This window comes from Gopherus evgoodei, chromosome 10, assembly GCF_007399415.2.
Source record: "Gopherus evgoodei ecotype Sinaloan lineage chromosome 10, rGopEvg1_v1.p, whole genome shotgun sequence".
Lineage (NCBI taxonomy): Eukaryota > Metazoa > Chordata > Testudines > Testudinidae > Gopherus > Gopherus evgoodei.
In genome coordinates, this window is record NC_044331.1 from 50,444,237 (window position 1) to 50,588,415 (window position 144,179).

Below are 144,179 nucleotides of genomic sequence, written 5' to 3' on the forward strand. Positions count from 1 at the left end.
CTTATATGACTTCTGGTTAGTCAGTGGGGTAAAACTGAAGTCCTTGCTGGTTTGGTGTGCAAAGGACCCCCAGCCTTGGACTGTTACTGCCATGCTCTAAGCAATTTATCTTGAACTGATACTTTGAGTAGTGTCTCACCAAAGGCTGCATCGTTACAACCCATACCCCACACCTTACACGCCATCCATACCATCCCTCTCTAATATATCCATCCCCCACACGTAACACACCCATCAACCCCATGCCTCCCTAGTTTACCCATCGCCAACACCTAACAAACACATCCAGCCCATCCCTCCATAGTGTACCCATCCCCAAGAGCTAACACACTCATCCACCCATCCCTCCCTAGTATACCCAGCCCGCATACCTAACAAATCTTCCACCCCATCCCTACCTAATGTACCAATCTCCCACATCTAGCATACCCTCCACCGCATCCCTCCCCTAGTGTACCCGTCTGCAATACCTAGTACACCCATACACCCCTTCCCTCCCCCAGTGTACCCATGCACCACATATAGCCCTCCTTCTACCCCATCACTCCCTAGTGTACATATCCCCCACACCTACTATCCCTTCCCTTGTGTACCCATCCCCACACCTATCACACCCATCCACCCCTTTCCTCCCCTAGTGTATCCATCCCTACTTCTAGCACACCATCCACCCCGTTCCCTCCCCTAGTGAACCCATGCCCCACACCTAACACACTGTCCATCTCATCCCTCCGTAGTGTACCCACATAGCACTCTGATTCAACCCTTGCCTCCCTTCTGTAACGATCCCACATATTTAGCACACTCATCCACCCCATCCCTCCCCTAGTGTACCCATCTGCAATACCTAGCACACCCATACACCCCTTCCCTCCCCCAGTGTACCCATGCACCACATATAGCCCTCCTTCTACCCCATCACTCCCTAGTGTACACATCCCCCACACCCAGCCACCCCATCCCTCCCCTAGTGTACCCATTCTGCACACCTAGCACACCTGCATCCCATCACTGAGGAAGCCATATCCGCATTATCCCATCATACTCCTCCACATCTTCCAGGCCCTGACCAAGTTCTGTGTTCTCTTTTCCCTTTGCTGGTTGTTTACATTAGTTATCCTTGTGTTCCTGGGTGATGCTCTGGAGAGGTGGGGAGCTGGTCCTTTGGGATGTCTCAGACGCCCTGGAAGTGAGGCTGGTTCTAACTGAGAGGGAAGTGACTTTTATTCAGGCTGCTTTGACACCTATTTAACTCAAACTCTTTAATAATCGGTGTGGACATATTCTCTTCCCATAAAGAGCTGATGCCCCAGCCATTAAGATTCTACTAATAATGCTTAGCGCTTCCAGAGGGATTTCCCTCCCCAGCTCTCACAGTGCTTTATAAAGGAGTCCTGTGCCTTTATCTGCATTTTACAGATGGGGAAACTGAGGCACAGGGAAGGCAGTGACTTGCCCAGCATCCCCCAGTAAAGCAGTGGCACACCAGGGGCCTTAAGCAAGCCTTGTGAGTCCCAGTCTGGCACCTTAGCCATTAGCCATAGAGGCTGGGAGAGCAATGTCACAGAGTCCCCGGGCGATGCTCTGGAACTGCTCCCCACAAAGCCAGTCAGGATTTTGGAGAGCCTCCTCTCCCTCGGAGCAGATTGTCTTCAGGGCAAGAAGCTCACATGGTTTCACCTTCCTGGGTCTGACCATGGAGCATTCAGCATATGCCACTCCATGTGCTTCCCACAGCAGAACCGCCCAGGCGGGGTCCTGGGGAAGCCACCAGGTCCTGGACCTCTACTTCCTGCGATTCACCATGACTCTCAGCCAGCCAGTAAAGCAGAAGGTTTATTTGGATGACAGGAACACAGTCCAGGACAGGTCTTGCAGGCACAGACAGCAGGACCCCCTTTAGTTAGGTCCATCTGGGGCCCTCAGGGAGGCCACATCCCCACTGGGAAGCCCAAGCCCCTTTGAGGCATCCCTTTCCATTTCCAGCCAGATTCAAAACTGAAACCCCCTCCAGCCCCTCCTTCTCTGGGCTTTGTCTCTTTCCCAGGCCAGGAGGTCACTAGATCCCTTTGTCTCCAACACCTTCAGCTGGCATCTTTGCAGAGGTGGGGCCCAGGTCATCAGTTGCTAGAAGACAGAGTGTCAGGCATTTCTGTACACTGGCCCTTTGCTCTGCAGCAACCATACCCCCTTATCACATCACCCAGACACTCAAGAACTGCATGGGGGAACCTGAGGCACCAACACCGTATTCAGAGAAAACATTAAGAACATTCCCAGTTCGTCACAAGCTCATTAGGCAAGAGACCCTCCCAGTACAACAGGGCCAGTTGGAGAAGACGTTCCTGCTATTTCTAGGGTAAGACTGGAACAGAACAACCCAGCTTGTTAATACAAGCCCAGTCATGGCTTCTGTTTTAAGCAGGAAGAAACAATAAGGTCTTCAGCCATTTTATCCCCCTCTGCAGGTTATCCGTAAAGCTGTCAGTGTTTGGCACATGGGATCAGCATACACCATCCTGAGACAATAGAAGAGTGTGCGTGCGTGCAGGTGGGTGTGTGCATGCAGAGAGACACAGGGTGCACCAACATGTGAACAGAGCATGCCAGCGACAGCAGATGGACATGGCAGTGGCTGTGGTCATGTGTTGTGTGGGTAGCTGTGTGCATGGCTGGCACAGCATGCAGCACTTTGGGAGCCCCTCCTAGATGGAAGGAGCACAGTGCACAAGCATCTGCGCAGAGTGTTTGTGTGTCTGTGTGCATGTGTGTGTGCACGTGAGCACTGAACACCCCTCATTGACACAGCCAGAGTGTGTGATGAGCAGAGCTTTGTGAGTGGGGAGAGGAGAGGTGCAAGTATGCACTGAGCATAGCTCTGCTAGTGTGTCAGGTGTGTGAGCTCACAGCATGGCTGTGTAGCACAGGTGCCCAGGCTCTGCAATACACAGGGGCCACAGCCCACCTCCTCAGAAGCAGGACCAACCCCTGGCAAAACTGCTCTGTGCTCTGAACCACAGCTCAGCTGGTCCCTCGGTGCCTTTTCAGATTGGAGCGTGGGAAACCCTGAAGCTCCAGATAAAAGAGAAACCTGCAGGATAGAAAGACTGAAAACTCCAGCTCCCAGTGGCTCAGCTGTGTGCTCTGCACTCCCTGAAATGGCTTCAGTTCACTCTTCTCAGGTCGCTTTGAAAGGCTTCAGCTACACGTAGGAAAGACGTTTGTATTTATTTCTCTGACCCCCAGCATGCCCAATGTCTAATAGGTGAGGCTGGTCCAAGTGCTGGATCTAAGACTAACTGAACAGAGCCAGAGTGAGCCAATGCAATACACCCTTTGGACCATGCGAGGGGGCCATGTGTTTGATTGAAGACCAAACCCCTTGTGTCCGTATGAGGAGAGATTAATAAAACGGAGACTTTTCGGCTTTGAAAAGAGATGACTGAGAGGGAATATGATAGAGATCTATAAAATCATTCTGGTGTGCAGAAAGTGAATAAGGAAGTGTTATTTACTCATTCATATAACAAAATCCAGGGGTTACCTAATGAAATTAATAGGCAACAGGTTTAAAACAAACAAAAGGAAGTATTTCTTGACACAACACACAGTCAACCTGTGGAACTCATTGCCAGGGGATGTTGCGAAGGCCAAAAGTATAACTGGATTCATAAAAAACTAGACAAGTTCCTGGAGGACAGATCCATTAATCACTATTTGCCAAGATAGGCAGGGATGTAACCCCATGCTCTGGGTGTCCCTAGCTCCTGTTTCCCAGAAGCTGTGAGTGGACGATGGGTGGATCATTCGACAATTGCCTTTTCTGCTCATTCTTTCTGAAGCACCTGGCACTGGCCACTGACAGAAGACAGGCTACTGGGCTAGATGGACCACTGGCCTGAACTTTTATGGCCATTCTGATGTTCTGCAGTCCCGTAGCGGGTTGATGGCTGTCCTGCTCTAGAAAAACTCATTGGTGTTTGGGGAGAGGAGAGCACTGGGAATTTACACCCTGAACAAGGCCAGGCCAGGAAGAAGCCCACCTGGGGGCGATGGTGCCCTCCCTTGGATGCCTTGGTCCTGTATGTCTCACCTGGGTAGTATCTCTGGCTGGCTCACAACTGACTGCACAGGGTAGCATCTACTGTCTGCGTGTGTCTCAGCAGCTTCAACCCACCAGGTGCGGCACCATGTCAGGTAGCTGCATGCCTCAGGCGTGCTGTGAAGCATGCGCACTCAGAGGTCCTCACATGGCAGGGTCAGTGTCACAGCCCTAGGCCTCTCGGCAGCGCCTAGCTCCGTGATCGCAGCAGAAGAAGGCAGGTTTGCAGAAAGGTGGTGACCCTCGTGCTGAGGGCCTCTGTGTAGGGACTCACGATAGCAAGAAGCCAGGGGTGGAGGAGGACAGAGATTGCAGGTCAAAACTGATGTGCATCAAAAGGGCTGTGTGGGGTCCAGGTCTGGAGAAATCACAAAGAACACAGTGACAACAGCTGTCTAAATGCCTCTATAACTATGGCCTGGGGGAGGGGCTGCAGGACAGGGCTGAGGGGCATCGGCAGAGCTGGGGAGGTCAGGATTGGAATAGTAGGAGTGGGTGGGTGAGCTATGGGTTGGCATTTAGGAGCACTAGCAGATCCATGTTGGACGCGAGCACTGATAAAGCAGAGGGCGCAGGCTAGGTTGATATGCATTAGCAGCACACTGGACTGGCAGGGGTAAGATATCACAGCTGAGGTATCTGTAGCATTCACAGATCTCAAAACAGAGAAATCATCAGGCGTGGGCACCATGGAATGTATCTCCTTCCAAGAGACCAATGCCATCACTTCATGGGTTCCTCTAGCCCCCAGTGTCTTGGTGTTATCAACGCAAATCAGGAGGGGACTTTTCTGAAGGAGCAGCAGTAGGGGATCAGGTATTTGATGGCTCTGTAATCTGCCAGGCAAAGGCATCCCAAGATCCACTAGCTGGAAGCTGAAAGTAGACAATTCAGAAAGTAGCTTCTAATTTTTAAGTGAGAGAGGAACTAAACAATGGAACAATTTACCTAGGGATGAGGGAGATTCTCCATCACTTGGAGTCTTCAGACCAAGATGGGTCGTCTTGCTAAAGAGTGGGTTCTAGCTCAGCCACTAGATATGGGCTGGATGCAGCTGGCAACTGGCTTGTGTTATACAGGGTAGGTTAGATGATCATAATGGTCCCTTCTGGCCTTAATCTCTATGACTCTATCACGGGTTTCTAATCCCAGCTCTGTCACTGACCCAGTGTATGTCCTTCGCTAAGTCACTTCACCGCTCTGTGCTGCAGTGTCCCCATGGAACTAATGATCCTTTGTACAGTGCTTGGAGATGTGTGGTTGCAAGATGATATTTCGGTATGATGATTTTGTACATGGTGTCAATACCCAGATGCCCTGATGGTATTAGCCTTTGGCACAATGGGTGGAACTGTTTCTCTTTGATATGACTTTGCTCCAGCTACCTGTCCCCATGTGGCCTTCAGCCTGGATTGCTGCACCACCCCCGCTGATCATCTTGCAGCCCCCTTCCTTAGCAATGCCAGCCCTAGGGAACAGCTTACATTCGCGCTACAACGCACGTGCTGGCTCCCTGGTCATTTCTCACTGCAGAGTGAGGTGTTAACCCTGAACTGTAGAGCCCCATGATGTTTGGCACAGACTCTCAGCTGATGTAAATTATAGCTCTCCTAAAGGACATGGAGCTCCACTACTTTACACCATCTGAGGATCTGTCCTTTGTGTCCTGTCAACCTCAGGCCCTGCCAATATGCTCAAGGGCTGAGATCTGCTAGTGTGCTCTCACTCTGAGGCATTGTCAATGAACGTCCCTCAGCAACAGACTCTGCCTCCTGCTGCTTGCTCCAACAGAGCTAAAATCTGTTGCAAAGCCTATGTTCAATGAGGCGTTTGCCTCGGGCACCGACTGTGGGGTACAGCACTGAGCAAAGCTGAAGTCCAGGGCTGGGTTGATCACATTTGCTTTGACACTGGTCAATGCAGTGTGTACTACTTTAAAATCCTGCCTTTGTGTGCAAGTGTGAGCCACCCCTTCTCAGCTAGTTAATTCAAATAAATAAACAAAGGCAGCAATGGGCTGATCCTACCAGATGTACTTACTTGTATTAATTATTATAACCTTTAAAAATGGTAATGAAATCACAACAAAAGCAGCATTTAGCACTTTCCAGCTTCAAAATGCTTTACAAACTTTAACTAGTTAATTGTCAAACCACCCAACTCCATTGAGGTTGGCCACCATTATTATCCCCATTGTATAGATGGGGAAACTGAGGTACAGGGGCAACTAAATGACTTGCCCAAGGTCACACAATGGGCCCATGGCACAGCTGTGGCTGCAGCTCGGGAGCTGTTGACTCCCAGTCATGTGTGCAAAAACCCTAGGCTGTGAGCCAGCAGAGGTGCAAATGGATCTCATTGAAAGTTAGTACTCATGAACAGAGACACTTTGCCCCATACATCATTGGGGTACCCCAAGACAATGTCACACAGTAGGGCCTGCGTCTGCCAGTCTCACACTTGCCCAGCAGCACCATGAACTAGTGCCAGCAGGCGCATCCTGGGTCTTTCTGGAACACAGAGTGTTGGCAAATGGCATCATGGGACTGACTAATCAGCATGAAGCATGAACCACCCACCAACCAAGAGAGATGGGGAGTGTGGTTAGAAAGCAGGCACTGCCCCGCCATCTCCTCCAGTGCCTCCAAGGTTATGGGATCTGGAGCCAGCAGGTGCAGGCATCATACTGGGCCTGAGTCTCCTCAGGATGTATGTGAATATTTGGCACCCACATTCGTCACATGGTGTCCCCTCACAAACCAGCCTGCCTCACCCCAGCAACTACTGCCTTCATCCCCCTGCTGGTCTGCATAGACACAGCTGCAGCAGGGTTGCTAACTTGGGGGCCTAGCAAAGAGGAGGCTGCTCGGATCCAGCCAGTAGAGGCTCAGAGTGCCAAGGAGGTAACTCATCTAGGGACAGGCCTGGTCCTTAAAGGATGGGCCAGGCACGACACGGCTCTTATGCCCCTGTGGGCTCTGGGAGCGGGGCCACTGCCAGCTTCTCCTCAGGGGCTGGTGAAGGTGAAGGACCACCACTACAGAGGGGGAAAGGGCGCAGTCCCCAGAGCCTCTTCCACAGGGTGAGTTTGGGGTTCTTCTCCGCCTGAAAGATGTACCCAGCACAGGCAAAGCCTGAAACTGAGGCCTCTCCCTCCCTTCCCAAAAATTACCACGGAGACAAAAGAGGCCCCAGGAGGGCAGGGGGAGGCAAGTTTAGAGAGTGAGCCCATCCTGCCCTCACCCCACAGTGGTGCCTCTTATCCCACGGGGATGGGCCTGGCTCCCCACCCTGCCAGTGTGACCTGGCTCACGGGGTTGCAGCGCTGCTTCGGTTTGGTCTGAGTGACATGGCGACCTCATGCGCTAGCTCACAATGCCACTCTCACAAGTTCCATCGGTTTGGGGGCCCTCTCCAGTGGCAGGGGGGCAACTGTCCCTTTTGCCCCCTCCTCTGGGCAGCCACAACACAGAGCGCTCACCTTGTGGGCACAGAAACCTGGTTTTCTCTCCTCTCAGAGGAGTCCGTTCCAGGTGCACTCGATTCTGCTGCTTCTTCTCGTCTGAGTAAATAAACAGGTAAGGGAGCCTTCGACCCACCAGACTTCAGAGCCCCATAGACACTGTCCAGCGGAACCCACCTGGGTGCAGAGTTCTGATGGACCCTGGGACCATCCATCCTAGCTCTGCATGCCCTCGCTCTCCTCCAATCGCCAGCTGCTACACAGCATGTAAAGCCACTTAGCAGCCACTGTATTAAAAGGATGAATCTGGCTTTTAAAGGGACTTTGAAATATCCATCCAGAAGGCGCCACTGAGGGAGGACGGGGGACTCACCTTTCCAACGAATGGAGACTGCAGCCCTAGCACTTCTTGGCCTTGAAGTGTGTTCAGCTGCAGCTTCCTAATTGTCCCAGCTGTGTATCGCTACCCCATCCCCCCGCCTTCCCCACCCCTCTGGTGGTGCTAACCTGCGGGTCCTTGACTGGTAAGCCCCGATTACTGACCTGCTATTTTCCTGTCAAGAGTTTGCTCCACAGACAAAGCACCCCCTGTCAAATTAGTGAGTCAGAAGACGTAAGAGAGACCACCACTGCTAATTTGTACATTAACTGGTTCTGACAGAAATATTTCACAAGTGAAAAAACAGAAAATGTGCCTCAAGAAAACAGTCAGCCTCCATACCGGCAAACTTCTGCTTAACTGAGTAGCGCAGGGGGAAAAAACAAAAATCCAGGAGCGTGCAAATGCCAGGCCAGGTGGGCAAAGCTCACGAGCCCCACTCCCTCTGTCCCCCAAACTCCGGGGCAAGAGAAAGTGGGCCAAATGCACAGCCAGCAGCGCCAGCAGTTCTGGGCCATATGCTGCTGTGTTTAGGAGGTGGGGTTAGAACTCTGGCTGGGTCTAGGTCGGATCTTTCCAGCTGTGGTGAGAAGACTGGGGCTTTGGGTTTGTCTTATTCAACTAGGGCTCAGAGCTGATCCTGAACTAGTAGGTTGGGTTGCAATGGCAGGTGCTCAGCCCCTGGGTTTGCAAATGTTGCAAGAGTCCTAGGGCAGGGAGGGTCTGCCAACGACAGAGGTAGAGCAAAGGGGTAGATTCAGAGGTGACGCAGGTGGGAGAGCACATGCCCCTTCCCCCCAATTTCTGCCAGGGTTCGCCAGCCAGGCCTCCTCCCTGTGCGGCAGCTCCTGGAGATGGCGAGCTGCAAGCTGCAGCCATGGGAGAGGCAGCAGCAAACAGCTGGGAGCTGCAGGGAGGATAAGGGGAGTGTGCCTGGAGGGGCGTGACTCAAGCTGATCGTCCCAAGCCCCGAGGCCACCAGCTGGCCCAAGCACCAGCCCGACTCCCAAGCTACCTTGGGCTGCTGGCAGGCCCCAAGCTCCAGGCCACTGACCTGAGCTGAGCCCCCACCCACTTCAGGGAAGAGGGAGAGCAAGGACAGGGCCTTGGAGCAGAGCATGAGCAGGGCCTCAGCCTGGGTTAGGGGAGGCTTAGCCTGCCCTGGCCTACGATACCCATAAGCTCAAATCTGTGCTTCCCTCTCTGGCTTTGCCTTGCAATGCAGCTGGGAACCTGTAGCTGTGGAGATATATTCCTCCTGGGAGTGAAATAGCTTCCTGAGATGTAAGCAGGGCTAGCTCCAGGCACCAGCACAGCAAGTAGGTGCTTGGGGTGGCCAACGGAAAGGGGCGGCACATCCGGGTCTTCAGCGGCGAGTCCCTCAGTCCCTCTGAGAGGGAAGGGCCTGCTGCCGCATTGCCATTGAAGAATGAAGCGGCAGCAGTAGAGCTGCCGCCGCAGTGCTGCCGATCGCGGCTTTATTTATTTTATTTTTATTCCGCTGCTTGGGGCGGCAAAAAAGCTGGAGCCGGCCCTGGATGTAAGACTGGGGGATCATGCAGAGCCAGCCTAAAACACAGTGCTGGAGCCGAGAAACAAATACGAGCCAGCTCCTGACTGAAAACAGGCCTTGCACCCAACAGTTTTTCACGTTGATGTATATGAGCTGTCACTTGCAATGTGATAAAACAAGACCAGGCACACCCATTGTGCAGCACGGCACTCGGAGAGTCTGGGAGACTAGCCTGCTAAAGCAAAAACAATGGAGGTCGAAGGTCAAACTAGTGGGTCAACCACAAATACAACAGGCTGCACCTGCTGCAATGAGCAATGCGCCTGGGACACGTCTCCATAGCAAGTGGAAACTCCTGGCAGCAAGATTCAAAGCCTGGCTGTCCAGACATGAACTTGCAGGGCTCACGCTACGGCGCTAAAAATAGCTGTGGAGACATTTGGGCTGGAGCTGGGTTTCTGAAGCCTAGATAGGGTGGCGGGCTCAAGTCTGAGCCTGAACACACCTGTGTGTCCCCAGCATTTCAAGTGTAGACATTGCCTTAACCATTGTAGGACCAGGGGGTACGACAGAAATAAACTAGCTTGGTAAAAAGCCAGCTTTCCCGGCATAGCTGCGTCTATCCTGGGGGCTGCCAGCACAGTTTTGTCAGTCAGGAATCACCCCTCTGCCCATCCCTATCAACACAGCTGGGCCAGCAGAAGTCTGGAGTGTAGACCTGGCCTAAGGTCCAGGAAAGTTTGCCGGTGTAGCCGCTCCCAGCAATGCATCCTAGCGGAAACAAGGCTTATGCTAGCAGAGAATGCTGTGATTGGTAGCATGTCCCCAAATGGCCTAAGCTATACCTGCCATGGGACTGCTTCACTGGTATGACTCCATCGACACTGGGGCTTACCCTGACATGAAAATGTCAAACTCTCACATCCCTGACTGGGGATACTACACCCGCAAATGGTTCTAGTGCAGGCCTGGCTTAACACCACTATTCCCAATAGCTGCCGGTATCACTGCATCCAGACCAGTGGGTGGTACCACTCAAATGAAACCAGCGCAGTTAAAGCGGTACAATCTTCTTAGACACCCGAACAAAGGGGCCAGAGGTTCAAAAGAGCTCAGAGCCCTGCAGCTCCCACTGAGGACAATGGTGAAGTCTCTTCAACTGAGAACCCCGGGAGCTGATGGGTGCTGAGGCCATTTGAAAACATGGCACTACTGGAGAACCCCTGGAGGCATTAATCCATGATGATGGTTCCTAAAGTGCCCATCACTGTAGCATCTAGGCATCATCTTCCTTCAGTCCCAACTGGGACACTAGCCCGCTAAAGCTAGTGATGATGGTCCGCTAAAGCTAGTGATGATGGTTCCTAAAGTGCCCATCGCTGTAGCATCTAGGCATCATCTTCCTTCAGTCCCAACATGAAATCCCACGAGCAAGCCCCCAGTCCTTCTTCCCTGCATGGCTGGTTGGCTCACTTTTGGCATTAAGCTCACTAGCCAATAATAAACACATTGCCAACATACATCCTCTTCCCAGTCCCCTCTTCACTCATCCCCTTGCTCATTCACTCCATTTTTTTCAGGGTGAGGGGTAAAATTCTACCTGGATTAGAAAAGGGGTAGCAGGGGAGGGAAGGTGGCTTAGTGGGTACAGCTCTGGGCTGGGACACAGGAGTGTTGGGTTCAATTTTCCAGTCATCCACCCCTTCCCTTGAAACCTTGGTCAAATCACTTCATCTGCCATGACTGTCAGTTTCTCGTCCATAAAATGGGGCTACACCCATTGGTACCTCACAGGGCTAGTGTGATGGTAACAAGTCATTGAGGCTTGGCTGGTGCTACCTTGATGGGGCCATGTAAACAGACAGAAAACAAACAGCAATGAATGACTGGGGGTCTGTGGTACTGGGTGCAGACATTTAATAATGATTGGGAACTGAGCAATGAGCCACAAAGTGGCCAGGTTTATATCTGCTGCACAACTAGTGGGGGGCTTTCTGCAGGCCACATGGGAACAAAGCTGGGTGATACACCCAGGAGAAGGATGGCAAAGGGAATCACATTGAGGCAGAACATCCCTCAGCAAGTCATAGGCAGGGACAGAGCCCAAGACCACAGGATCAAACGCATGAGTTTCTACAACTTGAGCCAGTTGTAACTAGCTGGGGGCAGCTGCCTCAGAAACATCCAAACCTGGGCTAGCCATCAAAGGGAGACAAAGCACCAGTGTTTGTGTCTGTGGAAACCCCTCTACTGCTGCTCCGTCACAGTGTCTGAACCCTAGCTACAGGGCCACCCAGAGGATTCAGGGGGCCTGAGGCAAAGCAATTTCGGGGGCCCCTTCCATAAAAAAAATTGCAATACTATATTCTTGTGGAAGGCCCTGCGGGGCCCAGGGCAAATTGCCCCACTTGCTCCCCCACCACGGGAAAAATAAACCTTCCGCATCTCAGCACAGACCCAGTTTTGAGAAAACTTCTTTACAAGGTATCACTGATTCTCAGCATCAGCTAGTGCTAAAAGGCACTAAAGCTCATTAAAAGGGTTGGACAAATATTTTCCATCAAAACTTTTTTTGGATCGAAAACTAGAGGTTTTTAAAAAGCAGGAAAAAAAATGACAGACAATGTCTGCTTTCCTTCAAAATTTGTTGTCATTTATTTAATTGAAAAGCTGAAATTAGTCTGCCAAAACCTGAATATGGTTTGGGGTTTCAGAAGTATGCAGCCAAATATTTGCTGTTTGCTGTGTTTGATTGTTAAAAGAAACAATAAAAAAATTCTGCTTAAATAAATCCAGAACTTTTGAACCACCTCAGCTTGTGACCAAATGCCTAAGCCCATCCAGTCAGAGATTTTTCCAGGTTTCTGATACTCTGCTGGCTTCCTTGACTCATATCTTTCTCCATAACTTTGGGTTCATTTAGATTAGAACATAAGAACAGCCATACTGGGTCAAACCAAAAGTCCATCCAGCCCAGGATCCAGTTTACCGACAGTGGCCAACGCCAATTGCCCCAGAGGGGGTGAACCTAACAGGTAATGATCAAGTGATCTCTCTCCTGCCATCCAGCTCCACCCTCTGACAAACGGAGGCTAGGGACACCATTCCTTACCCATCCTGGCTAATAGCCATTAATGGACTTAACCTCCATGCATTTATCCGTTTCCTAGAGACTGGCTCCATGGGGTCCCTCACAAACTGGAGACAGTTACTGTGGGTTTGTGAACTGAGCATTTGAGCTTGTTCCAGAATCTGGGATGAGCCTATGTTGTGAAAACTGAAATGCTCAAAATAGCACATGCATGTGAATGGACACAGGGTGCTCAAATGAAATTAACCCAGGGGTTTTCAAACTGGGGGTCAGGAACCCTCATGGGGTCACGAGGTTGTTACTGGGGGTTGCGAGCTTTCAGCCTCCACCTCAAACCCTGCTTTGCCTCCTGCATTTATAATAGTGTTAAATATATAAAAAAGTGTTTTTTAATTTATGGGGGCGGGGTTTGCACTCAGAGGTTTGCTATTTGAAAGGGTCACCAGTACAAAAGTTGGAGAACCACTGAATTAACCCCTCTGAAGCCTCAGGGAATGTAGAGGAGGGGGGTCTCCCTTGATAGGGTTGGGAAAGAGGTAGGTGGTGTAAGATATTGCTCTTCTCGTGTGATCTCTCCCTCGGTGACTAATTTTAAATGAAGCTACTCTTCCCTGACATGAATCGCCCTATGGCACTGAAATTAAATATAGACTATAATTTGGCATTTGAGAAGTGAAAGGGATGGTAGCCCTAATGGAAAAGCTATCAGCTTGTCTCTTCTGCAAGCCTCAAACTGCTGAATGAGCTTTAGGGTAGGAAAGGTTGTGCCTCCCAAACAGCCTGCCCCTACCCCCTATCTGACCCCCACTCACTTCCTGCCCCCCGACTGCCCACCCCCCTCAGAATCCCCGACCCATCCTGCTCCTTGTCCCCTCACCATCCCCCAGAGACCCCCCCCCAACCACCACTCCGGGACCCCACCCTGCTCCCTGTCCCCTGACAGCCCCAACCCCTAACCACCCCCCCGCTGAGTCCTGACAGACCCCCGGAACACCCATGATCCAACCCCCATTCCCTGTCCCCTGACCGCCCGTCCCCAACCTCTGCCCCCTCCCTGTCCCCTGACTGTCTCCGGGACTCCCTGCCCCTTATCCAATCCTCCCAGCCCCGGCCCCATACCCCCAGCTCCCTCCCTCACCTGGAGCCTCAGTGCGCCGCATCCAGGAGCATCCCTGAACAGCGGTGCAGTGTGGCTCCGGCAGGGCCTGAGCTCCTCCCTGCTCTGAGCTGCATGGTAAGGGAGCAGGGCTGCGAGCTCCAGCGGGGCCTGAGCTCCCTCCACTTGGCCTGGAGCTCGCAGCCCCGCCTCCTTACCACGTGGCTCAGAGCGGGGAGGAGCTCAGGCCCTGCCGGAGCCACTCTGCAGCGCTGTCCAGGGACGCTCTTGGATGCATTGAGGCTCCGGGAGAGGGGCGGAGGAGGGGTCGGACCAGGGCCGGGGAGGGAGCCTCAGTCATTCTCGCAGGGGCCCCTGTGGAGCCTGCGGCCTGGGACAAAGTGCCCCACTTGCCTCCCCCTCCCTCCCCACCGGGCAGCCCTGCCTGGTTATTGGGTGGTTTGCTGTCTAAATATACTGGGGTCCATGCAGTGAAGGGCAGAAAGAAAGAATGAGCTGGATGCAGAAAGAATGGATCAAGAGAAGTCTCTTGAAGGTTGTTAAGAGACAATGCCAGGGCAGGGGATGGCTCACACAACCCAGAGATCTGAAGAATTGGGGCAGATTTAGAAAGGAGCACTCGAGATGGGGATGTCATTCAGGGTACCCAGCAGGGACTCTGGAGAAGTCAGGCCTGCCATCAGGTTAGATAGAGAGCTGTGCAGACTGTTTTCAAATCCCTTTTTCTCTAAATGCTGCATCCCTGCTGATAAAATGAACAATCTTGGGTGTTAAGGAGCCTGGCAGATCCCTGGGCACTGCTGGTCCCAGCTTCCCAAAGGAGGGACAGCCGGTGTCTGAACCCAGTCAGACCTGCTGGGTAAACATAGTTGTAGCCTTGGGCTCCATCTAAGAGGGGGACGGATGTAAAATTCTAGCCCAGGATAGGGGAAGTTCTGAGAGGGTGAACTCAGGGAGCCCAGCAAGGAGACAGCATGCAGCTAGACCCGTAACTGTGGCAGCCTCCACAGGGAGGAAATGAAAAAGATAAGAACAATCTAGTCTAAAGGGAAGCTAAATAAGAGGAGATGAGACAGAGATGCATAACCTAATGGAAAGTGTAGGGCAGGTGTGCCTGCGTACCCACTCAGAATAAAAAAACAAGGGGGGGGGCACTGAAATTAACTGACAAAAAAAAACTAAAGCCCATCCAAAGAAGTCCTGTTTGAGCTGAGATAATTTACCTGTGGAACTCACTGCCACAAGGTATCAAGGCAGAGAGATTAGCAGGATTTGTAAAAAAAGGCTTAGCCATTCATATGAATAATAAAGATCTTGTCCTAAAGTGATGCCAGCCCTGCTATGAACCAGCCATGCAGAGGCCAGGTTTTCAAATGAGTTCTAAACATCTGGCCATGTCAATGCAGTGGCCAGCTGTTCAGAAGTATTCAGCATTTAGTAGCAGGCCTGGAGACCAAGGGAGACTCCGTGTGTTGGGTGCTGAAGGAATGGAATGGAAAGGCACCTCTGTCTCGTAGTGTAAGCACCAGAGCAGGCCAGTTCCTGCAGGTCATGCTGCAGCATCATGGGCAGGTAGACAAGTCCAATTCTTGAGCAACCATCCTTGCCGCCGATAACGCAGGTGTAAGGTGCAGGGCCAGAGGATGAAACTGACGCACTACTAGAGCGTGAGGCTGGCTGCACTTTTCACTCTCTTCCCTTTCCTCTCTCTCAAGCACCTCTCTTCAGCCTCTTTGCCTCCCTGGCACAGCACTGTGAACCAACGGGGCCTCCTGCTAGGTGCGTCTTTCCAGCTTGCAGTGGTGATATTCTATGTTTTCAAGTCCCTCTGGCAAACATCCTCAAACCTGAGCCAAGGTCGGCCCAGTGTCCTTGGAGCAGCCACTAGTTCTCCGTGCAGGACATACTTTGGAATGTGTCCAATGATGCAGCGCAGGTGACCAAGCTGGTGTTTGAAAATCTGGTCATCAGAACCACGGCGATCAGCATCCGAGAAAAACCTAAGCCAGACGATCAGCTAGAACAGAGAACAATCCACTGGCTCCACCACCGGTGCATCTGTTAATGGCTCCACACTTGCACTTATCCTCAGCCCACTAAGACATGAGAGAGACACAGCTGAACATACCACAGATGGCCCAGGGGATCAGAGCAACAACCTCCAAACCACTCGCATTCAGCCGAATATCCAGCATGGCAGCCTCCCTTCCTGCACAGTGTGCTGCTGAATTAGTGATTGGCTCACCTGTCAGCCAGCCAAGCTACTAGCACCTAGTTCAATTCAGAGCGCTTAGTGACTGCAACCAGAGACCAATTGGGGAAGGGAGAGAAGCCATCATCCACGGATGCTCTCAGTCAGGTCTGGACAGCCACTGGGACAGCACTGCTCACACGCCTGCTCTGAGGGATCACGAAAACAGTGAATGCCTCCTTAGCACCACATGGGGCAGTGCCCTTTTCCACACAAAACACGGCCAGGCTGACTCCAACGGGCCTACTCAGAGCACTAGACTGAGACTCAGGTTCTATTCCTGCCATTGGCTTGCAGGGTGACCTTGAGCACCTCACTTCACAGCCCTGTACCTCAGTTTCCCCATTTGTGAAGTAGGAATAAAGATGCTGGCCCCCCTGGGGAGCGCTCAGAGATCCACGGCTAAGCAGTGCTGTAGAAGAGCTAAGGATTACTATGATACAGTTAACCCCATGCGGGACCATGGTCCACATGCTCAGCACTTTGCAGAATCAAGCCTTTAGTAGAGACAGTGAGGCTAACGTTCTGAATGCTGGTATCATGTGTCTCGCCTCCCCCTTGGCACTGAATCTTCTGTGGGGCAGGTGACTTGGGCAGCAGCAAAGGGGTGGGCTGAGATCTATGGGACCCTTTCCCTGCCCCTGTCAGGAACTGCCTGTTTGGGGTCTGGGATGCAGTAATAGATTTGCAAGCAGCAAGGGGTTGAGTTGAGGGGGTCCCCTCCTACCTTAAGCCATTCAAAAGGGAGCAGGAGCCAGCTCCAGGACTTGGTCTGTCCTCACTGTGCAGTAAGCCTGTCGAAACAGGACCTGGGTTGGGGACTGGCTCCCTGCCCTCCACAGCCACAACCTCTCTGTATCTGCCCACTGATCCTTTCCACACCTGCAGTAATTGACCAGTTAAAGCCCTGGAAACTAAACATGCCTCCAGCCAATCAGAGTGTTACTGATGCACACTCCATCACTCCCACAAGGCCTCTCTTTGGAGGTTGTGATTGGTCAAGACTACAACAGGCTGATTTGACATACTGTCAGCATTAACACCTAGAGCTCATATGGCACCATTCGGTCATAAACCTCCAAGCCCTTTACAAAGGACGCCAGTATCATGATGCCTGTTGTACACATGCGGAAACTGAGGTGGTGGTGACGTGACTTGCCCAAGGTTACCTGGCTGAGCCATGAACAGAATCTAGGTCTCCTGGCTCCCAGATCTGTGCTCTATCAACGAGGCAACACTGCCCATGCTGTGCAGTCATTAGCATGTATCCTAATGTTATCGTAGTGTATTTAGTGATCTCACTGTTAAGCTTTTGTCTTCTGAGCAACTCACCTTTCTATTCCTAGCCCGATGCCATTTTGCGTTTGGTTCAGATGCTGCCTGGGCAGACAGAGAGAGACAGGGCTCTAGGGAGCCTTGATGTTCCTTTCTTGTTTGGTGGTTTCTGTGCGCAAGGACCATGGTGTAGCCAACCCCACAGTCTTCAGAGCGGCGTCGCCTCAGAGCTGCCGCTGCCTTTGGAGAGCTCACATGGGATGTGTGAATACAGTAAGGAGGTTGGAAGGATGATTCTTTTCCAGCTGTGGCAGCAGCGCACTTCAGAGGCTCTGGCTCCCATGGGCCCTTGAGGCTCTGTAGCTGCTGGTCCCTCGGAAGGCAGCAGAGCTAAATACACCTGAAAAAGGAAACGCAGCAATCAAAGTGATGCGAGCCATAGCAGCATCCCTGCTCGGCTTGGCCACTTTTGGCAGAGCGGGTCTTTTTGAAAACATAGCGCAAGCGGGCAGGGTGGGGCCATAGTGTGATGGTAGCAGCTGGGCATTACTACACTAGGGCAGGTGACATATTGGGAGTGTTTCTAAAAGCTCTTCTCTGGGAATTACTGGTGGGGTAGGACCCAACGCAAGACCTCCTGCTCCAAAAGCGCAGGTCCCTGGAGTGAAAGGAGGCTCTCCAGGCACTGTTAGCAGGGCCAGGCCTCTGACACACACTGCAGCCATTCCAATGCGAACCAGCAGAGGGCAGCACACTGTTCATTTAAATACTATTATCATCTTTGGTAGTGTCATGCGCTGGGAAATGGCAACCCATTGGTCGAAGGGCAGTACCTGCCCAGCTCGGGGCACAAGGTACTGAAGAGGGGGTAATAGGGCTACCAGCCCTTTCCTGGGGTGTCTGCCCCTCTCTGCAGGGTGTTGGCAAGGGGAGTATACAGGGGTACCTGCCCCTCTCTGGAGAGGGTTGTGGGGGGAGGTGTACAGGGGTACCTGCCTCTCTCTGAGGGGGGTGTCAGAGAGGGGGGCTATACAGAGGTACCTGCCCATCTCTTGGGGGGAGGTATACAAGGGTACCTGCTCCTCTCTGGAGGGATGCGTCAGAGAGGGGGATATACAGGGGTACCTGCCCATCTCTGAGGAGTGTCGGAGAAAGGGGTATACAGGGGTATGCCTCTCGGGAGGCATTATAAAGCGTTTGACTGGGGGAAGGGAGCAACCTGCCAGGCCCTCAGCAGCACCAGTGCAGCTCATTGGGTCCTTGGGTCCTTGCCCCAGTGAGTCTCCATGGGGCGCACTGGTGGCGAATTCAGGGGGGAGTGCGGGGGAAAGTCATTCTCTGCAGGGCCCCGCAGTGCAGGAGGGACTGCATGGCCATTCAGGAATGGAGGAGCTCATGACTCAGGCCTCTTCCCCCCACCCCAGGCCCTTCTCAGGGGCTCTCCTTTCATGGGGGGAGCAGAGAATGGGGGGCCTTTGTTCTGAACCACACAGCTCCCATCCCTGCCATGAACCCCAGGATCCGACTCCCTTGTGCCCCAGAAGGAGCTGGCACTCTGGGCAGGGGTTGGGGTGGGTGCTCATCTGAGTGATGCATGCAAGTGGCTGGGAGCGGGCAGCCCATCCATGATTAGTAACAACTGATACCCTGGGAGCAGCCAGAGGCCCAGCCAGGATCGAGACCCCGTTGTTCCCAGCACTGCCCAAATACACATGGGGACACGGCTCTGAGGGGCTCACATTGGCAATGACAGCACAGAATGCACATAGTGGGCACGGCGGAGCAATGAATGGTGGGGGCATGGGGGCGTGGCACAACAAGAATTCATCTGGTCTGTGAGTGGAAGTTGTAGCTCCTCGTGGGCTCTAGCGGGTTCCTGGGGCCCATGATCCCTGGCCTGACCTCCCGAGGCTCCATGCCAGGCCAGCCCCTTCTCCTGCGGCGATAGCCACATTGGTGTGATAGAGCATTTTGAAAAGCGCTGATCCACCAGCATGAGGGGTTCTGGCCATCCCCCCCCCAGGCAGGTGGAAGGCAGGGAGTGCACCGGCTGCGGCTGGCTCCTCGGGACAGCAGCACACACTGCGTGATCTGTTGTGGCAGCTTCCCTGCAGCCTGGAGCCAGCCTGGAGCTAGCACTGAGGATGGCTTTAATTGCTTTCAGATTTGCTAGTGAGCCTGTGACAGCCTGGGCTGTGCAACTGGAGCAGCTGCAGCACAGCCAACTGCCCCCGCTTTGCTAGGGACAGGGCCCGGTTTTCATCCGTCTTCCAGCTGCTTTTGAAAGGAAAGAACGAAAGGAAGGAAAGATGTCGCCTGTGCCCCTTTGCAGACCGGCAACCTCTTCGTTTTGAGCCCGATGCTCTAGCAGCTTCAGGCGGCCCCTCTGGCCCGGCGCCTCCAAGCCACCATGACATGGGGATCCCCACAACCTTCCTCTATTAACTCCACTGGGCAGTAACAACACAACCAGCAGCAACCTGCTGCCCCTCACCTGCCAGCTGAGGTTTCCATGGCACAGCACAAACCTCAGCTAAGCCTCATGTCCCTGCTACAGTGTCTGGTCATCAAGCCCATTTTACAGAGGGGGAAACTGAGGCACAGGGCAATGACATGATTTGCCCACAGTGACATGAGTCAAGGGCTCCCAGAACCCTGCTGTAACCTCCCCACAGCTTCTGGACCCTGAGCTTCCATCCAGCCAAGCAGGCTAATGCTCTGTAAAACTCAGCTTGCCTCCCACCCCCACAGTTAACCATCTGAGGACTGGGAATGGGGCTTTAGCTCTCATAAGGAGGGGTGTGATGTTTGCCCTGAGATGAGCGATAACAAGAGTGTCACAGAGGGATGGGAGGGGATTTGCAGGGGGGATCAGACCCCAAAGAATGTCAGGCAGGCTAGGGTGATGATAGAGCGATGATAGAGCCAATGGGAATGTTCAGTCTGAAGGGCAGAGAGCACTGTCTAGCAGGGGTCATGCCTCAACTCTGCCTGGGATCATGGGCAAGTCACTGCCCTTCTCTGCTCCCCTGTTCCCTGCCTGGCTCCTGGGGCGAGACGATGCTGGGGCGGCACGCTGGGATTCTCAGCCGGAAAGCGCTGTAACATTATTACTGAACAGCCACGTGACTGCAGGGCAGGAGACACAGGGGCCATTCTTGTTGAAAGGGACAATTGCCATCTGACATCATGCACCCCTCCCTCCTGCTCTCCTCAGGGCTCAGGCAAGTTCCCCCTCCCCCCATCCACCTGGACATGGACAGTGGGGCTCATTGGGCAAGGGGCTCCACAATTAAAAGCCTGCACCCGATTGAAGCTGCGTGGGTTGGCCCTTCTTCACTGTGATTCCTGCCATAGAACAGCATTCACTGTCAGCCCGCCTCTCCCCAAGCACCACTAATGCACTAGCCAGACCGGAGCTGCACTGCGTGGTCCAGTGCTCCTCGGGGGATAGAACTGGGCACCCAACCTTCTGCTACCTGAAGTAAAGGGGGAGCCCAGTACAGCTCTGGCAGCAGCGGCCCTGTACACTACTCACTGTTAACAATCACTGGAGGGAGACAAAGGCCCCCACCTTAGCCTGGGAGAGTGGAGCTGTAGCATCATAGGCTTCTAAAAGGTTCAGCCCTGTTTGCACTGCACCCGGGGGCCCATCACTGCAGGACTGTAGCCATGGCTCCTGCCCACTGCACAGCCCTGTATGTAACAGTTTGGGCACAGCATAGAGGGGCTCAGCAGCCATCCCCTCAGTCACAAGTCCCCAACAAGCGCCCCCTGTCAAGCGCTCCCCAGATGCTGTGAGGGAACCCAGCTGCTGGGCCCCAGGTGTTTTAAACATGAAAAGAGTCCAGGAATTTCCCACAGTCTTGGGGTCCCTAGGCTCACACTCAGGGCACAGGCCCTGTATCTTGCACACACACACACACACACCCCAAGACCTGGACCCTGCTTGTCCAGCTATCTGGCCCCTTGGCTCAGACACCCCCATCCTATAAACACAGCCTTCCGCAGACATGAGCCTTCTGGGTTAGTCTCTCAGAGGGGCTGTGGTCAATGTAACCATACAACCCAGAGGGCTATTCTGATCAGGAGCTAACACCATCACTCATTTACATAACAGATAAAGCACAGGAGAGGACAGATCCCAAAGAACACAACAACCTGCCATGCCCCCCATCAGCTCACCCAGCCCTTGGGAAGCCTGGGGGGTTACCTGTGTTCAGGTGGGCAGGACCCTTGCCTCCTCAGGCTCCTACATGCTGGGTTGCATCTCCCTCCTCCTGAGCAGCTCCTGGCCTTTTATAACTTTCATCCCTGCCCCCCAGCCCAAACAGGTTATGTCCTTCTCAGGTGATCACAGACCTCGGCCAGGTGACTTCGTTGCCGAGACAACTTCTCCTCTGCTAAACCAGTTCTCCTTATTCCATTGCAATTAGAGAGCACTTAACATCAACAACCCTCTTTTCCTGGCCCTTTGCCACCAGTCTTGGGCATTTCAGTCTGTTGTGGGGGCAACCAGCCAATGGAGAAAGCAAAGGCGGAGGCTGCACATTCAAAACGGAGTCTGTGGTCTGGTAAAGGTCCCTGCAGAGGGTTCCTAAGCTCACACACATTCACACATTGTACTGCCTGATCCTCACATCTCACCCACCTGACTTACCCTGTGACAGCTCAGTACAATGTCTAATGCAAATGAGCCAGCCCTCTTCAGTACCATGGCAGCCCTGGCTGACTCTGGCAATGAGGAGCAGGCTCTTGGGCCAGGCAGACCTTCTATTTAAACCCAAACTCCCTGGGCATCAGCGAGGCTGGGGAGGAAATGCTGCTGGATGCATTGACATCCTGCTTGCTGGAAAGGAGCACCAGAGCAGCCACAGCTTTATGGCTCTGGCATTCCCATCTTCCCCAAGCCACCCCAGCAGGTAACGAGCCCTTCTGCAAACACTTGCAGTAGTTCTGTCACTAAAGCCACAGATCTGCTCAATAACTGCCCCCAATGAAGGCAGAAGGGGGTGGAGGGGTGTGGCTGGGAATCAGGACTCCTGGATTCTATTCCCATCCACTGGCAGGAGTGTGGGCTAGTGCATCAGAGCCGGGGCAAGGGAATCAGGACTCTTGGGTTCTGTTCCAGGTCAGGGGTGGGGTCTAGTGGTTAGACTGGGGGCTGAGAGGCAGGACTGCTGGGTTCTGTTCACATTATGTGGCAGGAGTGTGGTCTAATGAATTACAGCAGGGATTCTGTTCCCAGCTCTGGAGAGTAGGCTAGAGCATGGGGGACAGAGAGTCAGGACACTGGGTTTTAGTCACAGCACCTGGAAGGAGAGGGGATTAGTGGTCTGAGACTCAGGCCTGTTGGGTTCTGTTCCCAGCTCAGAGGATTAGGGTCAAGTGGTTGGAACTAGGGCCTGTGGGTCAGGATTCCTGGGTTCTCCTTCCTAACGCTACCCCTGACCTGATCTGTGGCCTTGGGCACATCACCTCTGTCTGGCCATCCAAACTGCCAATCTAAGGTGTGTTTAATTTGTCTGTAACCCCCACAATCTGCAGGTGATAAGACCTCCACTCACCCTGCACATCAGTTTACAATGGAGAGAATGGCTCTTCCACAGGGGCAGTGGGAGACAGCATTAATGGCAGAATGAGCATCAGATTCTTGGTGGCCAGGTGCTAGAGAAGCAAAGGGGCTCAGCAGCAGTGGGTGGTGATGCGGAGGACCCCCCACTGCGAAGCAGGGCAGGCCTTATAGCAGGGCTCCCACATGTCCTGCGTATGGCTGGGCATGATGCACGCACACGCAAACGCTCCAGGAAGGGCTTTGCTCGGGTGGCTGAATGGCAATGGCAGCTGTTCCAGGTCAGCTCTCTGAGCAGTGTTATCTGAAATTGGGCCAGCTAGTAAGCTTAGGGAGGACTAATGACCCACCAAAGTTTGGCAGAAAGCAGCACGTTTATTATACTGATAGCTAACCTCTAAAGAAAGGGGAGGAGGGTCACACTCACACTCACATACACACGCTCTCAGGACAGGCATGGCATTGGAGATGTCAGAATCCTTCAAGATAAGTGTCCCACAGCGCAGCGATGAAGGTAAGTCTTCCCGAGGCACGACGGAATGCAACACAGTGAACCATTTGGCCAGGCAGTCCGGGTGAAGGGTCTTCACAGGAGGTACAATCTTGTGAGTGCACTCCTGAGCACATGGCCCCTTCCCCTTTTAAGGACCTGCTCCTCGTGGCCTGCAACTAGAGATGACTTGGTCACACTCCACCTCAGGCAGTGTCCATGCATTGGGTGTGTGATCGCTGTCTAATCAGAGTGCCAGACACCTTGTCTACCTGGGAGCTCTTCTGATCTTCCAGCTGCCCAAGCAGCCCATTCATCCCACAAGCATTCCAGAAGGATGGGGGAGGGGGAGAGCCATTTTACAGGTATTCAAGGAGGGAGAGGAGACAAGGCGGGGGGGGGGGGGAGGAGGTGTAACAGACCTTTTGAGCATACAGGCTATACACTGTAGCTGAGGGCAGAGGGTCAGGTCAGGGGTCTGAGGTACATGGAGTGTGAAGGAGGTGGAGCCCAGCACTAGAGTGGGTCAGGACTGAGGGGCGTCAGCAGACCTGGAGGGACAGGCCCCCTACACACAAAGCTCTGCCAATGCCCCTCAGTCCCAACCCACAGCCCCTGCTAGCTCAGCCCTGGGCTGCCCCTGAGCAGACACTCCCCGTCCCACTAGCATGGCATTCTACTTCTGTGCCTCACATAGAATAGTACCAATGTGTCACCTCACTGCCCCCCTCCCTCTCTAGGGGTAATTACCTGCCTGGTCATTTCTGCCCCCACATGCTAGGCAGGTGATGCATGAGCCAGCAGAACCATCAATAAATCCTTTAGCCCAGCCAGCTGTGGGCAGCTTTCCCAGGCCCCCCCTTCAGAGAGGTCAGCCCTTCCTGCTGGTTCATAACCACCTTCCCCACAGGAGAGCTGTGCCCTGGACACTGAGGCCAGCCAGGGGAGGGCTGGGCAGGTCTAGGAAGAGACCTCGAAGCCTCCTCAAGTGGGTGGGGTGAGGAGTTGACATGCTCCCCTGTGAGGATTTACACTGTCAGTGCCCACAGCAGAAGCCGGGGCTACTGGAGGTGCTGGCTTTCAAGAGTGGGACAACCCCTTGTGTGTGACAGCTTGGGGGGCTGCCTTGGAATCCACTCAGGTGGGGTGCAAGTTGGGCCATTGAGCCTGCTGTCCCTGTTGTGTGCAAGGAGCTGCATGAACCACCAGCGGCACAGGGACTGCAGGCTCAGAGGAGACCTGGGCCAGGGGTGTCTTGGCCAGCAGCTCAGGAGAGCTGGGCCCAGGCCTGGGGGGAAGAGGAGGAGGCCGAGGCAAAATCTGAAATCTTTCCTGCTGGGGAGTGGTGGCACTGGCAGCTGCATACGGCCTGGAGGCCCATTAACCTGGCTGTGAGCGGCCTGCATTATTGACAAGGTTGAAGCCGGGTCCTGGCGCAGGCAGCCACCAAGCCAGCCCGGTTGCATGTGCACAGGGCCGAGCGTGCAGCAGGCAGCCCCCAGGCAAAGCACTCTGCCTGCTCCACAGAGCCCCTCTTCCCGGCTGCCAGGCAGGGGTGGGGGTGGGGGGAGGGGCTGCTCAAAGGAGTCTCTGAGCCTGGGGAGTGTTTCATGGCAAGAGGGGATTGGCTTCTTGTTGGAGTGGATGGAAGGTGTCTAGCATATGAGCAGGACTGGATTGCTCTGGACCCAGGGGTATGGGGGGTGACGGCTTGGTCCAGAGACAGGGACCCTAGGGGACAGCAGTGTGTGATTCCTCCCTGCCCCGTCTCCCGCTCACCAGGATTTGGTTGCACTGGCAGGGGTTTCATAGGCAAGATCTTGGCCAGAGACATGCTCAGTGCCCAGAGCAGGGAGGTGCTGTGCCCATGGTTAATCTGCCCAGCCAGTGCCACCCCTCCATACTGACAGATGCATCACATGCGGGTGATGTCACATAGGAACGGTGTATGTGGGCAGCACAAGGTATCACATGGGCACAGGGGTCCTCACATGGAGGTAACTAGGGTGACCAGATGTCCCAATTTTATAGGGATAGTCCTGATTGGGTCTTTTTCTTATATAAACTCCTATTACCCCCCCACCCCATCCCAATTTTTCACATTTGCTGTCTGGTCACCCTTGAGGTAACACAGGGGGATGGTACAGGGGATATCACATGCGAAGGCAATGGGGGTTATCGGGCAGCATGGAGATAGCTCAGGGTGGCATAGGTATTATCTCATCGGGGTGGCACAGAGTTGGCACAGGGGCATCATCCATTGCAGAGCACCACACTGAGGCTGGGGCCGGGGAGCTGCCAAGGCCCCTTGCAAACCCTGTCTATTTACCCAGATACTGAAACCACCAGACCTGCCAGTTGTTCTTTTCAAACATCCCCTTGTCTCAGCAGAGCTCCGCGGCATGAAATGCACAATATGCTCTATCTGCCCTGTGGGAGCCATAAAATATTCACCAGCAGCTCCCATTATCATCAGATGCAATCAAAGAGACAGAGCACATGGGAGGCCCTGCTCGGTGAAATGGCCCTGTGCTCTCCTGAACGGGGCAAACTGGCCACTGACCCCTGCCCAGCAAGACAGGGAGACTGTGAAACAGGCTTTGCTCAAGGGCAGCAGAACCCACCACAGATGAGGCACTGGTGCTAGCACCTGATATGTGGCCAGAACCCTTCCAGCTCAGTGGCTTCATGTGTACGGAGAGGGGCCGCTGAGGCTGCCCAGGTGCACGTCCGCCAGGGGATAACGTGGGGATAGGGTTTGACGGATGTAGACCAGGCCAAGTGTTGTCCTGATTTTACAGTGCTCTTCTCCCATCATGCACTACACCCAGCCAGGCTGCCGTTCCCTTAGTCACAGTCGCCACTGCCGCACAGCTCCACCTGCCCTTCCCACCCAGCACAGGCATCGCCTTCCAGGACATCCTGGCCTTGCCAGGATTCAAGGGAGGGATCCTCCACTGTCGGTGCTGAGGTCCAGCCCCAGGCCATGCTCAGGCCCTGGGGCAAATGCCTGCCTTTGTGCCCTGCCCAGCTGGCCCGACACTGAAGCAGGTGGGGAGGCAAGCTGGCCAGTTCTAAGCCACCAGTGCTGTTTTTCCGAAGCATTGTCCCCTGCCCAGTAGCGATTAAGACCTGGATGTGGGTTTGTCTGGTATTCTCATGTGGAGTCACTGGGGACACAGTGGGGGCCATTTTTTACAACGTGCCAACCCACCCCCTCCAGCGTGACAGTTCGTGCGAGGTTGTGCTGCCAGGGGCATGGCGTCTCAGCAATGGAATTCGCTCACAGCAGCACCAGAATGTCTGATATTCTGGAGATGCAGCAGTGCGCACCCAACCCCGGGACCGCCCACAGCCTGTCTGCAGGGACTGATGCCCTGTGGCAGGTCAGTGACACATGCAGGCTTTGCCCTACAGGATGATGGGAAGAAAGTGACCACGCCCCAATCCCAGCTCCTGCACCAGGAGCTACTGCCTTTAGTGGGTCCACGTGCGCACAAACATACAAGGCGAATCGGGACCAGGCCGGCCAATGGGGCAATTGACAATCCCAAAGAACTCACTTTAAAGGTCCTTCCTCATGGCAGCCAGCTTTGGCCTTGACTCCAGCTGACTCTGAGCGAAGGACATCGCCTATGGACTCATTGGCACCACTTCCCTGGAGGCCTCCTATTTCTACATCTAATTACCACCACGGGGGACAGAACTTCAGCTAAACTAGTTTGATCCTCTCTGGCAGCAGGAGTAGGCTCTTATCCTCTCTGCAGAGTAGCCACCAGCAGGGGAAGTGCTAGACCTAGGTAGAGCAGGGCATTGGAGCTTGTTGGCATGGCCAATTGTTGACTGGAGCCCCAGGATGGTCACTCCCCGGCATGTGTTGTGTGAACTGACAGCTGGTAGGGTCATGCACAGCCCCTGAGCTGCAAAGCAGGATACTGTGCAGTGGTGAATAATATATTTATATTGTATAAGGAACAGTTGCCAACAGGGCTGGACACTGAGGCCACCGGGTGCCATCACACTGCTCTTTAATAACTAAGGGTTGCCATTGTATAAATACTGACAGAGAAATATGGAGAAACGCAGACATTGTTTGTCCTGGCAGATTTTTTTAAAGGAGTCTTTAGAGATAGCTGATGCCGGGCAAAATATTTTGCGTGAAAATTTTTTCTGGCACAAAATGAAGATCCAGCAACACCTAAACATTTCCCGCATCTGTGTCAGCTTCACCGACCTGGCCATTTTTCAAATACCCTACCAAAAAAATTCTGAAATACCCCAAACTTTTCATCTTAACATTTTTCAAATTAAATGTTTCATTTTGAAACAACTTTTCATTTTAAAATTTTACTTTTGAAAATTCAAAAATGTTTACAAATGGTCATAATGGAAATGTTTTCCACTTTGTCACAATGAAACATTTCATTCAACCCCAACAGGGTTTTTTCGACTTTTCAATTCCCCAAAACTTTTCGTTTGCCATCTGAGCCAAGACTAATTTTCTTCTGACTTCTTGCCAATGAACCAAAAACTCCATTATTCACCCATATCTACTTGGCAACATCTCTGCTTCCCAGCAGCAGAGAAATTGGCACCCTATTTTGGTTGTGAATGTGACCATTGTGGTTACAGAACCTTTCTATAGCGCTGAGTTTTGCCTGTGAGGTCATTAAGGCTAGACGGCATCTATGGTCTCAAACTGGGGTCCCTGGATTGCTGGTGGCTCACAGGTCATTTTTGCTTTTCCTCAGCGCTGGATGATGAATCTGTGAGTCTCCAAGCAGTGCCTAGTCCGGGACAAGTAGAATTTCCAAAAATTTAGCCAAGCACATCTTTTGGGCATGCCAATCCATTGTTTGCTGGGCAAAAATGACATAAAAAAGAGCCTCGGCATCAACTAATCTGTGTTGCCAGTGCCAGTGTTCTTGAGAAGTTAGCCCTAAACCAGATAGATTCTGCAGTGATGGTCACCTTAGAGATGCAGACAGTCAATAGCAGAAGCTGCTGTTGCTGCTGTTGAGGGAATCCAGTGCTTGGCTGGGTTCACTGCTGGAGGGCCACCTACATATTTAGTCTGCAGCAGAGAAGAGTGAGAGAGGATTTAATAGCAGCCTTCAACTACCTGAAGAGGAGTTCCAAAGAGGATGGAGCTCGGCTGTTCTCAGTGGTGGCAGATGACAGAACAAGAAGCAATGGTCTTTTTCATTAGGAGGGTGGTGAAGCACTGGAATGAGTTACCTAGGAGTGATGGAATCTCCTCCTTAGAGGTTTTTAAGGCCCAGCTTGACAAAGCCCTGGCTGGGATGATTTAATTGGGGTTGGTCCTGGTTTGAGCAAGGGGTTAGACTAGATGACCATCCTCAAGATTTAGCCTAGATGAGGTCTCTTCCAACTCTAATCTTCTATGATTCTATGTCTCCAGACAGAGGTCTTCAACTGCCAGCGACAAGAGAGACTCAGGCCAGACAGTGGGTGCTGTCCTCATTTTAAAGATCAGAGGGGTAGCCGTGTTAGTCTGGATCTGTAAAAGCAGTGCATCCGAAGAAGTGGGTATTCACCCACGAAAGCTCATATTCCAGTACGTCTGTTAGTCTATGAGGTGCCACAGGACTCTGCTCATTTTAAAGACAGGTTTAATCATCAAATAATAATTAATTAATTGCTCAACGAAAGGCAATTTCCCACACCCCTCTGTTTCAGAGCTGCACCCCCAAAGCTCACTCAGTGCCCCTCAATCCTGACCCCCAGCTTCCCACTATCCCAGCCTGGGGGGACCTGCACAACAGACAAATTGGGGCATGCGCTGGCCAGGCCAGGCCAGGCCTAAGGCCAATGGCCACAGTTGCCTCAGTTTAAATCCAGGCTCAGGATATCTCCCTTAGGTGCCTCAGTTTGGCCACCCCCCTCCAAGTCTCACTCCAGCACCAAACAGCACCCCTCCCCCTCTTGTCTCCACCCTGCTTCTCTCTAGCTTGACAGCCAGGTCTGGTTGTTCCTGTATTGCTCCCATCACAGTGTTGTGAGCTATTCGGGGGTCTCCAGCACTGAGTTACCCTTGTCAGGATCCGTCTCAGTCACTTAGCTGTGCTCAGCAGTTCCCTGTGTTATGAACCCTACCACTCAACGTGCGTCAGTCCCAAAATCCTGCTTGCCACAGGCTGGCCCGACCAGCTTCCAACCCCCCTCCCTTGCTCTTCCTGACAGACCTTCCCTTTCACATCCCCCATCCTCAAGATTTAGCCTGGCAGTAGGCTCGAAAGGGGCAGCTGATTTCATGGTTAGACAGAGGTGGCTTCCATTCTGTCTTGGGGTAGTCCATCAGCCATAGCTCTGTTTCAGGTATCCCCACCACTAGCACCAGCAGGTTATTATCCAGTGTAGCCTTGGCTAGTTTAACTTGCCTTATGGTAGTCAAGGCCCCTAAAATACAGTTAACTCTAAGGGGAGGGATAGCTCTGTGGTTTGAGCATTGGTCTTCTAAACCCAGCGTTGAGAGTTTAATCCTTGAAGGGGCCATTTAGGGATCTGGGGCAAAAATCTGTCTGGGGATTGGTCCTGCTTTGAGCAGGGGGGTTGGACTAGATACCTCCTGAGGTCCCTTCCAAGCCTGATATTCTATGATTGCATTTTAGTATGAATGGGAATTTGTCCAAACAGTTGTACCAGAAAGCGTTACTCACTCGTTCCTAGGCCTGTGTTGTATGTCATCTAATAAGAAAGCAGACGTGCCATCATGTGACCTTTGGTAACCCACCACAGGACAGAGGTGGCAAATAGTTGGCAAGGGTCCCCGCATCTGAAAATGCTGCAGTGGAAACTTGTGAAGAAGAGAATAAGAATGCACCAACCAAACCGAGACTGCAATGCACCAGGAATCTTTCAACTCTCTCTGCTAATACACACATCTACAATAAAGGAAAATCCTCTCACAACATCAAGTTTTGCTTTGGTTTGGCACGGGAATTAGACTCAAGAAAACTGGCCTTGGGGGAATATTTCAGAGGGAGCCCAGTGAGCAGTGCAGCGACCAGAGAGTGGAGTTAGGGTTCTCTGGGAGGAACGGTAACATCCTAGGTGGAAGGAAGACAATGCCCCAATTCAGGAGCCCCCTGAAAGGCTCAGGCCATCTCATATAATTCACACCTCAGCTGCCAGCACTACTGGTAACAAGCATCAGCCACAGCCACCATCATCTTCTTGGTGACTGTCTCCAAAGCCACCCTCATTGCTACTGCTGTCTGCAGTCCCCGCATGCCTTCCACCCACGCTGCCAAGAACGGAGATTCAACAGCCTCTCAAACAAATGGGGGATGCAGCTAGGGTGGAAGTGCCAGGCTCCCTTCCATGATTGATCGACAGAGGTCAGGCTGTAGGGGTCCCCGTGTAGGGAACGGCTGAGTTAGTCATTCAAGGAGTTAGGATCCCCCTTTTTACTCGGTCTTACTGACCCCAGCCTGTCTCCTCTCTTCGCCGAAGGGCAGGACAGAGGCTAGGCCTAGCTTGTGGAGGAGTGGGCTGAGCTAAGGAAGCCCAAGGCAACTTGAACCTGGTGGGTGGGTGGCTGCAGAGCACACCCTGACACAGCACTAGGGTCTGTGGCAGCATCGAACAGGTCCTCCCTTCACTCCACCCCTGTATTTGACACTGCCCCCCATGCCCCAGCAAGGGATGTTGGGAAGCTGATGGGACGCAGCAGGGAGGGGAAGCAGCTGAGAGGGACAAAGCATTGAAATAATAACTCCCTTCCTCTCTGAGATGTCCCTTCCTGACCAGAGCCAGGCCCCAAAGCGATGGGGAAAGGCAGGGAAGCCGAGGAGATGCTGCGCCTGTCCCCCTCCCCCACCCCAAATTAACTCTCCATCTGTTTCTTCTCGGCTGAGGCTGATGGCTTATGACAAGGCCTCCTCACTGCAAAGCTGTTTCGCCAGGAAAATCTATTACAAGTTGCTCTAAGACAGACAGAAATTCTCTCCTTCTGTCTCGCTGCACTGGTCTCTCAAGGTGCTCACCCCAGGCAAGAGAGAGGTTTGGGAGCTGGCGTGCGCGGTCTGCTGCCTCCATCGAGGTGGAAAGCTCGCCTGCTGACCGTGAGGCCATGACTTGGGCTGCCTCCCTTCCTCCCCTAGGCTCTCGGTGTTGGAGGGCATCCTGTCCATCTCAGGGGGCCAGGCCTACCTTGCCTGTTACAGTCAACAAGAAGACACCCCATTGTACCCCTGTGGGAAGGGGGGAGATAGGGATTCGGCCTTTTAGGGGCGGTAAATGAGAACTCTACGCAGTCCAAAGTAGACAGGCAATGCAAATCTCATCGGCTAATCCAGTGATGGGCCACCCCTCCCTCCTAGCACTGCTAATGCAAATCCCATTGGCTATTCCAGTGCTGGGCCACCCCTCCCTCCTAGCACTGCTAATGCAAATCCCATAAGTACCTACATGGGAAACAAATATTTAATAATGGGCTCTTCAATCTAGCACAGAAAGTATAACACAATCCAAAGTTTGGAAGTTGAAACTAGACAAATTCAGATTGGATAAGGTGTATGTTTTTAGCAATGAGGGTAATTAATCACTGGAACAATTTACCAAGGGTCAACTCGTGGTGGATTCTCCAGTGCTGGCAATTTTAAAATCCATACTGGCTGTTTTTCTAGAAATTGTTTTAGGCAGGTCTCTGACCTATGCTATGCAGGAGATCAGCCTCCATGAGCCTAGCCTTGGAATCTATGAATTTGGAAAACTGGGGTTAAATTCACCAAACTGTTGTGACAGGGGAAAAAAAACCTAAAAAAGAATTCCAAAAAAATTGAAATGACAACTCCTTTCAAAACCTTCAACTTAATTAAAGAATATTTTAAAAATGCACTCAGGAAAAGAAAAAGAAAATGTTTCCTATGATCCAAAATATATTTATTTAATTTCACTGAAACTTTCAGAAACTTTTCACGTTGGATCATCATCAATCTGAAATGAAAACTTTCTGTATATTTTCAGAACAGCCGGTGAACTGAAAAATCAGGTACTTGCCCAGCACTAGTGTTTAGCACTAATGCCAGCTGTGCCACTGGATCCCTTTTTGGATTAAGCTAAGGTAGGGCCCTTCTGTGCCTCAGTTTCCCCATCGATGCCATGGGGTTAGCAGGATTGGCCAACTTCCCAGGCAATCATGAGTGTTCATTACTCACATCCCATACGTTATCCTGAGACCAGCGATAAGCTGCACCCCCCGCTCCACTGTAGGAGCCAGGAGGGGGTTGATTAGCACTTTGGGGGCCTCTTTTGCCCTTTCAACAACTTCAGAGAAGTGGCGCACAGACAAGGCAACAGGCCTCTCAGTGAGTCACAGCTACAAACGCAGCACTCAGCCACACATTGCCCAGGTGTAATGAACAGGCGGGTAACGAGGGCAAAGTCCCCTGGTGCTGTGTTGCTCAGTGGTGGGTGTCAGAGGCAGCTGTGGGTCACAGCCCATACACTGTGGGGTGCACAGTCCTCTCTGAGGGCACACTCAGAACCAGGGACAGAGGAGTGAGCTGCAAAGGCCTAGCAACCCCCAGAGTCCATCCCCTTCCGTGCACAGAGCAGATGGAAAATCCAGGCATTGTGCTGATGGCCAGTGGGTAGCAAGCCCGGTGGAGAACAAGCCAAACCCCTCTGGCTCTCTCAGTGTGGAGCCGGCCCTGAACCCACGTGGCTGGCGTAACTTGGCTGGCTTTGGATCCTAAGGCAATGACTCCAGTTGACTGATACAAGGATGAGCTGGGGCAATTGGATCTCTGGAACTACTTTCTGGGCCATGCTGAAAGCAGCAAGTGGCGTGGCTGGGGACGGTTCTCACCTGGGTAGTGCTGCACTAGGTGCAGCCACATGCTTTGCTGTGCTTTATTATTTACAGGGGATTTAGTGACCCCACAGACCCTCCTCTAGTCCTTTGGGGTCCCAAGAGTAATGGCTCCAGGCCCAGGGCAGTCCCATTGGCAGGCTGAGACAGAGGAGGAAAGGAAGGCCTGGAAGACTGGAGAAGGGCTAATGGGGCACCCATCTTTAAATAGGGGGGAAAGAAGGAGCCAGGGAAGTATAGACCAGTCAGCCTGACCTCAGTACCTGGGAAACTACTACAGCAATGTATGAAACATTCCACTTGCAAGTACCTGGAGGATGAAGGGGTGATCGCTAGCAGCCAGCATGGATTTTCCAGAAATAGGATAACTGGTTTGGTGGACAGAATATACCTGGACTTCAGCAAGGCTTCTCCCACAGTCCCACAAGACAGTCTGATAGGTAAGCTGGAGATATGGGGGCTCAATGGAACTACCGTTAAGTGGATACAAAATTAGTTAAACAACCACAAACAAATAGTATTAATGGACTGATGTCAGATTGGAGGGAGGTCTCAAGTGGGGTTCCATAGGGATCTGTTCTGGGGCTAGTGTTGTTTAACATGTTTATTAAGGATTTGGATGTAGGTATAGACAGCATACCAATCAAATCTGCAGCCGACCCAAAGCTTGGGTGGGGGGACGCGTTGCCAATCCTTTGAAGAATAGAGCTAAAATTCAGAGGGTTCTTGATAAATGGGAGAACTGGGCTAAAGCCGACAAAATGAAATTCAGCAAAGACAAATGTACTGTGCTACGCTTAGGGAAGGAAAACCAGAGACACAAATAGAAAATGGGGGGAAACTGGCTTGGCAGCAGCACTGCTGAAAAGGATCTGGGACGTGGTGGATCACAATCTCAACATGAGCCAGCAATGTGCGAAAAAAGCAAGTGCAGTTTTAGGTTGCATCAACAGGCATGGCATGCAAGTCACAACAATAGTGCTCTTCTGCTGGGCGCTGATTGGGTCTCAGCTGGAGTATTGTGTCCCATTTTGGTCACCATTGCAGAGACAGCCCGTGCCTGCCAATAGTGGGGGGAAGGGACAGAATGAGGGCAGCTGGCTTCAGCAGTGTTACTGAGCATGCTCAGTACAAGCCAAGCAGCAAATCTGGGGGGGAGGGGGCATGTGACCCTGCACCTTCTTCCCCCCACCCTTCAGCATTGTCTGGGTACCAATGTATAGAAAGGATGTAGAGAAACTGGAAAGGATCCAGAGGCAAGCAACAGAGATGAATCAAGGGATGGAATCTAAGCCATGTGAGCAAAGGCTGAAAGAATGGGGGATGTTTAGTTTGGAAAAGAGGAAATTAAGAGGGGGACATGATAGCAGCCTTCAGATATTTGAAAAGCTGCCATAAAAAAGATGGAGAAAAGTTGCCTTCTTTCACCACAGAGGGCAGGACAAGAGGCAATGCAGATCTAGATTGAATCTCAGGAAAAACTTCCTAACTGTAAGAACAGTAGGACAATAGAACAGACTCCTTGGGAGATTGTGGAAGCCCCTTCATTGCAGGTTTTCAAAAGGAGGCGGGACAGCCATCCATGTGGGATGGGTTAGACACAACAAATCCTGCATCTTGGCTGACCCTTGCGGTCCCTTCTCACCATATAGATCTATTGCCCTGTGGGTAGGCCACTTGCCAGGAACTCAGATGATCTGGACTCAATGCCTGGCTCTGTCACTGGGTGACTTTAGACACTCGGGTCCAGATCCTCCAAGGTATTTCAGCACCTAACTCCCAGTGATTTCCCTTTGAGACACTGGGCCTCAGCACCCCACCTGTGCACTGGGGCGAATACATGACTATCTCACAAGGGCACTGGGCCATTAAAGATGGTGAGGCACGCACGTACTCTGCTGTTCTAAGTCCTGCACTGGCACATGCCCCATCACCCCAGGGCAGGGACGTTGGGGGTGGGCCCGCTCAAAATGTATCATGGGAAACTTTTTCTTTTCCCTTCACAAAACCAGCCTGGTCTCAAAGATAAACATCTCTGCAACATTTGGCTTTTTTCCAAAATTTTCTATTACACCCCCCTCTCCCCCCAACATTTTCCTTTTCTCCTCCCCCTCCCTTGTCTGTTTGTTCAGAACCTGCAGGACCAAAACGACTTTGGCTTTTTCGCAATGAATCACTACCATCCTCTCCCCCCTCGTAACTCACCCCTTTCCCCATGGGATTCCCCATCACCACGGGACCGATGACCCCTCAACACCCTTACCACCACCTCCAGTTTCAATTAAAGCAGGATGACTGACTAAATCCCAGCTCCTGGAGCCCCTGGTAGGCCCAGGAATCTAGCAGTGGCTTTAAAGGTGGCTCAGAGCCTGTGGCGGGGGCTGATTTGGTATGATGGCCCCAGTGTCAAGCCCGTAAGCTTGGGACTGGCTGTGGCGGAGGAACACTGCGAGTTCCATGTAGTGATGCAGAAGCAGCTAAGTCCCTCCCCCCACTGCACACCACTCTTAGCACCAGATGGCCTGCAATGGTGCTGTTCGTGCCCCAATCGACAAGCTGCCAAATGCAGTGTAGCAGTGAGTGAGATGCAGCACTTGCCTCCCTCCCCATCTGGCATCTCGGGGCACAGAACTCCCTGGGTCTGAACTTCCCATCAGTGCACAAACCCTTGGCTCCCATGAACATGTTAATCTTACAGTCCCCAGAGAGGGGAATGAGGAGCAGAGCTGGCCAGCCAGTGATGTGTGACCCCTGGATTTTTCTCCCCAGTGACAGTAGCTGGCACTGCCCTCACTCGGTCCTGCTCCACTGAGAGATCATAGAACCTCTCCTCTCTGTCTGGCTCCCAGACCTCCTGGTTGCTAGGGCATCCTGACATTGCCAAGGGTGGATCAGTGAGTTACACTAGGGATAACGCACTCACCTCTGCCCCCTTCACCTTTGTTCCCACCACTAGGCCGGGCGGCTGGAGACATCCGCTCGCTGGGCTGAACAAAGTGATGGCCACCTCTGCTGTCAGCAGGCCCTTCATCCAGGCCAGCGCACAGGAGACCCAGGGTGGAGCCACCACAGGCAGGGAGCCAGAGCAAACCACGGGGTCTGTCCATGTCCAAAGCCTCCCTCGCCCCTGGCTTTATAGGCACTACAGCCACATCCTCACCCTTTCTCCACCACTAGAAGGTACTAGAGATCCCTGGGCACCCACTCAGTCCTGCAATTAAATTGATGCCACTGCAACCAGTGGCTTAGCTGGCTGGGGGGCAGCAGCCTGTAATGCAGCACAGGACTCTCTCCCAGGAGGCTGGCAGGGGTTACAGGCTAGAGGTGTCACCCCCAACCCTCCATGAGGGACCCGCCCCCCTGAAAGCACCCCCCCAGTGCCCCTTCTGCCCAGCAGTCTCTGGTTCTGCCTTGGCACTGAGTCCTCTGTGCACAGGGCAGATACAGCCCTTTCGCCAGAGGGATCCTGGAAGTCAGACTCCAGGGCCCAGTCAATCCTTGGCCTTTCGCTGTCACTGCCAATAAGGGGGACACTCATTGCCAATAGCACTGAACTCACCCCCAAGCAGGCCTTGCCATGGAGACACCCACCAGCCCTGGTTGACTTGGTCTGGATTTGAACTAGCAACCCAGCACAGAGGCTCCTTAGCCCGGCTCAGCACCCTAAAGGTTCAGACATTGTCCCTCCAAATGCCTGGGTTTGGACAGCAGATGGCTAAGAGAGGCGATGCCAGCAGGCTATGAAACCAGGCGTGGTGTGGATAACGTGACTAGGAACATGTCATTCACCCTTTCACGCAATACGAGAACCAGGGGTCACCCTATGACCTTAATAGGTTGCAGGTGGCAGACAAACAAGAGGAAGTATTTCTTCACGCAACGCACAGCCAAGCGGTGGAACTCATTGCTAGGGGATGTTGTGAAGGCCAAAAGGCTAACTGGGGGTCAAACAAGCCCTGAATAGGGTCATGGATGATGGATCCATCAATGGCTAATAGCCAAGATGGGCAGGGACACAACCGCACGCTCTGGGTGTCCCTAAACCTCTGAGTGCCAGAAGCCAGGCGTGGCAGATGGGTGGATCACTCCATAACTGTCCTGCTCTGTACATGCCCTAAGGCTCTGGCATGGGCCAGCGCCCGAGCCAGTAGGGCAGCTCCCGAGTTCTTCGATCCTCCGGGCTCTCCTGCCCTAGCTGGGCAGACAGCCTGAGTGAGGTGGGCAGCAGCTTTGGGGAAATCTTGGTCCAATGGTCCATTCCAAGACCTGGAACGATTCTCGTCCTTCCCAGCTGGGGATAGTGATTGGCTGCAGGGCTGGCACCCTGCGAGCGCTGCAAACTGGTGTCCAGGAGGGCAGCCTGGAATGCCATGGGGTCAGGCCCCCAGCACTGCCATGTGCCCGATTACTCCACTCTTTTCCCCAGCGTAGCCACGGGTTAACCCCATTTACTAGGCACGGTCACACCTCGGGGCGGGGGGAGGGAGCTTCACCTTCCGGTGAAATGCATGAGGCCAAGATGCCCATGGCTGGAGTTTTGGGAGGGCTCAGAACCCAGCTTGCCTCATTGCAGCTGAGGATCGGGCCCCGCTGTGCAGGGTATGGTCAAGAGGGCTGGGCAGAGATCCGCGGGGGAAGGGGGAACAGTAGGAGGCGGTGGGATGGGATTCCACTAAGGCTTGGGACGTGCTGAGCTAGGAGCACCAGACAAGTCCCCAGGCCAGACAGAATCCCTGAAGCAGGGGTAGAGAACGTGCAATGAAGACCTACAATGCTGAGCCCAGATTCCCCACCACCTGCCCACTGCTCTCACGGCCACCCCACGGGACAAGAACGCTTGATGGGCTGTGACAGCCCCTGAGCACTGCCGACACGGGGACATGCACTGAACAGAGCGCCCTGCCCCAGCAGCCAAAGGAAAACCCCGGGATGGTCCAACAGGGCTCAGGCAGAGCAGGTTGGTATCCTAGAGAAGGAACCAGGAACCAGGCCTCAACTCAGGCCAATGTATTTCTTGTGACTATGCTGCCCCTTGCTGGCTGGTCTCAAAACAGATTTCTGCACAGGCATTTATGTGTACTTCCGCAGGCCCTAGCCAGGGACTAGCTCATGTGGGTCTGGCCAGTGTTTCCATGATGGCATCAGAGAGGTTCAGCCCCACCCAGGAAATCAGTCCACTGGGAATAGGGCAAACATGTTGGCAGCAATTGGGGCATTATGGATTTAAATCAGTTTGTTTCTGTCCATCCAGAAGAGCGCTCTCTCTCTCTCTCTCACACACATACACGTACACACACAGCGTGTTGCCAGCACTGGCACTTTTATCACGAGTCACACAATAAGTGATATTTTTTCTCAGTGCTCCAGCTCCTGGATTCAAATGAAAGGCAAAAATCCCACCTGTCATTTAAAAACAAACAATGTTGATCTTAAAACAGGCCCCAACCACCCACAAAAGGGAAGAAAATGAGAAGACAAAGAAAATGAACCCATTTAAAAAAAAAAAGCTCATGATTTTTAAGTCAATCTCATAATTTTGAGACCTGACTCCTGATTCTTGAACAGTCGGAGTTAGGAACACACACACCATTTTATAACTCACCCTTTATGCAGACCCTTGGGCCCAGATTCCACCGCGGTGTGAGCGGGTGGCACTGCTGAACTCTGTCCCCTTACAGCAGTGGCAATGGCAATTAGCTGAAAAGAAGCTGCTAGAAACTAGGAAGCGTGGACATTCTCATAAGGAATCTCAGGAAACGCTGTCTAAATTAAATTACTCTAAAACGGATGCGAACTTGTTTGAAAGACCGTATTGAACTCGTAGTTATCAATGGTTCACTGTCAAATGGGGCCACCATAGCTAGTGTGGTCCCACTGGGGACAGTCCTGTGTCTGATGCCAATCACTATTTTGATTACATATTCAATAACGGAGTGGAGCGTGTGCTTACAAAATGTGGGGCTGACGCAGCCACGAGGGGTCGTTCGCACTAGAACTCAAAAACGACCTCGATAAATTAGAGACTTGCTCTGAAATGAACAAGATGAAATTCAATAAAGACAAGTGCAATGTCCTACATTTATGAAAGACAAATCAAATACACAGCTATAAAATGGGGACTAGTTGTCTAGGTAGTAGTATGGAGGAAAAGGATCTCTGGGTTAGAGTGAATCCCAAATTGAATACGAGTCAACAATGTGATACAGCTGCAAAAAAGGCTAATATTAATCTTGGGTGAATTAACAGGAGTGTTGTAAGAGTTGGGAGATAATCATCCGGCTCTACTCAGCATTGGTGAGGCCCCAGCTGGAGTCCCGTGTCCAATTCTGGGCACCCCACACTTTTAGAAAAATGAGCAGCCCCAGTTTGAGCACCTATGCCCAGCCACACAGCACACTACATCCCCCGGTGCCAGTATGAATGCAAACATTCCTGATCTCAATAGCACAGGTCCTGCTCCCAGCACATCCCCACCGGCCAGGAGATGTGCTGGCCAAAGAGGTAATAATGCCCTCACCCATATAGCGATTGCTGCACTGACCACTTCCCCCTGCTAAGGAGTCTGCTGGCCCAGGGACTGTTGAGGAGACAGCAGGTCCAAGGTTTCTCAAGAGTTAAAAGAACCAGAGCAGCGTGGGACTGCTGGCCTGATCCCCGGGCCAGTTAAGGAACATAGCAATAACAGACATGGCAAGCTGCTGGTGTGTTACTGCTACCCTCTAGTGGACAGAAGTAGCACTGCTGCACAGGCCCTTTGCTATTAGCTACCAGGAATTCTCTCTTAGCTCAGGGCAGGACAGATCCAAATTCAGTCCTTTTTGTTGCAGTGAGGCTTCGAGTGACAACAGGGTAAGGCACAGTTATAATACCACATAGCATTTATGTCCTGCCATCTCTTTAGGGACCACAGCTCTTTACAAAGGTGTCATTATTCCCATTATAGAGATGGGGAAATGGAGGCACAGAGGCAGACTCTTGCCCAAAGTCATCCAGATAGCCAGGAATAGAACCCCCCCTCTCCTGCTTCCCAGGTCAGCACCATACCCACCCAGCCACATCACTGTGCCATTCCAGCTGACCATGAATTTATCAATTAAAGTTCAAAGTTCACTGGATTTGGAAAATTTGAGGAAGAACCATAAAATTTGTGAATTGTAGGAACTGCCAGAACTCAGACAAAGGGTCCATCTACACCAGCATCCAGCCTCAGTACTAGCTTTAGAGGAAGACAGGAGAAACCCTGCAGTAGCAGTTATGGGATAACAAACCCTCAGGGAAAGTTTCCTCCTGACCCCCATTATGGAGAGGTTGAATTGTGTCCTGAAGCATGAGTGTTTATATTTCCTCCCCAAACTCTTGTTTAGTTTTTAATGTTTACTGTAACAGCTCTAGATACTCATGTTATCCCTAGATGTGTCCAGTCCCTCTTTGAATCTTGCTAGGTTCTTGGCCTCTGTGACATCTTGTGGCAATGAGTTCCACAGGTTAACTGTGCACTGTGTGAAGTCATTTTCTCTTAGTTTTGAGCTTTCAATTTCATCATCATAGATTATTAGGGACCTCCAGAGATCATCTAGTCCAAACCCCTGCTCAAAGCAGGACCAATCCCCAAATGGCCCCCTCAAGGATTGAACTCACAACCCTGGGTTTAGCAGGCCAATGCCCAAACCACTGAGCTATTCCACCCCCACCATTGTTCTTTTATGAAACATAGCAAACCCTGCTTCCCAGCATGGGCTTCCAAGTGTATGACTGAAAATGACCTACACAAACAACATAGAGTAAATGAGGGGCTTAATTAAAAAACAAAACTTTATTTGGTCCATTGGAACCTGAGTTTGAAAACCACCCATGGATAATTTGTATCATACAGGGATTACAGATCTGATTTACAATTGATAAAATAGCCTGTGTTTCATAAGAGCTGGACAGTATTTACAGGGTTAAAAATATTCACAGCTCAGAGAGAGAAAAGACAAGAGAGAGAGCGAGAAAAGAAAAAGACGGAATTGTCCAAAGGAGGAAAGGACAGAACAGATCGTTCGACGAATAAAAACTACAAATAACAGAGCTTGGCTCAGCTGCTCCCTGCCATTGGCAGCCAGCAGGGTCTGAGAGGCAGCGCACATGAAGGGGCAATATCCCCCCCAGCAGGGATCCCCAATTCCCACCCCCCTCCTTCCCAAGGAGCACAGTGCAGTCCATAACAACAGAAGGGAGGAGAGAAGTATCCCACGCTCACAGCCTGGAGGGGAAACGGAAAACCTGGGGTCAAAATAAGCCTTGGCACTGCCAACCCCCTCAGTGCCCAGCAGAAAGCCAGCCTGCCCCCAGTCTGGGTCTCTACAGCACAGCTGATCTCTCAAGGTGAGAAGGCTGCTCAGGGGGGACAACTTGGCAAGCTACCTGTGCAGGCCTCAGGCCTACCTGTGCTGGAGAATCTGACCAGAGGCCTGTCTGCCTAGAGACCGAGCGCCTGTTTCAGGATGTTCATAAGGGCAGGTAAGTGAAATGGGTGGCTCCAGGGCTGATTCCATCTGAGCATCACCCCCACTCACTTAAAAAACAGAATATTTCCCAGGAGCCTTTGGGGGAAGATTAGTGCAAAGCTTAAAACCAGAGTTAAAACCACCCTGGGATTTTAACATCAAAGGGCCTGCTATGGGGGAGAGGCTTCGTTGGGCTGGGGGAGTCACGCTTTGCACAAAGCCGAGTGGATTCACCTGCAGTGGGACCTGGCTAGCTCAGAATACCCCACGCAGAGGTGGCAGCCCAGGGGGCTAGGGCCCACCTTGCTAATCAGCCATGAGCACGGATCTCCTGCTAGCGCCCAATGGCGCCAGGGACTGCACTGTTACTCCCATGACACCCCATGTCCATGCTCTCCAATGGAACCCACGATGTCTACCGCACAAGCCGTTTGCTGCGGTTCCGGACTCGCTGCCTCTGCTCTGGACATGACCCTCAGCCCCTGCTCCCTCTGCCCTGCAAACCCTACAAGGTGCCTGGGCAGAACCCCGTGTCCATCAGCAGCTCTGGGTCCCCTGCAGAGTGGGGCATCTGGGGGGCAGGGATTCCCTGCCTAAGCCAGCTGGCATTGATTGGCCGTTCAAAGCAATGATCACTTAAAAAAATAAAAGTCAGTGCATGGCAAAACTTTCAAACAATGGGGGAGGGGCACAAGTCGGCTCAGTCCCCAGCCTGTGTCCGAACCCCAGTGCTGGCTGGTGTACCTGCTATGCTGTACCTACCCCATACACTGACAGCCCTGGAGAATCCTCGCTCCAGCTGCACCTTTCACCTGGGCCCAGCCATGTGCTGCACTGGACCATCAGTCAAGCTCAATTGTTTGTGAAGTGGCAGCTCTGTTGGCTTCCCTGGTGCAGAGAAGGCCAGGATCAGGCCTCTCAGCCTATAGTCAGGCCATCTCTGGCTGGCCTCCCTTTGTGCCTGGGCCAGTGCCCCAAGCTGGGGCAGTGGTGCCAGGGGTTGAGAGGCACACTGGGGAAGGCTGGACTGTCAGTGCCAACGGACGGTTTTCCAGCAGAGCTCATGGCTTCTCTCCTAACCCTGCTCCCCACGGCTAGTACTGCATAGTACACGTATGTTCCTTGCACACACAGAGCATGGGGGCTGGAATCCCACACATGCCCTGTGTCTCACAATGCAGAGCAGAAAGGGCCGTTTCACTCCATTTTGGTAAAAGACGCTTTATAAAACGCTAACAGCTGCTTTTCAAATGAAATCACCACCCCCAATCCTAGGGAAAAAAGCAGCTCCGAGCAGCTGCATTCTGCCCACTGCAGGAGGGTGCTGCCTCCAAACACTGTTCTTTGCCCTGGTGAAATTCGGACAATGACCCCCTGCAGGCCCGAGACAAAAAACTACCACTCCCAGAAACCTCTGGGGCATAAGGCTTTACCCAGAGTTGGTTTGGAGGCACAGAGATCAGAGGCGGGGGCACTGACCAGCAACTTTTACCAGATTTGTAGGTCATGTAAATTCCCAGCCTGATCTTCCTCTCCCTGATCTTCACCATCTGCCTCCTGTCAAGCCGCTGGCATGAGACGCAGCTAGAGGCAGAGATGTCAGCGCCCTGGGCCGGGCTGAGGCGATTCCATGCACCCATGGCCATTTAAAGCAGCAGCACCTTCCCAACAACCTATGCGAGCCCACTTCGGCTGGGCTGGCCCCCTGGCCGCTCTGTCCTTGCCACGAGCTTGGTCTCACACTGGCTCTCAATTCTCTTTTGCTGACAAATAGCTGACAGGACAAGGCAGGGACCATGGCCGGCTCCACTGGGCCCCAACCAGCTTTCTGCAGCCCTGCTTCCACAGCATCCAGGTGGGCGATCCCGGAGCCGGACCCCATGGTGCCAGGCGGGCAGAAGGGAGCACACACAGACGGACAGACGTCAGTCAGAGGTATATTGTTTTTTGCAGCATCAGGTACCTGACGCTAGCAGGGGGAGTCCTGAGTGGCCGTAGGGTTTGGAAGGAACCTGCCTCCCTGTTCCCGTTCTCCCCCAGCCTGGCCAAGGCTCCCGGCTGCCCTGGCAATTGGTGGCCATTCCTCCAGACCAAGCGCATGCGCTGGAGGGGCGGTGGCGGGGGAAGGGCCAGGATCCTGAGACTGCCCCCACCCCGGCTGGCTCCCTGTAAAGTGCGTGCGTTGGTGGAGGGGGGTTGTGCGGAGGCAGGGAGGGGAGCGGGAGAGGGATCCCCGGCCCTGAGGGAAAGGTGCTTGGCAGGATGCTGTGGCTCTGCCCCCTGGTGGCTCAGCACCACCGGGTCGGGAAGCAGCCCGAAGCAGCCGGGGCCAAGGCCTTGGTTAAAGCGAGAAGGCAGAAGCAGGAGAGGGGCAGGGAGGGCTGGGCTGGTTGTCATAGTGGCCGGGGCCCGTGCAGCCCTGCCACTTCAGGGGTGAGCAGCGGGTTGTGGGTCCCTTTCGTTGCCATCCAGTCGTTGAGGAAGGCCTGGGCGGCTTTGCGGTGCGCCAGGCGGTGGGTGATGGAGAAGCCAGCATTGCCTTCCAGCTGGGAGAGGATCACCAGCACCTGTCTGCGGGGGGAGAGGGGTCAGTGAGGGTGCAGCCAGAGCCTGCTCTCAGCCCATGGGTGCAGCTACTGAGAGACACATGCTCCTATGTGGGGCTCCCTCATGCAGGGCCTTGCTAGGGCCATGGGGCTTGACTGGTAGCTAGGCTCCCTCGCCAGCCCATGCCCCAGCCACCTGGCACCGGATTCCCTCCCCAGCCCGTGCCCCATGGGGGTCTCTGTGGTTGGGCCGGGGGCACCAGATCCTCTTGCCAGGCCATGCCCCGTCACACGGCAGCTTCATTCCTGGCATTCCCTGAGGTGCCCTTCGCCCCGGTGGGGTGCCCCTCACCTGTGCAGGGGTGGCACACTGTCCTGGGTTTTCAGGCTGCCCCGTGTGGACACCACGTTGAAGCTGTCTGTGCAGTCGCACTGGACGTGCAGGTAGGACTTGGGGTGCCGGTTCTCCACCACCACGATCAGCCCCGCCCAGCCATGCGTCAAGTAGTAGCAGGTCATCCCCTCACGGCCCTGCTGGGACAACCAGCAGGGTTAGACGAGCAGGCCCCTCCCAGCCCCTGCGCCAGAACCACAGAGTCAGTGCCTGGTACCTGCCGTCACAACAGGAACCCTGCCAACCAGAGGGAGCTGTCGGCCTCTCCTGCTCACCCCAAGCTATCCAAGGCACCTGCCTTTGCTATGCATAACCAGTATTTACCCACCTCAGCATCCAGGGGAGGGAGGGATGGTCCTTCAGGCACAGGGATTCCCTGTGTCCCTATCCCCTGCCCTCCCTGCTCTCCAGGGACTGAGCCCATTCACACCCCCATGCACCCCAAGCAGGCTGCCTGCGGGATCCGCCAGCCAGGCACTGCCCTCCCACCAGCCCGTCCTACCTGCCTGGCAGGGAAATCTGGCCCTCAGAGGTCAAGGCATACGACTGAGCAGAGTCTGGCTTCCTGTGGGAGTGGGACAGAGAACCTGCAGCAAAGGGGAGACCCCTTCCAGCCACAAGCAAGAGCCATCAGCGGGGCGCAGCGGTAAGCTAGGGGTGAGCGAGCAGAGCGCCAGCTGGAGCAGCAATGTCCACTCAGCTATTTGTAGTGTGCTAGTTCCAGCCCGCTAGTGTGCATCCCTCTCCCTGGGCTGGGAGGCTGCAATGCAGACGGAGCCCGTGTGTACCAACCCGTCAGCCAGCAGCTAGGGACTCAGCTGGGCCCCACACCCACCTCGTGCCGCTCGCCCTTGTTCTCGGTCAGCAGGATGATGGCGTCAGCCAGTGTGGTGGGTTGCGCCTCGACCTGCTCCACCATCACCAGGCGGGAGCTGTAGATGGCCAGGATGTAGCTGGAGCTGTCAGCGGGGGGGCTGGAGGCTAGGGAGACAAAGATGGTTCAATGAAGGGGTGCACCAGGCCACCCGGGCCCACGCCATACTGCCCGTGCTTCCCCCTGTGTCCAGCTCCTCCATCAGATTCTAGTTCAGCTCCTGCTGCTCAGGACAGGACACTGCCCAGGGCACCCTCTTCCCTTCACCTGCACCTTGCCAAGCTCCACCGACATCACAGCCCCCTTGGGACAGGCCTTAGTCACTCCCAGACAGGGGAAACTGAGGCACAGGGCGGTGCTGTTACTGGCCCAAGTCAGATAGTGCCTGGAACAAGACCCAGGAGTCCGAATTTCCAGAGACAGGAATTCTTGAGTCGGTCTGCAGTGATTGCAGGTGACTCACTAGCCAGCTATTGGCACAACTGGCTCTGGGGGAGCTCCTAGGAGGCAGAGCACTGGCAGGGCTGGCATTGGGCACTCGGCCTGGCAGAGGGAACTCTGTGCCTGGAGGGACCAGGCTGGGGAAGGGCAGGGTGAGCCATGCTGACGTTGGCCCTCCTTCCCCGATGAGATCGCAGGCGATCACCTGTGTCTCATGAAACGGAAATGGGACACTGCTGGAGAGATTAGGACCTGGACTGTTGCCAAGCTGCCTTCCCTCTCTGATCCACCCACTCCACAGCCCCTCAGGGCAGGCTGCAGAGACATGCCCAGCCAAGGGGGGAAGCCAGGGGGAGATACCACTGCCCCTCCACGCCCGGCCTGCAGCACAGGAGCGAGGTGGCAATGCAGCCAGCCCCACAGCCCTTCCCTGTAGGGCACGCTCAGCAGGCTGGCGTGCCTAGCCGGAAGTGCGCCTGGGGCCTCACCCTGGCCAGAGGACGTGCCCGGCAGCGGGGCATTCCAGTGGTTGAAGGCACAGCACACGACAGCGTACTCGCCCGGCTCCAGCATGACATCACAGTTCACAAACTTCTTCACCGCCCGCTTGCTGTGGGCCACCAGCCGGCCCAGGCTCAGCTTGTTCCCGCTGGTGAAGGTGGCACGGAACACCATGATGCACAGGTCCAGCAAGTGGCTGTCCACCATGTCGGAGCGCCTGCCAGGGGTGGGGTGGGGGGAGAGAAGTCAGGACTGCACCAGTCATGTCCTTACCCACCCTGGATGGGGAGGCTCTAACCAGGGGATATGGCTTTACTGCCAAGATGAGCTGTGCTGCCGTGAGCAGGACAGGTCAAGCGGAGCAGATCCACCAGCTGGGCCTGCGGAAAGCATGGCAGAAGTGCCTCCTAGCAGCAGCCGACGTGCTTTGCAGGCTTAGCTCTGTAATACAGGGTAGGGCTACAGGGGGCAACAGTGTACCCAAGAAAGGCTTCCCCTGCTGGCCTGGGTGCCCTTCGCCTGACACAAACCCTTCCTGCTTGCATACAGCTCAGGCAGAGGGAGACACGTCCTGGGTGCTGGTAGCAGTGGATTACAATAAAACCCCAGGCAGATCTTGGTGATCTTTCCCCTTCGCGTGTCTCCTGCACGGAGTCAGGGCTTTACACCCGCAGCCAGCAGATGGGGCAGAACACTTCCTGCCAGGCCCTATTCTCATCTGCAGTAAGCAGCACCGAGGCATCGCAGCAGAGCCACCTTCCCAGGCCAGCCCCAGGAGGGAGGCTGGGAGATTGCTGGGGGAAACGCCAATTCGGGCAATTCCCAGCCCAGGCTGCTTTGGACAGTCAGGGAATAACCACAGCTCGCCTGTCACCAGCACCACTTGAACAAGGATCCCAAAGCGCTTTGCAAATGTTAATGGCAGGCCAGGATTATTATCCCCATTTACAGTGGGGAAACGGAGGCCCAGAGCATGGCAGTGACTTGCCCGTGGTCACCCAGGGGCGAGGGGCAGAGCTGAGAATGGAACCTCAGACTCCTAGCTCCCAGACCGTTCCCCCCTGCACTGCTTCTCTGAACTAGATCCAAGGCATTGCTCCGTGCCCAAGTGCCAGACCTGGTTTCCCTGCCTCACCTGCTGCCCTCCTGGAAGAGGGCGAACTCCAGCGCAGCACGCTCCAGCACCGTCAGCGAGGTCACTGTCACAGGTCCACTGGCCTTGTTGGGGAAGGTCCCTTGCACCCGAACCTCGTGCCAGTCTGAGTGGAGCTTGCAGATATCCACCGAGTCAAAGTATCTGCCAGGAGTGGGGCCAAAGCGGGCATCAGTTCCAGGCAACGGCAGCCATGGCTGGACTGGGGCTTGCAAACCCAGGCTGCACCAGGGCCTTGGTGAGTGGATCCAGCCTCACCCTCCCCACCACCGGGCAACAGAGCACCTCCAAGGAGGATGCAGATGGCTACCCACGGACAGGAGCCACACCGGGGGTGGGTCAGGGTGGCACGATCCAAGGCCTCTGCAATGGAGAGGGGCTTCCCAGTGAGCAGGGGCCAGGCCAGACTCGCCCCAGCCAGCACACCCCCACGCCCAGCCCCTCTCCTTGCACGGCTCGCAGGCTGGAGCCAGAGGCCAGTGGGGTGGCCCTGGGTGGCTGTGCTGCCCAGCAGGGGCTGCTACAGGGATTGCCCATGGAGACCTGGCCCAGGCTCCCAAGCCCCTGGCATTCCCGGTGGAAGAGGCAAGGAGTGGGTGGGAATTAGGGAGGGAGGGGCAGAAACAAAGGAGAGCAGCACTGGGGGTGGTGGGGGATTAAATGGCTCTTCCCCAAACTAGTGCAGCCCTTGCCTGACGTCTAAGAGCCTCAAAGGATCGTGAGGGGCTAGAGGCGTTTTATAGGGAGCGGATCCCCTCTTCAAGAGACGGCACTGGCATGCCGATCACCACTAGGTGGCGCCATAGCACCATGCTTGGCAAGGGACAGGGGATGTGGGCACAGCCCAGCTAGTGCTGCTCCTGGGGCCCTGAAGACCCACAAACAACCAGGCACTTGGGTTTAAGTCTTCTCTAAGGTGGCACACACCAATGGCCTGGGCCCATGAATTGCCAGCAGCACTTCCGGCAGGAGACCGGCAGGACCTCCCCATCCCAACACCAGCCAGGTCTGACCCTGTGCCACATACTGGACCCACTCGGATCATGGGTGGGAGCCAACACAGACTCCTGCCACAGGGGCCGACCCGCTGCACTGCCCTGGCCAGAGGGGCTAGCGAGGACTGTCTTAGCTCAGAGACCTCCCAGCTCCTAGAGCATTTACTGCCGACTCTCAATGGGGCATTTTAATGCAGTCTGTGTATCTGTCTACGTCTGACCTTGTGCCCAACTACCCATGCTCGTGAGCCTCGGCCCCAGGCTGCCATGGGATCCCAGGGGTCTTCTCCACAGGTTCTGGGCTTGCCTTGTCGTGGAGTACACGGGAGCCCGGGGGCAGGGCAAGGCAGGATTCAGCCCTCAGGATTTCTCCAGAGCTGTGTCCTGTCCCAAGTGACAGCTTCCCCTACGTCCCTCGAGAAGCTCTGAGAGAGCTCAAGAGCAGCCAGGTTTTTCCTGATGTAGGGGCTAAATTTTCCCTTTTGTAATTTTATCCTGTTGCCCCTTCTCCCTCCCTTTAAGCCACCTCCCTCATCCCAGGTATTTACCCAACACAAACCTCGGTACCCTCCCACCCTCAGGTGCCACTCAGCCAAGCTCTGCCTAGCTTGGCTTTTTTTGAAGCTAGACTCTCAGTGCAGGTGGCAGCAGAGTCTGATCTGAGCCCAGAGTTGTTGGGATCTGGGGCTCTCGCTAGATTCAGTCCCAGGAGAAGCAGGACAGGCCCAGAGGGTAGCTGCACTGCTCCTGTCTCCTGTTCTATAATAGGTAACGATGAGGCCAGGAATTCGAAGCCCAGTAGGGCGAGGGGGACCCAGTGTAGCCCCCAAGCGCTGGCATGTGGGGAGTCCCCTGTTCAGTTTACCTGATGAAGTCGCCATACTCCATCCAGAAGACGCCCTCACTGCTCCATGGGCATCAGATCATGACGCAAGTGCACTGGCCAGTGAAGCCACTCGTCGGACCAGCTGCCATTCCAGGAAAAGCGGCCCCAGGGGTTCCGGAGCCGCAGGAGCCTGATGGGGCAGAGGGAACAGCCCCCAGAATCACAGCAGTGCTGGGCGAAGGGCACAGCTACTGCACTCGTCAGCTACAACCCACTAGACAGTTTTTATCTCCTGAGACTCTCCCCCTTCACCCCCTGGGGGTGAGCCAGCACAAAAGCACAGCGTCCCCAAAATCAGGGGACTGAAAGCATGGCCTGACCCAGGCCTAGTGCAGGCAAGGGCTGTGCAACCTCCTGTCCTCACTCTGCCACTACCCTACTCCTGGGCTCCCAGCACAGCTCTGCCCTGCAAGTGCACCTCAGTTCAGACCCACAGCCCCCTGCCTGCTGTCCCAGACCTGGGCCCCCCACACCTCTGCCAGTGCCCCTCCATCCAGTATCTGCTGCAACCCAAATACCGTCCTTACGCTGCGCTCAGCAGAGGCCACTTGCACGACAGCACTGAGCGGCAGAGTGGTGTGATGTAGGCAAGCCATTAAAGAGATCCCAAACTGAGCCCGCTGAGCTAGCTTTGAAAGCAGGTCTCCCATAGCATGCCCCCCCTCTCTCTCCGGTAAGCCCAGTATCACTCCAAGTGAGGATGAGGAGGTGGCAGACCCACCCCAAGGCCCTAACAGCCGCAGCTGGAGGCTGGCCTGTTTGTACCAGACAAAATCGGGGGCAGGCAGGGAACCTCTCTCTGCAGCTCCCTTCCCACCGGCCAGTAAAGATTGGGGATGGCTAGTCCAGCGAGATCAGGGCCATCCAGCATACAGTGGACAAGGATGCTGGGGGGGCCAGCTTATAGCACAGCAGCGCCCCAAGGCATAAACCAGTTTGTGTGACACCAAGGGACAGAGCAAGGGATTCCACTGGGGGGACCTGGCCACTGTTTGTTATTAGGATTCCTGGGGTCCCCTTGGGGCCAAGGCCTGCAGGGGGGCCATTCAGCACAGACAGTCCCTTAACCCAACACCCCCATCCTCAGCCACGTGACACACCCTCTCCCTTTCCCCCAGGATTTCAGCTTAGCCCTATGCTGACACCATGAACCCAGCTAGAGCAAGGCTCTGCCTCAGCAGCCCCTGGGCAGGCGCAGGGGGCTGAACAATTTCTCTGTGCTGGTCACCCTGCGCCCCCCCTCACCACCCGAGCACAGAGGGGGCTGGCAGCACGACACCCTGTGCACTGTGGCCCAGCTCACCTGTAGCCCTGCACGTCCTGCACGTCCAGTATTGAGTAGGCATGCCGTGGGCGAAGGCCCATGCTCTCGTAAGCTGCGTCATCCACCTTCATGTTGCCCCCGCCACAGGAGGCGCCCATCAGAAACCTGCAATGGGCAGGGAGGAGAACAGAGGAGATTGGCGCCGCGCCGTGTGGCACTGACAGGGATGGGAAGAGAGGCTGGGAGTTGGGCCTCCCCCTCCACATAAGGGCACGGAGCCAGGGACAATCATTCTCAAACCCCAAGAGGAGCTCCCCTGGTTCAGTGACAGGCGGCCCGGTGCCAGCCACACATTCCGCTCTCGGGAACATTCTCTCTCTATTCACCCCACAGCCCCCAGGTCTCCCCATACTTTGCCCCAGCCCAGGGCCCCATTGGCAATGCCTAGGGCTAGGGTTGCCCATGCCAGGCATACAGCGGAACAGACTGCAGCCACCCATGGAGATGACCCCTGCTGAGACCACTGGCCTGGCACACAGCACTCCAGTCTGCTTGGAGCAGGTTATAGTGTGTTATACTGTGGTTATACTCTGTGCTGCACTCTAGAGCTTCCACTGGGCACCCCACTTCAGGCACAGAGAAGCATTGCATGCTGGGATCTGTAGTCTCTCCAGGCGGCATTACACCATTAAAGAAAAGGACAGCTGATGAACTGTGCAGCAGAACCCTGGGCATCGCATATGGTTTGTTTAGCCATCCCGGCTCCAACCTCTCCTGCCAGAGAGAAATATCACCAGTTTCCAGCTGCCATCCAGGACCCTAACTTCCCTCCCTTCTCCTTGCATCTCCCAACGCCCTTCATTGCAAATCCAAATGACCCCGGCCTTCTCCTAGTCTCACAGATTCGGTTTCACTTCTCACAGCAACATTACGCCCCAATGGGGGAATATGCAGGGGTGGGGTCTTAATAATATAGAAGATTGGAAAACAAAACTCGAGCAAAGCAAAAACATCAAATGAATCATCAGGTTAACAATCAGCCGTTAAAACCCAACCCAGCCTGGGGATAACTATGGGAGGGAAGCTCATCAGGGTTGGATTTTCTGTACAGAAACAAACAAGGCGAAAGTCACTTCCTAGCACTATGCCCAGGGCCTTGCTTCCAAAATTTATCAGGGCTGCCAAGTGGGGCAGGTTGCATTCTGGGTTGACACTCTAGCCTCTCTTCCGTGCTCTCTATGAATGAGAGCTGCCACTCTAGCCTCTCTTCTACAACTCTATGCTCCTGACAGCTGAACGTGAACCCCTCCCGCCTCATCTTACCCAGCCTCCTTAGAACTCAGCATTTTGGCCCAGATGAGGTCAGTGTCAATGGGCTCCTCACGAGGGTTAGTGGAGCTGACCTGCAGCATCAGGCTCTCGCAGGGGGCGCCGGTTAGTGTAGCCAGGCCTTCGATGGCGCGCCCCGCCTGGAGGGCAAAGTACGAACCATGCAGCTTGGCCAGAGCCTTCTCAATGAGGGCTACCCACAGCTGCTTCCTCTGGGCCTGAGAAAGGGAAAGAACCAGGGGTTACAACCACTTAGGAGGCGTGGGGTCAGCTACAGAGTCACACTCACACACTCATGCAAGCCAGGACCTTTGTGCAAAAGTCCCCCCCCCCCCTTCCCGGTCTCTTTGACCCCACCCTGCAAAGATCACGCAGCATTATATGACCAGCATCTTGTTCCTGTGGCGTCACTTCCCCCTCACATGCTGGAGTTGACCCAAGAGGCTGTGAAGACTCCACTGACAGTGTGGTGCAGAGATGTACTGGGATAGGTTTTCAAACACAGGCTAATGGCCTCACTTCCCAGTAAATCTGGATTTAGGAATGTTTAATAAGAAAAGGGGATTTCAAACGAGTCCTGAATGCCTGGATTGACACCCACCCCCCCAAAACGAGCCCCATGGATTAGGCTGACTACAGAGCACTTACAGATGGAACCAGTTACATTTCACACAAGGTAAAGACGAGATTGCTTCAAGGACAAATGGATGACAGCTCAGAGATGTCAGAGACACAACAGCAAACTTCTCTGCCCCGCAGCGCAGGGACAATGGGGAGAAGTCATTAGACAGAGGCTGTTTTGCAGGAGTAGCGTACCCTGAAATTGCTTTGTTATGGTGCTAGGCTGTGGCATTGTTACTGATGCTAAGCTGTGGCATTGATTATATATTCATAAATAAAGGCAAAGACTGCATGAATACAACTAGACATCTGCAAAGGTTCCATCAGCACTAGACATAAGGCACAGCCTGTATGATTGATTGTGCAGCGCCTAGCACAGTGGGGTCCTGGTCTATGCTTGGGTCTCCTAGACACTACCACAATACACATAAAAAATAACCCTATTGCATGCGCTTTGTTAGATGAGCGAGGCATTTTGCAAACACCCGGCAGCTCCCCACCCATGGAACTTACAGGCTATGGAGATAAAAAAACAGAGGAGGAGCAGATGACAGCAGTGACTGCGGCGGTATCTGGCATGTCTCTTGTTGAGGCTAGATGTTAAGTTACACATTTCAAAAAGCAACGGAAAATACCGCCTACATGCAACCTGGCTGAGCTAACACGGTGCTGCAGGAACCGTGGGAAAGTGCTTTGAGATCAACAGATGAAGTGCACTCTCTGATTAGCCACATTGCGTGACATTTTATGACTGACAGGTGACATTCCAGGAGGAGGTGACTGGGGTGGGACCTTCTGAGATGGGGGAGAAGAATGAGGCTTCTTTACGTCTATAAAGAAAGCCTGAAAGTGCTTTTGTGTTTTGTTTTTAAAAGTCCCTTCTCCCTGCACCCCCAAAATGTTATTTATCTCTGCTTGAGATCCTATACAAGTGGGCCCTGATGCTGCTCTTATTTTGACTTTTTAAAACTCAGGCTTTTGGTTCACGTTGGTTATCGCATTTAACCCCAAAACCTACAAAACATCTAAGAGAAAAATTCCTTTTCTTAAAGATTCAATTCTGCTCCTCCACCCAAGACCAAAGAAAGTTCAATCCACACGCAAGACCTGCAAGGAAACCTCCAGAAACCTCAGGGAAGGCCTGACTTAATATTTCTGATATTTCTAAGGTAAAATAAAAACACACTTTATTTTGAAAATATATAAATGTAATTCTTATCCAGCCTTCTCTGTGCTTCATGAGGAGGCACAAGCTGGGCACAGATCTATCCCACACATTTTTAGTTCCCCTTTAATGGTGCCTTGGCTTTCCTACAGATCTCAGTGCACTCACGCGGGCGTTGGAACATATGCCTGCAGAAATCCGGCCCACAGTTGTTTTGATTTTGAAATGAATGCTGAGGATTTGCAGAAAGCTGCCAGCCTAGCAGAGACCCACACTGCTTTCTATGCCCCTGATTTTGTCAGGTCTCTGATACTGAGGCAGTGCGGTTTGTCCGGAGGATTTTCCGGTCAGTGTTTCAGAAAGAACACTTCCAATCTCCTTCATGCAAACAAGCCCAGCAAGCAGCCCCTGGGCCTGTCAGACTGGGCAGGGAGAACAAGCTGTGATGTCCCAAAGGGGCTGAGCCTTTTTTAATCAGTCACAATCCGAGCAGATGCCAGCTGAGCATGCCCAGAAGCGATCTGACAATTGCTCAGAGTGTGTTTATGTCTAACGTCCCCCTCAAACCAAGCAAAGGTTAACGGAGGCAGTCCTTACTGAGAACGGGGCCCTGCCCTGCTTCAAACTGCGGCCCTCTTTGCTCCCATCCCAAGGCTCGAAAACGGCTCATGCTTAAAAAACAGAATAGTCTGTAAGTGGAGAAGGGATGAAGGAAACTCAGCAAATTACATGCATGTGAGACTCAGGGAGGCTGCAATGGAGAGAGCTTGGCAGCCTAATGCAGGCACCGCCTGCAGCTACTGTAATAAAGGGCGAAACTCAGCCCACAGCAGGCTGTGAAGCAGTGACTGTTCCCCATTACCCACTCCACAGCCAGCGGCAAGGCACAGGGTGGACTGTGATCAGCAATGCCCTAGCCCTGTGATTTTGATCTACATGTCCTGGCGGAAGGGGCTATTCCTGCCACTTCGCTCTCTGTCCCAGAGCAGGCCCATCAGATCTCCCAAACCGCTCGTCCATGGAACATCAAACCCTCCTGTCGGCCGCCCGGTGGCCAATGGCTGCCAAGGCAGGAGGAGGGGGCACTGACCTGAGAGAAGAGGAGGTAGCCACACTCGTCACAGGGCAGCATGTCATCCACCAGCACCGTGGTCCACGTGCCATCTTTGCAAAGCCGCACCTGATAGGCTCCCTCCGGGCACATGGTCCGCGTGATCATCACCTTCTCCACCAGCTCGGGTCGCTCCGCCAGCACTGCCAGGGCACTCAAGAACCTGGGGAGAGACCAGACAAGAGGCCTCCGGAACCATGCTGGGGGAGGCATGTCTGTGGCATTGGTATGGAGAGACGGCCTTGAGCTGAGAGGGGGCACAGAGTCTGGTGGGTAGGGGGGGAAGAGAACATTCACCTCGGGGATATTCCTGCACCTGCTGTCCAGAGGAGCCAGGAGCTGGCTAGATGTGCCCTTGGATCCTACCAGCCTAGCTGGGCCCCTGGAACGGAAAGGTCCCTCCAGCTGGATTCCTGCCTTCTCACTCAGCTGCGGGACTCCGCAGTCCCAGGTACCTGAGATCTGGCTGGGGCGGGCGAGGTGTCAGCCCAGCCCAGCCCAGCCCTGGGAGCTTTGCCAGGGACTCTGGCTGCAGCACGCTTGGCCCCTGTGCTGTATCCAGCCCCGTGGGGCAAGGAGTGTTTTGGGCACTGGCCCTGCCCAATGGATTAGCCCTTTTCACGCTTTCTGCCTTCGGGAAGAATAGCAGAATGGTGTCCAGGTTGGCTAAGCATATGCACGTACACAGCCTGGCACTGCCAGCAGGGAGTGCCCTCCACCTACAGTCAACATCCAAAAAACTCTGCCTTATGCTCCCCATGGGCTGCAGAGAGGAAAGAGACAAGGCAGCTCCGGAGACCAGAGACAGAGCTGGCTTTCTGAGCTATCCCAACCACTCTCTGCCAAGGCAAGGGGGCAGGCATGTAGATGGGCCTGGAACATGCCAAGTGCTCATCAGCAACCATTCTGGAAGGGATGTTAAACCTTGTGCTTCAGGGTTTGAGCCAATTGCTAGCTATTAAGTAGCAGGATGAGGCAAATTATCCCACATCTGCTACTGCGGGGTTCTTCCCTCAGCATCTAAACCTCCAGACTGGCCACCGTAAAACAGGACACTGGGCGGGAAGGACTTTGGTTCTTATCCTGCCTGGCCATGCCCAAGTCATCTTAGAGCCATGCACATGCAGCCACTACAGAGGGGCAGGGACCACTAGGGAGTGAGACAGATCCCCGGGGTCCTGTCTGAACTGGTCCAGCAGGAAATCAGGAATAGGACTCAGGAGTTCATCCGTGGATGCAGACACAAAATAGGAGAGGAGACTTTGGCTCTATAATGAGGGGTGAGGGCACGCTAGGGATTGGGATAGCAGTGGATGAAGGGGGTAGATGAAGGGGACTGGGGTCTGTGATGGGATGAGGGATGGCAGCCGGCACAGGGGTGTTTGTGTGAACACAAGAGAGGGTTGGTGTGGCTAGAGCGCTCCCAGCCCCTTACCAGCAGTTTCCCAGGAGTCCCTGCAGAATGTCCGAGGGCCGGGGTGTCCGGAACACTGACCACTTGACTGACCAGTCCTTGGAGATGCTACAGTTGATTTCGTGGGGTCGCAGCCACAGCTTCACCCTCTGCTGCACGCTGTCCCCGTCAGGGAACCCCACCGCCTTGGGCCCTGGGTGAAAACTGTCGTCCACAAAGTTGACTTTGTTCTGTAAACACAAGCATACCGTAAGGCAAGAGCATGTCCCCATGGCCCCATCAGTGCATCTCCAATGGGAGGGGACTCCTGGCTCTGCACAACCCCCAGGAGGAAGAGCCGAGGTGTATCTGCCACTGCCCTAGCTGGGAGGGTAGGATACACTGGAGGCTGAGCCCTCGAGTTGCTGTCAGGGAGGGTGGCACCTCAAACGCTCCCCTAAGGCAGGCGTTCAGAGTAAGGTGCCCGGAGATTGTAGCAGAGAGGGCACAGTAGCATTAGACCTCAGCAGGGCTTTTCCCAGGGCTGCTGCTGAGTGGAGCACCTCTGAGAACATGGAGGAAGTAGGTCCCTGCAGCTCCCCCTGCAGGAAGCTGAGCCAGGCTGAAGGGACCGTCCCACTATTCCCCATGGGTCAGGGGGTATCTCATAAAAGGCAGGAATTCGCCCTCGCACAAGGAATGTGCAGCCCTATGAACACGTGGGAACCACAACTGCTTTCCACCCTCCTGAGAGCAAGGCCGGTCTCGTGGCTAAGGAATGAGGAGACCTGGGGTCAATTCCCCGCTCTGCCAGACTCCGTGTGTGATCGTGGGCTTGTCGGTCAGTCTGGAGCTGTGGAGTGGGACCGATACTCCTGCCTTTCTCACATCGTGAGCGTCTTGGCAAGTTAGGTTGGGCAGTTTTGGGGCAGGACCTGTCTCTCACCACGTGCCGCACATCGGGGCCTCAAGAAGATAAGAATAGCAGCAAACAGGGCTTTGGAGAGGAGCCCGGACTGGAGCGCGGAGCAGCGGAGCTGCAGGTTTTTGCCTGGAGCTGGAGCGGAGCCAGAGCACAGCTCCAAAGCCCTGGCAGCAAACCTCCAAGGAAGCCTCCACTCTAAACCATGCTCTAAACGCTCACTGCTCTGTACCATCAAGGAGTCTTTGCCAGTTGCTCCCTTGCAGTCTCTGAGTCACGGAAGCTGCAGGCTGCTCAGCAGCACTCAGCTTGAGGAGGCCAAGCGGGGGAGGAGCCATTGACCAAGGACACATGGAGCAGAGAGATTAGATAAGGGAGATAAAAATCAGAGGGCTGCTGCCCCAGCCCTGGCCCATCCAATTCCCTTCCCATCATAGGCCCGGCCTCCTTCCAGCTGTGCTGCACTCTGCGCGGAGGGGAAAACCAGACCGGGCTGAGCGCTGGGAGGGTTTTCCCCAGGAAGCCAGTGCACCAGTAGGAGGAGGATCTACTGGAGCTCTGGGAATTGACAGACACTGGGCAAGAAGGGGGCTGGGTTGAAGGATTTGTGTAGGACAGGCCGCGGCTCACTGTGCAGCCCACGGCCGGGATTCAAAAGGCTCTGAGCTGCCCGCAGCCATGGGGAGCTCAGAGCTCTTTAAATCTCAGCCGCGGCCGGGATTCATAGGGCTCTGGGCTGCCGGCAGCGGCAGGGAGCCCAGAACCCTTTAAATCCCAGCCACGGCCAGAATTCAAAAGGCTCTGTGCTGCCCGCAGACGCAGCAAGCCCAGAGCTCTTTAAATCTCAACCGCGGCCGGGATTCAAAGGGCTCTGGGCCGCCCACATAGATTCCCGGCTGCGGCTGGGATTAAAAGGGCTCTGGGCTCCCCGCCGCTGAGGGCAGCCCAGAGCCCTTTGAATCCCAGGGGCGGCTGAGTTTTAAAGGGCTCAGGGCTCCCCACGGCTGCAGGCAGCCCAGAGCCCTTTGAATCCCAGCCGCGGCTCCAGCGGATGGGCTGAGGCTGGGATTTCAAGGGCTCGGGCTCCCCTCAGCAGCAGGAGCTCTGGACCCTTTAAATCCCTGACCCAGCCCTGCAAAGCTCCAGGTTCCCCCAGCTGCCGGAGCCCCGGGCCCTTTAATTTGACCGAGGGCTCCCAGCCACCTCTTCAGCTGGGAGCCCCTGGTTGATTTAAAATCAAGTATCACCTCCCCACCCCCAACCTTCCTTTTTGGCCCACAGCTGTTTTGGTGGGGCGGCGCTGGGGAAGGAGGGTTTGTTTTTGCAGGGTTGGGCGGTGCTGGGGCGGGATGTTTCCACCGGGCCGGGAGGTCCTGGGGGGGGGGGTTCCATGGGGCCGGGGGGGTTCGGCCCTCAGCTGTTTTCTTTGGAGTAATGTGGCCATCATTGCTTTACAAGTTGTGCAGGCCTGGTGTAGGAAATAAAGAAGGAAGCATTTTGGGAGGTGATGTGCAGGTCTACTCTGGGAGACCCTGTGGCCAGCTAGAGAACTGTTGGTGTATCTGTTGTTGCAGCCCCTGACAGAGGAGAGATGACATTTACTCAGGCTGTTCACAACTGGCTGGATACAAACCAGGATCTTTTTAAGTTAAAGAAAAAACGAATTGTTACAATAGAAAACAAATGAAATTTAAATGAGGTTCTCTAGCCATGGCAGGGGTGGGCAAACTCTTTTGCCTGAGGGCCACATCTGGGAATAGAAATTGTATGGCGGGCCATGAATGCTCACAAAATGGGGGTTGGGGGTGTGGGAGGGAATGAGGGTTCTGGTTGGGGATGGGGGCTCCAGGGTGGGGTCAGAAATGAAGTGTTCAGGGTGCAGGTGAGGGCTCCGGCTGGGGGGGAGGGCTCTGGGGTGGGGCTGAGGAGTTTGAGGTATAAGAGGGTGTTCTGGGCTAGGACCAAGGGCTTCGGAGGGTGGGAGGGGGATCAGGGATGGGGCAGGGGGTTGGGGTGGGGAAAGGGGTGCAGGAAGGGGTGCAGACTCTGGCTGGGGATGCAGGCTCTGGGATGGGGTTGGGGATGAGGGCTCTGGGGTGCAGGAGGGTGCTCTGGGCTGGGATCAAGGTGTTCGGAGGGCAGGAGGGGAATCAGGGCTAGGGCAGTGGGTTGGAGAGCACGGAGAGGCTCAGGGGTGCAGGCTTTTGGCGGCGCTGACCTCAAGCGGCTCCCGGAAGCAACAAGCACATCCCTTCTCTGGCTCCTATGTGGAGGCAGGGCCAGGTGGCTCTGCACACTGCCCCATCCGCAGGCACCACCCCTGCAGCTCCCATTGGCTGCGGTTCCCGGTCAATAGAGCTGCAGGGGTGGCACTTGGGGTAGGGGCAGTGCGCAGACCTTAGGCCCCAAGGTGTTCCTATGACAGGGGTGGGCAAACTATGGCCCGTGGGCCAGATCCAGCCCATCAATTCTTTGGATCCAGCCAACAGGTGGGGCTATGGGCCCCACACCACTCTCAGAAGTAGCCGGCTCCATGTCCCTGCAGCCCCCAGGCGGAGGGGCAGAAGGCTTCGTGTGTTGCCCTTGCCTCCAGGCACAGCCCCCCACAGCTCCCATTGGCTGGGAATGGGGAACCACGGCAAATGGGAGCTTCAGGGGAGGTACCTGGAGGCACGGCAAGGGCAAGGCACGTGGAGCCCTCCGCCACCCCTATCCCCCCACAGGGGCTGCAGCGCTTCCTGAAGCGGCACGGGGGGTGGGGGACCAGGGCAGACATGAAGGAAGCCTGCCCTGGGCCCGGTGTGTACCGCTGCCACCCTGGAGCCACTTTAGGTAAGCAGTGTCAGCCCAGAGCCTGAACCCCACCTGCACCCCGCCCCCCAACTCCCTGCCCTCAGCCCCCTCATATGCCCTGCACCCCAACCTCCTGGCCTAAGCTCCCTGCTGCACTTGCACCCATGTACCCCTACTCCCTGCCACACTCCACGCCCCCTCCTGCACTCCAACCCCCTTCCCTGAGCCCTCTCATCCACCCCACACCCTTCCTCTGCCCCAATCCCTTGCCTTGAGTCCCTTCCTGCAAACTGCACCCCTCCCACACCCCACACTTCCTCCAACACCCCAACCCCCCGCCCTGGCACTGCATACAATTTCCCCACCAGAATGTGGCCCTCGGCTCAAAAAGTTTACCCACCTTTGTCCTATGCATAGGAGCCAGAGGCTGGGGCATGCCACTACTTCCCGGAGCCGCGTGGCATGGCCCCTGACCCTGCTGCCTGGCTGGAGCACCAGAGCAGAGCAAGCCCCAGACCCTGCTCTCCAGCGAGAGCTCGAGGGCTGGATTAAAATAGCTGGTGGACAAGATCTGGCTGTAGTTTGCCCACTTCTGATCTATGGGGCTAGTTCTTTTGGCTCCTGTTCCACTCTGAAATCACTTGGGGGGAGGTGTTTGTTCATTTCTTTAATTAGTGTTTCCTAATTGTTCACAGCCTTCCTGATTGTGCAGATGGTTTCTTTCCTACTAACAAGTTTCACACTTACAATATTCATCTGTATCGAACAAGAGAAGTCTCAGGGCCTCCTTAGCCTTCTCTGGGGGGAGCTTGCCACACACTCAGAGACTAAATTGATGAGCAAATAACCTGTGCTCTATTTGCAACCAGCAACATGTGATGTACTGCACTTACAAAGGTGGATCTGTGTCAGGATCCCTACTGGATAGGTGGGGAAACTGGGGCACAGGTCGGTAGCAATGAGTGTGTCAGAGCCAGGAACAGAACCTTCATCTCCTGATTCTCATTCAAGAACCCTCATCACCGGACCAGGAGTCATACCATCGGGATTGGAGCAGCTACCATTTCTCTAGCACAGACGGTCTCTGTCACCACCCCTTCCTTCATGCTCGCTGCGGCTTCCCACCCAGCTGCCTTTCTGGATGCGATGCTTGATCTGGTCTAGAGAGTCACGGGCTAGCTCTGAACAGCAGCAGTGGGCCCTGGTGGCACGGGCAGCCGCCCGAGTACATACCAAGGATTGGGCAGGAGGGTACTCAAGCAGAGCTGGTGTGTGTATGTCAGCCCACACCAGGAATTACACCTCCCAGCTGCTGTGTCCACACACCCTGGACGTGACTGTGGGCAAGTCATTCCTGCTCAGTTTCCCCCTTTGTACAACAGTTTGCTCGATTGCCAGAGGGGAGAGCCTGAGGATTAGCCAATGGGGCAGATTCTCGACGTGTGTAAACTGTCACAGCTTCCCTGACTTTGATGGAGCTCTGACAATTTGCATCAGCCGAGCATCTGCCCCAGTGTCTGTGCAGTGCTTTAAAACAGAATGTGCTTTATTAGTACCAGGTGTTACCATCAGAAAGGGAGGGAGGGAGGGATGCAGGATCAGGGGATCTAGACAGCATAAGATAGAGAGAGAAATGAGAAGGGGAAACAATGCCAGGCAAAGAGACAAAAGAAATGGGAGAACCTGAACGAGTTTTGTGCCAAAGGGGGCAGGGCAGAAATAGGTGGGGAAATTAAATCTTATTCTGTTCTGGGACACAGAGGAAGGACAAGGCTAAAAAGGAATAAAGCCATGGCCGTGTTGGTTAAGAAACATTTTGAAATGTACGAGCAAAACAGATGAAAGCAGAATGCCATCATCAGTGAATTCAAGCAGAACTTCCTCGCTCAGAGGGCTACTAACATACGGAATAAACGGCCAGAGGAGACTGCTGATGCAAATAGCATCAATGGGCTTTAAGAGGTTACTCCATATATTTCGGATGCTTGGGACTAGTCCAGATAGGAACTGCCACACCAGAACAGAGCAATGGTCTATCTATCCAGTCTGGAGTCCGGACTTTGGCAGTGGTCTGTACAAAACATAGCCATGGCTTTAAGACTATCAAACACAGCGGCAGATCCAGCTCTTTAACTTCCTCTTAAATTCAGACACAGAGCAGGAATGAATTCAGTCAGGCAGAATCTCTCATGCTGTTATGCTCTCATGCACAGATCGAGACCCAGCATACGAGAGGAGAGGAACAGGAAACAGTGGGGGAAATCTGGAGATGATGAGACGTTTACTGCTTTATTAATTATCCATCATAGTGCATTTCTTTCAGGTCCCAGGACCCTGTTAAACTTCTCCCTCCATCCTGTTGCAGGAATTCTGATCAGCTGGATTGATCTAGCTGCAAGCTTCAGGGGTAATACTTTCACAGCTGACTGGAGGGAGTTCGCTGTGCCTCTGGGGTCTGGTGAGCTGCAGGGCACTGGGCTAGACCTCTCTGTCTGATCAGGCTTGGATTAGCCATCAGGGAATGAGGTGAGTTATTCTCTACCCGACTGTTTTAGGCTCTGATTCAGCAACACATTTAACATGCTAGTAGCTCCAATGATTCCAAATTCACTTGCTTAAAGTTGGGCACATGTATAAATACCTTTCTGAGTCAGGGCCTTATGGATGTAAAGGTACCTAGCTGCCTTGGCAAAGATGGGCACCAATAAAAATAAATGTAGGCCATAATTTTCTACAGCCTCGTATTCAGAGTCAGCATTCCGGTGGTCAATAATCTCCAGTGGGGAGCTATAGGGGGAAAACCCCAGCAGGGCTCAGTGAGGATGGAGGTGAATTCCTCACCAGCAAAACGGAGCGATGGTACCCAGAATCCACTCGCAATAAAAGCTACAATGTCTAAGTCTTCTATAGTGCTTTAAATCAGTAGATCTCAAAGTGCTTTACAGAGGTCAGTATCATTATTCAATTGTACAGACGTGGAAACTGAGGCACTGGGCAGGACAGTGACTTGCCCAAGATCACCCGGCAAACCACTGGCAGAGCCAGAAGTGACACCCATGTTTCCCATGTCCCAGTCCAAGGTTCTTGCCACTAGGTAACAGTGCCTCCCACTAGCCCAGAACAGCTGGATACTTTCTCCATAAGGTGTTCCTACATTACAGTGAGGAAAGCAGGAGAGATTACAGATTTATTTAGTAGAAGCAATGAATGAAGGTTGCCATCAAATCATTGCAGCATGGCCAACTCTTACGGCAAATCTCATGTTTGCTTTTTTTTCTTAAAGCCCTAAAACCTGGGAGTCACATAAATACAGCAGAATTGCAGCTTTCATTTAAAAACAAAAACAAATCGAGAAATGCCTAGCCTTCCTGGCTGCAAACAGAAGCTTAAGAATGAGAACCCTAAAGGTTAAAAAGTCAGAAGGCAAATAAGAGCTCCGAATGAATGATTTTTAAAACCTCATTTTTTTTTTAAGTCAATGTCATGACTTTTTAGGCCCCAAGTCACGGATTTTTAAATTCTTGGGGTTGGCAATGGTGATATTATTGCTAACAGTCTGCATCTACCTTTTTCTGTCTCTTGTTTTATTCTTGGACTATAAGTTCTCTGGGGAAAGAACCATTTTTGTTCTGTTTGTACATCACCTAGCACAGTGGAGTCCTGGTCCACAGCTGGGTCTCCGAGGCAGTACCAGAATACAAATAATAAATAATAATGTTCCTTTATAACATCATTAGGTTTCAGAGTGAACACACATTGAGTAGAACTGGGCAGTGCACACATCTCAGAACTATTGTTTTGGGCTCTCTGCAGACTCAGGCAGACAGCACTGCCATGGGTCACTCTGTGAAAGGATCCTCTGCAACCATAAGGGCTAGAAACTTTAAGGGAAGGTTAAGTTGAGCAGAACCCCCTGGGCTTGCCAGAGAGGTGCCAGGCTCCATGGCCAAGAACCAGCTCATTCCCTCCACCCACTATGCGGAGTGCCCAGAGGAGCACAGGCACAGAGGGCAGAGTAAGGCTGTGGGGTACTAAGGGGCCAGGCAAGCACTCACCTCCTGGCAGAAGCTCACAATGTTTTCCCACAGGGCCTTGGCCTCCCCCTCATCCGTCTGCCGCCGCTTCTCTGCATCCATGCTCTCCCGCCTCTTGAGCGGCTTGGCCCCCTTGCGCTGCATCATGTACAGCTGCGGCGTGTGGCAGGCCGCACAGTGCTTGGCCTTGAGTTCATTGAGCAGAGTACAAGCAGGGCAAGACCACTGGCTTGGGCTGTCCTGTACTAAGGGTGGCTGGGAAGAGAAGAGGCGGGCCATTTTCCGGGCCGATGGGGTCTTGCTGCCACAAGAGGCACAACCCCCTTTGTCAGAGCTGCAGTCGGTACACTTGGGGGCTGGCTCGCCCTGTGCCCCATGTTCCTGGAAGCCGTGCAGTTTGGAGCAACCACAGGCTTTGCATTTCTGCACCAGGGTGGGATTCTTTAGGGTGCACTTGGAACAGGCCCAGGTGGTGAAGTCGGGGCTGGAAGGGCTGCAGGGGGTGAAGCGCACCGAGTCCCCCGCCAGGTCAATAGTGTCACTGCCTTTCAGAGCACTGCAGGCCTCACATGTGCTTGACCCAGCTGAGTTGAGCAGGGCACAGGTGCTGCACTGCCAGTGGGATGGGCTGACCTCCATCTCCTCCTCCAGCACGCTCAGCCGCTTGTTGGACAGCAGCTCCTGGAAGCGGGCAGCTGGGGACGCCCTGGCCTGGCCTTGTGGAGACCCCTTCTGCCCAGATGTGGGCTGAGAGGCATCAGGCACCTGTGGCTGCAGCTGGGGTGGCACTTCCCTGCGGCTCCTGGGCACAGGGTTGTTCTGGAGGCCAGGGGAAAAGGGGCTGAAGGTTGGTATCTTCTGAATGTCCTGCTCCATGATCGCTGGGCTCTGGCTGGCAACAGGGTCACTGTCCAAGGTTTCTATGGCAACACTGGGCTGCGGGGTAACTGGGGCCACAGGGAACCCAGCTGGGGCAATGACTTCGGGGACTACCAGCGCCTCCGGGGGGATCTTGGGTAGCGAGAGCTTGCGTGGCCCCCCACAAGCGGAGCAGGAGTTGGCCACGGGGGTGTTGTGCAGAGTGCAGCGCTGGCAGGCCCAGCCATCCTCCAGCGCTGCCTCATCGGGGCTCTTCCCCCCAGACTCTTCGCTGTTGCTCTCCGTCTTGCATGCCTCCTCGGTGGCAATCCCCCTGGGCTCCACCAGAATGGCGGGCTTGGGCAGGACGCCATTGATGACGGGCAGCGGGGAGCTGCCAGGCCCAGGCTCCGGCGTGAAGCCGCACACCTCACAGGCCTCCTTGCCCAGGAAGTTCCTGAAGGTGCAGCGGGCGCACGGCCATTTCTGCTCCTCCACACTGAGCCGCAGGATATGGTTGAGGTCTGGCTTCTGGCGGGGGGCCTCGCAGATGGAGCACTGGCGCTGGCCCACTGGGTTCAGGAAAGTGCAGCGGGTGCAGGACCACTCCCTCACAGCTGCCATAGAACCAGGAGAGTGGGTGTGACTGCAAGAGAGCAGAAGAAAAGACCGTTACCAACCCGCAGCATAGGGAGGGGAGCAAAGGAGAGCCTAGAATTCTGTGCAAAGGAGCCTCGAACCAGCTGCCATCAGATGGGCTTCTGGTAGGGGATGGACTAGGAGGCTGTCTCTGCACTAGCCAGGGAGAATGTGTAGCAAACACACACAGCTCCTGCCAGAAAGGTGCTCACGTGCTTATGTAGACTGGACCCTGCTTACAGCACGGGAACATACAGGAGTCCAGCGTACTAGGGACTGGTTTCTCTGGCACTGACAACCCATTTCAACAAGCACACAGCACCAAGCTGGCTTCCTACCAAACGACTTGAGGAGCAGCAGAAAGGCAGCAATCCAATGCTGTGCAATGGCTGTGGTCCCTCCCCAGACAGAGGAACACCACACCCCCCAAGGGCATGCTAGGCTCTCAGTGAATCCCACTTTCTTCCCTTCCCTCTTGCTTTTCACACCGAGATTTCACATGTCAACAGAATTTCCATGGGCAAGTCTCCGAGTAATCACATGGCACCAGGCAACACACAGATGCAATCGCACTCTGGACTCTACCCTACAGGAGCAGTGCTTTGGCCTAGAACTGTAGGGAAATGCATGGGCACATCTCAGAGCACAGGCTGAAAAGTATGTTAATACCACACCTCCAAGCGGCTTTTCTAAAGCACCTTTCTCCAGCTTACTCTTGATTAGTTTAAATTGCACCTGTGCCCATTCACCTTAGGTGAATATCTGGATTATTTACAGACAGACACAGTGATCATGTAACAGAAGACTCTATTATAAGACAGACATGCAAGGGGAAGAAAAAGACACTGGTTAAAAAATCAGGTTTTTAAAAGAAACAAAAATGTTCTTACCCGGGTAATTCATAACAATGGTGCTTATTAAAACTTGAACACGTTTTAAAAATCTAATCTACATTTCACCCTGAATGGTGAGTATCTGCTTTGTTCCCACTGTGGCACTAGCTAGTTTCACCTCTGGTCCCAGACTCTTTCTAGTAGCACAGGGAAACTGCTACAAGGTTTGCAATGAAACACTGCAAGGGAAGCCTTAAATCCTAACCCAGCAAAAAAACAAACCCAAACCACTTTTCACTGGAAAAGGAAACAAAGTGATGGACACACGGCTAGTGAGCTTAGATTTTGCTGAATCTATTAGTACAGAAACATTTGGTAAAACGTTGAGCCTATGCAAAGCTGGCTGTTCCCTCAATGCTGGGGAAGCCTTTACTCGGAGCCGTATGCTTGGAGATTAAGCTTTCTGCCTTACCGTTGCACTAGTAGTTTTTTCTGCCTGAGAAACACACGATCTCCCCTAGCAGGGATGCAGGGTCAGATGTATACCCACCAGAGAAGCAACGTCCTTTCCAGCTTGCAGCATGTACTAACAGGTGTCAGGAAACGCGGGGTCTGCCAACACCCCAGAGCATGAGCGAAGGTCAGCACATCAGGCTGAAATGGGAACTTCCTGCCTCTTTCCTCATTTACGGGAGGGGATTTGAGGGTTGGAAAAATTATAAATCTAAACAGAAAAATTGTGAAAAGACAGATAGAAAAGTCCCAATCTGTGTCAAGGGGATGGGACCCTTGAAGGGGGAGCAGGGCCCGTACACCCGACTGGTCAGCTCCCTCCTAAACGGGTATTAAGAGAAGGCACCTGGGGTAACTCAGGAAAGAACAGGAGAAAGCTGCCTGTGAAAGACACAGGAGCAGCAGAGGAGAACTGGGCCAGGGAACAACCGCAAAGTCTGAAAGGTGAAGAAGAACGTTGTTGGTGAGGACTGGCCAGAACTGGGGGTGCCCTGGAAAGTTTCAGCGGAGCTCGTGCAGAGGCCCCTAGGAACAAGGGGAAGAACCAGCCTCTGTAAGAGAAGCTGAGCCTGATTGATGCTGGAAGGTGGACTTGCAGGCAAGGGACCCCTGGGAGAGTGGAACGCTGCAGGAAGCCCCCTTGTGACAGGCTGGAGCAGAGGGCTGTGGGAAGCTGAGCCCTGGCCCAAGGCGTGGTCCTGCAGGGATGTCCCCTGAGCAGGGGTAGGAGCCCCAAGTAGGAAGGAGGCCAAACGTGGGGCTACGGAAGAAGAGTCGTGGGAAGGAAGCAATTCTGGGAGCAATCAGGAGGTGATCCGGAGCCAAAGGCAGAAAGAGGAGAGGGACAGACTGCTTAACGGAATGGTTCCAGCATAAGGTTTTTACAGATTATTGCACGTACACTACGCCTACAGGCAGGCTTTTGAATTGGCCATTGAGAGAGACTGAGCTCCTTGTATGGCCAGGCTATGTCATGCCATGGCCTGCCGCAGGAGGGCGCCCCGGATTGGGGTCGTCCTAGGACAAAAAAGCCCAACCGGCCCTCAGCAAACAGCCCTGATCCTGCCATGATGTCAATTGAGGCAGACTCCTTCCCACTGCTGGGGATCAGTGCAGCACAAGGGTCCACCTTTGCAGGTCTGACTGCAAGATCGGGCTCGCAAAGAGAAACCCTGCAGTTCTACAGCAAAGGAAGCTACACCTCAGGCCACTAAATAGCACCTCCTTGGGAAGAAGAGCTTTGCAGCATGCTCTCAGGGCTGACAAGTTCAGGCTACCCTGGGCAACAGAGCAGGAGCAAGATCCAGACCTGAGGGGCTCTCACACTGGATGACAGCCAGCAGCTCCCTCTCTGTTACACCAAGGCGCCTCTGGCTCCCAGCTCAAGTGCTCCTACTAATCTCAGCTGCAGCAGGGCAGCATGGGGAATGAGGGATCTCATCCCTCAACCAGGCAGTCCCAGAGCTTTAGGAGTTAGCACAAACACCTTCAACTCAGCCTAGATCTCTACAAGTAGCCAATCCAGGCCCATTGTGCCCCTGGCACAGCGCCCTAGTGCCCGAGCAGCCTAGCCCCTTCTGTGCCAGCTGCACTTTCCAAACACAGCCCAAGTTGAGCACTTTGCCACAACTGCGTCTTGAGACAACAAACCCATGCAACAGAGTAGTGAGAGCCACACAGGTGGGGAAAAGACACAGCCTCCTGGCCACATGCAAATGAAAACAGCTGTCCTCACCAGCGCAGGAAGACAAGTCAACAACTGCTTAACAGCAACACTCCCAAGTGGAGAGCCCAGGTAACCAAGAGTGGGCAAGTCTCTCCCACTCCCACTCCCACCAGAAGGGCTGCTGTGATCTTTGCCATCTCTTCTACTGGATTTCCCCAACCCCCCAAGAGAATACTTGGATATATATATATTTAAAACAAAGTCCTTCTCAGAGACTCAAATTAATTCTGAGACCCTGCACAAAATCTCTTTCGGTTCACATCATGCTCTTTAATAGTTTGTACTTTACCAGGCATTTATTGGAGTTATTTTGGGAAATGTTCATAACAAGATGAAATATAAAAATTGATTTTCCTTTCTTCTGCTTTGAGTCATACAGCTCTGAGCTACCACGAGATGATCAGCAGCCTCTCATGCAAGTCTCCAGTTTACTGGAGTCCACTCTAGCTATTTCTACCCACTATTTCCATCTGTGTGCTCTACACATACAGATACACACCTGTAAACCCGAACACACACACACACTTACTTACCAGTCTCTGTATTGCAGCTGAGGCCAACTGCCCCAATCAGGACGAGGGCTGCAGTGTGGTAGAGGCTGTACAAACCCATGAGGAGACATGGTCCTTGCCCCTAAGATATGTGTGCGCATGCAGGCAGGCAGAGAGTGACTGATTGACAGACCCTAATCTCATACTCTGATCTGCATGGGTGGGCCCCTTTGGAGCCCCCTGACTTCCTGTAAAACACACAAGCATGTGAAAATCCAGTTGTTCCCCCAGCCCTGTGGCCACCTCCCTCTGCTTCCTGACCTCACAGACACTTCTCATTTGGTTCCCCCAGAGTTGAGACAAACAAACGGTCTGTGCTCTCCCTGTCCTGCCATGTCCAGCCTGGAGGCATTTGGTTTACAAAGATCAGTCACCACTAAGCAAACCACAGACCCAAAACATGCAGCACCAAGGAATTAAATGGCTCCTTACTGCCCAGTGCTACACACAGGGGTGTCTTAGCACATGCAGCTGCCACCTGGGAAGAACTGAGTGCAAAACCTGCTGCAGCTCACCAGTGGAAAGAGCTTTGTCTCAGTGCAGCCCCTCATCCATGATAGCTCAGCAGGAACACATGGACCAGGGGCGCTGATAGCAACCAGAGGCTACCACCACCTGACAGCTGTTGGCTTACATACATAAATGAAGCTGGCAGCTGCAGCCACACCCTCAACACACCACTGCAGTTGGTGCCACGTTCAGCACAGAAGCTACAGATGGACTGGGCAGCAGAGACTGAATTAGCCTGTCCCCGCTGTGAAGCAGGGCTGCGCCAGGTCACTGGAGAGGCCTGCGCTGCTGTATCCATCCTCTTGGCTGAGGCTACAAGAGTCAGGGACCATCAAGTGTCAGGCGGGGGAAGGAGAAGAAGAATCCACATGGATCTCATCATATACTGGCCACGGACAGATTAGGCACCTCATCGCTCCCCCTGTGCCCAAAATGGGGCAGCATCCCACATCTGTCAGCGTCTGCACTACAGGGCCCAGGCTGGCCCACAGCTGAGCTCTGGTGCTGGGCCATTACCAGCCCCGAGATGCTAAACCACAAACATTCCCGTCTTACGAGCCCGTTGCAGGCCCAGAGGAACTTTTACCTTGGCAGTAGGCTGCCCTTTTTCCACACCTGCTCAGGACTGAACCCAGACTTGTGCATGATAGGGGACACGGGTGGGATATAAATGCAGGGACCCTAACTAGGAACAGGAGCCTATGGAACTTCTTGAAAGAACAGGGCTAGAAGCTCTGATGCCCTAAGTAAACTTCACTCTGGGTTACCCCAGGTTCTGCTTCTTGTGCCTGAAGTCCCCGCTGCAGTTTTGATTGAAGGTGGTATTCTTCTCTTCTGCCTTATACCATTGTGTAATACTGCTGGGGGGTGTTAACCAGCCATGAAGTTTCACCCCAGAGCTGGATGCATTTCAGTAGTGGACAGAATTAGCCTTTTCTATACATTTGGCAAAGTGCATTGCGACCCTTTGGCACTGTAATACATTATTATTACTGCTTCAAGGAGAACAGCAGCCTGCTAGACTCTGTGAACATGGGCACCGGTGCAGGGAAAGATTTGAACAGATCCCTCACACCATGCAGACCTCCCATCTAAATCACAGGACTCAACAGCTCTGTCCTCTCAATTAAAAAACAATTCCCTTTACATGTACACTACAGCCAAGTCCAGTCCCCTCTTCATCACAAAGGGCCTGGCTCAGAAAAGGGAACATGTATCTAAAAACTCACTGATGGTGTATTCACCATGCCAGCAGCCCTCAGCAAATTCACATCGGCCAGGTGGGCAATGCCCATTCACTTATGACATGAGCCAAGAAGGATGGGGAATGGTCATCAGTAGCATCAGGTAATACTGACTGAGCTGCCCAGAAGCCCAGTGCCCATTGCAAAAGCTGATCTGCTCAAGTTGGGGAGGTGGGGATCAGATGAACCAATTCCTGCTCCATTAAATCACAGACAAACCGGGGGATGTTCTGCCTAGCTGCTTCCAATGGGAGCTGAGGGCATCAGCACTTTGCAGGGAGAAGATCTTAATTACGAGCCTCTGCCCTGGGCCACCCTGTCTGTCTCTGATTCAGTCCGTACACACACTGACCCACTCTACCAGTCCTCCTCGATGCCTACCCTGCTCTCCAAGTCACAGAGAAAACTGCTGCTGTTCCCATCCCCCACCCCAGCCTGACCCTCCTCTTCCCCTCTCAGCCACCCCCAACCAGCCTGGCCCCCTAGCCCAGGAGTTCCTACACCCACCCCTCCCAGGAGCATGCTTTTGAGGGAGCCTCCCCAAACCATCCCCTCCTAGGAATTCCTGCCTCCCACACCCCAGTCCCTGCTCCTTACCCTGCCCTGCTGGTAAGCCTCGGGTCTATCCACTCCACTTCCCTGGAACTGATTGGAGCCCCAGGCGCCATGGTTTCAGCGCACCAAGGGGCCAGCCTGCACAGCGGCACATGGCACTTACAAAATTGCCCCATGGCCACTGGCGTGGACATGTGTATGCACAGCTTGCAAGGAAGGGGGAGGGCGAGGAACCAGCACATTTCATTGGCAACTGGCAAGGCAGTAAAAAAACCAGCCAGCTGCCAACCCTGTGCTCCAGCCACTGCTCTGGAGAAGCAGGTGCAGCTCACGTCCTGTGGCACAGTCAAGAATGCACAGAAGGCCCCATAGGATGGCTGGGGAACCACTAAGCTACACGCAAAGGCCTGGCCTACACCAGACAGTTGTACCACTTCAACTGCACCCGCAGAGGTTAACCAACACAACCCCCTCGTGCGAATGCACTTACACTAGTATGAAGGTGCTTGGGAGTCACACCCCCGAGCTGACTCAGTTATACCACACAACTTTCCAACTTGCATGGAGGACAGGTGCATCAATGACTGTTTGCAACCCCATTCTCTGAGTGTCCCTAGCCTCTAACTGCCAGAAGCTGGGACTGGATAACAGGGGATGTATCACTTGATAATCACCCTGGTCTGTTCATTCCTTTTGAAGTCTCTGGCATTGGCCACTGTTGGCAGACAGGATACTGGGATAGATGAGCCATTGGTCTGCTCCAGTCTGGCCACTCTTAGTGCATTCCACTCGATGACATGAGTTCACCTCTCCGAGAGATGGTTGCTAGGTCAACAGAAAAATTCTAGCTGCCCTATGCGGAGGGTTCGGTGACCTACCCACTGCGCTCAGGGTGCCCGATTTTTAAGTGTAGAGCAGGCCAGAGAAAACTCAGCTGCTGCAGTGCTTTACACCGCCTCGAGTTCCCAATCTGCCGGGCGCAGGTGGTGTGAGCTCAAGTTCCATCCACCCGCGTTACAATCCAGCTGTAAAGCAGCAGTACATGAACGACTACATTCCGAGAGCTGCTGTTCAGAGCCTTCACAGAGGCAGATTTCAAGCAATGCAGGGGGAAAGAGTGAAAGGGATATGAGTCTCAGATCAGATGGGGCCTGGCAGAAAGTGTGGGGCATTCATAGCAGCAAAGGAAAAAGGAACCATGAGACTGAACCTGCCTCAAGGGACAGAGGCTCCTTGTGGAAGCTCCAGGGCATGGGATTGGAGGGAAAACTGCGTGGCATTGCCTCAGGGAGACTTCCCTTCCGATAACATTTTCAAGGGCACAGATATGTCAGAAGGCCGCTGCAGTTGGAAGTTTCCAGCTGAGCACCACCCTCCCCATGCAAGAGGCAGTCCGGAGCATTCCCTGATGTACAAGGAGAGACAGACGGAGAGAAAGGAGAGCCTATTACAGAGCTACAATTGTTCCTCTGCTGATCTGTCCCTTAACTAAATGGGGCAAGGTGACTCGCGCTAGCTGGTGCAGAGGGGAAAGCACTAGCCAGTCCCCTTTGGAGTGCTGGGCTCCCATCCTGACCAGCTCTCGGCTGTGATGACTTTGGTGGCCTCAGCTGAGCTGGCAGTGAGTATTTGCCCACCACCACCTTTGGCGTGCTTGTGAGAGAGGCCCAGGGCTGGAATAAGCCAGGGGGCTGCTGGTGAGGCAGAGTTAGGGGAGTGGTGCAGGACTAGAATAGCAGCATCCGGATAGTACTGACGGCCGCTGGCAGGATTGGGAGAGGGGGCCCTGGAACAGCAGTCCCCACCCCCTGCAGCTCAGAAGTGAGGGGCATTAGCAGGGCTGTGTGAAATCAGCTGGCACATCAGCTGTTTCCAGCCTGTAGTGGGGTGGTCCCCCACTCCTGCCTGGAAGGGCTTAAGACAGCCCTGGCTGGCTGGGGCAGGAGGAAAAGCTGGGCTGATTGGGGAAACAGCCTCAGCTGTGGCCACGCCCCAAACAGACCCAGCTGGCCCTATAAAGGCCAGGGAAGCCAAAAGCAGAGTCTCTCTCTGTCTTCAGAGAGAGACGGGCCTGGCTGCTGAGAAGCTCAGGGTGCCTAAAGTAAGGTAGGGCTGAGGAGTTCCAGGCTGGCAACTCCCCAGGCTGCAGGGCCTTGTCCAAGGCCCCATAGAGGCACTGGGTTGCAGAGAGAGACAGCAGGTCCAGACCCAACCTTGCCCATGATGAGCAGCTGACACTGCAGTCTGCCCCAGGGCACGGGGGTGAGTTGGGGACTGGCAGCAGGCTACGACTGAGGATAGGGGGTGGGGGTTCCCTGGGGAGGGGAGACCCTGAGACTGAGGGATGTATGGCCAGGGGGCAGCACCCCAGGTAACAGGGCACTGGAGTCCAGGGAGGGACATGGGAGGGCCAAGCGGCAGTGGGATATCAGACTGCAGAGGGTGCTCCAAAGCTGGCAGAGCTAATTCCCAGAAGAAACCAGCAGGAGGTGCTGCTGGGGTGAGTCCACACGCTTACACAGCCCTTGCTACCCAACCCACCACATTCATCTACTCTAAAAAGATGAGGCCAACAGGTCAGATGGGAGAGGGAAGTGGACTCTTACTCTCTTGAATGTGCAGCATCCACCCCTGCACTAGCCATCCCTATTCTGTGACAACATCCAGCAGGCAAGGGGCAGATGACAGAGCCCTTCCCTGGGTACTCACAGCACAGTGAGACTGGAGGCGTAACTAGAGCAGAGATCAAAAAGAGCAAGAAACAAGGTGAGGTAGGGGACTGCTTTGTTATACCGCCACTTTGCAGGGAAATGAGCAAGCCAGGGGCTGGCATGCTGCCACCCAGATGTGCATTTTGGAGCAGATGCATACTGGCTTCTCCTGGGTGAAGAGTGCTAGCCATGTCCCACCCCCATCTAGAAGTGCCCTCTGCTGGCAGGTTAAAGCAGTTTTGGTACAGTGTGATATGAGAGAGAGTGAGGAGATCCAAGCATCAGAGTGAAAACGCAATGGTCCCCATTACCTCAGTACTAGCCCAGAGCAACTGCATTGACTAAAACTGAGTTATTCACCATCTATAGCTGCTCAAGGGTCACCAGAATCAGGTCTTTTCTCTACAGAAAATTCTTCCAAAAGAGCTAAAGCCTTTAAACCTGCTGTCTCAGTTCTCTCTAGTGGAAAAATCAATTGTTTTGTTAACAAGGTGCAAACTCGGAATTCTCTAACACACAATATATTCCAGCCAAATCCTCCTGCTTGACAGCACAACAAAAGCACTAAGCTTCTTTACAGAAGCTATCTGGCTTGATTTTCCTCTAGCAACAAATCACTTCCCCTTTCGCCAGAACAGCCCTTCAGCATTTGCTGATATTTCTGATCTCAGACGTTGCTCTGCAATGATAGCATGGAGTGCTCTGTGGCACGTGGATCTCAGTATGGCCCCACGGCTGTTTCACAGAAGCTCCAGCCAGGAGGCCCAAGAGATAGTCTCTTCTTCTTGAGAGATGCCCCATGATTGTAAAAGCAGGAGATGCTGTCAATCAGGTAACAAGCCATGCTGCATTGACACAGCTGCATATGCACCCAAAATTGGAAATAGGCACCTTGAGGTCAGGACTGAAGTGCAGGCCAGACTTTGGCCATGCCCTAGGCATAAAAACAGATTAAAAAATTCACATCACTTATATCTAACACAGAGTTAACCCTCCTGTCTTCAGGGTGAAATGCCAGCGTGTTCACCCACCACTAGCATGTCACAAAACATGGTTTGGCAAGTATTTTATACCCTTCCTGCCGTGACCCCAATACCTGATGAGAAAAGAACAGCTGTCTAAATGAGACAGGTCCCAAGAGGGGACCCTCATCAAATCCTGGTGAATAACAGTACAGGCAGGAAGAGTCTGACCATTATCCCAACACTTCCAAGCCTGTACCAGACTTCCAACCACACAACCCCTGTTAGAAGTAGGCACTGACAGCCAGGGCTGCCCAACATGGAAAGAACCACCCAAATGTAAGAGAGCTCTTCCTTTTTCCTTTCAACTCTCCACACCCAACTCACCTCCTAACCCATGTCCCAAGCTGTGCTGGGGACTTCCTGTGAAGCCAGTCACCGCTGCCTGAATACAGCTGTTCATGCTAGATCCAGACAGGGGAGCCCATTTCTTAAGAGGAGCCGGTCTTCCAGGTCAGCAGCTGAACAATGCCATCCTGCTTCTCCAGGAGGACCCACTGTGATGTCACAAGCACTCCTTCGTACATGGGTGACTCGCCCACCTTGAGCCAGAAGTGTTTCCTCTGCACAAGTTGCATTTCCAGCTACTCTTTGGTTTCACTGTACTCAGACTTCCCCACATCTCCATTGACTTCAGAGATCAGCTCTGCTTTATCCACCAGGGATGGAGGCACCAGGCTTTCTAGCAAGGTCCTACTAAGTCTCTCTCAACCTCAGCATCATCCCCAGTCATCCTCATCCCCTAGAAAGCACTCGAGGGCCTGAAACTCCTAGAGTTGACTCCTGAGCCACCAGCCAAGTCAAGTGCTCCACCTTCCTCTAAAGCAGTAGTGTGCTTGTGCAAAGGTATTTAATAGAGTGTAAATCCTCATGGTCTTTTAGAAACATACAGACTTCTTCATCAGGGAAAGGGCACTGTCATAAACAGATAGCTAAGGGTTAATGTCTCTTTCACCTGGAAAGGAGTAACCTGAAACACCTGACCAGAGGACCAATCAGGAAACAAGACTTTTTCAAATCTGGGTGGAGGGAAGTTTGTGTTTGAGTTCTTTGTCTTGTGTCTGTCCCTCTCGGCTATGGGAAGGATTTTTCTGTCTCCTGCTTTCTAATCTTCTGTTTCCAAGTTGTGAGTAGAAAGATCATAAAACATTAGGGGTTATTGTTTTTTTTTTCTTTTGTATTTACATGTGTGTAGTTGCTGGAGTGTTTTGAATTGTGTTCTTTTGAATAAGGCTGTTTATTCATAATTCTTTTAAGCAATTGACCCTGTATTTGTCACCTTAATACAGAGAGACCATTTTTATGTATTTTTCTTTCTTTTTACATATAGCTTTCTTTTTAAGACCTGTTGGAGTTTTTCTTTAGTGGGGAACTCCAGGGAATTGAGTTTGCAACTCACCAGGGAATTGGTGGGAGGAAGAAATCAGGGGGAAAAATCTCTGTGTTACATTTACTAAGCCTGACTTTGCATACCCTCTGGGTGAAGAGGGGGGGAGGTTAGACCTCTCGGTACTTGTGTTTTCCAGGACTGGAAATAGGGAGGGTGGAGTCCCTCTGTTTAGATTCACGGAGCTTGCTTCTGTATATCTCTCCAGGAACCCAGGGAGGGAACACCTGGAAGGGAGAAGGGGGGGGAAATGGTTTATTCCCCTTTGTTGTAAGACTCAAGGAATTTGGGTCTTTGGGGTCCCCAGGGAAGGTTTTTTGGGGGGACCAGAGTGCCCCAAAACACTCTAATTTTTTGGGTGGTGGCAGCTTTACCAGGTCCAAGCTGGTAACTAAGCTTGGAGATTTTCATGCTAACACCCATATTTTGGGCGCTAAGGTCCAAATCCGGGAATATGTTATGACAGGCACTAAAGCCAATGACTGGAGATCACAAGTCCTGGGTTCAGCTCCCAGCTCTGCTACTGACTCCCCTATGTGACCCTGGGCAAGTAAGTCTGCTTGCATGTACCTCGATTTCCCCATGCAAAACAGGGATAGTAATTTACCTGTCCCTCAGGTGGAGAGAGACTCAGGCCCACTGAGGTACAGATTCTGTGTATGCCGGGTGAAAAGCCATTGGGGCTGGAATGCCTTAAGCTCACAGCACACACCCCGTTATCCCGGGGGGTTTTAAGGCACTGTTTGTAACCTCTGGACTGCCAGGTTTAAATCAGGTCCTCCACTGTTTACAATAGCTGCTTTTTGGTCCATGCAGGAAGCCAACAAACTTTGCAGATCCAATAGTCTGGCCGATTCTACTCCACCATACAGCACAGCACCTTGAGTTTGGAAGTTACCCATCAGTCCCAACACTTGTTCAAGCCACTGTGCTGGGCACACTGGAGCAGACACCGCAGGAATCCAGCATGCATTGGTACAACTGCACCCAACAAGCAGATGCTCTGGGCAGATGTGCCAAAAGCCGTGCTACTGAAATGCCTGTTTCATGAAACCGCAGTCTCACTGTGTGTGACCACACCAACCGCAAGCACGGATAGGGCTGCAGTTTGAACCATTGCAAACTTAGGCTACTCCTTGGTTCCCTTGGTCCAGGAGAAAGGGGAGAGGGGTACAAAATCCATCCTCTTGTTGATCCTGTTGATGAAATAAAAGCTTCTTGTTCCTGAAATATTAATTGAGTGCTCCAGAGCTTTATTATAAATTTATACTTTCTCCAACGACTGCCTGTTCTTTGGAGTCAGCCTAGGCCAAACCACATACCAGCTCCCATGAAAGCAGATCAGAAGGGGAAGAAATTTACCAGGGATCAGATCATTAGTCCTTCACGCCAAACTCTCATCCAGTCGACCCCCGTCCTTCCAGAAGTTTCACTCCCCTGAACGCAGCAGACTCAGAGTTATGGGCCATTTACTGAAGCAGTGCGAGTGCACTTGTGCTGAAAATGGCACTTTCCACTGGTAATAACTTGTGAATGAGTTGAAGCATGAGGACTGTATTTGCAGAGTTTAATAAGGACATGGGAGTAGGAGGGTTATTCATCAAAATATAAAAGTGTAAGAAATCCAATTCTGCAGCTACAGAATGGGCAAAGGTGTACGATTGGAGGGAAAACTATCAGAGGGGGCAGCGGTGTTAAGAGAACCATTAATGCATTCATGGCTCTCGCTCTCTCTCACACCCCCCCCCCCCACCAAACAGATACAAATGGCCCAACTCGAGATCATGTATCAATCCCTCCACAGCTTCAGTTCAGCAGCCTTCCTGCCCTAGTAGGGTTAGTTCTACTAGCTCAATCGTAGCACACACATCAGTAAATATACTGCCGAATCCCACAAAATGAGCCCGACTGGAGGATACAGACGACTGTGACTTTTAAGCAAAGGTTTCTGGTCAAAATATAAGAACCCAATCAGTGAGAACCCTGTAATAAAAACAGACTCAGAAAACAGGGAGTTTATTTTACAGGACACTTTGGCACTAGCAAAATAATGCACAGAACCCGTGATAAACTGCAGTGTTTTGGGCACCAATTTACATCAGTTGATGTATTTCATAAAGCATTTCTTACACGTCCTACACCTTTAACTTGCCATTCTTCTGATCAAACAGGAAAGCTGGGGGCTTTGGAAAGCACTCTGCTGCAATATGGAACAAAATGAAGGTTTTTTTCCTCCAGCTGATAATAGCCCACCTTAATTGGTTACTCTCATTATAGTTAATATGGCAACACTCATTTTTTCATGTTCTCTGTGCATATATATCTTCCTAGTGTATTTTCCACTACATGAATCCAATAAAGTGGGTTTTAGCCCACGAAAGGTTATGCTCAAATAAATTTGTTAGTCTCCAAGGTGCCATAAGTACTCCTCGTTCTTTTTGCTGATACAGACTAACACGGCTACCACTCTGAAATCCAGCTACTGTGGCTTAGCTGGATCAGGCCTTTAGAGCAACGTTTTCTAACTCTGCCTTTCCTGGGTGCCTGCAGCTTTGCAAGCTATAGAATCTAGGGCGGGATGCTCAGTTATACTTAGGTCCCAATACATTGTTCTGGTAGGGCATGTGGCCCTCATGGTCATTTGAGTTTGAGACCCTTGGTCAACAGTGTGCCCTTGTTGCCAAGAAGGCTAACGGGATTTTCGGCTGTATAAGTAGGGGCACTGCTAGCAGATTGAAGGACGTGATCATTCCCCTCTATATTCAACATTGGTGAGGCCTCATCTGGAGTACTGTGTCCAATTTTGGGCCCCATACTACAAGAAGGATGTGAAAAAATTGGAAAGAATCCAGCGGAGGGCAACAAAAATGATTAGGGGGTTGGAGCACATGACTTATGAGAAGAGGCTGAGGGAACAGGGATTGTTTAGTCTGCAGAAGAGAAAAATGAGGGGGGATTTGATAGCTGCTTTCAACTACCTGAAAGAGGGTTCCAAAGAGGATGGATCTAGACTGTTCTCAGTGGTAGCAGATGACAGAACAAGAAGTAATGGTCTCAAGTTGAAGTGGGGGAAGTCTAGGTTGGATATTAGGAAAAACGTTTTCACTAGGAGGGTGGTGAAGCACTGGAATAGGTTACCCAGGGCGGTGGTGGAATCTCCTTCCTTAGAGGTTATTAAGGTCAGGCTTGACAAAGCCCTGGCTGGGATGATATAGTTGGGAATTGGCCCTGCATTGAGCAGGGGTTGGACTAGATGACCTCCTGAGGTCCTTTCCAACCCTGATATGCTATGATTCTACGAAGGGTACACTAGGAGGGATGTGGTGGATGGATGTATTAGGTGGAATCTCTTTCCTTAGAGGTTTTTAAGGTCAGGCTTGGGAAGCCCTGGCTGGGATGATTTAGTTGGGGATTGGTCCTGCTTTGAGCAGGGGGTTGGACTAGATGACCTCCTGAGGTCCCTTCCAATCCTGATATTCTATGTCTAGCTCCTGGATTGGTGACAGCAGATGTTTCAAGATGACTTATTTGCATCCACAAAACTGCAGTTACAAACATTGCCCACCAAAACTGGAGATGCCATTCTAGAGACTAGTGGGTGAGTCCTCAGCTGTGACCAAGCACTTGCCCTGGCACAAATCAGAACAGCCCAAGGGTTGCTCTAAGTTGCACTGCTGGGCAGCAGCCTCTCACTTCACCCCAAGGACCCATTCAGTGACATGCAGAGGATAGCAGAGTTTCAACCACACTGCCTTTTCCCAGCTGTGGCCTCTGTACCAGGGCCTGAATGAGGGGCCAACTTAGGAAATCCCTTACTAGCCAGTTAAGCTCTACACTGCAGGTGGAGGGAGGGGGGCAAGATCTAGTAGTGGTTACAGTGTATCTGAAAATACAACCCTTGGAGTTCTAAGCCTGGCACCAAGTTTTAAGTGTCCAGAAAGGGCACTCTCCTACAGCCTCCCTATACCCTGTAGCTCTAGCATACTGCACAGCCTCTGATGTTCCTACCTAACAGCTAGCACAGAGGAGACCCAGGACTTTATTATTTCTCCCATAAAATAATCAAAGCAGGATCTCAATTTTTAAGGTCTGCCTGATGAGAAAAACTAGGATGTGCATCGTTAGCCTTTAATTGGTCTTAATATCTCAGGACACTGAAGCAATTACCTTTCGGGAGGAAACCGGTTTGGCTAGCAGTGAGCTGTGCAATTACAGACATGTCGAGACACTGTAATCTTCAAAGGCTCACTCACAAGTGAAAAGGTTACCCAGTTCTCCATCTGGGCAATTGGGAAAATCTCAAGGGATATGAAAGGAATGAAGACAGCCCAGAAATTATTTCAAGGAGGTGTGCAAAGTCAGCAGTCCACCCTCCGCTAACAGTTGGTCTTGTCACAGATGATATAAAAACTGGGCTTAAAATCCTATGGTGAAGAATTCTCTTCTTAACACAAAGTCATTTCACCCACTTCACCTGTGCTCCTGGATGCTACATGATAAGAGGGCGTGGCAGATGGGAACAACGCCGAGCGGGGAAGCATCTAAAATCTGGGTTCAATTCCCTGCTCTGCCACAGACTTGCTGTGTGACCTTGCACAAATCACTTAGTTTCACTCTGCCTGATTCCCCATCTGTATAAGAGGGAGGAGAGCCCTGCCCTACCACACAGCTGGGTGGATGAGAGAGACGTTAAAGATTGCGAGGTGCGTAGATACTGCTGTAATAGGGGCTGTACCTCTGAGAGAGAGTCTGATTTGGGGATCCGGATTCCATGTTTTTCTTTTAATAGAGAGGGATTTCAAACATTCTTCACTAGAATCATTGACAGATGCAATAAACTTCATAAGAAATGGAAAGGGGGAGGGGTGCTGTGGCAGGGCAGGGGTAAAACCCCTTTAAAGCCCTGCCAAAATGCTGGCTACAGCCTGCTCTCTGGTCTGTAGGCCAGGGGTAGAGATGCAGGTTCTCAGCAGGGAGCCCAGCTGCAAGCCCTAACCAGGGTTGGCTCAGAGGAACCTGCTGGGCTAAGTAGTGACAGCTGGGCTGAGGCAGGAGAAGACTGTAAAAGCCTTGGGCAAATCTCAGTGGGGAGGCTAGCCTGGGAGGAGACAGGAGGGCAGTATCTCTGTCTCCTTGCCAATAAGGAAGCCTCAAGGGCCAGAAGACCCTAAGGAGAGTCTGTGGGGCACTAACTGTTGGGGGATGTGGGCATTGCACGAGCACTGTAAATAAAGACACTGGGGTGATTCAACAAAAGAGGGAGTGAACACTCTTTATTAAACCAGCCTAAACACAGGGTGCAGGCATAAAAGTGGGAGAGCCTGTGACAGGGGCACACTCAGAAATCTCTCCCATGATTAAAGCATCTGCATCAAGATCTCAAATCATAACAGTTCTGGAGAGACTTGCAGTCAGGCTCTGGAGCCTTGAGCCTTTCTAGTTACAATAGTTTTAAAAAATGCATGCAAGACCAATTATATTCAATTGATAAAATGAATAAACTAAACCTTACTCCCTGGGTCTGACAAAGACATTTCTGCAGCCAGAGCTCAGCCTAGCAGCTTTTAATTGTGGCCAAGTTAACATTGCTGTGTAAGTTCAGTCATTTTTGGACTCCACATACTTGATTTCTCAAGCTCAGTAATGCATTAGCACAAGGTTTTTTGCATTTAATTTCCCTAAAGGTTTTTTTGTTTTGAAATAAGGAGAAAGCACTATTAAGGCCTGTTTACATCCAAAAATTGCACCAATTTAACTCATCTGGGACACAAATTGATGTGGTCAAATTGTGCATAGCAGGGGGCTGCATTTTCATAAATGGGTTCAACAGCACCTTATATATAGAGTTAGCTTCAATCAGTGAGGAACTAACCATAAAGCCTTTTATGAGTGTGCACACCAGCAGATTGCACTGACCACCACTAACTCCTACCTAGTGCTTTTCATCAGTAGATCTCCAAGCACCTACAAAAGGGATGGGGGGAATATCATCTCCATTTTTCAGATGGGGAAACTTAGGCTCAGAAAGGTGAAGTGATTTGCCCAAGGTCACCCAGCAGAGCCAGGATTAGAACCTCATTTAACTACATCAGTTTCTTCGCCAATTTAGTTGAATCAGTGCAACTTTGGGGCATAGACAGGGCCTAAATCTCTCTAAAGAGTCTCTGGCTCTGCAAAAGCACCTAAAACGTAGACCGGTGTAGCCAGCCTGTGGCTCCGGAGCCACACGCAGCTCTTCAGAAGTTCATATGCAGCTCCTTGTATAGGCACCGACTCCTGGGCTGAAGATACCGGTTCCAACTTTCCAATGTGCCAGGGGATGCTCACTGCTCAACCCCTGGCTCTGCCACAGGCCCTGCTCCCGCCCCCTCCCCTGAGCCTGTCTTCGCTCCTCCTCCAGAGCCTCCTACATGCCACAAAACAGCTGATCAGGAGGTGTGGGGAGGGAGTGGGAGGCGCTGATCAGTGAGGCTACTGGTGGGTGGGAGGCACTGGGAAAGGAGCTGATGTGGGCTTCTGATGTACTACTGTGGCTCTTTGGCAATGTACATTGGCAAATTCTGGTCCTTCTCAGGCTCAGGTTGGTCACCCCTGATGTAGACCCTTAAACACATGCAGCCCTGAGGATAGTTCTTTAAAAGGCACCTGGAAAAAAATATCCTATAGAAAACCTAGTGCATGTGAATTCAGGAGTTGACAACTTTAAAATGACCAGAACCAAGGCACCAAAACTTGAACAACTTCCACTGTCCTGATCTTACAAGGTTCCAAGCAACCTTAAATCCAACTGGAGCCAATGGGATTAGAAGGCACTTGGCACCTGAGAGAATGGGGCCCACAATGCAGACTACAGAAGAAGTCGGATATTTCCAGCTTCAGGTTTTGTTCCATTTGTAATGGAAGAGCAAAAATTCCAGTCAGAACACAAGGGGAAAAGTTATTTGTTTATTTAGAAAGTTGGGGGAAAGTAGGTTCAACTTGTTATGTTTATATTTTAAAGAAAGAAATTTCAAATATTTGGCCTGAGAAGAGCCATGGAAAATTTCAGCCCAAAAGGAATTTATCTGATAAATTTATGAGCAACTGAAAACAGGGAGGATTATGAGGGAGGCCAGAACTCCCTTGCTAGATCCTGTGGTGACTGGTGCTCCAGAAATATCATTAGATAAAATAGGTAAGACAGCTCCCAGGGTTGAAAACGAAGATCTGAGCCCTAACTATGAGAGCCAACAGCAGCACGTGTGTTAGATTAAAAAAGGACACGCACTGATTCACCGTTACGGCTGAGATTTGAAAACACGAGGGGCCAGATTCTCAACCAGCTGTAAAACAAGATAGCTCCACTGGATTTCAAAGGACCTGGGCTGACTTTCACCAGCTGAGAAGCTAGTCCATAAAGTCAACAGATGCAAAGCCATTTTATTACAGCAACTGTAACCTGGCCTCAGGCCCCTACGGGTTACCCTACTGGGTAGCACTAGATCACAATTTCAGTTTAAACTCTTGATACATAGGTGCCACTTTGCCAAGTTATGGCTGCTGTGGGAGCCATAATGGGCTTTTTGCATTGAATTGCTTTGAGACTTTTTTTTAGGGGCGGGGAGATAGAAAGAAAACGGATATTGATAACATTTTCCACATCCATGTGATGCACTTTGTTGGAGTGTGTGATGGGAGTGGGATATTCCACAACATGGTGAAATGTCCACATCTCTCCCGTCCTGAGGCAGTCTCACTCCAAAGTACATCAGAGGGAGCCTTTCCCTTCATGGGGCCCGTAGGATCAAGCAAATTCTGAGAAGTGTTTTACATATGGGACTGTATGTTCAAGGGCACACTTGGAGAACGTTAAACAGCCCCAGACTTATTTCAGGGTAGGGACCTCCAAACGAAGACGGCACCATTAAAAACGCCACAGCAGGGCCAACGACTGGACCCAAAGCCCACCCAAGTCAATGATAAGACTCCCACTGATTTCAATAGGATTCAGATCAAGCCCCAATCGCAGCACACTACCATCTCCTGTTCCAAGTACAGGAAGATACTGGTTACAGCAGGGGCCTCGGGTTGGAGTATAGCATGGGCTGCCTGTGCACAAGGGGACATCTCTGACGCTCCACATCCAGTCCACTATTGCTGTTGGCAGAAGGTTGGTATGCTGTGCGACTTCTGAACGTTGTAAATTCATAGGTCACAGTCAGAGGGAGTTCCGAGAACTAGCTGCCAGCTACCCAAGCACAGAGTAAGTCTAGACAATCTTGTAGCTGATGAAACTCCCCAGAACAGCCATGCAGAATTTTACCAAAACACTCCCAAAGGCTGATGGGTTTGGAGAGTGTATTGGCTTGAAGTTGGGGCGTGGGATGCTGATGCTCTTGTCTGAAGGAAGTTTTGGCGCTGATGGGGTTTAATTGTTCTCTCACCGCACCGTAGATCCTCTGCCTCCTCAAATCACCTTTGAAGCACACGACTAATACAAGATCCAGTGAATCAGTCAACACATTCCTCCTGCCACTTACGTATGCCAGTAAGCAGCCGGCAGAGTGGAGGGGGAAGTCAGCATGAAGGGATCTGCAGCTTGGTAGCCACAAAGTAAAGCAGGCTGTGCTCAAAGGCAGCCAGCTGCAACGGCACACCAGGGATTTGGGCTCCTGGGCTCCGGTGGGCATCGGGAGTGCTGCAAAGCCAGCACATGCAGAGCCCCAGAGGTGAAATGCTTGCACCGCTCAACACTTAGTACTTCCAGAGGGTTGACTGGCACCAAAGGGCATTGAGATGCAGGGGCTCAAAGGGGCCAGAGAGGCTGGTTAGTATGCAAGAACAATGGGGAGAGTCCCCAAGGCTCCAGAAAAGATCTGGAGATCCCAGAATCAAGGTACAAGAAAACCTAGAGATATGTTGAACGTTCCTCCCCACTCTTCCCCCTCTAAATACGCTGCTCTGTCCTCCTCAGGCAACCTAGCCCACGCTGCACCAGGCTGAGACACTGGCAGTACTGCAGTGAGAAGGATGACACCTAGCCCTCACTCTTCAGCCACTGACACCACTCAGTCTCTTGGTGACTTCTCCTACACCTGGAGTTCCAGTCTCTTCCAGCACCTCCTCAAAACCACCCCCGAAGTCCTATCGCCTCCCCACTGAGGCAGTGCCCTGCTAACCCTTCCTTGCAGCCTTCCGCTCTGACAGACTTCACTCTCCCACCCTCATCCCCAGTGCCTGCTATGTCCTCTCCCTTGCCACCTCATTTGACCTTCACCCCGATCAGTTCTCCTAACCATGGAATTGGCTGTCCTGGTCTTTGCTAAATATTGCTCCTGCCAATAGTCTCTCCACCATCACCTTCTCTCTCTCTACCCATCACCTCATCTCCCTCAGCACCACTCGCTCGCCCCTCTTCCAGGCTTTTTGATCAGACAACATCCATGTCTTCTCCACCCCCACCAGTCCCCTTCTCCCCTGTCAAATCCCTCCACTCCCCTCTGCCCTCTCCTGCCACAAAGCCCTACCTCCCAAGTCCTCCATGTCCCACTGATTACCTCTCAGCATCTCCCGCTTCGAGTACTGCAACACCTCCCCCGCACCACACACACCTACTTCTCACATCCCCTATACGACACAACAGCTAAGATCATCTTTCTTGCCCGTTGACATAGCCATGGTAACCAGAATGCCAGGAATCCGGGTCTCTGGTCCAGGCAGGGTAGTGGAGTAAAAGCAGCCCTGCCAGGCATCAGGAAAGTTTGCACTGAGAGGAAGAGGGCAGCTCCACATACCGGCTATGGCTAAGCTACAATGTGACGTACTGGAAGCCAGCGGAAATCAATACCAGCATGGAATATGTTGTGGGCATCCTCTCAGAGCTGGGAAGTTAATTACAGTAATTAACTCTACATCTTAGCTTTTTAAATCAAAAAATTTTGTCCTTCTAAGAGGGCACAAACCTCAGGAACAGCACTACAGAGCCCGGCACAACCAGGAGAGGAGTGAAGACTACTGGTGTGGCTAGCTCCTCTCAGAACAGCATTATGAATAGCTTGGGGGTGCTGAAAGGTATCACTCTCGCTGGCTGAGGTTTGATGGTAAATGCTCGAGAAAGGCCCACGTTTGGAATAGAAAGGGATGCTGTTGATCAGGATTGAGGGGCAGTAGTAGAGCTGGGTGTGGGGAGCAACGGGACAGACCAGCAGGAGCTGCTCAGGGGAGAGGTGCACTGGACAGAACTGGGCCTCGGCAGAGCTCTGTGCAGGAAACTGCAGAACCCGGCCTGAATGTAGCCAGCACTAACAGCCCCTCACTTTGAGGGGCAAAACACTGCCTGATTTAAGACATTCAACTCCTTCTTCCCACGGCGAAATGGACACTCAAAGTTATTTGCTGCCTTTGAGGCCTGAAAGACAAATATTTTTGTGTTTAAGGAATCCTGCTGTGTCTGATGCTCTACAGAGCAGGCCCCCTACGCCCCTGCTGGGAGTAGCTGTTCTGCACAGCGGGCACAAAGCTTCACAGCTCCCACCACCAGATAAGACTTAACTAACATCTCTCTTTCCATTTGCTTCTGCCTTGACCTAATGTGGAGAGCTGTGCCATTCCCTAGCCCCTGGGCTGTCCCTGAGCAATAGAGAATCCTCTGGTTCTTGAACCCTGCATCAGGGGGGCCTGCAACACACATATCTGGCCTACCCAGAGCGCTTTACAAAGCCCTAAGAAATCAGGCCTCAAAAGCCAGGGGAATGAGACCCATTGCACAGATGGGGAAACTGAGGCACAGACAGGCATGCATGGCGAAGCCCTTCTCTGCATCTTCCACATTAGCCTTCCTCCTTCTCATGCCCTTCTCTCAGCCTGCCAGCTCTTACTGGCCTTGACCTCACAGGCAGCAAGCATCACAAGGCAGGGTTCTTAATTTGTCCAACAAGCTTGGCCCAGCTGTGGGGTTATAGTCTAATCAAGTGAGAACAGGACCGGCCCGTGGCTACAAGGCCAGTCAACGGCAGAGAAGGGAACAGAAGCCAGATCTCTCAGCCCACAGTCTTGTGCTTCCAGCTCCCAGGCTGAGATTCCAGAACACTTGCACAACATGGGCCACCTCCCGTCAGACTGCTCCCCTCCCACTGGGAGTCTGCCAGACACACTTCCTGCTGGTGACAGCAGCAGCGTTGTCCCTGTGGAAACAGGCTCTCTCTTGCTAGGAGGAACTGCAGACCAAGAGTGACTCTGATCCAGGCAGTGCCATCTGCCTCCTCGGGCAGGTTGGTGACTCAAGAAGAGCAATGTTATGCCTTTGCCACAACTGGTGGTGCTCTCAGGGGCAACACGTGAGCAGGACCTGGGACATTCCAGCTGGAAAAGGCCTGCAGGGGAAGCACTGGGCCTGGGGCAGGTGGCGATGGTCAGTGCCTCCCTCCAAGAGGGCCAGCTGTCCTAAAGAAAGCTACAGCAAGGCATCCACTCAGGACACCATCTCTTGCTGCAAATATTGGCAATTCTCTTTTAGGGAAGAGACCGCTGAGCGGGCTGCTGACTCTGGTGGTGTCTGACATCCCCAGGTTCCCCTGAATCCAGTTGATCTGGTTTCTGACTGGGGTACATTAAACAAACTGCACTAGTGTCCCAGTAGATGATCTTCTAGTGATGGACAAGGGTCAGGTGTTCATGACAATTCTCTGCAACCAGCCAGTTGCCTTTGATGCCACCCATCATGGGGTTCTGCCGACATGTCTGTGGTCTCTATGGATGACATCACTGGAGTGGCTCTGGCTCTGCTGCTTTCAAGGAAGTGATCCCAGAGCAGATGAGAACAGTGTTCCTCCAGGATGCACCAGATGTGCATTTCTATGTGTAGCCACCATGAGCTGGGGAGTAGTGACCCCATCAGAAAACTCCAATTGCAGTGTAGGGCTCACAATATGAGTATTCCTAGACCATGCTCACGCCATCGTATGTAATGTAACTAGGTACAGGGGCTGTCACACACATATACCCTATCCCCTTCCACAGGACACAGCATTAGAACAAGCTCACATTTGCCATCAGCTGCTAGGAAAGAGCTGTGCTGGGAGATATGGTTTATCCTGCTGGATAGGGGAACCTGGTATCCATGGGTCTGCCTGACCTGGCAACTGAATGAAGGGAACTGTAGCCTTACCTTGTGTCTATACAGGGAAGATTGTTGGGGATGCCTGACCTCCAAGGGACTTCAGTGTTTTGAGCAATGACAGATCTCATTAGCCTCATAGCATCCCCTACCTCTCCAGTCCCCACCTCCTCTCTCCTGGATCTTCCTTCCTCTGTCCCTTCCCACCGTGTTTCACGGCTAGCAGACAAGTGCAACGAAGTGCAAAATTGTCTGCTGCTGCCACACTGCATCCATCCAACAGCCTCTGCCTTCCTCACGGACTGGAGACGGGGGCAGGGAGGGGGCCACGCAGCTGCTGCAGATGCTGTGCAAACTCAGCACAACATTTTCCCACCCACGGGAAGGTGGGAAGTAATTCACTTCGACAAATGGCTAAACCCTATTTCAGACTCGGCCTTCTCTGACAAAAGCTACTGCCACAAGTCCAGTCCTCCACAGATCCTACGCACTTCTATCACGACACAAAAGAAGCAGGAGGGGCAGAAGCCACTGGGCCAAATGCTGTGCTGGAGTAAACAATATAACTTCCCCCATTATTAAGAGAGAAAAGAAAAGAATCATGAACGAAAAAAATATATAAACCCACCCCCCTTTTGCACAATAAACTGTCCCCCAGTGGGGACTGAACTGACAACATCCTTACATTGGTGGCCGTGTTGCAATATTTGGGCCTACAAATTTACCAAGCAAGTGGATGTTCACAAAAGGTCACAACAACCTAGAACAATAAATCCTGACAGGAAAAGGCAAAAAGGGAGACGGACTGAATCAGTCCAAACCAAATGTCGGAAATTAGGTCTAACTGGCGAACAAAATAGTGAGGGGATGGGCTATTCTGCCCACCACTCTCTTTCACAGCTCTTAACAAGAGAAGCCTTTTGACATTAGCAGAAGCAGCTGTCTGCCAACAACTGCTACAGAGAGCTTTACCATCAGGGCTTCCACCCCCACTTTCTCCTGGGAGCATGGAATCTAATGCAACATCACTGGGCCTTCATCATCCTGATCCTCTTTCTGACCAGGCTGGGCCAAAAAAGGGACCCAGATCATGTTGTTACCTCCACAGGCTTTGGCTAAATCCCAGCCACCACCCAGGATGTGAGACTGCCACCCCACCTCACTCTCCCATGTGTGTGTTCTCTTTCCTATCCCTCTCCTTTTGCCTCATAAGAGTCTGGCTTACCTGGCCAAAACTGTATATGCCACAACACTGCTGTCAGCCTGTGGCCAGAAAGGCACCTACAAGCAATACCCTAAAGAGCTAGACACTAGTACAAGTTTGCCAGGCCTCAGAGCGTGTTTTTCCAGCAATGAGGCATTTTCTATCCTTGCTGTTCTTTCCTTTCCCCTCGTGCACACTTTTGGCTTGTTTGGTCAGGGAATGGGATGGGAGTTTAACAGCAAGAGCAATGACAACAGCTCCAGCCCATCTCGGCTAACTCGCTCTCTTTGGAAAAAAGGACTTATCACTATTTTTAATACCATCTAATCGACTGTCAAGCAAAGGGGTTTTCCCCTCTAAATATATGCTCTAGCTAAGGGAAAAGGAGCAAGGAAAAAGTGAAACCCGTCCTTAACACTTCACATTTCAATGCTTTCACTGTTTTTCCAGATCTTCAATAATGGGTTAAAAGGCTGAGCTCTCTGTATGCCAACCCCTGAACCTTGTTTCACACAGGATTGTGTTATCTTTGATTCTTTGGGTCCAAATAGTCCACTGAAGTTAATACAACAGCTCTCCATGCCCTGGCCTTGCAGCACTCGTTAGTAATCCTGCCTCCTCCAGTAAACCCAATGTGAAGAGGCAAGTAGCTGCTAGATCTGGATTTATGGTGGCACTGCCAGTGTAACACATGCCAGCCTGCTGCTGCAACAGCAAAACGCAGCTCCAGGTCGGCAGGCTGGCTGACTGTCCATGCGTGCTTGTCCTAAAATGCCATCAGTCAGCACTGTTAGGACGCTGCTGCCGAGAACAGCAACATAACTAAGTGATAAATGGGTTAGTGATTTTCATCCCCAAGCATCTGAGGTGTGCACTGTGGAATTACTTCAGTCCTTAAATGCAGCCCCCTCTGGAGTGAGGCACTGCAGCAACACTGCACAGCAGCTCAGGACAGGAAGGGATGAACACCACACCTAATCAAACCTGCAGGGAAGGTTACATAGTCCTGGTGTCCTGGCCAAGTTCCAGGCAGCCTAACACATTTAACTCTTAGGAAATGCATCATGGAACCTTTAACGGCCACAGCTGCTCAGGCCCCCCACGGCCAGGTTTCATGCCAGCTATATAGCACTCCACAGCGTTGTGATGGACGATTGATTCAGAGCATATGCAGACACCAGCGACCTATGAAGCAACACCACCACCACCACCACCACAGAGTTTCCCCTGATAGCGAGTCTACCATCAAAATGCTGAGACGGCTGGACACTGCTTGACTTGTAATGCCAGACTAGCTCACAAACCAAGGGGATGTGGCAGCAGAACAGACTGAACACAGCAATGGGGCTGAATTTCCCACTCCCCCTCTCACACCATAAGGCCTCTGGCTGCCATGTCCCCTTCTCCCCACTGGACCTATGGGGCTGCAACAGCATCCTCCAACCAGCAGCAGCAGGAAAAGAGCCAGTGAGCTATGCCCATACCCCCGTATCCTGGCAGTATCCGAGAGCCTCACAAACATTCCTGAATTCAGCCTCACAGGCAGGTCGTTATTACCCCATTTTACAAGTGGGCACCAAGAAACCACAGGATGTGCCCAAGGGCAAACAGTGTTTGTGGCAGAGCCAGGAACCAAAGGCAGAACTCTGGGCTCTCAGGCCAGTGCCTTACCCACAAGGCCATCCTTCCTCCTGCCCTCGTGGGCAGACATCCACATCCTCAAACCACAAATACAACTGATGCGCCACTGCCCCTGTTTTCAATCGGCAAACAGCAAGGATTAGATAGGCCATGGAGCCTGAACTCTCCACTCGCCCTGGGTGGTGCAGCTGTGCCTGGTCAGCACTGGAATCTCTGGCAGACCAGCACAGGGAGCCTGCATAGCTGCTGCCAAGGCTTCCTAGACGGAGCAGGGCTGTCAGTCAGGCACCTTTCCATAGCACTAAAGTCACATCCTGCCTTCCTAGCTTTTCCTCGGCTCGCTGGTGGCCCAGCCAGCCAGCTGGCAGCCACCGTGCCTCAGTGGGTCTGAGAGCACCTCACCTCAGGAGCAGGAAGATGAAAGACCTAAGAGCACTCCCCTCATTCCACTGACACTGCCTTTATGGGCTTTCCCTGTACCCTGCCAGATACACGACTCCTTTTATTGCCAATTTTCCATGGGCAGTGAAGTTCCGGATGCTCCAGGGTGGCCTCTCCAACTTTATTTAAATCACATGGGCATATGGTATATTACTGCAATTAAGGAGGGCAGCGGGGAGGAGGAGGGATTTTAAAAGGACAAACCACCAAACTGCTTCTGCATGTGAAGGGCTGTGTGACCTCCAAGCATCCTTTAGCACTGCAGGCAGCAGCACCTGGGTGGCTGGGCCTAGCGCATTAGAAGAGGGACTGGCGGACCCTCTTCCAGGCCTTGGCCTGCTTCACACACGACCCTCCAGGGAGATTCACATCAGCAAACTGCTATTTGTGGCACTGCCATGGGCCTCCCACCGTCAGCTACAGCAGCTACTTCTCCATAAAGCTCTGTGGTCCTACAATGTAGGGAAGTGGCTGCGCTCACATTGAGATGCTGGGAGGACAAGAGTGGTCAGAGCCTGAGACAGAGGGCAGACAAATGGGGTCTGATCCAAGGCTGAATCGGCCACCCTGGGCAAATCTACACATCCCAAGCTCCAGTTTTATTATGGCCACAAATCCCAGCATGTGCACCATCTTGCTACAAGCAGCTAGGCCTTACTGTGAACTCCATACCCCCTCATACCTAAGCTCGACTTGCAGCCTGCAGCAGAGCATGGCCCTGTTTAGGGAAACCAGGGGCAACCTCAAGCAACAGAGACTCCCAGACTTCTGCGTGGAAGGCTGCCTTAGGATGCTGAGGATCTTTTCATCACCCCACAGACTGATGGCAGTACCATGCATAGCATGGCAGACTTGGCGGGTGCATCAGAGTAGCACAGAGCAGCAGTACGCTTCTCTCTCCGTCCCAGGGCCATGTGTCGTTAACAGCTGGCAATCTAGCAGGGAAAAGCTTTCCCTGAAGACAGAGGATCCATACAGGGCCAGCTGCTCTACTGACCCAAAATGTGCAGCGTACTTTCCAACAGTAGGCTCCATGGGGGAAGCCAGCAATCCCACTGAGAAGCCTTTTCAAAAGAGCCCTCAAAGGGCTTCAGCTCTGCCCACGAGCAGCCACTAGGCAGTGGTACCACAGGCTGATCTTCAGATACATTTCCAGGGGGACCCAAACAGGATCTGAACTTGTTTACCCTCCACACTCCAGGAGGAGGGTGGAGGGTATTCACAGTGATGAGAGCCCAGAGGGGCAGAAAGGACCGAGAACAAAACAGCTGAAATGAACCCATCCCATTCAGTGTTGCCAACTTACTGTCTTTGTCACTAGATTTAGTGACTTTTTGGCTTCCCCAGAGAAAAAATAAGTGTCAAAGTGACCAGTGACAAATCTAGCATATTTCACTGCCAATTACAGTGACATTCAGAGAAAAAAAAAGTCACCAATATCTATAGTCACAAAATCATTCAAAGCAGTCAATAGTGTTAATAAAAAAATCGATTCCATGCTCTTCTATTGCACACCAAGTCAACGTCACTGCATCTCAATTAGGCATGTCCACAGAAGGAATCACATTCCAGGGCTTCTTGGGCTGAGATCACTATAATCTGTAGGTGAGGAAAAGAAATGGAGGCTAATTAAATAGTTTGCTAAAGCCAGGTGCACTTTGGAGAGAGAAGCACATTAGCCAGGGCTTGTTTTCACTCACGTGTTCCTTCTCGATGCACCATAGTAGGTAGCACAGCCTGTGATGCAGGGAAAGATGGCTAATGAAGTGGGCATGGCAGGAGAGGCAGGTTAGCCAGTGAGGAGAGCCACACAGATGGAAGGTGGGGTGGGATGAGACCTAGCCACATACCCCAATGGGATGGCGGCACTGTGCCTCCAAGAACGAAGCCCTTACTACAGGATCAAAAGGTGGAGCTAGCTTGATTTCAGTTGCCCTTTATTCCTTCCCCTGGTTTGGCCTGTGGTTAGCTGCCCAGCCGTTCTCAGAAATCAAACCCTGGAAGTGTGTGGAAGGGGTCCGGGTAGCAGATTTTTGTTTTTAAATCTACTTTCTTGGCTCCCTGCAGCACCAAGCTCAGGTCAGGAGAATGCCCTCTTCGCTCTGGCTCTGGGCTCTCCCTTTCACTCACCTGTCGGCTCAAATCCAGGCTGGCAAGAAAGAGAGGCTCAGCTGAAATTAACCAATACCAGCCAGCCTGGGCTACAGTGTTCAGAGCACCCTTCCCAATGAGCAGAGGGCTGCAGTTTCCTTCCCAATGAGCAGAGGTCGCCCTCCTGATTATGACAACATACTGTTGTAGTTGCTTCTGATGTGCACCAGAATGTAGTAAGAAGAGCATGGAAGAGCTGCTTGTGAATGGAAGTTTTCTTCAGTTACATTTTTGACTCCTTTGAGTGCTTAAACAGCTACATCTAGTGACTTAGCAGGAAGTCACCGGACAAACTCTGAAATGTGGAGTTGGCAACACTGAATTTAACTGGGGAACTGAAAGGTTGAGTTGGCTCAGGGAGGAAGGATGGTCTTGCGGTTAGTGCAAGGAGTCGGAGCCTTGGGCTCTCTTCCCAGTACTGCCACTGACTTGCTACACATCTTCGGCAGGGCCGGCTTTACACCAATTCCCTGGAATTGGGCCCCATGCTGAAGAGGGCCCCACGCCTAAGTGGGCCCCACTCCGGGGGTCTTCAGCAGCATTTCCGTTCCGGGGGGTCTTCGGCAGCATTTCCACGGCAGGGGGGTCCTTTGGTGCCACAGAAGACCCAGAGCGGACCCCCCATTGCCAAAGTGCTCCCAAAGCCCTGGACCGCCGCCAAGTATTCCAATCGGGCCCCAATGGTATTATAGGACAGAGAGAGCTATATGGAGGCATGCAGGGCATGTGTCCAAGGAAACATCTCGACACCGTGGTGATTAGCCAGAGATAACACGGGCCTGGTTCTTCTCTAACCTACACTAATGTAACATCATACACAGGGGAGCAGCTCCTGATTTACACCAGCAAGAACAGAAACTCAGACCTATAGATTTCAGTGTTAGGAGTCCATTGTCAATTAAAGACATGCAGGGTCTTTCCCACTGGGGACAGCACCTCACAGGCATCTTATTTGAGGGGGAAGAATTTCACAGCTGTGCAGACAGTCGTGAAACGAGGTTACAGTGGCTCAGTGGCCCAGAGAGGAGAATCAGAGGAAAGCTGCTGGAATAATGAGGCAGAGGCAGGGGTTTCAATTCCCTATGGAATCAGGACCAGCTGAGGTGCTCACCACAGCCTCCATTCCCAGCGACATTTCTCCAGTGCAGGGGGTGGGGAGGAGATTTACTGGTGGCTGCCCATTTGGATTGCTGCTCAGCTGGGATTTATGCTGCAATTTGTAGCACTGCTAAATAAAGACAGCAAAGAAAAAGGAGGGAGGAAGGTGAATGGGTCAGTGGTGGCAGCAGGGCTCCAAAGCTCCCATCACTCACATCTTTATTCAGTGAATCACAAGGCACTTCCAGCTGTTGGGCTCCAGCCTCCAGTGCCTGAAATGCTAATACCTGGCTTCACTTCGCATGGAAACGCACGCAGGGTACCTCAAACAGGAATCCCCCCTGCCTCTATTGCATTCCAGGGGTCAGACTCACTGAGAGCGTACAGGCACAGGGAATGCAAGCAACTGCCCAGGGGCTCACAGAGGCTCATGCCCAGATTTGTACCATGTTTCCCAGGCTCCTTGCATCAGGCGAGGGGCAACTCCGCCAACATCTCTCCATCACCCATCGGCATGCTTCTTCTCTGCAATTCCTAGGAGGAGCGTGGCAAAGGGCTCTACAAACTAACTGACATGTGAACTAAGGCCCTGATGCAGAAAGGTACTAGCGCACATGAACAGCCCCACGGAAGCAAAGTTAAACACATATTTAGGCCTTAATTCAGCAAAGTACTTGAGGGCACAATCCTGCAAGGTGCCAAGTAACTCACAGGGAGCGTCTCCTGGGTAGAAGTCAACCACTGTCGAGGGCACTCGGCCGATCCTATGGAACATTCACTGCAAGCTGCAGAATTAAACTCTGTCACGTTCCCACTGAAACAGCAAAATTTCCATTGGACTTCAATGGTAGCTGCATCCCTTCGCCATTAGTGAAATGCGGCCTGCTCTGGGGCAGCCTGTCTGACAGCACCAAACAAAATTCAGGGAGAGAGTAATTACCCCTATTAGACTAATCAGATCACTAGGCCTCAACATCCCAGCTCCCAGAAGTGCTGCGTGATCTTTAAGGACCACGAGCGGTCAGGACCACAGTTTCACATCTCGTCAGACCCAGCCCCACTACCATTCTGGTAGATGTGGCTAGGGACCAACTCCAAGGGCACCTGTGAGCTTACAAGTACTATTTCCTGAAGCACCTCCTTGAAGTGCGCCACCCAACTACTGACCAGGCCCAATCCCACTTAGCCTGGGCGGTCAGATGGGATCACAGCAGTGGACAGAATCTGCAGACAGCAGCTCACTAGGTCTGGATCAGTTCATACACACAGCTGCTCCATAAAGATCAGTTCCTATATCTGCGACACTACTGCCCACTGGATATTGTTCATCTCTTTGGCAACCCCTTATATTGGTGACAGCCTCTGAGAAGTTCAAAGGATAAATGCTTCTATCCATATTGGTCTCATCCTTTGCTAATCAGCCAACATTCCTTCCCCTCTCCTCCTTGTGCGTCTCCTGGAGGTGTTTAAACAGACCCCAGGTTGTGGTGCTTCCTCTCTTCCCTATGCCAATGACAGCAGCTCTGGGGCCAGCATGCTAACTGGTCCTAATGGGCCAGTGCAAGAATATGAAATGTTGCTTTGGGCTAGAGGTGCTGACTAGCGAGTTGCAAAGCCGAGACGGAAATTCACCTCAGCTGTATCTGCTCCACAGAACACCCTGCACAGTAAAGAGGGGACACTAGTCTATGCGATTCCAGGGCCTGCCAGACAGAAACCCTCTCTCTGGACTTCCTGCTTCACTAAAGAGGACAGTAGAATGCACCACAAAATGCCAGGACTTTTGCTGCTGTCCATGGTATTTGTGATATCACAGGATGCTGCATTATGGGATATCATCAGTGAGCCAGGAAGCACCAAGAGGATGTCATGGGATGGAAGTGTACCTTATAATATGGGAAAACCTGACTTCCTTGGTGCCTGCCCATTCAGGGGAACATTCTGCACAGAAATCCAGGCTGTTCAGCTTTGCTGTGTGGTTCATCTATAAAACCATCGCTCTTTTGGCTTCTCAGGCACAGCAAGATGAATTTAAAGGATTACACCGGACCAGAAAGGGCAGCAGGAACAAACTCAACAGCATTGTTGACAGCAGCTGGACTGTACATATGTTCCTACCCTCCAGTTCTCCTTCTAGGACATCAGCACCAGATGCCCACAGCAAAGATGGCTGCCTTGGCCTCCCAGGGTATCTACCCAGAAGGAGAAAACCTTCACTTGCCCCAGCCACACCTCTGAAATACTCACTCCTGTGACATTTCAGTCAGATAGTAATTACCAATGAAGCACCTACGAATTATACTGTACCCTGGAAGACTTTGGACTCACACTTTATTTAGTCCAACATACTGTTTACTGCCTCCTTCAGAGCATGACTGCTCAAGTTAACAGCTAAGTAGCTAGAATCCAGAGGCTGGACACTGTCCAACCATAACCAATTAACCCCTTAATTGCCAAATGCCGTAGAAACAGCACACCAGGAACAACCTGATTCCCAGGCAATCCCACTGCACTACATCCCTCACTATACAATGCCTGCTCCCCTCACCTGCAGCTCCCCACTCACTCTCCCCGCTGAATGGTAGCCACAGGCAGCTGTGTGTGGTGTACTGACCAGCCTGCCATCACTCTGGGCTCCCCAGATCACTGCATTTTTCACTCTCTACCACACCCCCCACAGCTCCAGCTCTCCTCCAACCCTACAGTCCTCCTTCCCATCCAATTCCCCATGCACACAGCTGCTAAATAAATCCAGGCACATCATCATTCTTGGATTTTTTTTTAAAGTTCCGTGATTAAGGCAGGTCAAGTTCTGCAGCCTGTTTAAACGCACATCGCCAGCCCCTCCTGCCAAGGACTTCCCCCTCCTGAGTAATCTTGGCACAAGCTGACATGTGTACACTCCGAAGGGAGGGAGGGAAGGCTAAGCAGCACCACTGCCAGCCCGTGGGTCACAGATGGAGAGAGAGAGAGAGAGAGAGAGAGTCAGTCAGCATTCTGCCAGCAAAAGACTTAAACACTACACATGACAGATGGGGCTTGTCGGCCGCTGTGACCGCTCAGCCACCTATGGACAGTGCACTCGCAGACAGCCTATTAAACACACAGAGCAAGTTGAGACACTTGCTTCCTCCCCCGTGGCTGGCTCCAGAGCCCATGTTAGCACTCCAAAGGAGTGAAGCGTCTACATGACTGCAGTGAACCAGAGCATCGTGACCCAATTTTATTTGCTCATTAGGAGATTCTGTACTGTCCACGTGCTCTGCGTCATGCCTAATTCACCCATCGCCATGGCACCTCGGGGCCAGGGAAGCTGCTGTCAATACGCTGGTGCTGCTGATGATCAGGCTCTCATGCCAGAAGATGGATGGAATCCCAAGGCTCGTGCTAAGTTTTTTTCCAACACCCCCAGAAGCATTATGTGCTAAATCCAGCCCTCTCTGCAGAGACACACTAAAGCCACCAGGCAATGCAGCTGTGAAAGACTTTTCGCTCAGCTTCCTAGCATGTTAATGACAACCCACTCGCTACAACAAGCGGCTACAGTCTGATGAGACCCCCTACCCCAGCCAAGGCTGCGTGCAGAGTAGGCGACCCTCAGCACAGGGACCAGAACAAGCACAGAATTGCCTGTGCAAATAACCTCGGTCCTCTAAACGCAGTCTGAATGGAGATGCTGCCTCCTCTGGCTCAGGGGAAAGAAGCTGCTGCTTTCCTGCCAGCCTGCTTTTGGCCTGCATGGCTATCTGGAGGCATTCTCGTTGTGCCAAGGGTCATCTGGAAAGAGACTGCTTGCATCACAACTCAACCTGGGCAGACCAATGAATTGCTCACACCAGGCTCTAAGGGGGACCACAATAGCCATTCGGGAAGATTTTCAAAGACACAAACTCTCATTGTCCGTTAATGGGAGTGAGACACCAAAGCGATACTGATGCACCCATTGTCTTTAATACAAAGGCACTGTCCTGTGGAAAACTACAGGGCCCAGCAAGCACTGCTACTCTGAGCACTGCATGCTGGGAGCTGTAGTCTCCAGGGTCTGACTCACTGCATTGAAGATGAGGGGGGCTGCAATCTGATCCATTGTACACAAGGCAGAGGCAGCCCTCGGGCTTCCAGCACGTTGTCAGGCTGGCCCTCCACATGGCAAACTTTGCCTAGTTCTGACACCATCCCACAGCTTTACCTTTCTGTGAAGCTCTGTCAGTATGTCTGGGCGTGGGAAGGGAGGTAAATGGCTGGGGAAGGAGGCGCATAGGGGTACACCCTGCAACACCAGGGCTACACCCTGTACAGATTCAGGGCTGAACCGCCCAGCAAAGGCACAGACCCCAAAGGCCTACACACTGCATGTGAATGTGTGCGTAACATTCCAGCCAGGAGCTGCAGGCAGTTTGCTGCTGGATTTAATAACCTGCTGTACCAGAGAAGAGCTTCCATCTAGTACAGGCCATCTGTAACCCAGGCTCTTTTTCCCCCCTTCGTCTGGTTTCTTCATAACTCGTCATTGCCGACTTCAGTTCCACTCCCAGGGATGCAGACAGAGACTGTTTCTGGCATGAATGACGGGATGTTCTGTTAGCTATTCCTTGCCAGCTGCATTATTTGTGCTCTGCTAGTACTATGCCTGGAGGCCTGGTGAGGCTTGCAGTGGGTCACTGGGCAGCTGTAGTCCTGGGGGAAGGTGCCCCAGCAGTTATTGGGAAGGCCACGCACTAGGGGAAAGAAGGCTGGAACAATGCAGCAGCGAGGCCTTACTCAGAGCAGAGCACAATGTAATCTACAGCCCAAGGACTTTTACATTCCAACAGCACTGACACCTCATTCTCTCAGTCCTGATTAATTCTCTTATCCTATCCCCAACCCCAGAACAGTCGCCCTCCCCATCACATTGGCCACCTCACCGTGGATTCAGGTGGACCACTTGCAATGGACATGGCTTCCAGAAGCCTGTTTCCTCCAGGTACAGCAAATAAACGTCCATTTGAGACGAGATGAATACAGCTTTGACAGAGCCCTTCTATCTCACTCCGTGAGCTGCCCACGGACTTGGGGGTAGGGGAAAATCACTACCTTTTAACTGTTCTTCTGCTGGCTTTTGAACCATCTTGTTAACCAAGATCTGACTTTCCATTCTGTAGGAGTGTAGATCAGGCCTGCACAACATGCGGCCCGGGGGCCACATGCGGCCTATGTGGGTTCACTGTGCGGCCCGCAGGGGGTGAGTAGGCAGGCTCACTGTGCAGCCCGCGGGGGGGGTGAGTAGGCAAGCGGCGGATGAGGGAGGGGGGCTGAAGAAGTGGGCGGGCAGTGGCAGGGGCTGAGTAGGCAAGCCAGGGGGGTGGGAGGCTGAGGAGGCAAGTGGGCAGGCAGTGGGGGGGGGGAGTAGGCGAGCAGGGGGTGGTGGTGGGAGGCTGAGGAGGCAAGCGAGGAGTCAGTGGCTGACCTGTTCTACTGAACTGGTCTGGCTCCCATCCCCTCTCCAAGGGCTGCAGCTGTCTGGAGGTGCTGCCTTCCATTCCTTCCTCATTCACATCCCATTCATTCAACTGAACAATTGATTACAAAGTTGGGGGGAAAATCTTATTCTACTTCTAGCAAAAAGACATTTTTCTTTTACCTTAATTATACTACCTTAGGGGCCCACTATAACATATTACCAAGGTTCAATACTGCTGTTTCGGTGGGGCAGCACTGGGGAAGGAGTTTGTTTCCATGGGGTGGGCGGTGCTTGGGGGGAGGGAGTATTTCAGGGGGTTGGGCGGCACTGGGGGAGGTGTTGTGTTTTGGGGGGGCTTGGCACTGGGGAGGGAGGGTTCGGCGGGGATAGGGGGGTTTGGCCCTCAGCTGTTTTCTTTGGAGTAATATGGCCCTCGCCGCTTTACAAGTTCTACAAGCCTGGCGCAGGTGGTGTCAGAGCAGATCACACTCAAATCCAGCATCCTGCCTCCTGCAGCAACCCATACCTGATGCTTCAAAGCAAAGCAAAAAACAACCACCCAACAAACCAAGAAGCTTCCTGCCTGACCCCTGCTGTGATCAGCTGTCACCTCAAAGCCTGGTCACCCTTAACCTTGGCTGCTGGGACACACTGCATTGGGAGTGCAGGGGTTAACACAGCCAGTTTCTCAGAGGGGCAGAAGTTCCCCAGCACTCTGCAGGTGCAATATTGGCTCTTTCATTCCCCCAGCCCATAGCATGACCCCTGGGGAATCTTCCTACCTTTTGCCTTCCTTGAAGTGGATGAGCCATGCCTGGGAGCTCAGCAGGTTCCCCCTTCCTGCTGCCAGCATATTAATTCCATAGTTACTTCTGGGAGGCAGCTGTGCACGATGCCTCTCGGCAGCCCCTAAGCTCCTTCGGGATGATCTGCCCTGAAACGCTGGCCCACACTTCCACCCCAAGCCTGTTTCCTTTCAGGCAGCAGAGGAGTTTGCAGTGAAGCCGATAGAGCTGTACAGCGGAGACTCAATGGAGCTCTCTTTTTACACTGTTTGCCCTGTCCCCTCCCGCCAATCCCCTCTCCCTTCCCTACCCTCAAGGGCTTTTGTCCAGGCATCAATGAGAAATGCATCCAGAATGCTCCAAACCCATCTCCAGACCCCTCCCCTAGGGGGTACAGCAAGCAGTTCCAGTGGCATGAGAGACCCACCAGCTGCCAGAGCAGCCTTCACACACACGACTGCTTCCTTGGCAACCAGCCCACAGCTCTAGGATCATGAGGACAGGACCCTCGACCCGAGTGTATTCACAGCAAAACCCTAACCTGCTTCTGTAAAGCAAAACCATCAAGGCCCTTGCAGACTGGGAGACAGCCACAGATCTGTGTGCACATGCACCTGGGGAGTATCAGAATGCTCAGATATCACAGCGATGGGTGCAGCAAGAACCCAGAGGAAGTCACAAGGCCACTGGTGTCTTGCTATGCCAATGGTGACCATCTTGACATTAACGCTATTTAAAACACAGGCCAGCTGTGCTTTCTCTGCTGCACTATAGCACAGTTCTGTGCTGTCACAGCCCAGGCAAAGGGTCTCAGTATTTGCATTCGAAATCCAATCCACGGGCTCTAAATGCAGCATTAGATTTCACACAGGGCTGGCCCTTGTCATGCAAGTTCTGAGTCCACATGCAGATTCCTGGGGAAGGCCACAGGAAAGAAAAGTTATAAAACCCTTCCATTGCCCTGGAAAGAGGATATGGAGCCTTTCACTTCTAGGTCCTGGCTTGGAATACAGCCCAGGTTGGTAGGGCCCAAACTCCATTACCACTGGAGGGCTGATAAGTAACTTGCATGTGGCTCAGGCCAGTCCTCAGTGAACAAGCATCCGCCCTCCCAGAATTCACCGCACCATCAATAGCGAAGCCAGGGCCTGCATGGGCCAGAGACACCACACTCCTTTTTTGTCCCAGGTTTATTGCAAGGGCAGCACAAGGGGGAAGCTTGTCCTGGTGGTGCTACTGCTGCTACCTGTTTGTGGGCAAACTGAGCGCATCAGTCTTCAGAGCTACCACCACACCACTAGTCTCCAGCACTAAGGTGCACATGCATGGACTCCACAATCCTGCCCCTCCTCACAAGTATGTCCTCCTAGCTCTCCACAGCTCCAGAGCAATGTGTTCAAAATAGCAATAATTTAAACAACTGAGAGGCTTTGCACACCAGTGCCCGGGTCAAGCTACCTGTGTGCTAAACATACAGGTGCTACTGAAAGGCTGGGAATGTCTCAGGAGCAGCTGGGGGAGGGAGGGGTTGCAAGGAAGCCAGGATATCACCCTGAGCATCATGTGTTTCAGAGAGACCTGGCACACAGAGAGTTACAACCCAGCATTCCCAGGCAGATGGTATCCGTGGCAACGAGCAACAGTCTTACTCCACCAAGTCCCAGCTGAAGTTCAACACCATGGTGATTCCCAGAGGGAACAGCGATGCGCACAGAGCTAAGCCAGACATGCCCACTTGAGTGCTACCTTAGCACCCGCTGCTGCGGGTCCCAGTATTGGCATTACAGAGGGATCCCAGTCAGATGACAGCCCAGAGGGAAGCAGAGAAGAAGGAGAGACCAGGAGAACCCTGGACCCATGTCTAGCATGAGCAGGAAGCGCACACCGAGACACACAGGCCAGGTCTGTACCATTACGGTTTGGGAGACAGGGTGTCTCTTCCCTGCTCCACACATGGAAACAAGCAGCATAATCAGCTGCAACTCAGACATATCATGAGTCAAACCAGAGCCAGGTCTTCTCTAGCTGCACCTTAGCCAGGGGCCTTTTTGAGCCCAGTCTGAGAGACCTGGAAGCAGTTTGCCAATTCCAGAATCCCCATGCGCAGAAGCCAGGTTTGGCTGGCTGGCGCTGCACAGAAATGGCTCCACTCATATCCAGACGCTCTGGGAATACACCCCTGACATCCCTAACTGAACCTCCCATCTCAGAGCACGGTCCCTGGTTTGTGCAGTTCAAATTAAATGGCTCAGAGAACGAGATGAGAAGAAGGGAGTTTAGAGGGTAAAGAGCAGAGGGGAAACAAGAAGTTTCTGGTAGATCTAACCCTGCTGGGTGTATAATTGAGGTGAGGGAGCGCTCAAAAACATGAGCCACCCAGTAGGCAGCTGTGGCCTCTGGGAATGAGGTAGTCAGCTCTGTTTGAGTTGGGCCAGAATTAACTAGGCTGCTGGAGAGACTGAGGGATCCTCAGAACTCCATATAAAAATTCCCCTACAAAAACACCGGTTAGAGCCAAATTTCCCATATAAACTTATTTACACAAGACCTGGAGAAACTGTCCCAAACTAGCGATCGTATCATTTTTACCTACACAGAGACATGGCCCAAGGTCTGAGCAAACAGGCTGGAAGCCAGGAAACTCATAAGACTGACGCAGACTCTGCCACTAACTCCTTACCGTGACTTTAAGCAAGTCACTTCCCCTCTCTGCCTCAAATGTAAAGTGTGAATAGTGTGACCAGCCAATCCTCCCAGCGCCCTTTCGGGGTAAAGCCATTTACATCTGTAAAGTTCAAGCCCCCAAGCCTCCACCTCGGATGACACACATGCGCAGGAGAAGCCCGCCTGCTTCGATTATGACAAATATCAGTTCCGCTAATCTCCCTAAATAAAACCACCAGGAACCCGGTGCATGGAGATGTGCTGGGACAGCAGAGGACGGGAGGGGACCTTTGTCTGCCTTCCCCCAGTTAATATGCAGAACACCTCTGAGATCAATGATCAGCTAACGGCACCATGTGCAAATTAAGAAATCAGGAGCGTTTACAGCCATCCTTCACCACTTGTTAACACTCCCAATGGCCTTGTAGGCATGCTGGGCAGCAGGGGCAAAAGCACAGAGCCTGCAGAATCCCACCCAGGAGAGCTGTGGCTGCTCCAGATTTGGTGATGGCCATGCTGATCTCTGCAGGACTGGAGAGAACCCCGAAGCAGCTTGTGGCTGTAGGTGGCAGCATTGCCCAGGCCACTGCTGGTAGGAGCAGAGGTCGCTGGCTCTCAGCCAGCTACCAACAGCAAAGCCAGCTCCTTGCAGAGCAGACTGCATGATCATTGGCCATAAGGAGGGGTGGTGTTGTCTAGTGGACAAAGCGCAGGAGTGCTCCTGTATTTTAATCCTGGCTTTGGCAGACCCAGTCTGTGGACAAATCACTTTCTCTCACCACCCCCACTCCCGTGACTCAGTTTCCCCATCTGTAAAATGGGAAGAATACCACCTCCCTTGCAAGGGTGCTCTGATGACTAATGTCTTTTGAGCCAAAAATTCAGCAGAAGTCATGCTCCACTCCCTACAGTGACCGGGGTCCAGCAATATTTAATTTAATAAAAGCCTTTTTAAAATGTATTTGATGCTGCAGCAGAATTTTGAGAATTTCTACAGTGCTGGAAAAGTCGAGAGATTGTGTTGCAGAATTCAGCTCCAGCTTTTCACAAAGACCATGGGGCTATGGGCTGGAACAAAACTGGCTGCAGTCAAGGAAACCAGAAAAACCCAGATTCAGCTGGGAGTTGTCTCACCACAACCTTCCTCAAAAGAGGAAGATTGGCAACACAGGTGACAAAAAAAATTTCAGTGTTAAATTAAATGCTTTTTCACAGCAAATTACATCCAAACTGCTTCACGAGGTGTCTACACACAGGAGCCACTGGTAAACCACTAAAATGCAATCATCTCTGGGGTATAACGCAGCAGCTATTTAACAGTGCATGGCAACACAACAGATTAGTACAGAAGGTACCATATCAGTCTGCAATTACAGGGGGGAATTCAGAGAGGCAGAATGCAATTACTCAAGATTGAATTAGGCAAGAATTTTTTTACCTCTCTTTGCTTGCAAAAAATGCCATGAGAATTCATAACGAGCAACCACAACATCTTTCGAGTCTCACCGCAAAGACAGCCCAGAGCCCTCTAACACCAACCTTAGTTCAATACCGATGGAACAGTGCACCCTAACGAGTCACCAACACCAGCACCTAAATCAGAGATGGGCAAACTTTTTGGCTTGAGGGCCACATTGGGATCCCAAAACTGTATGGAGGGCCAGGTAGGGAAGGCTGTGCCTCCCCAAACAGCCTGGCCTCCGCCCCCTCCCACTTCCCCTCCCCTTACTGCTCCCCACAGAACCTCCAACCCATCCAAGCCCCCCACTCCCCTGTCCTCTGACTGCCCCCTCCCGGGACCTCCTGCCCCTAACCATCCCCCCAGGACCCTACCCCCATCTAACCTCCCCTGCTCCTTGTCCCCGAACTGCCCTGACCTCTATCCACAACCCCGCCCCAACAGGCCCCCAGAACTCCCACACCTATCCAACCCTGCCGTTCCCCATCCCCTGACGGCCCCCTCCCTGAACTTCCACTCCATCTAACTGCCCCCTGCTCCCCATCCCCTGACTGCCCCCCAGAATCCCCTGCCCCTCAGCCAACCCCTCGCTCCCTGTCCCCTGACCATGCTGCTCAGAGCGGCAGGACTAGAAGCCATACTGCCATGCAGGAGCTTGCAGCCCCGCCATCCAGAGCATTGGCAGCATGGTGAGCTGAAGCTGCGGGGAACGGAGGGACAGCAGGAGAGGGGCTGGGGGGTAGCCTCCCCTGCCAGGAACTCAAGGGCCAGGCAGGACAGTCCTGTGGGCCAGATGTGGCCCGTGGGCCATAGTTTGCTCACCTCTGACCTAAATGGTCCATAGAAAGCTCTCATCCAAGGACTGACTCTGCCTGACTCCATTTAGCTTCAAAGATGTGATGAAATCACAAGCAAAGGCAACTCCAGGCTAATCAGAGATTTCAACAACAGAACAATAACCCCAAAACCCAGGGGTTCCCACTCTATAGAAGGCACTTAGGTAGCTCCCAGCACCACAGCACCTCACTAGCTTTAGTAGGGTGACCAGACAGCAAATGTGAAAAATCAGGAAAGGGGTGGGGGGGTAATAGGAGCCTATATAAGAAAAAGACTGAAAAATCAGGACTTTCCCTATAAAAACAGGGACATCTGGTCACCCTAAGCTTTAGCAATACACAGCCTCACAACTCCCAGGGAGGCAGGGCAGTGCTGATATCCCCTCTCCATGATGGGGAACTGAGGCCCAGAGAGGCTAACTGATTTGTCCATCACACAGGAAATTTACACAGAGCAGAGCCTTCTCCCACATTCTAAGCCAGCACCCTAACCACTGGCCACCCCTCTCTTTCCCCCAGGTCCTTCCGTCCTGAACATAAGAGCTACCAAATACCAAACATGAGGCCTACCCAGTCTGCAGTATCTTTAAACACATTGCCTGCCTTATTCCAGCCTATAAACCCCCTAAAGAGGGAAGGCACCTTTTCCTCCCTCCCCCCACACTGCAAGTCTCTGCTGCCACCCCCCCAGCCCCACACACTCTACTCACAACACCACCTACCAAGCAATTTTCCTTGAGTAAACAGATCAGTGTTCATTCAGAATACGCAAGCTGGCTAGAGTCCTTTGCTCTGCACTGGACTACACAGACCAATGCATTATTAGCTCAGAAGCTGGCTGTACCCAGGCAGGAAATCAGCAGGCAAAGTCAAGTCAATCCTAGAACTTCACTCCAGTCTCAGATTGACTGTGCAGTACTGTACTTCCTTCCTGCTCTGCTGGGCTCCAGGGGACAGGACATTCAAAGGCAAGAGCTGACGCCGTCTGCTCGGATTTGTTTTATTTTTATTTTTTTTCAGAAGCGCGTACTCATCCACCCTGCTCTGGATACAGATTAGCAGTCTTTGCTTAATATTGTTGTTCCACAGGCCTCAAGCTGGGAACTGTGGGCACTTCTATGTATGGAGTGAAAGACTGTCTAATTTCATTGGGTCTTCTGAACCTAGCTCTGGAACTGCTGCCAAAAGCAAATTCTTCCCACATAAGAACTCTTTGGTGAATCACAACTGGAAATCATCCTGCCTACTAGAGCCACAGTTTACTTGGGGGGCGGTGTTATTTCTGTACTCCTGCTCTAGCAGGAAACACACAGCTCTCATACAGCTCCCCTAACAAGACACCGGCTTTATCTGCTTGGAAACCAGTTGCTCCTCTTGAACACCACATCCATCACACCTTTTCCACCATGGAGGCTCACCAGTTAGGAAATTTACATCTATGCTCCAGTATCCCACAGTGCATCACCTCACCACACAGGTTCTCAAGTCCTCTAAAATCTGAACCAAATGCTGCACTGAATTAGATCAGTCAGATCTTCTACAAGAGTAGCACACATTGCCTTTTGGTATCACACAGGCCCACGAGCAGCTGACTGGTTCAGCCCTGCAGACCCTGGCTCCTGCCTCTCCAGCGTATGCTGCTCAGCCATTTCATCCAGAGGAGGAACAACTGTTTCTGTCATTGTTTCCCTCCCCGGTGGAAGGTTTGGAAATTCAGTTTCAGAACCCTGATACGCAGTACAGATGAGAATAGGGTGACCAGATGTCCCTATAAAATCAGGACAGTCCTGATTTTTGGGTCTTTTTCTTATACAGGCTCCTATTACCGCCCCCACCACCCCTGTCCCGATTTTTCACATTTGCTGTCTGATCACCCTAGATGAGAAGCAAGCTTTAAACTGGGAGGAGAACAATTGTTGCACAGACACAGAAGGTATACACTTGAGATCGATACTCGTTAACAAGGGGCCAGCCCCAGAGGCTGGTGGCACAGCTAGAATGGCACAAACTACATGACACGGCCTTTTTAAAGCCCTCTGGAGCATTGCTGGGAATCTGGTCACATGACCGAAAGCAAATGTAACAACTGATTAAATTACACAGTTGCCAGCTTTAAGGGACACCCAAGGTGGAGCTGCAAAGGAGCACAGCATGAAATTGTTTGCCCCAGGGTCTCCTCGTGTCTGTGCCAGCAAGACCCAGATGCCATGAAGCAGGGCAAAAAAAACTCACTGGGATTTACAGCAGTTGGCAAAAGACAGGTACACAATATACACAAACAGTCATCACAGCAAACGCTTTCAGAGTGAAGCCATAACAGCTTGGAAGCAAGCTGCTACTCCCACAGTCTCTATACAGACTCAGGCAGGTACAGTCACCCTACAAGCCGAGAAGCTATAAAAAGCAAGCATTAACCAGAGGCTCAAATATTATTAGCGCAAAACAGAGCAGCCTTTATAGCCAAGGCCCCCCGGGCAGCACACTGTTAGATGCTTTCAACATACCTCTCAACCTGCAAGAGACTAAATACAGGACACCAGCCATCTAATAGGAGGAAAAATCTTAACTGCGAGCAGCTCGCAGGGAGAAAAGATAGTGGGACGTATAGTGCTTCTGCTGCAGTTTGATCTGCAGATCTCACCGGAGAAGGGGGGATTGGTGATGCGGGACAAGTTCCCCTTGGAGGTAATTGTCTCTGAGGCCTGTTTGGTTTTTGGTGTGTGATTTTTATTTTCCTCTTGTTTTTTCTTGCCAAGGGCATTAGCATGAAACCACCATATCTCGCTCTTAGGAGTTCATAGACTCTTGCTGTTTATCCCCACCAACCTGGAGTCATAACCCTCCATTTGTGATACTGTCATCACTTCTATAGCAACCAGTTGGGAGGTCACAAGAAAGAAGAGGGGCCATAAGCAGCAGGACCAGGGCCAGAGCTTAAAGGAATCAAGAGCCCATTCTCATGAAGGCAGCTCTGCTATTAAACGGAGCAGGGAAATTTGGGATAGACACGCAGGTTTTCTTTGAGACATCAGCTGCTCTTTAAAAGGACACAGCCTGGCCCTACTGATGTCAATAGGAATTTGACCCCAGATTTCAACTGGACCAAGATCTGGCCTCAGTAAAGCTGACCATGGCCAAGCAGGACAGAAGGTAATTTAGCCCCAAAGCGTACTGTCCTGGGTTCAGGGCACAGCTGAGAGGTATGCGATCAGGCTCCTTTCCCTCTTTCTTACCTTCGTGCCCGGTGCTGTAAGTGCTGATGCTGCCGTGTTATAAGGGCACTTTCCCAAACAGGGCCACTGTGGCTACTCCTATACCAGCTCGCAACTGGGTGCCCCGGGTAGGGTGGGCTAGTGAAGCCATGGTCCGACTCCGTCTCTGCGGCCAGCGATGAGGCAGAGCTCCCCATCGTTCCCCCCTACCCAGATTACGCCAAGATTTATCCTAGGTTAGGTCCGAGCCAGTGGAAAGGGGTGAGGTGCTGCGGCATGGACTGGCGTAAAGATCCCAACACTGTAGAAAGGGAGGTCGGTTCTGATCAAAAGAAGGGGGGAAAAAAGGGAAAGGAAAAGAAGAGAAAGAAACAAGGTATGATACAGATCATCACCACTGGGGTTCCCAAAACCTGCTAATGTACTCTCTGAACAAGACAGTTCCAGAGTTTACCAGAGGACGGGGAGGTTTTGTTTTAACAGGCCAGTCCATCCCAGTCTGGAGGTGGGAGACACAGGGTGGTTTCACAAAGGCTTCCTCTGGTTAAATACCATAGACCCCTAGCTCCCTAACTTCAGGGGGAAGCTGTACCAGTTTACCAACCTAAGACCTTGGGTGTGATTGGCAATGCCTGTTGCCGCCTAGTTAACTGTTCCCAACCCACCAGGAAGTGCAGTTGGTGGAAGATGACCCAGCAGAGCCAAGCACAGAGGACTGTCATTAAGATAAAGGAGTCTAAGGATAAACTGCAGAGTCTCAATTACAATGCCTGAAGCACTAGCACTTGGGAACAACTAGCACAGAAAGGGTTTTCTGAAGGCCCCAAACTCTAAAAATCTGACGAGCCAATTAAGTCAACCCTGAAAAGTAGGACTTGTCTGTTTGTCTAGGGCAGTGGTTCTTAAACTTTTGTACTGGTGACCCCTTTCACATAGCAAGCCTCTGAGCGCAACTCTCCCTTATAAATATATTAAAATGTGTTTTTAATTTAACACCATTATAAAAGCTGGAGGCAAAGCGGGGTTTGGGGTGAAGGCTGACAGCTTACGACCCCCCCCGCATGTAATAGCCTTGTGATGCCCTGAGGGTCCTGACCCCTGCAGTTTGAGAACCCCTGGTCTAGGTCAAGGAGGCTTTTTGGGGGAGTTTTTTGGTTTTTAAAAGGAATAACGTTTCATTCCTTTTTTTCAGCATCATCCTAGTAAAAGGGATGACAGGCAGATTTTGTGCCTCAGCTGGTAAATTTTCCACAACCATTTTGCAAATGGAATGAAACGTGAAACGTTTACACCTTTTCAGGTGGACTAGATTTCTAACAAACATTCAACACCACCACAAAGGGAAGCCCTTATTCCTTCTTGTTCTTCCAAATTTTCACAATTTACTGCATCAAACTTCCACAAACCAGAAGTACAGGAATATTTCCTTTCCTTTGGTCTTCAAATATTATATTTCACACACACAAACGATTTGTGTAAGAAGGAAAAGGATCAAGGGAACATTTATCAGAGAAAAAAAAAAGAAGACACAAGAAGGGAAAAAAATTTCACAGCAGAACTTATTCAATTACCCACCAGGATTTGCAGAGACGAATGAATTGTAGGAAGACCTTCATGAAGAAGCTGCTTAGTACAATAAAAGACTGAAACAAAGACTGTAAAATACAGTTTTTCATTCCCGGGATTGTTTCAGGGGATCAAGAAAGATCTCAGTGGATAGCAGACCCCAGAACACCGGAGCTCTTGCAACAGGTTCAGTTTTGCTAGGAGCTTAGCACCAAAACTAAATATATTAGTTATTAAATGGATATTATTAACTACCTTTTAAATGGCTTCTTCTTTATTCTCTATGGTCTGTAACAATCAGTTTAAAAAAAAAAAAGAAGTCCAAGAATAATTATTTCTTTGCCTTTCCTTGATTTTGTCTCCCTAATCGGCCAGCACAGATTCTGTGCATCTGGTACGATGCCACCATCACAGAGCCAACACGAGGAACTCATTGATTATTGGGGGCCTGGCAAAAATAGTCCCTTGTCTTTTCCTGCCATCTGAGTACTTAAGCTGTAAGAAGTTATATTTTCCCTGCTAGAGGGGGGAGAAAAAGGTGGAATTTAAAAAAAAAAAAAAAGATACTTAACATCCAAAGGACATTTCTCCTAAGTTTATTATAATTGTAAAGGTAGGTCAGATTTGAGACATGGTCTGGTTTGCATCTATAAAAACCCTTAACCTTCTGCCTCAGCCTTTGATAACTTCAACAGTGCCACATTCCTATACGTTCCAGCAGACACGTTGGACAAACAGCTTAAGGGACTGAGAAGTGTTTGGCATATGACCTATAGGGCTGGTAGGCTGAAACTTTTTTCCCCTCCAGGATTAAAATTTTAACAGGCAAGAGTGAAATCGAGATCAGAAAAATGCAGATATTAATGATTCAACAAATTAAAACACAAGCAAAGGATGGGAAGGAAATCTAATGTTAAAAATCTTTCCGAGCAAAGAGTTGCACAACCAGATAAAGCAACTCAACAGTCTCCTTTGAAACCATTTCCTCAGCAACTCACCCAAGTTGAAAAGGCCAAAACCACTCCTCTTCCCCCTTCTAGAAGAAAAAGCCTGAGGGACATGCAAGTTTTAACTCCTCAGACTCTGCTAGGTGGAAGACAAGTTAGCAATGATGCAAGCAGCTGACATCTAGCATATTACTGCTGCCCTGTCCCATTCCTTCTCCCCTGTCCCTCCAGGTCTGTTACAGGAAGTCGGATCAGCCACCCTGAATGCAAATGTATTTTGGGAAACAGAGATGATGGAATCTTGGTTTAATACTACTCAGTAAACCTCTGTGGTGGGTGGAGTTGGGTGAAGGAAGGAATCTATAAATAGGGGCAGGATAACCTAGCTAAGCTGTAGCTGTCTCCAACTCTATTTGGGCTACTTTTCTGTCAGCACTGTGAAATCGGATTGCTTTCGGCAAAGCATTAAATCCCTCATCTTGGGCTGGACCCCTCAGCACTAAGAATGGCCCTCCTTTAACCAACAGGAGCCCCCCGTTATTAAAATCCAGTTTGCAAACAAGCAAGAACAGGATCGCAGTGTCAGCCTTGGATGCCTCCTCATTTCAACTTTATGCAGAACTCATGCCTGCTTCCATGCCTAGAACAGTGGTGGTAAGGGAATGGCTTAATAATCCAACCCACCATTTGCCCTTCAGAAAAATAAGTGGTGTTTTAAAAAAAATGAATGCAAGTTCTAATAATTACATGCTACTTCACATGGGTATTTAGCCGGGATTAGTTAATTCTTTGCGGCACTGTGAAAAGTGCAATATAAGTGCTGAGTATTATTATTAAGGGTCTTGCATTCAGTGATTTGTAAAACTCCGAGGGTGGAGAGGGCACACAGATAGGTAAATAATGTGTGTTAAATATATTTAGCAAGTGATATGGCAAGCACAGAAAACTTCACAGAGGTAGAGGGGAGAACAAACACAGGCTCCCACTCCCTAGTTAGGAAATTCCTGGACAGCTGGAGCTGGGGGACAGCAGATTTCTCCTCCAAGTGAAGAAGGCACTGCTTGTATTGATCTAATTTTCCCCTCACAGAGGGGCAACACAAAGAAGAACAGATGGGAGGGGGGTAAGCTAGTAGAAATGAATAGTTAAGCACCTATGTGTTTTCTTTGAGGGTTTTAAAATGCAGTAATTACTGGGTTTGGAGTGGTGCAGTTAATTGCTCCAGAAATACTGTTTTCAAAACAAACTGGATTTGATTTTTGGAAGTAAATTACCCCATCACCCATCTATCACCACCAGCCCCTCACACATGCCTCCCCAAAGCCACCAGCAGCAGCCTCCCAGAGCAGAGCAGAGCAGCAGGATCGCTGCAGCAGTGCCCGCTCAGGGGTCACATCGCTGCGAAGGCGATCCAGACAAGCCATGCACGAGGCTCCGCTTCTTGCTCACACAGTGGCTCGGGGGAAGGAAAGCGAAGCGGGCTCCGGAGCTACCAGTGGGCAGCTGGTAGGGCTCCGGGGCTTGCAGCGAAGAGTGGCCCCGGTAGGGAGACAGCGCGCCCGGGGCAACGCAACAGCTGGTGCAGTCCGCACTGACCCCAGCCTCACTCGCTCCACTGCTGCCCAGCCTGGGTGGGGTGGCTCCACTCACCCGCCTTTCAGCTGCAGCTGCTCCGAGCCCGCAGGGTGTGCACCCTCTTCCCCCCAACTGTATGCCGGTGGAGGGAGGTGGAGTCTCGGGGATGGCAGCTGAAATTGCCCGGCCACCTTGCCCCGCACGAGAGATCCCCCGGCGGTCTACTCCTCTCCCAGGAAGAGCAGCGTACAGCGCCGGACACTCACTCCCGGCAGGAGGAAATAGGAGAGTGTCGGGCTGGCCACAGGGCCAGCTGCACACCACCCTGGAAACAAAGCACGGTGCGGGGGGCGTCGAGGGGGTGTATTTCAGGCATGCATGATTGAATGTCACACAGTGAGGGGTGTAAGGGAGTACACAGTTACCAGGGGTGTGCTGCAAGGGTAGTCACACAGTGATGGGTGTAAAGATGTGCACAGCTACTGGGGGTGTGCTTAGGGCAGATTTAGAGTTAGTGGAACCCTACACCCAGCTTTATTTCAGGGACCCCCCTCAGGACCCAGCCAAGAAAGAACATTCTCTCCCCTCCCCCTCATTTTTCAGTTTTTCCCCCCCTTCATCCTCCTCCCTCTATTATAAGTAATGGGAAATAAAATAAAGTGAGGTACCTTGATTGGGGCGGGCGTGCAGGTGGGGGTGCAGGGGGCAGGCTCTGGGTTGGAGGGTGGGAGAGGGTGTGGAGTTCAGGCTCTGGGCTGGGGCAGGGGTTTAGGGGGAAGCACTTACCTCGGGTGACATGGCTCCCAAAGCAACCAACACACAGCCCTCTGGCAGTGGCTTCTAGGCAGGGGGTCTCCACGTTCCACTGCCCATAGGCACCACCCCCGCAGCTCCCATTGGCCGCAGTTCCCAGCCAATGGGAGCTGCAGAGTAGGCACTCGGGAAGGGGAGGGGGCATGGAGGGACACACACGCACACCCCAGGGGCCACAAGGACATGCCGGCCGCTTCCAGGAACAAAGTGACACAGAGGGAGGGAGGGAAGCAGAGTGGGCAGGGAGCTGCCTTAGCCCTGCTGCTGGCACATCTCTGCGCAACCCTTGGGGGGGGGGGAGGCAGCGAGTCTCCATGCGCTGCCTGGGGCGGTGGCAGCGCATGGAGCCACCGCCTCGTCCCCACTAGGGGTGCACAGAGACATAGAATATTAGAGTTGGAAGAGACCTGAGGAGGTCATCTAATCCAACCTCCTGCTCAAAGCAGGACCAGCGCCAGCTAAATCATCCCAGCCAAGGCTTTGTCAAACCTGACCTTAAAAACTTCTAAGGATGGAGATTCCACCACCTCCCTAGGTAACCCATTCCAGAGCTTCACCGCCCTCCTAGTAAAATAAGGCGCAGCAGGGCTGAGGCAGGCTGCCTGCATGCCAGAAGCTGGCCGGTTCTGGGAGCATAGCCAGCAGCCACGGCATGCAGGCAGCCTGCCTGCACCCTCCTGCGCCATCGGCTGGGACTTGAGGACAGGTTGCCAGATATTTGTCCTGCATTTTGGGGGGCCCCCAGTTGTTGGGGGCCCCATGCCACTGCACTGTTTCATGGTAAATCCTCTCCTGGGTATGCTGAAAGAGGAGGTCACACTGATGCGTGTATAGTTACAGGGTGTGTGTGTGTGTGTGTGTGTGTGTGTGTATGTGTGTGTAAGGGGGATCAGAGTGAAGAGTGTAAGGGAGTGCACAGCTACTGGGGATGTGCATGTAAGGGGGTCACAGTAGTGTGTGTGATGGGCTGTGTATAGCTACACAAAGTGTTTGTGTAATGGAGTCATCCAGTGATGCGTGTATACTACAGGGGTATGTGTAAGTGGAGTTGTATGACTGTAAGAGTAACACAGTGGCATGTGTGTTAATGTAAGAGGATCACAGAGGTAAGGAGAGGGTCACACACAGCGATCAAGGGCATGTTACAGAGGCATGTGATGTATGTGTGTATCAGTGTCTATTGTGTGTGTAGGGGAGTGATGGGAAGGGGGAAACGTAAATAAAATAAGGCGTTCGGCTCCATTGGGCCAGGGCTGAAAGATGCCATATGGGTGCGAAGCAGGTGTGCTTTCCAGAGGATGTGGATAGGACTTCAATAAGAAGCTACGCTGTGGTGGGGGGAGGAAACAACTACGTTCCTTTCCATCCTCAGATGTCTTTAGGGAGTCACAGCTGCTGGACTGGGAAAGCAAACAGCCTCCCTAGCATAGCAGGAAAGTGTTTAAGCAACAAAACCCTCTCCTCCCTATATTTTGAGGCTGAAATAAGGCCCTGAGATTCCATGGTCATGACAGCATGCAGCCACCAGTCTGAATGGTCCTGCAGTACAATAGGTGGCCCCGTGGGCTTCCCTGCTGGCAGCTGCATCAGCTTAAGGGCGGTTCAGTTGAAAAGTGGCCAGGTAGAAATTGACACTTCCTTGTACAATCAGCGCCCTGTGTGTAATTGCTGCCTTGGTGACAAAAAAAACAACAACATTTTCACTGCCTTTTCCTCCTGTTAACCCTGCAGAGCCAGCACAGCTAGGGAAAGGATAGACTCCAGATCACTGTGCATCAGTAAACAATGCTGTTGATCGTTTCTGATCAGTTACAAAGCTGTGCAAAACCCCCTCACAGCCCGTACAACCTTTGGGACATCAATAGGGTTGTGGGACAGGATGGCCCCATGGCTAGGATACCAGCCTGGGACTTCAGAGACCAAAGTTCAATTCCGTGCTCTGCCACAAACTTCCTGTGTGCTCCTGGCAAGTCACTTACAGGGGGAACTAAGGCACAGAGAGGATGACAACAGAACTGCAACATCCCTGGGAGGCAGGGCAAGGATAAATACAGTAAAAATTTTGAAGTGCTCAGATAATACAGTAATGGGGGGCAGATAAGTACCTCTTGTAGAGAGCTGTAAAGGAGGGTAAAATTTGCCCTGCAGAATCTATTACTGGTGGTGATGTGCCAAGAAGAGAGTGTCCAGGTCCCTGTTACCAGGAAAGATCCTTTTTACAGAGTACATCAAATGTGGGATCACTGAATGGCAATTATCAGCGCCACATACTTAAAACCATCCCTTTAACATCATAGGAGCTACACACATGCCACCAAATAAAGCCATATCTCTCAGTTCCACATCTGAACTCCCTGTAACCTGGGATCGTGGGGATTTGTTTCTGGGCTACCTTGGGGGTGGGGGGATGCAAGTCAAGAGCCAGACTGGCTTGAGCTCCACAGAATACCACTTCCTATTACATTCACACAGAGGGAGTGGAATCAGAGCATGACACACACAAAAAGGTCACAAGCAATAGGAACAGCAGTTTCAAGCCAGCTTCATGGCATAAACTCGTTGCTGCTGAAGTCAAAGAAGTTTCCACTTCACCATGCTATAGACAGAAGAAAAGTCAAGTAGTGACTACAGCTGGAAGCAGGACACCAGGGCTAGACAGCAACTGTCTGATCAGGTACAGTAAATCTATCATGCCTAACAAACTTCAAGACAGGGGATTATACAGATTTGAAAGGGAAAACAAAATCCTAATTAAAAGCTACAAAAAAGCGACTGACTGTGTCCTTTTAAGTGGCAACTAATCCCAGCACCCATTTCTGTCGTTGACTTATGAGCAGGAAGTTCATTTTATCTGAATAAGCACTGAGATCGTAAGCCAACTGCGATTAAGCAGGGCTGAGTGTACACAAATTTCAAAAAACAAACACTATGAAAGCCCGGTGCTCTACTAAGCCAATTAACATTACTTCAGTGAGGTGCAATAGGGCTGCTCATATTTTCCAGTTTATTAGCCAATTATGGATAGATTTTAAGCACAGAGTTAACAATAGCATGTGAACTGGCATAGCTGGTCTCATTAGCAACACTGCAGTAGTTTAAACAGGTGCCTCATGTGGTGGGGGAAGGAGGAGAAAGACAAGCCAGGCCACAGCATCCATCTCTGCAAGCATTTAAGAGCAGGTCTAAATTTTCAGAACCTTTCCCCCTCTGTGTTTATAATCCTTGCAACAGACCCTTTATCATCTTGGTCCGCTCAACGGTTTGTCTCACCTTTACAGTCAGCCTACTGAGAACAGTTGCATTATAAGCAGGAAGCTTTAAGTTGTGTGAAACAAATGGGCTATATATTTAATAGGCATCAGAGTCTAACAAGAAGATTCCATGGAAGGAAAGCATGCAAGACTCTCACCAGGGTAACACTTCTTGGATGATGCACACACAAGTTTCCTCTGTTTTTAGACAGGTTTATCCTAACTCTGAATTTCCCCCGCAGCCAGAAAATAAACAGTTTCTCTTTCCTGCTACAGTTGGGTGTTGATTGGTCAAGGGCTGATCCTCCCATCTGAGGCTGTGCCAGCCTGTGCAGGGTAGGATTGTTGTTAATGGACATTCACAGCTAGAGATAAACATGAGTAAGAACGAGGCACTGTCTCCTCACTCCATCCGCTTTATCGGATCTCCGTGATTCAGTGCGATGACTGCTTCTGACGCCAGCTTTCCGTACAGCAGCACCAACGGGCGAGCAGTTAGAGCAATAACGAGGCAAAGCCAGAAGAAAGTGATGCTAAAATGAAGAGAGAGCATCTGTATTTATTGCTATTTACAAACTATGTGCTCTCTCTGAACTGACTGCTCTTATGGTCATTTAATGCCATGACGTTTGGAAATAACCATGAACTAAGTCAACTAAAAACTCACCGGAAAACTATGCGAAAGAACAGAATAAAGAAAGGCCTGGTTCTCTATTCTTTCTCTGTGCCCTGACAGTCAGTAGGGGAAGTGAATTCCCAAGCTGAGGATCACCCCCATCAATGAGATGAGCAAATTTTAGCTACATTTTACACAGCATCATCTATTTCCCCACCCCTCCTCTAACCCATCTAATAGGCCACCCCATGGTGAGTAGAGTGATCCCAGGTATGGTTTGTATTTCAGTGAAGGTTTTAAAGCACATTGCACTCCACGGCACTGTACAAAACTCAAGATATTCCACAGGGTAAAGGGAGTGTATGTTAATTGCATGCCAGCTAAGCCACAGAGATAAGTGGATGAAGGGCTGGCCCATGAACACAGAACATGGCCAAGAGCTGCTATAAGATGTAGGGTTACACAGTCACCAGAGGGAGGATGCATCAGGCAGGGACTGGAAGAGCCAGATCTTGGAGCAGGAAGAAGTAGGCATCCCACCCTCTGACACTATCCCTTAGGCAACGCAGATCTAGATCTAGTTCTAGTTCATCTGGGAAACATTTGGATGCCAGTGTGATGGGTTCTATAGAAAACCCTGTGGTAGCTAGGTAGCAATACCTCATCTACAGAACGTATCCTGCAATGTGAGAGACAAGGGCTGCACAGCATCCGTACTGCATCCCTACCTCTATAGAGCCGCTCTTAAGCCCTTGCGGTGCTTTATCAAGCCTCCTTTCATGACACAGGGAATGAAAGACTTACGGAAGTTAAGTTAGCCGGCTAAAGTTACTGAGAACCCTTCCTCCGGGTTACAGGGTTTGGCGTTTCCCTGAACTAGTCATTTACTGTGTCCTAATTTCCAAATCACTGTGCTAAGTTTTGGAGGGCCAGTGTTTTGGAACTGGCCTCAAGAAGGTGGAAAGGTCGGATGACAGTTAACAGGCAGTAGGTTGTTATTTGGTATTTGAATTAGAAACAAACCAAAAAAAGAAAGATATCGGAATAACTGAGAACTGCTCAAGTGTCTGTACACAAACACCCCCATACACCAGCCCCCTCTTTATAAAGTACAAAAAGAGTCTGGTCTACACCACTGTACACCAGTACACAGATTTTATATTGGTGTAACTATTTCAGTTCTTAGTGATTTCTTAATGAAATAGGTATACGGGAACAATCCCTGGTGCGGATGCAGTTATACCAGTTTAAAACGGCTGTATACTAATGCAGTTTACTCCCCTTCCCAAATGGGAATAGCTATACAGGGAAGGTAACCACTTTTATACAGGTATAACTGTATCCACCCTTCAGGAGTTGTGCCACTTTAACACCACCAGTATAACTGGTGTGTTTAGACAAAGCCTTAGCAGCATTTAACCAGCACAGCAGCAATGAACAAAGAAAACAGTCATATGGGGAACAGATGACTTCCTAAAAGGCACGACTTCAAAATAACATGGAGGCTTTCAGGGAGTGGGCATGGCTATTCAGACAAGAGCACGAGCAATGGCATTGTGCTATAGCGAGGGTCTCCCTCTAAAAGAAACACACAATACAGAGGTGACCAGCAGCTGACCCCTGTGAAGTGGGTGGGGAAGGAATGCACAATTACTCCAAGACCAACCACCTAGATTCTCAGAGTGCCTTTAAGAGAGCAGCTCAGAGATCACCTGCTGCAGATGTCACACTCAGGTGCCTGGTTAGACATGCAGTCACTCTGCATCACTCCACTAGTAGTTCCTCCGTCTCAGCTCCCTCTCTCTCACAGGTAATGCCCGCCACACCCAGTGACAGGCAGAAGAGTTTCACTCTGGAAAACAAGTTGTATGACAATAAGGCACAGGAGTCACAACACAAGAGTTGAGTTTGCAACTCACACCAAACAGAAAGTGATCACAGAGGCTGCTGCATGCGTTGCAAGGAGACCACACAGCTGGGTCTGTGCAGCAGCCCAAGGGGCACACTGGCACGGGGTGCAAGCAGTAGACTAGAAGGGGGTATGACAGGAACTAGTCAAGTCATTGACCCAGAGGCAACACGTGGGAGGGCTGACCTCACCCTTCAAGGGCACCTGCCCACCTTTCGTGAACGCAGTGCACAGCCTCCAGGTCATCACTGCTCCTCAGACAGCTGTAGTGAGAGATGCCTGTAAGTGGCCAGGAGATTATACCCCAAAGCTGGCCTCAGTGACTCAGGCTGAATCACCCCAACTCTTCACCTGAAGCTGGATGACAAGGCCACTTGAAGACTCCATCCTGTCCATGCAGCGGGCTGACTTGGTGAGAGCATCTCACACAGGTACCCCTTGCAGTCTGACAGCTCCTCATTTGATTCCAAAGCCAGTTCAAGGTCCTGGTTCTTAGCTACAAAGCTCCGGGTATCTTGGAGGCTTCCTCTCTTTGACAAGCTGACAGCATCCAGAGTAAAGCTTTCAGGCCCTGAAAATGGTCTGCCCCTAACACAGGGCCTGAAGGCATGGGATCCTTGCAAGGGAAGATCAGAATAAGCCCAACTTAGCCATGTTCCTAGTTCACTGGGATGTGAGGCTGGCCAAGAAAGAAGACCTCTAGAGAAAGAGTAGCCAACCCAAAGGCGCAAATCTGACCCAAACACACCCACTTCCACTCCTTGGGTGGAGAAAAGGAGCATTAAGAGCTGCATTACCCTGGATCCATCTTCCCCTGTCGCTTCTCATCGCTGTCCCACCAGTGGGCCCTGCTCCCCAAGCTGGAAATATCACATATGCTTGTGACTCCAGGCAAAGCAGCATGGGGCTCCTCAAAGGCACTCGATTGGCCTCCTGGTTCTGGAGATGGCCTCTGACACAGCCAACTGCCTAGGCAGCCCCAGTTTATAAGGCTGCAAAGCTCAGGCCATCATCCCACTGGGCCAAGGTTCTCTCCTCCGCTGTTGCAACACCACTTTGGTCACAAGAGCACATGCAACCCAGCCCCAAAAGCACAGAGCCTTCTGATACACGGAGGGAGAATTACCAAAGAGTGAAGGGGCAAAAGCCAGAAAACAGACAGGGAAAAGGGGAAGCAGTGCAGACTGTACTGGGGAAAAGGGATGTGGAGGATGAGGAGAGAAAGGACAGAACCCCTCCTGCCCTTCATGATAAGAATAGAAAAGGATTGTGAACCAGTGGCTTGGGTCTTGGTTTCCACTCTACAGGCCAGATCCTCAGCTGGTGTAAGCCAGCAAAGTGCCACCTTAATCAATGCATGTCAGATACACCAGCTGAGGAGCTGGCCTGCTACTTAAATCACAGCTACCGTCTGCTAGGATCGGCACCAACTGACAGCGGTTTAGAGTCAGTGAATGGAGGGAAAACGAATATGAACAAACAGTTGTTTAGATACCATGCTGATAAGCATGTCACCAATGCATACAATACACTCTTTCTTTTTAAGTCACTCACCATGCTTGTGGATTCTTCAGAACTACAACTCCCAGAAGGCTTTGGGGCTTCTTACAGAATCAGCGTTAGAACCTGCCTGGAAACAGGAGCCTATCTATTGTGGTTAGGGGTTACACAGAGACTTTTGATCTCTGTTCAGAACGGGCTGTCGACTCATTGTTCTGTTACCATTTCTGCTGCCACTCGCTCAGTGAGGGCTCTTTGACACCTAGAAAACTCAGCAGGATCCTAACAATACGGACTCTGGGCAGCTTCCTACAATCAGCAACAGGGGCAGGATCTCCGGAGGGATCCGTACGTGCCCACCAGGCTCTCTGGATGGTCCGACTGCCTGCGTGTTCAAATACAGTAACAGACAATTATTCTGCATGGCCAATGTGTCATTAGCAATTGCATCTACTAGAAATGTATGAACAAAGATTCCTCTGAATAGGTTAAATGCGCTTGTTAAGCTTTGAAGTTTAAAGGTTAATTTTTGTTATTCTACTGAAAAAAACAGCTATTTTAAAAAAGATGCATTTCCCTCATGTTCTCAAATCTCTAAACCAGCTCAAATGATTTTAATAAAACCCACCCTCCTATCTCAGCCCCATTCCCAGTCTCATTCAGGCTGAGACACCACATGAGAAATTATAACCCCTGTGACAAAGTTGTGAAGAACCCCTGTTTGTAAATGGCTCTTTTAATCTACATTTCAGAGTGGCCACAGAGTCTCACAGGGACACTAGAACAGCTGCAGCTCAGGGTCTGTGGAGTGAATAAGTTAAAACCACAAGGCTACATACTTTTATGTATATACTTTGTGAATCGTACAGGGGAGGGGGTTAAAAAAACCTCTCAAAACTTTACAACAGTTTATCTTTAAAATTACAGGCACGTTTCTGCACCTGCCTTCCTGTCAGTTACATCTGTGCAAAGTGGGCAACCATCAGCGCAGGCAAGCAGAGAATTTTATTTCGTAGTGTTTTGCGGATACTTTGCACAGGCACATGGGATGCCAGATGCTAAGGCAATGGAGAATCAGACCCACCGCATGAATTCAAGGCTGGATGTAGGTACTGCTAATCGCATCTAACCAGCAGTCTATGAGACACACTAAAAGTGACGCTGAGCAGGCAAGAAACTCCTCCAGACTTTGAGGCCCAGTACAAATTCATAGATTAAGGCTGGAAGGGACCACTGTGAACATGAGTGCAGGGGACTTGACTCGATGACCTCTCGAGGTCCTTTCCAGTCCTAGAATCTATGAATCTTAGCCTGATCTCTTGCACAGGCCATAGAATGTCATCCAGTCATTCTTGAAGCAATCCCAGTATCTTCTGGCTAACCTACAGTGCATCTTTTATAAGACAGCCAGATATACAGGCCATTCCAACTCAAGCTCCAAAACTATTTATTTTTGTTCCTCATGAAGATGGCCACTAACTCACAGTTAATGAGACATTTTCAGATTGATGCCCGATGATAATATGCAGCATAAGTGATGGTATCGGGATAGAGGGCTCCACATCACTTTTGAAAGCGTGTGCGCACATACGCACCTCCTAACTGTGCTTGGGCGCAGGGAGTTGCAAGTGGGTATGTCACAGTCTCGCTACTCTGCCTGTCTGCTCTGATCTTACAAGCAGGCGGGCGACTGATATGGACAAGAATTTGAGAGCAAGATCCTTGGCCATTTCAATTCTCCAGACGTAGGAAAACAGAGACGACAGGGAGAGAAGTGCACAGCACAGCGCAATGGTCTTGCCTGCCACCACAAGGAAACCAATTGCCTCAAGTTGAATAATACGGCTTCATATCTTAATAGCGCTGCACAAACACAAGCTAGTAAATATGTCACCTGGCAGAGCATTTAATGATTTAGCTTCCATGTAAACCTTTATTTTATAGGATGGACAGATTTTCAGCAGGCAGGAGAACAGCGTGGCTGAAAACAAAGTGGAGAGGCCTGCTATGATGTTGTCAGCTCTCAGCAGGCTAAGCAGGACTGGGCTGGGCTGATACTTAGGGTTGGGCTGATACTTAGGGTATGTCTACCGGATCGGCGGGTAGTGATCGATCTATCGGGGATCGATTTATTGCATCTAAAATCAATCCCTGATCGCTCTGCCGTCAACTCCGGAACTCCACCACAGCGAGAGGCAGACGTGGAGTCAACGGGGGAGTGGAAGCCATCGATCCCACGCCGCGAGAACATGAAGTAAGTGATTCTAAGTCGATCTAAGATACATCGACTTCAGCTATGCTATTCTCGTAGCTGAAGTTGCGTATCTTAGATAGATCCCTCACCCAGTGTAGACCAGGCCTTAGATGCAAGATGTCTAGGTATTGCAGGAAGTGCTGGCTGGGTTTCAGTAGGTGGCACTCTTCCCTCCCAGTCAGTTATGTTACTGGCAGGTGTTAGGAGGTGCTCTTTCACAAAGGGAGTAAAAACAGAGGTCCTGGCCATTTGTGGTCTTTGCTGACTCCACCGCAGTTTTTCAAGAAGAGAACCATTAATCCCAGTGTCCTGGCACAATTCCAGCCTGGACCATTCAATTTTGCCTGCCTGAATTTTCACATGGATACAGTATTCCTCACATCCCATCCAAAGGCTCACGCAGTTTTGCTGCGCACCATTAACCAGGTGTTACGTGTTGTCCCAGAATCGCCTGCATTTCAATGGTGAGCAAAGCAATTTATATCTTAACATATACACGTCACAGCCACACATCATCAGCAAAGCGCTGCAGGATCCATTTGGATGGGAATGACCATACACAGGGCTGATCATCATTACTTTGAAATGTAGGTAGAAAAGTCCAACTTTCAGCTTGAAATTTCAGAGGTGAAACGTAATCATCTCAAGCTTTTCAGAAACAGCCTGCCAGTCCCAAAAGCAGCAAGATGCTGTTCTCCTCCCAAATGCCCAGGATGCATGGCAATAAAAAACCCACCAGGACGTCTCAGTGGCGATGGACTTGACCCTCCAAAAGCCCGAATGGTGCTGGAAAGGCTGCACACACGTTCCTGTCCCCCGGGAGCAGCTCTCCAGTCCCTACTGTTGTATTTAGGAGATTTAGAGTGAAAAGCACAGTGCCCCAGAGACAAACAACAAACCCCAGGGCCTGCTAATTACATCAATATAAAAGCATTATCTGGGCTGTCAAACAGCAGCTCTATTGACAGGACAGCAATCCTCTGTGATATAAAGGCAGGGGGAAAAATCCCTCTTGCTGCTGGTGACCCACTTCTCTGGATTGGATTCAGTTCCCCTCCTCCAACCCAAAAAGAGAGGCAGCTGCTCTTCTCCTGAGAGTGAGAAAATACACACACCCCACCCTCGCCATCCTTTAACTCAGGAACAACAAGCGGCTTTAGGGAGCCACTGTGGCATTTTCCATCCACTAAGGCAAGAGCCTCTAATATGTGGGAGAGGTTGGGGGAGGCAAGAGTTATGGACAGGCCCCTATCCCTGCCTTTGCTTCCTCAGCAGTGATCACCAAACACTAGACAAGAAATGGCATTCCAGACTACCCAGGACTCAATGTACTGGTAGCCTGTTCTGCTCCACCCCACCCTACCCCTTCTAGTCCAGGGCAAAGATAAACCTGATAGCCATATACAATACACTCCAGCCTCACAGAAGTACATCCCATGGAGCTACATTTGGGATGGCAGGGGGAAGGAGGCGGATTAGTGAAAGAAAGCCAAGGAGGACACCTTTACTCATCTGCCTGAACTACATTACAAGCAGGATCTGCTTCATCCAGGGGGATTCTCAAAGCTGGGCCATGTTCACACGTCCTTGTCAGAGCTACGGTGCCTCTAGTTCCATCAACCAGATATTAGCTACTGCTACCGCCCAACACTACTAGCTTAGAGCAATTAACATCCTGAACTCCATTCCTTTCCCTCTCCTTCCAAGTGACACTGGGCCCTGATGCAAGCAACTCAGAATGGTTCCATCTCCCCCCATGCACGGCAAGAGTTCATGACGGGACATGGGACTAAGCAGAGAAGGAAACATGATTTAGATGGAAAGGAAGAGAGGAAAAATATTTATTCATTTTGTTCTAGCCTAACCTAAAATAATCACATACCTCAAAATCAAGAGGCCAGAGCCTTAGTGAGTTAGAGTTAGCATTGCTCTACTGACTTCAGTGGACCTATGCCAATTTGCAGCAGCTACAGATCTGGCCTGATCTCTCTCACTAGGATATGAATATGACTTGTGCTTGTAGGTGCCAACAACTCAGGGGAGAGGCACTGGCAACTCCTACCAGGACATCCCTCCCCAATGATTTCAACAGTCTCATATCAACAGACACACAGAGGAGCAACCCAGCAAACTTGCTCAAAGCCCTTTTGACAAAACCCAGTGAAGTCTTTTCCACATGACAAAGCCGATTATACCATACATACTCCAGCCTGCCACAAGGACAAACAGTGCTGAGCTAATGCCGAGGGCTGGGCTTAAACTCCCAAAGTAGGAAGAATTCAGAGCAAAGATAAATGATGTCCTCAGGACGCCCCAGTGCGCACATGATCCAGCACGTACCATCACACACGCCTGTCTGTGCACCAGGGATACCTGGCTGCCTACATGGGTCAGTCCAGAACCTCAGTAACACAGGGCCAGCCCCAAGCTTTAGCAGGATGCCAGACCCTTTTAGTGGTACTTCAAACTTTTCCAGGGCTTAATATTTATTCAGATTTACAAAGACAACACGCACCTGGCACATCCTAGGCTCCCTCTCTAACTGCACAATAAGTCAGAGAATAGGGAAGACTGCTCTTCCCATCCCAATGAACTGACACCCCCAAACACACATACAAATACATAAAACCCTACAACTGCAATCAAAGGCCTCTCAGCCTCCAAACATCTGGGAAGTGGTGGGGGACAGTGGGCCATCCCTTGTGTCCCAAAAGGCAAGAGATCGAGGCTCTGACAGAGGTCGAATGAAGCATATGAGACTTTTACTCATAAGGATTATTAGGATCTCATATGTACTCAGGGATTCCACGTATCAGTTCAATACAGGGTAATGTTTACATCCCAAATGAAGCTGGGTGATGCAAATCACTTTGCCCAGTACGCTACTAGACTCTTGATCTCTTAACATCACAAACTAAACTCGATCCTGGTCCCATGTCAGTCAATGGGAAAACTCCCATTGGCTTGAACGATGGGGGATCACGCTCAGACATGAGCTAATTGATTACTGCTGTTTATCATGCCAGTGGGTCCCACAATGCAGCAGCAAAGGAAGTCATCCAGCAGACTCAGTGCAGCTGGTCCCCAGCATGTCTCAAGATGAAAGGCGAATGATTTCCTGGTCTTACAGATTTCTGTTACCATTTACAAAACGCCACACCTAATGCATACAGTGAACAGATGGCAACCAGATTTGCCTTTAACACAACAGGCAACCCCTAGGAACTACAGGTCCCAACATGAACTGCTACACTGTGATCTGGTCACTCAGATTAATAAGTAGCATTGTATTCTAGGATGCTTAAGACTCTTGGGGCCACCTAGTCTGTATTAAAAGGCAGCTGTGGTCTACACTTTGCCCAACCTAGCCTTAAGTCTCAGCACATCAATAGCAGGGCCTCTGGTAACTCCTGAACAAACCATTACTATCTCCCACCATCAGTGGATAACATCCCTGTGCATGTGCAGTAGGTACTTTAAGGAAAACCATTCATTATGTTTGGCTATTCACAGGCACTAGCGCATATCGTGGAGAAAAGCCTACAGAATATCAAGCGCAAATGTATTCTCCTGTTGTAGAAATAAAAAAAAAAAAGGCATTTTTAAACACGCATGTGTGTAATCTTGTCTACCAGCTAGTACACAGGACAATCATTCCATGGAATTTGCTTTCAGGCTTAGCAAGGTGGAGGAGACGTAAAACTCAATTGTCTGAATGCAAGGGCATATGAAAGTTATTTAAATAACATTGGCTTTGGTTAGAGGAAAGAGTCCATTACATGCCCTGTATCAGACTTATGGTGATGTATTTAAGTCTTATTTGTAGTACAGTAACACTAAGGGGTCACAGAGACTGTTCTAGGTCCCTGAAGAGCTTACAGTGAGAGACAGGTGACAACAACAAACAGGCAATAGCACCTAAACACTTGAACACATGACCCTGCATCAGATAGTGACATAAGTCCTGTTCTAGCAGTTAGATCACACAAGTGGGAGGCAAGATTTCTGGGTTCTTTTCCTAGCTCTGCCACAGATTCACTGTTCAGCCTCCAGGTGGTCATTTAACTACACTATGTTTCCGTTTCCTTGATATAATCTGACGTGAACAATACTTCCCCATCTCTCTGTGAGATTGGGAGGCTAAATTCATCCCTGTTTCTGAAGCACTCAGGGACTCGAATGCACCGCAGAAGTACATAGCATTAATAAATAAATTAATTATAGTAGGAGGGATTCACTAAGGTTCCGTGGCATTTTTTTTTAAGCAATCTGGCTCCAAATCTAAATAAAGTCAGAGATATTAAGGGGATAGGCATAATTTTAGGCTCATCATATGCACTATTATACAACAATAATTACAACCTCAGCAGTGCTGCCTGTTGATCCCATATTTACTGGACTATATTCCTATATGGGACTGCATCCAGGTTTTCTAATCCATATTTTATCCTGGCTATTAAGAAGCTGTTCCCACCGATCTGAGGCAGTCCAGCTTTCAGAATGGGTCTACTTTGCCAACCCAGCTAAAAATTCCTCTTCATGCAAGGTGACCAGGGGTTAGTAGAAGAGAGCCCAGTGGCTCTGCCTACTTTGTGGTTTCTTACAAAGAGCACTCCCCTTACTACACAGCACATCAGGGCCAGGTCCCTGAGCAATGACAGGGGAGATTGGGCAGGTGAGGGGGTGGTTGTTATTTACAAGAGGTGGAACAAAGCACAGCAAAATACTGTGAGGAATAAAAAGCACAAAAACCACGGGGCCCTGACAAGGCATCGGCTGAGTGTGAATTAGAAACAGGCAACGAAAGCCAAGATTTTCAGTTCCAACCTTCCAAAAGGCTTTAAAATGCTTCTGAGAGGGTGATTAAGAGAGTCAGCGGGTTTCAAGCAGCAAACATCTCACTCATCCTGAAGCCTCCTCTCTCCCAGTTCATTTAGCTTTTACCTTATTTCAACAAGAGAAGAGAGTCTCTATTGTCCTGTCTATAACGATCCAACCTGACACCCCAGCTATACCACTGCCCCCTACACCCACTGGACTCATTCCCAGTCAGAACAGGACAACCCACCCACCCCCCTACACACACATCTACACACATATCTTGTCCCTTCATTCTCCATTCCCAGTTAGACATGGGGGGGGGGGCACTCCTAGATAGGCTCAGAGCAAGATACAGCTCCACACTTCTCTCCTGGTTATTTCTACTTGAGTAGGAATGCTGGGGGACACCCCCCCTTTTATGGCTGGGCTCAGCAAGCTCGATAGGCTGTAGACGGGCTGCCCCCCACTTGCTGACCACTCCCTCCTTTTAGCCAATGGTTTTACAGAAAGGATCCCCCTTTTCCAGCTGTAGGAAGCTCCCTGGGGAGAGGACTCCCTGCCCCCACCCTTGCCCACCATCCGAACTCGCCTGGCTCCCTGAGGACGGGGGACTCCACCGCCTGGCTCCACGGAAGGGGGGGGGGGCTCCCTAGTGCCTCGTCCCTCCCCCCCGCCCGGCTCCATAGGGGAATCCTCGGGCCGGCTCCACAGAAGGGGCTCCCCGGCCCCTCGCCCTCCCCGCCCGGCTCCATGGAGGGGGCTCCCCGGCCCCTGCGCCCCTCCCGCGCGGGTGGCACTTACCTCTGGCGAGAGGCGGCTGGGCTGCTGCTGCTCGCGTCCCCCAGGCCCCTCACTTTCCCCCGGGCAGAGTAACTTTGACCCCCTCCCTTCACGGCTCCCAGCTGCTTCGGAAACTGTTTCCTCCCCCTTCAATGAGAAGCTCAAGCAGAGCCTGCCCGGGAGTCCAGAAACCCGGTTTTACGCCAACTCCGCAACGCAGCGACCTATAGGGGACCACAGGGGCTACGTCGCGGAAATAGCGTAAGAGCCGCGATGAATCGCTCAGGGAGACTACAAGCCCCAGGGGGCTTTGCGAAGCCGGAGCGGAAGCCGCAGGGAAAGCGAAGCATTGTGGGAATTGTAGTCCGTTCGGGCACACTGACACCCCAACAGTGGGTGTGTTGAGGCCGCGGCTACAGCGCCGAATCCGGGGGACCTTCTGACCGCGGCGGTCCATTGGCCTGAGGTACTGGTGATGAGACGAGAGAATGGGGGCCGGTGGGCAGAGGGACTCGAAGGTGGGAACTACAAGTCCCATGGCGCTCTGCGCTTGGGATGCAATTTCCTAGCCCGTCCCCGGGCACTCACCTGGGGCTGCTGCCGCCCGCAGCTGGCCCCGAGTGGCCTGCAGCGCCGCCCACCGCCGGCAGTGGGCGCTGCAGAGTATGGCGGCTCAGCGCCCACTGGAGCCGGCTCGCCCAGATCCCAGGGAGTCCGGCTAATGGAGTCATTGGGCGCTGACTGCCCCGTACCTCACACACCAGGGCTGAGGTGCATCAGCAGAGCGACTTGCACCGGGGAGTCGCCAGCACAGAGGGGAGTCCGGGGGGAGAGGGGGTCCTGGGATGAGGAACAGGCAGGGAAGGAGAGAAGGTGGCAGCGGTGGCTGCATAGCTGTGCCGGGGGAAAGGGACACGTGTCCTGGTTATGGCCTGGTCACCCTGACTGCATCGCAGATGCTGAGCCAGATGTGACCCTACACTTCTACAGCACCTGAAATGCCAGACACTCAGCACTAGCCTAGTCCATTCTACCTGCATAGCTCCAAGGGTTTTACAAAGTTGGGCATCCCTCACCCTCATTCTGCAGTTGGAGAAAGCCAATGCACACGGAGTGTCAGAACCAACAATGGGACTCAGGAGTCCTAGCCCCAAGTCCCATTATAACCACTAGACCATGCTGCCTTTCAACACAACCCACACCCAATACCTAGAGGAATCACTCAATTCACTGCTGAAATGCAGCTACCTCTGGGCTGGAACACAGCATCCAGACCACGATTTAAGACAGGAAGCTGTAGGAATTCTCTCCTCAATTCATTGGACTGTGTGGAGTCAGGAAAAAACAATGGAGTGCCAGGAGGGGCCCAAATTCAATCCTGTCCCAAGGCAAGGGCCGATGCTTTGCATGCAGTTTATACTTTGAAAAAAATCAATGCAAAATAATAAGACTTTGCAGCTTTGCTGCATCTTTAATCAGATTCCAAAGCACTTTACAGACTACCTCCTGCCAGGAAGCTGAAAGTTGTTGTCCAATTTTTATTTACAGAAAAGGTAAGCAACTTGCCCAAGGCCAGAGCAATTTCTTAGCAGAATCCAAGATTCTCTATATTTCAGGCCCACTTTTGCAATGAGCTCAGTCGTGCCAGCTCCAGGCATTCAAACATCACAAGTCAGGCCCTTCAAAAAGTCATGAGACTTTTTTTTAGAAATAAATATGCGTTCTTTTTATTTGCTTTCTCTCTTTTGAGCCTGTAAGGGTCATGTTTTCAAGCTTTTCTCCACAACCGTGAAGGCTAGAAACTTTCTTTTTAAAAAAGGATAGCTTAGATTCTCACAGTCACCTCACTCTAGAAGCGCCAAGGAGCTGCAGGAGCACTTCAAAAAGACACCAAATATGGAGACTTGTGATAAAATTGCAAGCATTGTCAATGCACAAGGGTTGGAGCCTTTGACACTGCAGTGACAGGCATTTTAGATGAGGTAGCTACACTTAGGGCTTGTCTACATGGGCACTTTACAGCACTGCAACTTTCTCGCTCAGGGGTGTGAAACCCACCACCTCGAGCAATGCAAGATTCAGCACTGTAAAGCGCCAATGTAGATGGTGCACCAGCACTGGGAGCCGTGCTCCCAGCACTGGTAGCTACGCCCCTCGTGGAGGTGGGTTTTTTAGAGCGCTGGGCGCTCACTCCCAGTGGTCTGCCACAACTACACAAGCCATGTTAAAGTGCTGCTGCGGCAGCGCTTTAACATTGCCATTGTAGATTAGCCCTTAGATTAGAATGCTGGCATCCAGTTCCCTGCTCTAACCACTGAACCAGCTTGAACTGTCAATGGAAACCATACACAGCATGCAAGCAAGATTATCATAGATAAATCCCCCCCATAATGCTACATCTGGGAAGGTAGGGGCTATACCTTTACCTGTGAAGCCAACTGCCTTCAAAGTCATGTACTACAGACTCCACTTGGTATGTCACCGTGTTCAATTAAATTACACACAAAGACTTTCCAGCAATTTAGGCCTCAGTTTTCACCTTTTAAAGTGTCCTATGATCTAAGAAACGTAAATGTGAAAATCCTCCTCATTCTAAATATCTACATCACTTCCCCTTCCCTTGTTCTATTTAAACTATAAAGTAACCACTTTATTGCAGAGAAACTAAGAGAAATAGCCAGTATTTTTGAAGGACCTACCAAAATGGTAGTGAGTTGCTGTTCTTATTTTGTCACAGAAATTAAAGTGGAAATCATTATTCCCAGATGCTGATCCGCTAAGTAAGATGACTTGGCACAATACGACATTAGACAAATTGTTGTTGTTCAAACAAAAACGGCTTTGTTAATTCAGCTGGATTCAGAACAAGGAAAGAAATCAATGTTTGTTAAACAAAAAAGGGCAGTCACTTATCTGAGGTAACATTATCTTTGCAAATAGTGGAGCCTTACAGGGAAAGGGACGCGTTTCCTGGTTATGGCCTGGTCACCCTTTGTTTCCTTTTTACGCTTTCGCTCCCTTGGGCAGTGAAAGTAAACCAGTCAGTTACTTTTCAGATTATAGTCAGTTTCCTGCTCCTAATGTCTTGCCCCACCCCACCAAGCACAGGGCATACAAATCCAAATTAAAAAAAAAAACATCCCACCCCTCCAAGAAAATCCTCCCTGCCCCCACATTTAACTGAAGGGTCAAATCCCCAAGAAGTCCACCCAAAGCCATCCCCGTACAGCCCATCCCCACCCCTTTGAGATTGTCTTTTAGAGAGGCCCATAGAAACCCTTGCAGATAAGGACAGATTTTGTCAGAGACTGGGATTGGTTTATTTATTTGTCCCCATCTAAATTTGGGCCCTAAACTGACTTGACATGGGCCCCTTTAATGGGAATCTCTGCCAGGGGGACCCTAAGCTACTGATGGCTGAATAGTTTGGGTTCATTTAATTTTAAGTCCCTCTATTTCTGTGTATAAGATCCTGTGTGCCTAACAGAACAGTTGGCCCCTTGAAGAATCTGCATTCACAGCCCCATGTCCAGCCTGATCTCTCAGGAGGAGGGGCACTGTCAGGTGGAGCATGTTTGTGTTCTGCATGGGGGGAGGGAATTTAGACCTCTCTCACACACACACCAATCATATAACTGGCCTACAAAAATTAAGTGAGAGCTAAGCTGATAGTTTTTTTCTTTCCACCTCAGATTGGTTTAATGGCCGAGATGCTGCCACCCACCTTTCTAACACCTGCCTGTGGTTTGGGAGGCTGAGCCCAGACAGAGCAGGACCGTCCCCAAACTGCACATGTCAGGGAAAGCATCATCACACTAGGAGAGGGAGGAACAGCTAATTACTGCTCCACCAGGAAACAGATCCTGGGTGTATGGCTTCTGGCGCCCTAGGCAGAATTCGGGGGGCAGCATTTTGTGTGCTCCCCACAGGGCGCACGGGAGCTTCCGGTTCCACTCCCATCGCGCTGCAGAAGGACCCTCCGTCCAAATGCCGCAGGCGACAGCAGCAGTCATTGAGCTGCTCAATTGCCTGCCGCTGCTTTCCACAGCATGTCGGTGGAGGGTCCTTCTTCGGCGACGTGACGTGACGAGAGCTGAACCAGAAGCTCCCGTGTGCCCTGTGGGGAGTGCACAAAATGCCGCCCCCTGAATCTTGGCGCCCTAGGCAACCGCCTAGGGTTGCCTAATGGAAGCGCCAGCCCTGTATGGATACCTCACTGATTCCATTTCCACTGCACAGAATGCAGGGAAATGAGACAGCTTGCATGGCCACCCACCCAAACAGGAGTCAGAAATGTGGGAAACCACAACCATGGGGATGGTTAAGCAGATGCAGGAGGTCAGTGCTGGTGCAACTGATCCTGCAGCTTTATTCAGTTGTTTTGATACAGATCTATGAGGAGTTCCTGCTCCACTCAGCCTCTTGCTCACCTTCCCTTCCCAGTCCCTCACCTAGGGCCTTGCACTGCCAGACTCCACTGCTGGGCTCTCTACCTCCAGCTCTTGTCCCCCTGGAGTCTGACTTTTAACAAGTATTGCAAAAGCTACAGTCACAACATAATGCAACTCCACAGTGGGGCCCCACACCAGCCGCACTGCCCCTGGTGCAGCTCGGAGCCAGCCACATTATGGGCAGTAAGTGGCCTTTATCACTCTCTGGTCCTAAGGACCAGCTTAGAGCAGCCTCAGGACTGCTCTAAATTGCACCAGCTGCAAAGAGCTGTTCTGCTAACCTAGGACAGCCAAAGTGCAGCAGCACTCCTAGCCACTACCCATTTCTCCTGGGCTACAGATGGGGGCCACTGGAGCTGACACATGAGCTGCATGCAATCTGGAGATTTCCTATGCCAGGTGAATCCCCCAGACAGCTGGCTAAACCAAATTTAATGTTGTGGCACAAATTTGCCTTAGCATGCCAGGATCAGGCCCTTTTTCTTAAATTAACCGTAACCCATTCATCCCATTCCTTTGCTCCCATCTTCACTCCTGCATTTGCCTAATTCCAACTGGAAGCTCTTAGGCGCAGGGGCTGTGCCTTTCTGTTTCTGCAAAGTGCTTTGTAAATGGCTGGCACTTTTCAGAGACAAGCAGCCTGATTGGCCACTGCCCTGCATAATAGGCAGCAATTTACATGGGTGCAAAGGAGGTGTGACAGCAGACTCAGGGTGTACCATGCTGCACGAATGTGAAGGACTGCACAGGGAGTGGGGCAGTGATCTCCAACAGAGACCTAGCCACCTCACTGGCGGCTCCACCTAGGGGATTTATGAAATGGAAGCAAAACTAATTGTTTATTCCAGCTTTATGTAAAACAGAGAGAACAGACGTGCTGTGTGTGAGCTCAGCCCACTCGGGATCAGAAGCTTCTCTTAGATGATCAATTATATCACATCCACTTAGAACCATACAGAGGGTTCTCTCAGCTCATCCCCAGCTCCCTCACAGCAGTGGGAAGCACATCTCTTCGGGACAAACAATCCATCACTCACTCCAGTCTCTCAGGAAGAGCGATCAACAGCCTCTATTGATTTTAATACCTTTGCATTTGCTGCACTTCACAGGGATCAAAAATTAGAAAATTGTCACTTGCAGCCAACCCAGCCTTTTCCTTTAGCTGCAATGTTACCAATTCAAATGGGTTAATAGTCAGCAATTTACACTCATTAACCTTTACAATGCCCCCTGGAGATAAATACTATCCCCATTTATAGATGGGAAAACAGAGGCACACAGAAGGGTGGGGACTTGCCTAGGGTCACGCAGCAAGTCAGGGGCAGAGCTGGGAAAAGAACTCAAATTGTCTGACTTTCCGCTCAACTTTGGTTCCATGCTAAAACCACTAGGCCACTGGTTCTCAACCAGGGCTCCGGGGCTGTGTGGGGAGCCACGAGCAGGTTTCAGGGGTCTGTCAAGCATGGCTGGTGTTAGACTTGCTAGTGCCCAGGGCAGAAAGCTAAAGCCCTGCTGTAATCCCACCACCTGGGCCTAAAGCCAAAGCCTGAGCAACTTAGCTTCACAATGCCCCCTGTGGCATGGGACCCCAGGCAATTGCCCTCCTTACTACACCCTAATGCCAGCCCTGGCTTTTATATGCAGAAAAACAGCTGGGCCATGGAGTGTCTAAGCAGGTGTGACCAACCTGTGGCTCCAGAGCCACATGCGGCTCTTCAGAAATTAATACGAGGCTCCTTGTATAGGCACCGACTCTGGGGCTGGAGCTACAGGAGCCAGCTTTCCAGTGTGCCGGGGGGTGCTCACTGCTCAACCCCTGGCTCTGCCACAGGCCCTGCCCCGACTCCACCCCTTCCCGCCCCCTCCCCTCAGCCTGCTGTGCCCTCGCTCCTCCCCCTCCCCCTCTGAGCCTCCTGCATGCCAAGGAACAGCGGATCAGGAGGTGCAGGGAGGCAGGGAGAGGCGCTGATCAGCAGAGCTGTCGGGAGGCGGGAGGCACTGGGAGCGAGGAGCTGAAGGGGAGCTGCTGATGTATTACTATGGCTCTTTGGCAATGTACATTGGTAAATTCTGGCTCCTTCTCATGCTCAGGTTGGCCACCCTTGTTCTATACCATTGGGTGGGGGAGCCTCAGAAAGAAAAAGGTTGAGAACCCCTGCACCAGGCCACGCTACTGCTCCTGTTTGCATGGGTGAGGGTTCCAGAGCTGGAAGCTCCTGGGGGCTCTCACTGTGCATTTGTACAGCGCCTGGCGCAGCGGGGTCCCGATCTCAGTTGGATGCTGCTGTAACAAAGGATCAGAGTGATAATCGCTTGTGGGAGATGGACAGGGATCCATTGGCGGTTCTTACCCAATACATGAGGCAAACTGGTTTGTTTGGCCTGAGGCTTCCTCCAGCAGACTGTTCTCTTGCTGCCAACTGCTCGCGCTCAGGCGGGGTGTGAGACTGTACAGCATCTGACACGGCAATTGGCAGCACCTTCCATCATGCCTCCAACTTTGCCAGGCTCCCACGTGCCGCCTCGTCCCAGCCTCCAGTGTGGAACGTGCTTCCTACGTCCCAGTCACCACTTCACCCAAGGTCACTAAAAGCAAGAGAGGAAAACTCGTTAGTTGCTTACAGCTAACACAGCCCATTAAGCAAACCCAGAGCAGACACACAGGGCCAGGCAGGGAGTCTGAAAGGGGAGTGGTGAGCTGACAGCTGTGCAGGCCTGGGCGGGAGGTAGACGGAGTCATCCCAAGCTCCCACCCCAGTAATATCAGGAGTTCAAGCCCTTTTCTCTTCCCTCTTTGATGCCTGCTTTCCCTGTGCAATTCCTCTCCCCCATCCACATGACCCAGGCCAGCCCTACACTCTGGCATCAGCTCCTTGGCTGGGGCTGACAAGGGCAGAACCAACTTCCCTGCCCCTGCCATCCCTCAGCTATTCCCCTTTCCTTCCTCTCTCCCTCACCCGCAGCTGGGCTCTCCCCACCCCTCAGCCCCATGTCATTTCTGCTGCTTTTCTCTCATCTCTTTGACAAAGAGGTGCCCAGCCCCGGCCACAGCATTCCCAGTGCAGCCCCACCAGAGTCATGGAGGGGCAGGGGGACTCTCTCCCCTTGCTCTGGGATGAGATGGCTCTGCATACACCCTCCCCAGATCTCAGCAGCCCTTTGTGCCTGCCGGACCTTTCAGCACCTGTTGAAACCAAGCTCTCCCTGTTGCCTCTCCACTCTCTGCTGTGTGGGAAGCAGGTGTATTAAGGGCCACATGGATCAGGAGCTCACCAGCACTCAAAGGAGAGCCAGTGGGACCATGCTGGAGCTGCAGACTGCTGTGTCTAGGGTTTATATCCTCTGGGCTTATCTGGGGAGGAGGAGCTACAGGGTTTTACAAAATTGCTGAGGTCACAGCTCAGAGCACCCAAGATCCCAATGCCGGGGGTGAAGAAGGGTGCAGGGAATGCTGAGATCTCAGCCCACAGAGCTCCCACCTTCTCACCAATAACTCATTCCCTGCATGCCATTTCCATAGTGGTGGCACCTCCCTAGCACCCACCAGCCAGCCAGCTCAGAGCACTACGCCTGTGCCTAGCTGTGGAAATCCAGTATGAGCCACCTGCTGCAAAGGGGAGGTACCACTCACCCCCAGAGGCTCCTCGCATCAAGTCTGCAGTTTGCTGAGGTAAAACACCCAGGCCTTAATGCTGGAAGCCACAGGGCCCCATGGTGGCTGTGGGATATGCAGAGAAGGCTCCTTTGAAGCAGGAAGTGGGAGCAACCTCTGGCTCCTGGCCTCACAAAAGGCCCTTGAGGAGGAAGAGCCAAGGGGGCACACGGCCACATAAGGGCTCCCTCTCCTCTGGCCAGGGCTCAGGGAGCAAGTCCCTGGCTCTACAGACCATGGATCCAAGCTGGGTCTTACTGTCCAGCCTCATTAAGGGATGCCAGCCAGAGTATTCCTCTTCAACCCACTCCTTGCCCCTGGGGAGAGCAGACATAGACTCATAGACTCATAGACTCATAGGTCAGAAGGGACCAATCTGATCATCTAGTCTGACCTCCTGCACAAGGCAGGCCACAGAACCCCACCCATCCAATTTTATAACAACCCCTATCCCAGGACCGAGTTATTGAAATCCTCAAAATTGGTTTGAAGACCTCAAGCTGCAGAGAAACCACCAGCAAGCGACCCGTGCCCCACGCTGCAGGGGAAGGCAAAAAACCTCCAGGGCCCCTGCCAATCCGCCCTGGAGGAAAATTCCTTCCCGACCCCAAATATGGTGATCAGCTAAACCCTGAGCATGTGGGCAAGAGTCACCAGCCAGCACCCAAGAAGGAATTCTCTGCAGTAACTCAGTTCCCATTCCATCCAACATCTCCCCGCAGACCATTGAGCAGACCTATCTGGTGGTAATCCAAGATCAATTGCCCAAATTAACGATCCTATCATAACATCCCCTCCATATACTTATCAAGCATTGTCTTAAAGCCAGGAAAGTCTTTTGCCCCCACTACTTCCCTCGGAAGGCTGTTCCAGAACTTCACTCCCCTAATGGTTAGAAACCTTCGTCTAATTTCAAGTCTAAACTTCCTAATATCCAGTTTATACCCATTCGTCCTCGTGCCTACATTAGTACTAAACTTAAATAATTCCTCTCCCTCCCTAACGTTAACCCCCCTGATATATTTATATAGAGCAAGCATATCCCCCCGCAGCCTTCTTTTGGCCAGGCTAAACAAGCCAAGCTCTTTGAGTCTCCTTTCATAAGGCAGTTTTTCCATTCCTCGGATCATCCTTGTAGCCCGTCTCTGAACCTGTTCCAGTTTGAATTCATCCTTCTTGAACATGGAACACCAGAACTGCACACAGTATTCCAGATGTGGTCTCACCAACGCCTTGTATAACGGTACTAACACCTCCTTATCCATGCAGGATATACCCCGCCTGATGCATCCCAAAATCGCATTTGCTTTTTTAACAGCCGTATCACATTGGCGACTCATTGTCATCCTGCTATCAACCAGTACCCCAAGGTCCTTCTCCTCCTCCGTCGCTTCCAACTGATGCGCCCCCAACGTATATCCAAAATTCTTATTATTAATTCCTAAATGCATAACCTTGCACTTTTCACTATTGTATTTCATCCTATTTCTATTACTCCAGTTTACAAGGTGGTTCAGATCTTCCTGAATAGTATCCCTGTCCTTCTCCGTGTTAGCAATACCCCCCAGCTTCGTGTCATCCGCAAACTTTATTAGCACATTCCCGCTCTTTGTGCCAAGGTCAGTAATAAAAAGGTTAAATAAGATCGGTCCCAAAACCGATCCTTGAGGGACTCCACTAGTGACCTCCTTCCAGCCTGACAATTCACCTTTCAATACGACCCTCTGGAGTCTCCCCTTTAACCAGTTCCTTATCCACCTTACAACTTTCATATTCATTCCCATCTTTTCCAATTTGACTAACAGTTCCCCGTGCGGAACCGTGTCGAACGCCTTACTGAAATCTAGGTAAATTATATCCACCGCATTTCCTTTATTTAAGTAATCCGTCACCTTCTCAAAGAAGGAGATCAGATTGGTTTGACACGATCTACCTTTACTAAATCCGTGTTGCAATTCGTCCCAATTACCATTGACCTCTATGTCCTTAACTACTTTCTCCCTTAAAATTTTTTCCAAGACCTTGCATACTACAGACATCAAGCTAACAGGCCTATAATTACCCGGATCACTTTTATTCCCTTTCTTAAAAATAGGAACGACATTAGCAATCCTCCAGTCATACGGCACAAGCCCCGAGTTTACCGATTGCTTAAAAATTCTCGCTAACGGGCTCGCAATTTCACGCGCCAGTTCCTTTAATATCCTCGGATGGAGATTGTCCGGGCCCTCCGACTTCGTCCCATCGAGCTGTTCAAGTACGGCCTCTACCTCAGTTGCGGTAATATCCACTTCCATATCCACATTCCCGTTTATCATCCCTCCATCATCGCAAGGTTCCACACTAGTCTTATTAAAAACTGAAGCAAAGTACTTGTTTAGATGTTGGGCCATGCCTAGGTTATCCTTAACCTCCATTCCATCCTCAGTGTATAGCGGCCCCACTTCTTCTTTCTTTGTTTTCTTCTTATTTATGTGGCTGTAGAACCTTTTACTATTGGTTTTGATTCCCTTTGCAAGGTCCAGCTCAATGCGGCTTTTAGCCTTCCTCACTTTATCCCTACATGTTCTGACCTCACCAAGGTAGCTTTCCTTACTGATCCTGCCTTTCTTCCACTCCCTGTAAGCTTTCTGCTTTTGTCTAATCCCCTCTCTGAGTTGCTTGCTCATCCAGTTTGGCCTACAACTCTTGCCCATGGTTTTTTTCCCCTTTCTCGGGATGCAGGCTTCCGACAGTCTCCGCAGCTGCGACTTAAAGTAATCCCAGGCCTCCTCCGCATTTAAATCCACTAATTCCTCAGTCCAATCCACTTCCCTAACTAATTTCCTTAACTCTTTAAAATTAGCCCTTGAGAAGTCAAAAACCCTAATCCCAGATCCACATTTGTGTATCCTTCCATCTAGTTTGAACTGAATCAGCTCATGATCACTCAAACCAAGGTTGTCCCCTACCACCATTTCTTCTACGAGGTCCTCACTGCTCACCAACACCAAATCTAAAATGGCATCTCCTCTCGTAGGTATTTCAACTACTTGATGAAGAAATCCATCCGCTATCACATCCAGAAAAATCTGACCCCTATTATTCTTGCAAGTACTCGTCCTCCAGTCTATATCCGGGAAGTTGAAGTCCCCCATAATCACATATTTCCCCTTTGTGTTTACTTCATTAAAGACATTAAAGAGGTCTCTATCCATATCCCAATCAGATCCCGGCGGTCTGTAGCACACGCCAAGCACTATCTCAGGGGAAGCTCTAGTTGCTTTTTTACCCAGTGTGATTTTCGCCCAGACAGACTCTGTCTTATCCATTCCATCGCTTCTTATTTCGCTACAGTTAATTTGGGAGGAACTCACCAACTGAGCAAAGCCCGGAAAACTGAGTTTGCAAAGTGCATAGGAGCTCCCCAGACCTCAGACAAGATCCAACAACCCACTGCTGGTGGGGAGAGCCCTACCTTATAGGAAGCAGGAGATGGGAAGGCAGCGCAGCCCTGTATAAATGCTCCTGGCCTGCCCAGCCTTGCAATGGTGGGAGTGTGTCAGTTAGACAGGCATCTGGATGATTGTTGCTGTTAGTGTGGCCCCTGTGTTTGACTTAGAGCCAGCTGCTGTAGCTGGGCAGGTCTGGGTTTGCTGAGCCTTTGGGGAGGGCAGTGGATCAGTAGCCAGGTCTCCACCATGCTCCACTCCATAGCCGCCTCAGCAAAAGACAGCCATGGAGAGGGTGGTTCCCAGTCTGTGTGTATCAATGGGATGGGGGGGAGGGAGCAGCCATGCCAGTCAGGGCCCTTCCCAGTTTCCCACCCAGCACTAGGGGTCCCTGGCCCCAGGAAAGGGAGGGATAAGGAGATTGGCTGCAATGCACAGGGAACATGGCCGGGGATCCTGGACCCAGTGCAGGGACATGCCCTAGAGGGAGCTCTGCAAACTCTCATTCCTTCCACTTCACCAATTTCCTAGTGAATTTGCTGCACCGCCTGCCCTCCCATCCTGCTGCAGCTGGGTGCCTTTGAGTCTCCACTGCCAGGAGCCCTCCCCCCACTCCCTGGCTGCACCACTGAGTGCCCCAGAGTCAGGGCTGGAAAGAGGGGGCCACCCAAACCAGGCTCACCTGCTGCCTGGAGGTGTGTGGAACGGGAGGGAAGTGAGCTGAGGGGGGCTGGAGGGGACACGCCACTCCTCGGTACAGGATGAGCACTGAGCCTGGCTCCTTGCAGGGATGCTGAGTCGGCCCCAGCTGGGCCGGTGTGGCTCTGAAAGCGAGAGAAGGATGCTCGTTAGTCAGTTCCATCCCCGCTTGGGGCTGACATGGCTTCGTGGGCCCAGCTGCGTTTGACTTGGGATCGTGCCAACTCCACAGGCGCTGCTCAACCGCTGCCAAGGGAGGCAAAGGCACTGTGTGCTGCACAGTGCGAGTGTGGCATACAGCCCGGGCCAGCTGCAGGAGCAGCACACTTGCCTGCAGAAGCCAGAAAGCACCTCACAGTAAGAAGCCACGACTGCAGCCATCACCCCCCAGGTGCCACGCTGTCCTACCCCCAGCTCATGTCTGCATGGGAGATGCTCTACAACTCTCCTCTGACTCGGAGGGTGCTGGGCTGGCAAGGAAAGGCTTTGCCCAGCTGATGAATTGTGGTAGCGTTACCAATGCCAAACATTACAAAATCTCATGATAGGCCCCGAAAATCATGAGATTTTTAAAATTGCAGGATTAAGGCCCTACCAAATTTACAGCCATGAAAAACGCATCACAGACTGTTAAATCTGGTCTCCTGTATGCTTTTACCTACACTATACAGATTTAAAAGGGGGAGACCAGCGTTTCTCAAATTGGGGGTCCTGACCCAAAAGAGAGTTGCAGGGGGGTTGCAAGGTTATTTTAGGGGTTGCACAGTATTGCCACCCTTATTTCTGCGCTGCTGCCTTCAGAGCTGGGCACCCAGATGGCAGCTACCGCTCTCCAGCTTCCCAGCTCAGAAGGCAGCACCACCACCTGCAGCAGCACAGAAGCAAGGGTAGCAGTACTGCAATCCTTTGCACCTCCCACCCCACCCCCAACTCCTTTTTGGGTCAGGATTCCTGTAATTACAACACTGACATTTCAGATTTAAATAGCTAAAATCATGAAATTTACGATTTTTAAAATCCTATGACTGTGAAATTGACCAAAATGGACCATGAATTTGGTAGGGTCCTACACATGATTTTTAACCAAACAAACCCTTTTGGGAGGTGTTTATTTGCTTGCTGGGTTTTAGGCTTTGGAGTCACATTTTCACATGTCTCTCTGCAAGCAGGAGGGCTAGAAACTCAGGGCTAGATGCTCAAAGGTATGTAGGCACCTAACTCCATCAAATTCATGGGATTTAGGCACCTAAATATTGTTTGGGCCTTTCTTGTTTAAAAGCTGACAGTCTCCCATAATCCTATGACTCCAGGAAAACACCAAAGATCTTGAAAGTCTTGCTAAAATAGCAAAAGTTGGAACTGTCATGTGCAGTGACTGTTGTGTCTTCTACTCTTTACACAACAAATGTAAGATGGACAGTCCCAGGGGCATGGTGGGCGTCAGGGAACCGTGCTTACTGAACATACACATCATGCAAGGCCGAGCTGGCTCACCTCTGGTGTTTTCAAAAACATAGAAGACTAGTATAATGTTTCACTCCATATTCTTTATGAAAATATGTTTAAGATATGAATATGACATAACTGAGATGTACTTTATACAAGATGGGTCTTGTAAGTGTAAGCAAAGTCAGGATAAGCGCTACCCTGACATCTGGTGGTGAATTGTAGGGAATGTGGAAAGAATTCCAAGAATTTCAAAGAATGGGGAAAGATTTGCATTGGCATCCACCCTCCACTTAGCATAAGCCCACAGCAGGCTGGGATGGTTATTTTAACAGCTCTGGGATCCCCAATTTCTTTGTTATTCGGGCAGAAAAAAAAAGTTTGTCACCCTGATTGTGTGAATGGGGAGCTGTGGGACTGCTTTGTGACAGAGATGACTCAATGTCAGTTGGGTGGTACTTGCTAAACATGGGACATGGTTCCAAAACCCCATGAAGGGAGAGAGGTTGGGGACTGGTGTGTGCATCTAATGGTATGGGCCCCTTGTGAGGGCCTGGAACACCAATTGCACATTCTCCTCTCTCCACTGTAGAATGTCAGAGTTGATTTTTTATTCCCTTAAGAAATCCAGATACAGGTTACTGAGCTGAACTCACTTTTGGCTAATGGTGTACTAGCACTGGGGCTCCCCTACTATGAGCTGAAATCATTAAAGAGATGAGAGCTTTAAGTACTGTGCTAACTAGTGAGGGAGCCTGAAGCTATACTGTGGAACAGAGCAGCTGGGGGAGTGGAGCAGTTTGTGGGGATGGCTGGAGCGGATCATGGGACAGCTGGTGGAGCAGAGCGGCTAGCAGAGTGGAGTAGCTGTGGGATGGGTGAAGCAGCC

The 144,179-nt window shown here is 51.8% G+C and overlaps 1 protein-coding gene and 1 long non-coding RNA gene across 2 annotated transcripts; both read right to left on the bottom strand.

The window, feature by feature from the left end:
- Nucleotides 1-14,089: 14,089 nt before the first annotated feature.
- Nucleotides 14,090-21,503, bottom strand: LOC115659221. Its single transcript, XR_004002485.1, has 3 exons — nt 21,405-21,503; nt 17,249-17,591; nt 14,090-15,761 (listed from the first exon to the last, which is right to left on the bottom strand). It is a non-coding gene; the product is annotated as an uncharacterized LOC115659221 (long non-coding RNA).
- A 19,386-nt stretch (nt 21,504-40,889) lies between these two features.
- On the bottom strand, nt 40,890-110,518 carry CAPN15 (calpain 15). Its single transcript, XM_030577661.1, is given in 13 exon segments — nt 40,890-44,151; nt 44,479-44,657; nt 45,356-45,501; nt 46,324-46,553; nt 47,472-47,633; nt 49,350-49,397; nt 49,399-49,500; nt 50,674-50,799; nt 51,958-52,181; nt 54,840-55,023; nt 56,296-56,504; nt 64,024-65,506; nt 109,601-110,518. Coding segments are annotated over 13 exon segments (3,447 nt in total). The 5' UTR covers nt 109,777-110,518; the 3' UTR covers nt 40,890-43,973.
- Between the last annotated feature and the right edge of the window lie 33,661 nt (nt 110,519-144,179).